Here is a 144,179-nt window from a genome sequence, read left to right as displayed (position 1 = left end):
ACTTTTTTTATAAAAGAGGTTCTAGCTACATAGAAGTGATGGTATCTCTAGATAATATATAATTTTCCTTTTATATTGCCAACAACACTCTTGCTTTAAATATTACCAAATAGTTTATATGTAGGATACTACCAACACAACTAGAAAAAATGCAAGAGACGATAACATTGCAATGTTGTCAAGGTGTCACACTTAGGCTTTAGATACTCTAGTATTGACCTCTAGTCCACATGTGTTGAGGTGGATTGGGGTGTAACTCAAACTAAATTATACCCCAATCCACCTCAACATATGTGGATTGGAGTCAATACTAGAGTATCTAAACAAAGCCTTAGGGTTGCCTGAGGATACAATTAGGACATAATTGCTTCTATTAGTTTGAGTAATTCACAAAATTAAATCTATAATAATTAGATGCTCCAGTATTTTGGTACGGTTTCTGTATACAAATAGATAGACCTTATTTAAATGAAATAGTTGTTCAAATACGTTCTAAACCTTTACAATGAGCATCCTGAGCGGTTTGCGAGGATGGTGGCAAAGGATCTTACTCGCATCCTTGTGATTTTAGGCCTCACAGTTGTGAAGGGTCGGCGGCGTCACGACGGGTGCACTGCCCTTCTCCTTCTCAATCAAACAACTACAGTCTTGAATCGAACCTAACTAATTCTAAATTTGCTAAATCAAAACCATGTATCTGAATCGATGACCTGATAAACCTTCTACTTCGACACCTCGTAGCTCCATGTGCATGGGCCCTCGTCTTGATTGCCCTGCAGTCCGCCTACGCGGGCGTTTCAATGTTGTACGAGTATACATATGAATGCATCGGATCTGCTAGGGCGGCTCGTGGTTCGGCATGATTTAGGCCGGCCCGACCTATCGTCCACCGTGCCTGGGCCTTTGGAGGGCTAGGCTCGATAATGACCGATTTTATCTTTTTTCTTTTTGGTCATAAAAAACATATCTATATTATGATTGAGTATATAAAACTCAAAAAAATTGTGTTCTATTGGCTAGATAGGTGTGAATGTGGATCCAACAATCAAGATGATGGTCTAAACATTATATTCAAACAAATTTTGATAATCGTGCCAATATCTTTTACCTTACGTCGCGTGCGCGCACATATAGAGGCCAACATTATTTGTCACCCTAGGTCAAACTTCACCCAATTTTTGATAATTACTATCATTTAGTAATTACTGGCTAAATGAACCTTCACATCGGTTCATTATATCTTAGAATTATTAGATCTGCTGGAGGGTTGGTTGACGAAGTAGACACTGAACAAATTTTAATCAAAATGATTCCTTATTAGTAGTTTTGTTGCCTTACAAGGGTATTGGTTTTCTATTTCACCGTGTAGGGATCTCTAAGACCGTGTCCATCGGTTCAACTATATGCACTACCAGAATTCATCTCAAAATTCATCTCTAATTTTTTTGTATAGTGCAAAAAACCACTCGACAAAAACTTATTTGCCAAGTGTAAAAAACACTAGATAAATAGGTTCTTTGTTGAGTGTTTTTTGTTTAACACTCAGCAAAAACCTTTTTTTGCCGATTGACGAAAAAGCTCTTGGAAAATCAATTGATATTGGATAAATAGTCGAACTCCGGTAGTGATAGTACCCAAAACACTATTTTGCACTGATCTATGGAGATAGCCTAAGTATGTCTCCTTTACATTGACCATAGTTTCGTCGCATGCAAGTAGTGGCAGAAAACACAAAGGTTCATGCTACCCACCACCCCGACCCCGTTTATATCTCCCGTGAGATTCGTATGCAAGAATTTTTTTTTCAACGTGTTTGAACCGTGGGATTTCACAGGATAACGAAGAAAAGTGCATGCAAGGGCACCGGATGAGCGTGGAAACTTAAGAGGGCGCGGCTCTGGTCCACACAGACACAGAGACGAAATGGATGAATGGGCCACACGGAGACGACGACGACGACGCACGTGTCGTCCCCTAGCCAGAACGGATTGGAGAGAGACCTTGAGCCTGTTTGTTTCGGCTTCTGTCAGCTTCTGGCCACCAAAAGCTGTTGCGGACTGCCAAACGCTTAGCTTTTCAGCCAACTTTTATAAAATTCGTTGGGGCAAAAACCATCCAAAATCAACATAAACACATAATCGGTTGAGTCGTTGTAATAGTAGGAATCCTTCACTTTCTAGATCCTGAGCCCTATGAACAACTTTATCTTCCTCCACACGTAATTGTAATGATACTTAGATTCTTCCCACAGCCAGATTCTCCCCACAACTAGATTTTCAGAAAAGCTGGTCAGAAAAAAGCTGAACCAAACAGTCCCCTTGGCTTGGTAGCTTACCTGCCCCCGCCGCAGCCGGCAGGGCGTCGGGTCAACGCCGGGATGCGTCTCCATGAAGAAGCAGAGAGAGTACGCGAGCTTGGTCCGGTCAACACACTCGGAAATCGGAACAAGCTTGGCGGCAAAGCTGCACCCTCCGTTGACAAATCCGTTTGCATGGGGGCGAATTTTGTGCATGTACCAAGGACCACGCCCACGCACCGTACCGCGTGCAGGGGGGGTATTTTTTCGGTTGTTCGATCGATTTAGTTGTAGCAGTCTTCTGGAGTTCTGGTTAGGCTGTAATCGGCAGCTTATCTGTCTATATATCTATATTCAAAATTTATTCTGCGTCTAGTGTTTTTAGGTAAACTTTAGATAGACTATACTGTAGACGTTCTTATCGATAAGACAATTTTGAAATAAAGAATACAGTGAAAAAAATCGCCCCACCCACCACTTAAATTTTGACGTGCATGCATTTGTCTCCCCGTTTTGCTCCGAAAACTCACAGCAGATAGACAGACCAAGAAACATAGAACAGCCGTAATGCGGAAACCTCCAACGCTTCGCCGCGAATCTACCAACGGTGCACCGCTGAAGAAGTGTGGAAAATTCACTCCTGCGCACACGATGGGGCCGGACCGGTTCTCACCGATACAGGCTTTTCGCTTTTGGTTGGTCGCCGGGGAAGGAACACACCGCGTCTGCCGGTCTCTCTCCAATTCCCATGGCCGGAGTCTCTCTACCCTAAAATTGTTCCATTCAACCCAAATCCAACCTTTTGGCTGCGCACGCACGTCGCGCCCGCTGAACATATACGTATGCAATAGCAGCACTCCCCGTTTGTGACTACTGTTGCTTTTTATAAAAACAGCTTATCTAAGAAACCGGTGAAAATCAGCTTCTATTTATTGGCTGCTTTTAATTCATTCTAATAATTAGCTGAACTAATAAGTTGCTACAAAAGCTGTCTGTTTGTCAAACTTCTGTTTAAATTTATAAAGAAGTTGAAAATAAGTTGTGCTAAATATGACCTTAATTTTGAGCGACAAAGCAAGAATCGAGCAACGTACACGCGCCCTTCATTCTGAGCAACCGTACGACGGTGCTACGCGATTCATCACTCGTGTCGTGGCCGGAACGGGTCGACAACTTCATTATATTCACCACCGCGGCCAGTTTAATTAGTAAAAATTAGAGATGTCAATGGGTAATTCCCCATCGGGTTATAGCATCCCAGACTCATCCCCATTATGTTTGATACATCCCCATACCCATACCTATATATACCCATCATGGGTACAAAACTCATCTCATACCCATCCCTATTCGGTTTCGGGTCCTCAATGGGTTCCCATCCCCAATTAAGGAATAACTAGATACTAACATCTAGCATAAACTATCCAGATTTCATATATCACCACATTGGCAAGCACTCATCCATGAACCATTATCCATTCATCCATCCATCAAAAAAGAAATCAGTACTTGGGACCAATATAAGAAATGGAGTCTGCTAGGTTTAATGGCCGACTCGGCCTCAACTCATTCATACAAACAGGACAGATGTACGCGTATGAAATACCCATGGGTAATCGGGTTCGGATTATTGCTTTCCAAACCCATACTCGTTTACCCAATGGGTGGAGATTTTGTCCCATATCCATATCCATGGGGACAATTTTTGTCCCATACCCGTACCCTAATAGGAGAATTCCCCATGAGTTATCGGGTATCGGGTCCCCATTGACATCTCTAGTAAAAATGCAGTAGGAGTCGCTGGGCGGTCAACGCAGATGACCCAAGCGTTTGCGTCACCTCGGCTGAAACGGACTGACAGGGTAGCGGAACTCGCTTTTAAGGTTTGATTGATGACGCCACATCGAGCTTGCGAGGACCGCCACCTCTGCGACACATTCCGGACACAAGACAGCTGTCCAAAGTGTGTGACACTAGCTATTACGTACGCCGACTGAGGTTTGGATTATAGTCTAATATAGATTATATAATTCAGCGTAAATAATTTAGTAGGTAAATAAATATCTAGGTTATAGCTTTATATCATAATAATCTCATAATCTCCTCAAGAGTACAAGATTATTTGAGATTGTTTTTGGTAAAAGATCCACTACACATGATTATTTTCATAAAATTACAACATCTGTCATTTTCCTTCTTTCCCCAAATCACACGCACGCACGGTATTGTTGTCTTTGCGTTTGTGTCTCAAAAATCAATAATCTTCATTCATATAATCTTGCCATCCAAACAGCTACATACAAATTATAATCTAGATTATATAAACTATAATATGAAACAAACATGTCCTAAGACTATCTCCAACAGATATTCTATTCCATCCTCTATCTCACTCCCTATTTCAAACTTCTCTATCTAAACAGTGTTAAACAGTGTCATCTACAGTTCCGCATCCCATATTTTACACAGTCTAAGGGTCTGTTTCTAAGACCAAAGTTTTTCAATATCACGGTTTTACGGTACTACAGTGTTTTTAATGCTATAGCAGAACTAGAGTACATGGCGAGACAAAAACTCCAGTCTAGACCAAAGTTTCTGCTAGAGTATTAGTAATACTATGGTTTTTGGTACAGAGATTTTAAAACCTTTGTCAAACATCTTCTGTATAAAATACCAAAGCATTGTCACACGCTTCTGATGCAATCTGGACAAACGCTCTCTTTATCTGAGAGCCCACCAGCCCAATACAATGTTGTTTAGATCTTTGGACTAAAGTTTAATCCGGATTATATTAGATGTTCATACGTCAATTCAGAAAACTAAATATGAGCTAGCCGAATAATTCATGGCCAATTCGTGAAACAAATCTTTAAATACAATCAATTCATAATTATCACATCTTCATGGATTAATTAGGATTAATAGGTGGTTTATCTCGCAAATTAGCTATGGCTTATATAGTTAGCTCTATAATTAGGTTGCATTTAGTTCTACTAATCCATATCCAAACATCGATGTGACTCAGACTGAAGTTTAGACCTAGGAATCCAATTAAACACCCTTTAATAGAGGGACAAGTGTTTGTTATTAGCCAAATTGCAAGAGCCCAGCAATAGAATATTTATCTTTTATTTCTCCATAAGAAACTTTTAATTAATATTTTTTATCAGGTTCTAAAAATAGCCAACTAAATCCTTTAATAGAGCTTCTCTGTACTAGTGTTAGAGCAACTCCAATAGTTATGCAAATTTTAGCTCTCTAAATCACATATTTAAGAAGTTGCTAAATGACTTTTGGAGTAAAAAAATGTGAGTTCTCCAATAGTTCTCTAAATATAGGTTGTAATTTTATTTTGTATTTATCCACATAAAAAAAAGTCACAAAAACTATATAATGCAGTCAACTTTTTTGTTTAGAGAGTTGTTAAATGGTTGCCAAATGTAAAGAGAAAATGAGGTTAGATGACAAGTTGTTAAATTTAGAAAGTTCATTTAGAGAACTGTTGGAGAATAGTTTTCATATTAACTACCTAAATTATTGATTTAGGAAGTCTTTTAAAGAACTACTGGAGTTGCTCTTACCTTTATATGAAAACTTCAATTTTTAAGTAAAACTTCCATTTTTAGAATATTTTCACTAATGATCGGAACGTTTTCTGGAAAGGCGCAATGACAGTTCAAACTATATTCTATTGGCAAGAAAAGTTTTCATAATCGAGGGGAAAGGAAGGATCTACATCGTTACTACATTACTTTTGTGTTGATGAACCCTATAATGGCATCAACATTTCTACGGTTCTACCTGCAAAGCCAGCATCAAGGGAAGCCCTCGGTCTCGGTCCCCACTAATGGCCCAACTGAGTAGACCTCAAACCTCTGATGGGCCTTGATTAATTCCAAACACCCCACCCTATAGATCGGCCTGCTTATGAAACGGGCTCATTCTTTTGGATCGGATTATTGGTTGTCACAACCTCCCTGCCGTTTACGTACTGAAACGCAGGGCCGTTTGGTTCTAGACTACTAAAGTTTAATTAGAAGACTAAAGTTTACTCTTTATCATAAGAGAACTAAAATACTCTTTATCATTCTCCCGCCGTTAGTGCAACTGAAATAAATGAGAGACAAAAACTAGAATTAATACGGTTTAGTTCTTTTTAGTCACCATTTGAAGAACTAGAGACTAAAATAGTTTAGTGCCTGTTTTAGTCTCACTGTTTGGCAATTTAGAAACTAAATGGAATTAAAATGAAGGGACTAAACCAAACGGGGCCTTAAATATGTAACATGTTTAGTCGTTCATTATACTGTTGGTCAATTGTTTTCAATTGCTGTATATAATAAAAACAAGGAAACACAATGTTAAAGGGTGGAAGCCTTCGTCCCTGAAGTATTATCCCTTCGGGATAACTCTTCAAGGACGAAGGTTGAATGCAGTTGAGCAAAATGCATGAAGTAAGACGAAGTGAGATATGAGAACTCATATCATATGCCTTAGGATATTATTTCTCTCTTCATACAATACAAGTTTACAATCATACATTCGCCTTCTTGATGCAAGATAGCACAAAGGTGTTTCGAAGTTCAGCTATATGAAGCTGTAGCACCTGGATAAAAGTACTTTATGTAGGATACTGTTCATATATTTATAGAGGAGATAAACCGACCTAGTATGGATTTACAACAATGCCCATCCATTTTTACATAAGTCATTTACAAACAGTATCGGAGCAATAATGTACTTTTCTTCTTTCTTAACTTCATGAGTTCCAGCCTTCGTCGCCTAGTTGCTTCATCTTTTCGGCTTATGGCCGAAACTGCTATCTTCGGCTACTATCCTTACCGCTTGCATTTAGATGGTGTTTTTGTATGCCGCTTTCCGTCGAAGCTTGGCTTGGTACTCCTGTAATAACATCTCTGAAATGCACTTGTCAATCGCCGAAGCTAGGTTTTAGACCAGTATTTTTTGAGATTCAAGTGATCGTCACGTATCAAGCTACTTTGCACACCTTCCCAACCGAAGGTTGGCTTCGTCCATTAGTAGTCATACTCCTCAAACACACTAACTTGTGCCGAAATAAGAGGTTAACTGGTTAAGCAAATGATCTTCGGTATAGGAGGTCCCAACATATACTATAATTAAATTAATTTGACTGGTAATAAACAAAAGTGTTTATCATATTAAACTAACGTGTATAAAAATGTACGTACACATGTACAACCCTATTTAATATGAGGTTTTATGAGAGATCTGTAAGGGGCTAAGTGAAAAAAAAATACAAAAGACAGGCTCTTCGCGACTCTCCATACATGTTGTCTTTTGGCTGCATTTATAATATGTCTCATGATTGTATCATACAATTTCTTAGTTGTTTCATGTATTTTAGAAATCGAACCGGCAGAGTCTCAGAATTGTACATGCCCTAAACTACATATGTACATTTCTATACTAATATTAAAGAGAAAAAGTTTTTGTCCTCTCAATTTTTCATCCACTCCCATAACTACCTAGATCATAGAGTTTGTTTTTGTATGTCATCCTGACTCATGATTCATATTAACAGGAGTTAGAATAAATCGTGCCTACCAATAATAAATACGAAGTCCGATTTCAATACGTATTGGTTTGCGCTCTATACAAGTTAAACAACGATGCTACGGAGTCTCATTCCTATATGTATTGGAGTTCCGATGCAATACACAAACACGTTTACTAGTTAATTAAAAAGTGGGATCAGAACCAATTAGGACTTGTCATTATAATTAGCTAGCTTGTTCCGTCGTCTGGCATTTCTTATGCGTCAAAATTTTGGATGCTAGCAATGCCAACCGAAGCGGCTGATTCTTGCTTCCCACTGCTGATCCCTCGACCATAATAAGGTCATCCAACATTACTGTCAGAATCGAATCCAACAGAAAATAAGACCGTGACTTGTTTGAGGATCATTTCTCAATTTTTATTGATATACACTATATTGAGGTTATTTTCTAATATTCTAAAATTTGACGTTAATTACTAATGCATTATACATTCTCACTTCTACCAAGATCATACTACAATTACAAGTTCTAATCAATATAACATGTTTCGGTAACGTACGTAATACTGTATTTATGATCTTTAGATTTGAGCTAAAAATTCTCAGTTTTGACATAAAAACCGAGCCAATATGAGAGATGTTAATAAATCAGATGCGTTGTATTTATGATCGTAAAAGTCATCAAGTTTGAGCGTAAAATAATAGCAGATATAGCATAACTGTTATTACCATAAAAATATCATGCCACGTGAGAGATGCCATATTTATCGTCAAAATATTCTCAAATGGAATGCATAAATATTGCAGCAACTGACATAAAAAATAATCATGGAATGCATAACGCATGGATCGACGAATGAGGTCATCGTCAATCGTCAGATGATGCCCTAAAGCCACCGGATCGAAAGAGGTCTTCACGGGAAGATGCCTGAGGCGCGCTAGATTGGAAGAAAACGCCATTGAAAATGTGTTACAAACCGTCACTACTGAGCTTGACAGGTACGGTGCAGAAGATTTCAGTCACTTAACTCGAATTAAAGTTGTCGAAAAAAAGATATATTTTTAGAAAACTTTGGGTAACATGCCGACCGGTCGGTCTGACATATGCATCGGTAGATCTCCCAGTAATCCAAGAAAAAGGAAGCTAGCTAGTTGTTCCATTGTTTTGTGTTACTGTCCTAATGAAGTAGACCCCTATGTAGCGTACCTGTTTTCTGCTTAATTAATTATATGATGTATATCTTTATTAGTTTATCTCTACAAGTAAACTGGAAGAAAACAAATTGAACGGATGGATAATGCCTTATCGAAAAATAGTGTTCAGCAATCACTACCGAAATCGTTGGCTTTGCCGAGTGACTGAAGCACTTAGCAAACCTTTAAAAACACTTGGTAAAATCTTTGTCGAGTGTCGCACTCGGAGCAGCCGTTACGGCGTCGGATGACGGAGACGGCGTCTTTGCCGAGTGTTTGCCTGACAGCATTCGGCAAAGAATCCGCCAGAGGAGTCCCCATGTCAGGTACTTTGCCGAGTGCTTGGTATGGCACTCGGCAAAGCGTGCTTCTTTGCCGAGTGCCAGAGCCATTACACTCGGCAAAGAACCTATACCGGTGCCCATGTCTTGGTTCTTTGTAGAGATGGCAATGGGTACCCGCTACCCGAAACCCGATGGATTTTTGCTCTATTAGGGTATGGGTTTGAGTCAATTTCTCTACCCATGGGTTTGTTAATGGGTTTAAATGGAAACCCAACGGGTATGTGGGCATGAGTTTGTTCTTCCACTACCCATACTCGCAAACCCATGAGTTTTTAAAACTCGCCTTAAAATCAACATTCCTTATAAATATGTCTCATAATATTATTAATTGAATATGTTCTAATTGAAATAACTTCATTTAACAAATTTTAGGCTAAAATTAGTTATCACTTGTTCCTTTTATGCTAGCTTATTAATGTATTGATTGTCATTTACATGATGAATTTTTTTTATGTTGATGTTAGTGGGTATGGGAAACCCGTTGGGTACCCGAAACCCGCATGGGTATGGGTTTGGGCAAAATTTTATACCCGTCATGGGTATGAGTTTTTTAGCGGGCGTATTTTTTCTTCGCGGGTATGGGTTTGGGCAAGTAATACCCAGCGGGTTCTTACCCATTGCCATCTCTAGTTCTTTGCCGAGTGCTATGGTTCTGACACTCGACAAAGAGGTGCTTTGCCGAGTGTAACACTCGGCAAAGTGACCAGTACACACCTTTTTTATTTGTTTTCCCTATTCCATCCAAACATACAAAAGATATTTCACAGATATCACATATATACATCACAGATCATCACAGACATATATAGCCAACAAAAACAGTATTAACACAAATTCTGACATAAGTTGAGAGGTTCTCAACACAAACAATATTAACAGAAGTTCAAAAGTATCAACACGAGTTCACAAGCTCTGAGAAGTATTCAACATAAGTTTTGTGTTCGAAACACTAAATACATAACTCTCATGGAGGTGTGCGGTTGGACTGGTGCTGCGTTGGGCTGAACCCTTCATGAGGGTTGTTGGATGCCGCCCCAGATTGGCCCTGCACAGAGAAGAGATTGCATGTGTTATACCAGATGCATTACCAACATGTAACTACAATTTTAATACTCACAGGAGTATGGAACAGAGCAGGGTCAACTGCAGGGAACAATGGAGGTGGCGGAGCAAACCCCTATGCGGCGCCAAGGCTCTGCATGTACTGGAACATCTCTGTTATCCTCCCAGGCACGTACCAATTCATCGATCAAAGGCTCCATGTACACACCCATTTTATTCCCCGGGTGTCCAGGAATTATCAACGACACGAATATATTCTGCCTTTGAAAGCACACACCAGGGGGGAGATTGATTGGGATAACAAACACGGGCCAACATGTGTATCTTTTAGGTTTCTACACATAGTGCGTCACAGTTTTCTTGAACCTTATCAAATTTTTATCATAGCCTCTACATATGATATCATGATACGTGGACAAGTTTCATGATTTTCTGTCTTTGTTTGTGTTTTATACAATTTTTAAACATGTGGATGGCAAGTTCACGGCCATGTTTAGTGAGCATGTTGCTCGAAGTTTCCGGTCCGCTCCTAAAATCGATCGTAAATTGTGCTAAATAACATGTGTATCATTTTTGCATGCACGATTATCCAAGTTTCGAGTGACTTGCAGTTCAAATCTAAATTTTCCGAAGAAATTCAAATAAACGAAATAAATCTACTAGGTATTGAAAACACTGTTATAATTGTTCCAAAATGATACATGTAGGTCTACACAGTGTAGGAACATACCACAAAAAGTTTGGTGGCAAAAAAAAATGCTTTGCCGAGTGTTAACAGAAGACACTTGATAAAGACCCTCTTTGCCGAGTGCCAAATATTTGACACTCGACAAAGAATATGCTTTGCCGAGTGCCGGCTTTCGGCCCTCGGCAAAGGCTGACGGCCGTCAGCTGTAGACGGCCGCTAACGGCCCTTTGCCGAGCGCCATCTTTGCCGAGTGTTTGTCGCTCGGCAAAGCAGTCTTTGCCGAGTGTTTCTCGGTGCCGAGTGTCCCGCACTCGGTAAACAAGATCTTCACCGAGCGCAGGACTTTGCAGAGTGCGGCTCTCGGCAAAGCCTTCTTTGCCGAGTGCCCGATAAAAAGCACTCGGCAAAGGCCCGGATTCTGGTAGTGAATCATCAATGGCATGTGAGGCATGCGTGCAGCGCGAACCCTAATCTAGCTAACCGCCTCGCGCGGATGGATATATAGGCGGAAAACAGGAAGAAATAATGAATGCAAACTGCCGACATCGACACAGCAGAAAAGAAAAATACTACAATTCACTTCTCTGAAATGAAATAAAACGTTGTACGTAATAAATGCCGGTGTCGTCGTCACTCATCACTAGCACCTAATTAACCCCGCAATAACCCTGCTGCAGCCATAGCCCATATATAAGATGAAAAGATAGCCTTTTGTAGATCGAAAACTAAAGATGAGACAATGACCATAATTATTCTGCTTTAATAATTTAGAAGATGTAAAAATGCATGTCAAGGCCTGAAAGCAAGCAAGTACTAGTGGTGCACAGCAAGCACCCACATTTCCACCACCACTGGTAATCAACCGGCGAACGAAAAGTTAGCACACAATTAATACCGTATCTATCCCTGCAAAAAAACCAGACATGTTATATTCTTCCTCCTCTCAGACAATCTTTAACAGAAAGATGGAGCGACGGGCGACGGGCGGATGAAAGGTGAAGCTGTAGTCTAAAGTTACTTGCTTTGCAAATGTACGAGCAAATGATCCACTACTGAGATAGATGCCAAAAAGGTTATTAGCAGCATGGAGATGATGTCACCCGAATGCAGACAGAACCTGGTGGGCCGGCAACTCTTGCATTGCATTGAAGTAGCTAGCTAGTAATAATTGGAGGCAGCAGTACAGTACAGGACAGTACAGTGCCCAACGCCTAGTAGTAGCTAATAGCTCTAGGCATTGATGAATCATTGCAGCTGCTAGCAGCGTTGTGGGACACTTAACAATACTAAGAGCCTGTTTGAGTTGATCATAAGTATATATTTAATATGTAGCACGCACTAGTACACTGTTGAGAATCGAACCGGGGGGGTCTCTTAGCTCCCTGCTGTCCTCCTCCACTAGGGACAAAATAATTGATTCCAAGTCATTAGGCATCGATCGAGAATCTACGCATCTCATTAGGGTTCCACTCGACGATATTATTTATGCATGTTGCGAACTAGGAGGAACGGAGAGGGTTGTCAAATTTGCAGGCCGCGCGGCGGCATCTATCAGATGCAAGCTAGCGCGCCACCGACGCACACGGCGCCGGCGGTGGGCGGGGCAAAACGACGACCGAGAGCTGCTGGTGTGGGCAGGTGCACCGTCGCGCGCTGGCTAGCTAGCTAGGCCTCCTGTCGTTTCTGTCATTGTTTATAATAATAACTTAACCACTCCCTCTCTCTCATGCATGATCAACGACGACGGTGTACACGAACTACGGATTGTCTGCACGCGCACGCATGAGTTCATGCACGTGCGTGCGTGTGAGGAGCGATCGACGACGAGGGCCGTACGTGCATCGCGGCGGCCGGCCGCTTTTACTCGTGTGACGACGGAATCCTGAGTGCAACCACTGTGTAGCATTTACGTACGCATGTGTGGAGATTCATCGCTCGCGCAGGAGAAGACGATCCGAGCGAGAAAAAATCACGGCTTGTTAGTTAGTATTGGGATGGACGCGCGTTGTTAGTTTCGGCTGCAAGAGCAGCTTGTGTTACTCTGTTCGGCTACCTGATTCAGCTGCAGCACAGCTGCTGAAACTAGCAGGGGACTAGAGCCGACTAATGGCAATTGCCGACGGAGCAACCCAGCATGACATTCCTATCGCACCGGCCCTTGCCATAATGTCTCATCCTCGTTAATACGAATCGTCGGATCCATTTTGTTTTGTTATAAAAAATCTGTATAAATTATCCTCCTCTCATATTATAAAAAAACAATTAAAATGCATGTTTTCTAAAACTTGCATCTAAATTATCCACCTCTATCTTTATGAAATTTGAAATAACTTCTAAATTTTTATATCTACGTACTTACATCTCTGTGTTATGAAACATTGTTGGTTACTTATCTCCTACTCCTGCAGGATATCCAAAACAAGACAACACAAGTGATTAAATTTTAAGCTTCACCTTTTAATTAACTTCTACTTTAGAGATTAATTAAAAGGAGAATATAGAAAAACACAGGAAAAGGTAACAATAAGTTATAAAGCATAAGAGATAGGGCAAGTTACTTATATAGTGATACATTGTCGCCTTTCCTTATTATTTACAGCATACTGAGTAGTTACAGATATAATTTCGAGGACAGAGAGATTCAATACTCTTACGTCGAAAAAGAGTGTTTATGCATGGTACTGTGCTCTTATTTATAGTAGTGAGACATGGCCTTGTATAATATTACAAACATGCCCTCAAATCTCATACACATGAATCATAAGTCTCATAAGGGTAGTGACGTATTCTTCCCCCTCTTTCCATGTTGAACAAGCGTCACGGCTCTTCTCCTTTTCCTTTGCTGCGTACGTCAGTGTGCCTATGGGGCTGAAACCGACTCAAGCCGCCTCCTTCGGTTTATACCTTCACAATGGTCCTGCGAAGCTGAAGCTAGGGCTGGAAACGAGCCGAGCCGAGCTCGGCTCGGCTCGGCTCGGTGCGGCTCGGTGACTGAACGAGCTCGGCTCGGCTCGTCCATTTCACGAGCTGGCGAAAGAGGCTCGGCTCGGCTCGACCTTGGCTCGCGAGCCGGCTCGGCTCGGCCCGCGAGCCATATTCTGGTACTTATCATTGCATTATTTGGTGAATTAACATTATATATTCATCATCAAAGACTAAAAAATGATCTATTATCCATAAAATTATCTAATATTCATTATTATTCCATAAATTGATCATTTTTGCAAGGCTCGCGAGCCGGCTCGCGAGCTGGCTCGGCTCGGCTCGCTGCAAAAACGAGCTCGAAGAAGAGGCTCGGCTCGGCTCGTTCGAGGCTCGCGAGCCGCTCCGAGCCGAGCCGAGCCGCACCGAGCTCGAGCCGGCTCGCGAGCCTCGAGCTAATTTTCCAGCCCTAGCTGAAGCTTCTCAGCTTCTACTTTGTTTACCATACTGCCCTCGATGAAGGTTAGCTTCGCTTTTCTTTTACAGGGTTCGTGAAATATGTTTTAGTTCAACAACGTAGAGTTTTGAGGACCTTCAGTAATAGAGCCTCCCAATAGTAGCCCCTCACGGAATTAGTTTGTTTTTTTTCATAACGAGCTCAGGGCGCAAAATGTGACTTTAAAATGTTCAGTGTGAGATGCAATGAACGGTTTTTTTCAAAACGTTCACCATGAGACTTGGTGAATGGTTCATTGTGGGATGCAATGAACTGTTTCGAAGGATTACTTTACTATAAAAGTTCACCATGAAGCTTGGTGAATGATTCATTGTGGATGCAATGACGTTGAAATTACTGGATTGTAATGGAGTTTTACATGACAAATGTTTTACAAAAAATGATTTAGTATGCTTTATAAGTAAACATAAAACTCGATCAACTAAAAGTAATCACTTGAACCAAATCCACTATACAACCAACCCACTTACCAAATAATGGAATACTTGTTGAGTGCGAAAGTACTCACCCTAGCCTTTTCCTAGCCCAACCCATATATTATTTTCCTCAGATGGAGGAGAACATGTGTCCTCCTAGACCCAAGAGTTACAGGACTGTCGAGTTCTTGACCTAGGGTCAACAAGTCGACTGCGGATGGTCTACTAGTGGATTAATATAATGTCATGTTTATGTAATAAATGCTATATTTTGTATTAATAAAGCACAGTGTTTCGTTATAGTCCACTATATGACATCACTACACATGTGATTCTCGATCTGATTATATATATAATGGACATTTGGTTTTGTCCTTAAAACCAGATGTGACAGTCGTGGACCTTCTTAAAATTCCTACCATTTGAACTTAACTCCCTATACCTCTAAATGATTTGATCATGCACCAATGACTGATCATTTATGTTATGTAGGGCATGAACACGAATATGCAAAAAGCTGCTCGACCTAAAAGAATTTCTTAAGCTTATGGCAAACTTTCTTATATGTATGCAGATGATTGCACATCTCGCAAGTTATTTGTGAATAATAATTCATAACTTTTTCTTGGTTTTAGTGTTTGACACATGTGCAGGGGAACAAAATTTGTTGATACTATATTTGTGGATATATTCACATCTTCATAGGTAATAAGTTAGTGGCAAAAGATATCGAGGTACATCAAAAATGTCTATAGTAATAATATTGATTTTGCAATAATAAATTGTCTAATATTTGAATTTAACATGATAATGTATTTTATTAATGTTTTTGGCAAATCATAGTTGATAAAGGTGAAGAGCTACTTTTTTAGAAAAGATTCGAGCGATTCATAAACAACTAATAGGGTTTATATATAACAGGATCATAACCAAAGACGAAGAATTCTATTACGATGAACGAAACCCTTGACCCGTTCAGAAGACAAAGAGAATGAATAATGAGAATATATAAATAAATAAATATTTAGTAGTTAGTATTTGCTTGTACAATTACATATGTTACTATTCATTCCAATGTACACATATTAATTACCGGTACCTCGCCTCATCATTATATCAACTAATAAATATATATATATATATATATATATTGTATATTAGAGGCCCTGGGCTTCCAATAACTAGAGAAAGCCCAGGCCAGACAGTGCAATCCGGTCGAGTCGGACCAGGTCCAGACATCTATAAAAGAAAATCCGGAGTGCTAGGGTTCAGTTTTTCACTCCCCATCACGATTCATTAGCGACGGCGGTTGCTCGATAGCGCGCGTCGCGGTGGACCCCCGGCCAGTGGCTGCGGTGGCCGCGACTCCCCGACCTCGACGTGCGGTGGCGGCGGTTCCTCGATCCAGAGTCGAGGCGGCGGTTCCTAGCCCGGCGGCGGCGGCTCCCCGATCTAGAGGGCGAGCGACGATAGTGCCCTTGTGCGGGCAAGCGATGGCGTCCCCGGGGCCCCGAGGCGGCGGCACTTCAAAGGCCGACGAGCAAGCGGTGTCCCTCGATGTGCGAGTAGCGACGGCGACACACGAGACGCGAGGTTCGAGCGGCGTCACGGAAGGTGCGAGGTGCGCGCAGCAACGATCGCGCATGACATCTTTTGATTCGGCGCAGTTCGGGCGGCCCGAATGACGACATACATCCGAGGCCCCGAGGCGGCGGCACTTCCAAGGTCTGCGAGCAAGCGATGCTCGTCGACGTGCGAGTAGCGACGACGACGCATGAGGCGCGATGTTCGAGCGAGCGGCGTCACGGAAGGCGCGAGATGCGCGCAGCGATGATTGCGCGTGACATCATCCGACCCGGCACAATTTTCTTTTCGAATATTGTGTTTTATGCCTACCACATGTATTATTTACGTTAAAAACTGTACGATTTTATGCTTGAACACGGAGTTCGTATATCAGTTTACTGCATACACATTGGAAAGACAATTCCTTGATTTATGTTGTTCGTAATTTCTGCGCATGCAATGGAAACTCCCACAATTTTTGCCATAATTTTTGGATCTGTATAAAAATAGAAACCGCATGCATGCGGCTGCTATGTTTTTCGGATCTGTCATAAAAATAGGATTGTAATAACAACATACTAGAGTATCAACCTCTCACATTGACTCGGTATTTACGCTTATAATTGAGAGATTTTATGCTCAAAACTTAAGGTTTTTACGCTCCACCCGGAGATGCGTCCATTAGTGAACAACATGCCAAATTTTTTACGCAGTATAAGGAATTGCATAAATATCTACACCATTTAGTATAATTTGTTTCAGTATATATCATAAACTAGTTTTAATGCGTTTAGCTGCATGGCTGTTGGAGGGATCCTATATTTATGAAGGAAATAAAACATTAAATGTGATTTTTTGTTTCTATGAATGCAATTCATTTCCTTTCATTGCATATTCATTCCATCATAAATTCGTGCGCATGCAGCTGGTAACAGATTTTTACGCAATATACCGAATTGCATAATTATCTACACAGTTTAGCATATTTAGTATCAATATATATCATAAAATGGTCATTACGAGTCTAGCTGCATGGCTGTTGCAGCGATCCTAAATTTATGGAGGAAATAAAACATTTAAAATAGAAACCGCCACACATATCTTTCCTAAATTTACGCGCATGCAAGAGAACGTGTTTAACTCATGCATGTATTTTGCCATAATCTTTGGATCTATATAAAAATAGAAACCGCATGCATGCGGCTGCCATGTTTTTCGGATCTGCCATAAAAATTGGATCATAATAACAACATATTAGAGCTATCAACCTCTCACATTGGCTCGATATTTACGCTTATAATTCAGAGATTTTATGCTCAAAACTTACACTTTTTACGCTCCAACCCGAAGATGCGTCCAACATTGAACAACATGCCAGATTTTTTACGTAGTGTACCGAATTGCATAAATACCTACACCATGTAGTATAATTTGTTTCAGTATATATCATAAACTAGTTTTAATTTGTTTAGCTGCATGGCTGTTGGAGGGATCCTATATTTATGAAGGAAATAAAACATTAAATACGATTTTTTGTTTCTATGCGTGCAATTCGTTTCCTTTCATTGCACATTCTTTCTATCATAAATTCGTGCGCATGCAGCTGGTAACAGATTTTTATGCAGTATACCGAATTGCATAATTATCTACATAGTGTAGCATATTTAGTATCAGTATATGTCATAAAATGGTCCTTACGAGTCTAGTTGTATGGCTGTTGCGCGATCCTAAATTTATGGAGGAAATAAAGCATTTAAAAATAGAAACCGTCACACATATCTTTCTTAAATTTACGTGCACGTAAGGGAACGTGTTTGACTCATGCATGCATTCTTTTTTTGCGCGTATGGGGCGGGTGGCGCACCCAACAGCCTGGTTGAGTCAGCGCGTTGGGTTGAACCACGTTGCAGGGTGGTTGGCCGGGCTTCCTTTAACTATTGAAAGCTCAGGGCTCCCGTTATACTTGCCCTATATATAAATATCAATATGAATTTACAAATTTAAAGAACAAAATGTTTTTGTATACTTTTGTATTGATTGATTACTAAAGTCGTACTAAATGATCCTCCCCATAGCTGACGCTGGACCTTTTTATGGTGTGTTTGGTTTGAGGTCAAAGTAGGATGAGTCGGGGGTGCCACCGTCCCCTCGATTTTTTGGGATCACGCCGCCCTCAAAAATCACTCCGGTGTTCATCTCGCCCCCGCTTGACTCTCAACCAAACACTATAGAAAACGTGGCCGGCTCATTCCATCCCTCTTTGTACATTCAACCAAACGCAAGTGATACGAAGTCATGTTTGTTTATCTTTTTTTAATTATATAATTCAGCTTAAATAGGTTAAGAGAAACAAATAAATAACATAGATTATTAGGTGAATTATATAATCTAGATACCTAGATTATGATAATTCATAAGCAGGTTAAATGGTGCTTATATAATCTATAATCTAGATTATGTAATCCTGAAAGCAAACAAACAGGTCCTAAATGTCCGTGTTTTTTTATTGGGTCATGTAATCTAGATTAAAAATTGGTGTATTTTTTTATTAGTCCTGATTAGTGATGATATATACTATAGTCGGTTCCCACCAATAGTAGTGAAAAATGCAGTATACATTGAATGACATGCAGTCTTTACCAGTCCAGTCCAAGACCTTTATATATTCGGATGCTAGTTTGCTCCACAGGATCGTGTACTCCAATTTGGCGGACCAGGCTGGCCGGCCGGTCATTCATTCTTCGTAAAACACTTAGCTTAGATTCACACTTCCTAGTTCCATTATTATCGTCACTTTATTCCTAGATCCCGTACAACTGCCGGCGGAATTGTATATATGTACTTTCTAGTTCTTGTTAGTGGCCTATTAATCATGCTTACATCAACAGGCAAGAAGGTAGGTCCACAGCATTCCGCATTTCATGCCCCCCGTCACAAAGAGAGGAACGATAGATGGAAAAAGAAAGCAAACAAGATGGAAAAGAGAGGATGACGAATGGTGGTGTGTGATAGCGTGACGGTGATGGGGGCGGTGGTGGTGGACTGGTGATGGTGCATGCATGGTGCTTCCTGACCCAACCCATCGAGAAACAAAGTCGCAAGATGCATGGATTTGGAATTATGACGCCATATATGTATGATCGATGGATAGAGATAATACATGAGTTTTGTTGATGACAGATATGCACGGTATGCATGCTGACAAATCTCCACTATATAAATCACTGGTTCAACTGTCGTCCCCCCACAACAGGAATCGGGATGATGACTCCCGTCGGCTTTTTAAAAAGCCGACGCGATAAATTAAATAACGTCGCCCATAAAAGACTCGATGGAAGTTAAGTTAATTCTCGTTGGCTCAGATGATAACCGGCGAAGATAAAATAATTGTCGTCGGCCTCAAAAAACACCGACGGGATAAAAATAACTCCCATAGGCCGTGGAGCCTAGCCGACGGGGATTAGCGTGGGCCCGCCAAAATATCTCCGACACACGCATCCGCTCACGCGGGGACTTAATAACTCCTGTCGACCCTCGATCCTGGCCGATGGGGTTTAATGGTTTATGATTACAGCGCCCAACTTTTCACCGCACATGCTCACGCTTGTCTATATTTTGATCTGCGCTCATGCTCACGCTGCCTACACAACGACTACATAATTGTCATACCATTACACAATGCTTGAACTCAGTCTTGGAAACATAAACTAAGATAACTTGAGCCTCCACAAGCAACTAACTGGTCGTGATCACTTGCCTAGTCCTCGAACTCAGTCTTGGAACTCCTGGAGATTGGCTTTAGCAACATCTTCATCTAAGCATGGGTTGCACCGAGGGAAACCTATTGTTTGTATGAAAGCAAAGGTGAGTACACAACATACTCAACAAGTGTCCAATTTAGCTAAGGTGGACTAGTTTTATGATGTGTTGCTTTAAGTTGAACATGTAATTATTATTAGCATAAGGCAAGTTTTAGCAATATCCAATGATTATTATGCCATGGAAACAAAACTTCTCCGAGATACATATCATGATCGTAACCAAACCATCTCCATAACCATGTTATCTCTAATCAAAGAGGAGCTCCAGGCCGGTCTTAACTGTGAGCACAACTAATATATTAGTTTCAATTAATCCTTTGCAGAGTTTGCACACTTGTTGCCTCGGGTTGCACAGAACCTTAAAAACTTACTAGGTGAGAGGACATGGTTTCACTATGTACAAAGATCCCCCAATGGTAATAGCGCCCATTAGGTTTCTCAAGTTCCTAAGAACATGACTTGTTCCCAAGGTGGTGATGAACAAAACCAAATGAATAAACATTAGCGCCCAACCTTGGTAGAGCAAGGACCATGACCTAGACCCCTTTTACGGCACGATGACAAATAAAACTACACCTTTAGTTCCTCTAATTAACCAGCTAAGTGCATCCCATACCACCCTCATGGTTGCAATATTGTCCTAGGTGGTTCTCAACGAACCGATCCTTAGGGTGAAGCACTTGAGAAACAGGTCAAACCTCTAGATGTTATAAAACCAATTTTATTTCCATTAGAACTTCGTATCATTGACTTTAGTATCATCATAACATCATGTTCATTCATTATGGTTAAGCACTAGCATCAAAACTAAACATCACATCCCATTCCAATGGAATAACAAGGATAGGAAAAACAGAAATCTAGTCATCCTTAGGTTGATCATGTTATGCATGAAAAGTAGGTTCTCATGTGAGAACAGGACACTAATAGGTCAGAGGACACTTGCCTTCGTCAAACTTTTGCTTAGGGTCTTCACTAGAAACTCCTTCGGTTTCCACAAACCGATCATTGTCTACGCGATACAAAACATGCACTCAATATACTAGAAAGGAAGAGAATAATACACCAAACACATGCAACAGGGGAAACATATTTTGGAAGTAGTTTTGCATATGGTACCTATAGGTTCAGGGATTATTTAAAATAGTCACTTGATATGTTAGTTACGATTAAAAAAACATCAGGCTTATCCATCTTTTTACAAAATAAGTTTTTACATTATAGGGTTTAGTTATTAATAAGACCCTAATAGGGTAACAAGGGGGTGACAATATTTTTAAATTATCAGAAATGATATTGTAAATGTACAGTTAGAAATCATTGAAAATGATTTATTATGTTATGCATGAAATTGGGTCATGGACATAACTCTAAAATATTCATAGGTATAGGGGCCCTGGTGCTAAAAACCTGAATCCCAGCCTCTAAAACATTATATCAGAGGGACCAAAGGGCTAAAAACCAAGACAAGTACAGAATTAAAGAACACACTAGGGTTCTAGGGGCTTATCTACAAGAAAATAGAGGCTCTAGTAAGAATTTGAGGATGGCGGGTTGATTCCTCAAAAGCTTTGGGACTCTAGAAATAATGTCTTGGTCGAATGGGTATTCACAATCCTCATCTATTGGATTTGATTCCCATGTCCTAGATTAGATCGACCAAAGATAGGGTCTAGCGAGCAAGAATAGGGGTCGGTAGCGCTCCGATCCAGATCAGATGGTTGGGATTCGAGCAGGCGTGGGGTCAGGCGAGAGAGGGGCCAGGTCCAAGTGGTCTTATGTACATCAGATGACTAGGCTCTAAACAGAAAGGCGGACAACAAACCAGGAGTGGGGTCTCTCGGACTTTAGTGGGCTCCAGCGAGGTCTAAAGGCCTTTAGTGGGCTCTAGCGTGGACTGCATGGTCTAACAGGCATCAGTGGGCTCCGACATGGTCTAATGGGCTCTGGCAGGCTTCAAGAAACAGAGAGGGTGGTAGTGATCATAACATAGGGATATGGTTGGAGTTCACTACTTCGTCAAGCAATTACGTGTACACAAATGAGTAATTCAACGCGAGGGGGGGGGGGTTGGTGTGTTCCTTACCTTGGTGCAAAGCTTGGAAGGTGGCTGCGATGGTTGGTGCGGGCCTCAAGAATGGGGTTCGACGGTGGCAGTCCTCGATCCATGCAGAACTGTGGCAATGATACTTGGGAAGATGCTAATGGATACCTTGCAGATGCTAATGGAACCATGTTGTGGATGCGGGGAAACCAAGGCGGTATTTGCCCAGCAAACTCGACGACAAGAATGGTTGTGACCTTGGACAACTAGCTGCAGCGGCAACTGCTACGACGACGGTGTGTGGGCATGGCATAGAGAGGCAGCCTGGCAGTGTCGATGAGTGAGGGTGGCCTAGCGGGGGATCGGTTAAGGTGCAAGGTCGTGCGTATAGAAAGGGAAGTGGGTGCATGCGTGCAAGGTGGCCAAACCGCTCGCAAACTGAGGGGATTGATACAGTGATGTGGTCCCTTTTGTGAGGGAACGATGGTTGGAGGGCAAGCCCAAGCTGACATGTGGGACCTTGTTGTTGGTAAAGGCACATGATTAGGTGCAGCTTTGGGTGTGATGTTGGTTAAAGATTGACTAACAAAGGAAATGTGTTGTTGTAGACGAAGGTAGCATAATCTTGCCCTTGTGGGTGTAGGTCTCTTACATCATGATGACCTTGGTTGTGGGTGTGTTTTTCTTCTCTCGTCATATGGTAAAATTCTTCTGATGCTTCGTCAATCTATTCTTGTAGATGAGCGACCCAAAGCATCTTCTGCCTCGATATTTCAACTTTTTGGATAGCTTCAAGGTTCTCAGTCTCTTGGTCGACATTGTCCTATGGTGGTACTATGGCCTTTGTCTTCTCCCTTCTTTGGTCAATGTCTTCCTTTAGATTAATAGCTTTGAGCTGCTCCTGGTCATCTAGATATAGAGTAGAGCTAGTATTACCAACCCCATTATTCTTCAGAGGCATGGTGATTGTAGTGGTCTGTGAGTTCACTGGAGGTGGGCACCAAATGTTGGTTACCTGTTAAAGCTCCTACAAGGAACCATAATAGTGCAACACAATTAAAATGATGCTACCTTATCCTGTTGCTATTGTACATAAAAGACAAGATGGGAAGGGTCAAAACAATGAAAAGAAATGATGTGTAGTAATAATACATGGGAGAATAAACCAAGAGATAACATATTTGTAATCCTTTTATTCCTCTTATTGAATTCCTTTTTACAATATCATTACAAGTATTAGAATATTTATACAACTTTGATTACAAGGTATGTTTGGAACATGTACAGAGTGGCCAGAGGGAATACATTGTGAGGACTTTAAAGACAGAGACCTTCCAAGACGATATAAGCATGTGAACTCCCATTTCAAAGGTGTCATATGCACGGGCACTGTTCACATATTTAAAGGTGCATGACATGGTACATCTTCATATGAAAATTACATTATTGCCACAACCCCTATATACATAATCTATAAAACCATTGAAGGGTGTTATTGTCTTTTTGTTCACAAGATGTGGTGTGCACATCTCCTTTGGACCCCTTCGTTTCTGCAACACTCGGGACAGATGAAGCCTCACTCGCTCTTTCTTTTTCCGAAGCAGTATTCTAATGAGATTGGCAAAGCTTCGTTTCTTCCTTCGCCGGTCCAAAGCAGGCACTAAAAGCCTAGATGACTTACTTGAAACAAACCTAAAACAAGTTTTGCTATTTGAGGACCTTTCTCAAAGCCTTCTCCCAAACACATGACAACTCCTTCAAGCAAAGATACTATAGGCTATGAAATGGTGAATCGACCATGTTGGGGGCCTACCTTTGCTGAAGGTCCTCAAAATTACATTTACTTCAACATGAACAAGTGTGTTTCAAGTATATGGTGATGGGGTGGATGAAGTTAATCTTCAGACGGAGTAGGTACAAAACAAAGGATAGGAGAAGTTGGTCTTCGGGTATAAAAGCTTTGTCTGTAAAAGTGCACAACAAAGGTGCAAACTGAAGATTACTGAACCCAGCATAAGACAGGCTTTGAGTACAAAGTCTCGAAGGAGGAGAAGACGAAGTCTTGAGTGGCAAGAAAGAAATTGAAAAGACAGTGCTGACCTTGTGTCATTTGTAAATCATGTATGTAAAACCTTGAGGGCATGAATGTAATTTTGTACAAGAATGTTTATCTTCTCAATAAATAAGCGAACAATGCCACGTATAAGGGGGACCTTGAGAAGGCCTTAGCTTTGTCTCGCTTAGCCTTCGAATAATCATTGATCTGTCTTGTGTGGAGAAGTCAAAGGTATGTTTGTAAATCTATTTAATATGAAGGAAAATGGAATGAGAATGCTAAGGCACAAAAGATGAGTCTCGCACTTTGTTATCTACTTCAGTGTCATTTAACATTTTTTCGTTCATATTCCTTCTCAAAGAACCTTCATCTTCAAGTTGCTACTTTGAATAAGTATCAACATGTGGACGAAGGTTCATACTCTTAACTTATGTTGCCTTGTTTTTATGCCATGTAGCAATCGAAAACAAGTGACCAACAGAACACAAATAAGCAACTCTCAGGTTGAATTTCTACTTCTTATAACAAGCATATGCTTCGATTTCTTCCCACAACGTTTCAAGTCTTCAACCAGGGGTCTCATCATCACATTGAGCTTTGTTCTAGGATGTTCTAGACCAAGTATGACAAGACACAAGAATATAAAATTGTATTTCATTCAAAGAGCCAGTGGAATGTTATGAAAAATAGCAAACACGAGCCAACACAAATACGATGACACAAATAGATTGAAAGGAGAGAAACTCGATGCGAACATTTCTCGCGCCTCTAACAAAAACTCGAGTGAAAGGCGTCTAGTGCCTTCCATGCATCTATATTAGTTAGGTGTGTCATCACATCGTGAGCATCAGGTACACTTTTTTTTTGCCATCTCATGTGTCTAGTCGTATTTTTTGAGACACACAAATGTCTTAACCAAGGTACAAGAGGCATGTAATGAAGATGCTTACATGCTACCTTTGTTGTCATGATCACATCATCCTCGTTTACAACCTCTACAAACCTTGCCTTGCCACATATTACTCTTTCTCATTCATGGTCTCTTCCTAAAAAACCATATTGTTATTATCATATACATCAACATTTTCATAGTCCATACTGAGATATGTGAGAAATTTCTTGGATTGATACGTGTCTTTGGGCATCTTGTAATTTCCTGGAAGTACATCACTGATCAAGTTCATGAGCTCTTTGTAACAGTTGTTTGAAAATGCAAACTTTCACTTAATTATATCCATATGCCGAGGCAAGAATGAAGGATTATGGGGAGGCTACAGAAGCACAAAACAAAAATTTTGACCCCATAAAACCAAGAAGTCATGTTGTTATAGGTCATGAAATTACCACTAGACGTGTATGGCAGCGGAAGCTGTCTTGATGTAGATGTACACATCGAGCAGTGTTGTGCAGTCGCCGTCATCCTTCATGTCCTCGTGTGGTTCATCCTAGTGCTCCAGATGCAGCACCTTCGAGGTATCCACGCGTATAAAGAGAGGAAGCGTCGTGTACCGAACTGCTAGGTTCGCGACGGTGACTTGGCGAGGGCGAGAGGGGCACCTTGGTATCCACACGTACAACTGCTGGTTTGCTGGTCGTGAATTAGATAATCCTGTGATGGGCACCTTGGTCACATTGCCAAGTAAGCATGCTTCACATGTCTCATATGATTCAAAATCAAACGAAGTTAAATACCCATCAGAATGAAGCTTCTTGATGCGATTCTCACATACATGACCCAAACGAGAGTGCCACATGTAGGTAGGACTTAAATCATTAGGTAGGGGCCTTTTAGCACTTATATTATATACATGTGCATCATCAAGATTTAAGATGAATAATCCATTCATAATGGATGCAAAAGCCACAAACATGTCATTCTTTGAGATCACACAACCAGTGTTTTCACTCGCAAATGAATAATCATCCTTCATCAAACATGAAGGAGACATAATGTTTTGACTCATACTAGGAACTAGATAACAATTATTTAATTCCAAAATAAATCCTGATGGGAGGTAGAGTTGCATCGTCCCAATGGTCAACACATCAACTCTTGCATTATTACCCCCCGAAAATCAACTTCTCCCCTTTTCACGTTTCTACATCTTATCATTCCCCGCATTGAATTGCGAATATGGGCAACCGATCCGGTGCCAAATACCCAAGAATTGATATAAGAATCAGAAAGAAAAAGTTTTGTAATGGGAATAGCAAGTGTACTTGTTGTGGTTGTACCCTTACCGTTGTGATCCTTAATAGAGGCCAGTACTACTTGCAATTCCTCTTAAAAGTGACCAAGTTATTTGCAATAAACACACTCGGCATTAGCATTTGGTCTAGCCTTGGGCTTTTGGTTTGTATTGGATATTGACATATTGTATCTTTTTCCTTTCCCTTCTTCTTTCGAGATTTACCCTTCTTAAAGTTGGGTTTGTTTTGGACCGCCATCACATGGCCGCTACTTCCAACACTTTTCTTTATGTCACCCTCTGATGTTTTTAGTATGCCACACAGGTCATTAAGGCCCTTCTCCGCCCTATGTATATGGTAGTTCGTAATGAATTTTCCATAGCTAGGCAGAAGAGATGCCAAAATGAAGTCAATGGCCAACTCTTGGCCTATTGGGAAGCCTAGCTTCTCCAAACTCTGACAGTAACCAACCATCTTCATTACATGTGGCCCAACCACTGCTCCTTCTGCTAGCTTGCATTCCTAAAAGGCTTTAGACACACTGAACCTTTCAGTCCTAGCCTAAGTTTGGAACATATCCTTGAGCACCACGATCATATCATGCACATCATGGTTTGTCTCAAACTGCATTTGCAGCTCGGGCTCCATGCAAGAAAGCATCAGGCAACTCACTTCAAGATTAGGATCCATTGCTTTATTGTAAGTGATTATAGCTGCAGTAGTTGCATCTTCACCAGGATCCTCTAGCAGTGGGGTGTCTAGAACGTCTCAGGTTACGGATCCAATCTGTATAGTCTATTCCATTTAACTTATCCCTTTCAAGAATTGATCGCAGAGTAAATGTTGGTGTTCTAGGTGCCATTTATCTACAAAAAAATAAAGCAAAATACTGAGACAAAAATATCTATGATATAATAAGTCATATTAAACATTTAATAGAATATACTCCCACTAAAATCTATATCCCTCGATTGATACTTACTGATTCAGAACCCACAACTAACAAGTCTACTAGTGAACTTTTGCATCACCGCTAGAAGACAAGGTAGATCGGTAAGCAACTCCTTGAAAATCATATCATATATGACTTCTGTTGTTGGGTAACATCTCTATGTCTCGGCTCCCAACCTTATGTCCCAAAGTTTATAACCATTAAGCTGACTTTGTTCAAGTTAACCAACCCTTTTTGAAGTTCCTATCCGATACAAACCTATCTAGTCAAGAAAACTGGTTGCACCCTAATTTCATAGACCCACCACCAATTGTACAAGACTTCTAAGAGTGCAAGGTTTGGAGAGGCATTTAAAACTTAAACATGAGGTAGAGTCCAATTATCATTGTACGCAAAGACATATATGCAACATGAAGAAGAAGAACATTAAGGATAGCATTCACACAACAATTGTGAGTCGGTATGGCTTGATGTCACATGGTGACCTCCATATCCATTTGTCTGTTCATCATGATGATCTCCATCTCCAAGATGTAGGTATGCCATCCTTCAGGTGATGAGTCCTTCAAGACCTATCTAACGTATGCTGATAAATAAATTACATACACGCTTTGGATCATCACATGTTTACACACAGATCATTACATTAAATTTGGACAATACATATGGCTCCAGCCATATTTCCCTGGTCCTGAAACGCCGGTCATGAATAATTCATTAATATCTATCATATACACACAACCATACCAATCACAAGATGTCCTGCAAAAACACATTAGACAAACACATCTCTATATGTTTGCCACTATAGCAGATAGCCACGGTGGTACTATAACACATTAGACACTATACCTCATAGGATTCCATGCATCATATGTATGGAATTTCCACTAGAAATTTCTTGCAAATGATCAAATCAACCCAAATGCAAGACTTCCGACCAGAAGAAGATTACACTCATGACGTCGATCTATTACGTCAATTTGCTAGTTGTGTACGTGGTTAGCCCCGATGGTGATTCCAGCCGGTAGGGGCAAGTCACGTACATAACAGAGAAGGACGAACTGATCCCTTCGGTCATATTCGATGTGATCTACCTCAACCCCTTATAACTAACTGATCTAATCAAACCGTGCATCAAATAGACCTATCTCATTAACCTAGATCCAGACCAAAAACTACGCAGAACCTGGCTCTGATACCACTTAAGTATTATCGGGAGGCTACAGAAGCGCAAAACAAAATTTTTGACCATATAAAACCAAGAACTCCTGCTGTTATAGGTCATGGAATTACCACTAGACACGTAGGGCAACGGAAGCCGTCTCGATGTAGACATATGTGAAGGAAGTGTCGCATACCGAACTGCTAGGTTCGCGACAGTGGCTTGGCGAGGGCAAGAGGGGCGCGACTGCTGGTTTACTACTCGCGAATTAGGGTTATCCCTAAACACGCCTTCGCCCCTCATTATATAGGTGTTTTGGTGGGCTTATGACTCCAAGGCCCATCAGCAACACTAACAACTAGTCTAATTAAGGATCTAATCCGAGTTAGGCTTCCTTCCTCTTAAGTGTGTGACCCTATAGGTTCATGTACACATAGACATGGTCCGAGTACTCTTACTTGGCCCAATAATTGTCAGTGGCCTCTTGTAAGATGTGTCAACTCTCATGCGCACGTAAAGATCATATCAGACAAACCATTACAACATTACGTACATATTGTTTCCTTTATCTCATGATATGTGGTCTGGCTCTAAGCTGACCTCTCTTTCTCGATACTATCAATTGGAATCCTTTCATGGTTAACACTTAACCCTAGCATGGCCATGTATTTCTTGATCCAATTACTCGAGGGCCCAGAGATATCTCTCTTTAGAAGAGAGCACAAATTCCACCTTGACTGACCATGCCTCACAGCATGCTTCCGGACAAACCCAAGACTACCTTTATAACTATCCAGTTACAAAATAGCGTTTGATAGTCCTTAAGTAGGTCAATTCACATCTTGAGAACATGCAACAATCTCATGTCTAAGGACACAGTGTACATGTTGCAAAGAGAGAACTGTATTACAATATCCCATGTCGGTCGGTCCAACCTCATGTCATACATGCGCCCACATTATTAGTTTGACACCTCCATGTCCATGACTTGTGAAATGTAGTCATCAACTAATACATGTGCTAGTCATCGACTTTGACCAAGGACACCATTTAGAATAACCATACAAGTAAAGAATCTCACAAACAGTTCACATAATTGCTAATCAATACAAGGTGCCTTTCATGGATATTCAATTAAGCAATATATATATTATGGATACAAAGAAATATGTTCATCTCTATGATTATCTCTAGGGCATATTTCTAACAACAAAAACGAGGACGGACACTTTCGTGTGCTCGTGCAATGTCTCTTTAGAAGCCTTTAGAAGCTCGAAGAACTTTAGAACCTCTAGTGTAGGTGGATCCTTTGAATTGTTGGATGGAGGTAGATTCTCAGAATCACCGAGTAGAAGCTCATGTCGTAGATCTTCAAGCATCTCTTCCATCCTTTTGAGTTTCATCTATCTGAACTTCTGATATATTCTCACGACGTAGCTCCTCACTGTAGTGTACCCACACCTTACAGATAGGCATAAAGCTATTCTTACAAAGATCTATTGACATAGTCTTCTTGTTGTTGAAATAAATATTTCAACACTTGCTACAAAGGCACCTAACATCGGTACCGGTCTCTGACCTATCAAAAGCAAGGTCGAGAAATTCGTCGATCTTGGCAGCCCACTCACTAGATAGAGCCCCTCTCTTCTTTCAACCTTCATACATCCATCAATGGTCCCCAACTATGTTAGAGGCAAAACATTATCTTAGATGATTCATTCACGAATTGTCGTTATTACGAAGAAATCACGACACTACATATAGAGGAAAGGATAGGTACCAAACCCTCAAGGAGTGACCGATAAAGCATAGATTTATGATAAGCCATGAGCATGAATGAAATTTCAGCAGCATAACTCCGCTCCATTTTGACGCCTGATAATGGTGTATAGAATAACAGTGAAGTTATACTACCGAAATTTCGTTCAAGCTGATGGCTTGCCATATACATGTTCTATCAATCACTCTAACGTTGTCTAGGAACAATTCTGGACCAGTACACCTCACATATGTCACATGTGAAGTATGTTGGTCCAAAATGGGTGATATATAGTTTTCATTTCGTAACTCTGCGGCATATTTACAATAAAATCGTCAACTCATGTCTTAAAATAAAGAATTCATTATATTTATTTTTAATGGTTTATCTAACCGTCGTCGGATATTATATTTATTTTTGATGGCTACTATAGACCTTCGGAAGTAGCGTTAGAGTTCAATGTTTGTCATATAAACCATCGGAAGTTACATGACCATCAGAAATTCGCTTATTTCGTGTAGTGCTAGAGAACTAATGTACATAAAGCTCAACATGAGAAGCTCAACATGAGAACCTTGTTATGGATAGGGCCGGACAAAATACTTGTATCTTGTGAGCTCGCTCGACTCATGGTGAGCTTCTTTCGGCTTGGGTTGACTCGTTTTAATTTTGTCACAAGCTGAACAAGCATCTCAGCTCGGTTCGTTAATGACCTCGCTCGACACGTGCTCGAGCCCGCTCGTTTGCTCCATCGAGTTAACAATTATCAGTAAAAACAAAGACTACACTTGTATTGGATGAACTAATCTCTACTACTATATAAGACTCTAATGTAGACCATCCGTGCACCGTGGTTCTGCCACTCCATGTTCTGTCCACCATTGGTCGTATGACAGGTGGGTCCCATGTCTCAGTCCATCGCCATTCTATCCGACCGTTATCCAGCCCGCGATGGTTTTGCTGCCCCTGCCCCTCTCCCACGCGTACATCATGGTTCTACTGCCCCTCTCCCACTCTTATCGCCATGTTCCTCGCCCCCTGCCCGCTCTCCCGATTCAAGGAAACATGATGGAATCCACGCCTGCCACGGGGGACAGGGAAGCAATCTCCACGATCATCGCCCCCGCCTTGAATCGCGCTTGGATCCCCTTCCATCCTTGGCGCCATTGGCCCTTCCATCCTTGGCGTCCAACGGTAGCGATCCCATTCCATTGGCTGGCCATCTCCACCTCCCTTCCACAAGAACATCTGCGTGCCTCCCTTCCATCCACCATCTTCACGCTTGGATCCCCTTCCAGGCGTTAGAGCTCGCCATCTACCTTAGGTCTACAGCAAGCATAGATTACAACAAGCCCACCATATATTTAAGAAATCCTCCTTGTGTAACACCCGTGGAACTTCCATAGGCAAGGCCGCCATCCGCCCACCCCAACCTCATGCATAGGCAACCGTGAAGCTTCCACAGGCAACAGCAAAACGTAATCTGTGCTTGTTGTTCATCTGTCCAAAAGTCCTACACTAAGTTCTCGTCTAATTTGTGTTAGTCTTGTTTAGTTCTGTTGTCTCTGTTCTCTCAATGGTTCAGTACAATCTTGTTTATTTCATTGTGAATCTGTTCGAATCTCGTTTGTCTAGGTTCAGTTCAATGCTGTACATGTCAATTTAATTGTTCTAATTTCAGTGTACTGAGTTCGAGGTAATATATACCAAACACTAGTATTTTGAATACATGTTTGGTTCTTGTTAGGGTATATCAGTTAGGGTCTTGTTCAGCTAGGTTGTAGTTCTTACATTTTGCATCAAAGCATCGTAATTTTAGCTCTAATTTTAACGGATAGAGCATAGAGCTGGGCTTGAATAGAAAAGCACATCTGACCCAGTTAATGTTTTAGGCCAATGAGCTCCATACAGATTAGATTAGTCTTCTTTATTATTAGATAATAATAGGTTTGCATCACTAGACAATAATATGTGATTGGACGGAGGGTATTTTTGTTTGACTACTATTAAGACAATTTTTGTGGTAGTTGTGATGCCAAACAAAATAAACACAGCTTGCCATTGAAGCCAGGCATGATGACAATTAGCAAGGAAGCACCTGGTTTAGTATTATTAATTATAGATGACCGGTCCATATTTTGAAACTGTTCTTGGACAACTTCATAAGCCTTAGTCTGTTCGAATCCTGTTTGTCTAGGTTCAGTTCAATGGTGTACATGCCAATTTAATTGTTCTGTTAGAATCTCGTTTGACTTTGTAAACATGATTTTAGTGTACTGAGTTCAAGGTAATATATACCAAACACCGGTATTTTGAATACATGTTTGGTTCTATGTAGATCTTTTTTTCTTTTCATCTCGTGCTAGGGTATATTAGTTAGGCTCTTGTTCAGTTAGGGTGTAGTTCTTACATTTTTCACCAAAGCATCGTAATTTTGGCTACAATTGTAACTGATAGAGCACAGAGCAGTGCTTGAATAGAAAAGCACATCTGACCCAGTTAGTGTTCCAGGCCAATGAACTCCATATAGATTAGATCAGTCTTATTCCTTGCCAATGGTTCAACTCACTCCAATAATGTCATTATGTTCTTGTTAGCAACAAACATATGTAAACTTTTCGATTTATCTTTTTCCTAGACCCTACTCATGTGGGAGCCTCTAGCACTGTCTGCCCTGGATTATATGTGATAATATTTTATTTGGCATTTTCTCATGCACTAGCAAGTGCATCATCATATCTACACATTTCATGCAAAACGTCTTGTAATAGTACATGCTCTATCTTTTACCCACTTCTATTTTACACTGAATTATCAGGCACATACAATTTAGTTTTGCCAAAGATCAATTCCTTTCTCTATGATATACACATGTTTGATGGGTTGCATCACCCCGAACAAGTTCTGTTTTGGGAGTTGTTGTTAACAGTTTGGAGTATGGGAAGCAGATTCAAGGTTTATCTGTCAAGTATTGGTTGGCCCGCAATTCATACATAGGTTCTCGCTCAATGACATTTATGTGCAGGGTATTGGTGGGCGGTGGTACATCTGCGGCGGGCACACCCTACACTGCAGCAAGCTCTACCGCATCCTGGACGGACTCTTCCTACAGTACCCCATTGCGACAAGGTATGGAAATTGGCAGCTTCCGTCGTAGCTTATTTTCAAGTCTGAAACACGACTGGTGCTGACTTGCTTCAATCAAGATCCACAACGCAATAATATTCTAAAGAAATTGAAGGATTCACTAGCATAATTTAGGAATATTTAAAGACTTTGGTTGGTCTACTTGACCATTTACTTTGGCAGCAGTATATTGGATTACTTGCAGTCTTCATGTCCTACCTTTTTGCAGGTGCAAGGATCAGGTGATTACTTTAGCAGCAGTTTATTCTCTAGCCTTGCTTTGCTATTTTCACAAAAACAGCTTGTGTTTTATGTTATTATTAGGCACATATAGTAATGTTTTAGGTATGGTCAATGAAACTCAAGTCATGCTTAGTCTACTTCCTCCCACTCGCATTCCAATCTCATTGTTCTGTTACACCAAAGACAGATGGATTTTAAAAGGTGTTACAAGCGCTAGCACATTGACATGTGACTTTACTCTGTTTTTCAGGTAGCATGTCCGCTACTCTACCACCACTGATCCATATCTTTCAGGTCATTGTATTGTTATTTTGCAGGCCATCAACCAGAACAAAGATCTTTCTAGAGAACCATATTGTTGATTCAGAAATTTCTCTTACAACCACTATTATTTTGGTGCGTGTTTCATCTTTATATATGTGCTTTTGGAGAAAGCTGATAGGCTAAATTGTTTGGGTTCTAGGCAGTAGCTAGAAAGAGACTTGGAAGCTGAGAAAAGTTGCTGCAATATATTGCAAGAACTTATCTCACACCATTTTAAACTTGTTCGCTTCTTTCTTTTCTACATACATTCATAGTACATTGATATGTGATCCAATTTATAAAATTTTAAGCGAAATTTCTTGTGGATGGTGACCACTACCAAGTCTGGATGGTGAGTAGTACTTGGGAGATACTAATCATTGTTTGGTATGCTAAAATAATCTGCTATGGTTCTATGCATTCAGAATATGCGTTCATGATTTTGTTTTTGAGGAATTGGATGATGTGTTGTTTACTATCCTTGGGGCTACATGGTGTGGACTGTGAAGGCCGACCGATGTACATAGAGAGGCCAGGGATGGTGTCCCGGAGTTTGAGAGAGCTTTCAGGGAGAGGTTCTCTGCCTGCACATTAGCTGCTAAGAGGCATATTGACTCCACTACCATCTTCAACGTCCAAGGTGTGGTATGTTAATGATTCAGTTTGAGCTGTGCTTACAAAATGCAGATCTGTGTGGTTTTTGCTCTTAGAATATATTGCTTGTCATACATATGTTTGTTGTTCTTTATCACAACTTCTTTAGCTAATCGATATGATATGAGGCCTAGGAGTTGCCACTTTGCTTATGCTTGCTTCAACTCTTCTCAGGGGCTCACATGGATCATCCCCGAGCGCAAGCAAACTTTGAGATTGTGCCGAAAGCATGTCATCCCTAGAATCCTTCAGTTGGGAGTAACATTTAGTTCCACTGTGTAGTTTTTGCTCTCTAAATATATTGCTTGTCATACATATGTTTGTGATCTCATAGATTTGGATTTTGATTTTTGAGCAGTACCAATTTCTTATTTTTGTTAATGCAAGCCTTGAAGCGTATCAAACTCTATGAACTGGTATGATTTGGAAGATAGGAATTGTAACTTCTGTGTCGCAAATAATCTATGAGGTGTGAGCTGCTAGAGGTAGAACTTGCTGAAATAGTTATGATCTGAAATAGTCATGTATCTTGTGATATTAACAATTCCTCACGGTATTTGACAATTTGTATTGTAGCAACTACAGATAAGCAATTGCTCATTTTGCTTCGTGTAGTACTAAATTTATTGTTGCTTGTTTAAAGAAAAATTTAGGTTCCATTTGCAATAGTGGATATGTTTTCATTGTCTCTTGAATGCTGTTGGGATATTTGTTTTTTCTTTTGTCAAACTCTAGTTAAAATATTTTCCTTGTATTGTATGAATTGCGGTGTTTAGAAGCACAAAGAGATTAGTAAAGTCGAGAAGGACATAGTTCTCAGGTGTGTTCTTATGTTTACTTTACATTCGAGAAGGACATTCTATTTGAAGCTCAACTTATCGTGTAAATTGGTTTCAAAGCACAGCGAGTATTGTGATGTTTGGTATTTTCGTTCTTCACACCCCTTCGCCAAGGCCATCAATGGCGCCGCGCTGCAGCTCTTCAGCTTCGCCGAGACCATCAGCATCGGTCGCCCCCCTAGAAACTCTTCAAGATCATAGACCTCCAAGACAGGCTCTCGAAGTCTCGAACCTCCTATCCAGCGTCTTTGGCTATACCTAGCCTCAACATCGAGATGACGATGTGAGGACTTTGGGTCAGTGTCTCTAGCGTTGTCCCGTCATGAAAAACAAACTATCACGAAACGTTTTTATGGATTTTATCTTCATTGATGAAGATAAAATTATAGTTATGTAAACATTCTTAACATTTAAAAAGATGCTAACAAGAGCATTAAACGATAATTAATGCTTCTGCATCTCAATGTATCTTATTATAACATGTTTACTCTGTAGCAACGCACGGGCACACACCTAGTAAGTGATGAATTATGTTAATTTAGAGTTCAGTTGATGTGATATAGGAATTATGAGTATTATTACTTTTTTAATGTTAAATTAGTATGAAATTAACTAGCAATTAATTATATTGTTGTATATATGCATGCATGGATATTTTTTTTGTTGTAGCTTACGAGCTAAATGGGCCAGCTCGAGCTAGCAGATGAGCCGAGCCGAGCTAATTCTCTGGCTCGGTTGCTTAACGAGTTGAGTCGAGCCAGCTCGATACCTTAACGAGCTAGCTCGATATCTTAATGAGCTAGTTTGACCTCGATCGAGCCGAGCTGACTCGATATTAAGCAGTCACGGAGAACATGTCTAGGGAACTAATATATACGTTATGAATTCCACAATATATAATATACGTTAACACTATATGCACAAAAGAAACCAGGAATGTCACACGTCTTGTCATCAACACGACAGCAACAAAAAGCACCAGATGTGGTGAAGGTGATTAAAGAACACGAGAGGTATATGCGGAACAAAAGCATGGCACCATGGAGGCAATTAAGCGCAAAAGTCACTCCTTTCCGCCTGACGTCGCCCCCCGGATAAGAAAACTACGGCCATTAGTTTTGAAGGCCAACCAATTGGATGTCAGGATTCTACCAGTCTTGGTCCCTCTCCGTCCCACTATGGTTGGAGAGTAGCCACACTCACTCAAAGCTCCCCTTTGCAATTTCTCGAAAAGACATCCTAACTTTAGAACTACCCTATGCCATGGAAGGAAAGGAAACCTGCTCATTGCAACTATAATGCTTAAACAAAGCCATTAAAGATGCTGGACGACCAAGAGCGCTCTAAGTATATATGCAACCAGGAACCGAAAGCATAAAAGGTGACGATCCTGAGGTACAAGACTAGGATGTTAGTGTCTCAATTTGTTTACAAACAATACTCTTTATTCAAACACAAATCCAGATGCCTATAAGGGCATGTTCGGTTTAATCTTAATCTATATGGATTAAGTGTGTTTAAATCCCTAACAACTTAAAATTCTTCCTAATTTATCCAATATCATCCAATCCATGTGAAATAGAAATAACCGAAAAGTGTCCCACACCAACGAACACCACGTCACTTGTCCCTGTGATAAATTCAAGAGTGGCCACATGGCAAGTGTGTGACTTAAATTTGAATGGGCAGGTTTTATTATGAAAAACTTAACTAGGTAAGCTATAGTTGATTTGGAAAGAAGAAGAAACTTACAAAGTAAAAAAAGAAAGAAAAAACGGTTTAACATAGATTTTTGGTTTGTTTGGCAGAGATCTAGATTCACCAAATCATAATTTCTTTCTAGACAGCTTTGCCCTAAATGTTTTTCTGGTTTTTAGTGCTTTGCTCAAGTTTATCCCCTATAAAGACGAAGAGGAAATAAGAACATTAAATGTAGCAAAAAGTATCGCGAATCAAAACATTAAATGTATATATTTGAGGCAATCTGAAAACTCATCGAAGGGCATCATAGACAACACAACTTAGAGCTTCGGGAAGCCTATGTTGTCTGCCATATAGCGGCACACCTCGTTTCACGGTTGTATGGGCAACAGTACAAATAATCATTCGACCCTCCTTTAAAGATTATGGATCGCAAATGGTATCCCAATTGTTCAGCAAAGCCAAGGCCTCGGCGATTTGCTTCACGCCCATTTCCTTTCCAGCTAAATAGTGAACTCTATAATTTTGGCCACCAAATTCTTGATCAAATGGACCTTCGCCCATAGACATATCCCTGCCTTCTTATCTTCATCAATTTCAGCGGCACCTTTGCTCTTTGTATCTGCTAGCTCAGGATGTGTAGATTTTTCCTTCATCTCAGCTACCTTGGCTAGCGAAGATACCACTTTTGGGAGTGTGTAAGGAAAATGTACCCCAACCCATTTATCGATGTTCCTGGTGCTGAAATCCCAATGGTGTATCTGGAGTTGAGATCCCAATGGGTGTTACACTTAGCCTGAATGATCTGGTTCCTTTTCAATGCTTGGCCCTACTCATGATGTGGCTTCCGTTAATGTCCTTTCTTCTGGGAGCATGTCGACACTTCCGGTTTTGGGGTTTCCCTTGTTCTTGTCCAACTTACAGGTATTTGTGTCCCCTGCCACCTTATTTTTACCAATGGGTGTTCCCTTTGCTGACTTCTGCATCCATACAGTGTCCTAGACTTGGTGGATAATCAGCTGGAAGCACGTGTTGCTCCAGTGCCTGAGCAGATTTCTTCCTTATCGCGGTGGAACCCCCTTTCTCTTCAGAAGTAAAAAGATGATCTAAAATATGCTAACGCTGGTGAGTTTGTTGATGATACTTCCTATCGATTCTTCTTTTTGTTCATATCACTGATGATTGCTAGTCATTTCTGCAGTTTTGACTCGGCGGTGCTCTGATGCTGAGGAGAGGTGTGCCCGAAGTCCAGCAGAGCTTGATCAAGTGACTATGTTTCTTGATGGTGCCCGTGCCATGAACGCTTCCCTACAGTCAAAGTTTGATTTGGAGAAGAAAACCCACGAGGTAACCCGCTGGGAGCTTCAGATTGCTTATTCCATGCTTTCTATCTATTACCAAAGGTTCTCCCATTCGCAAGAGGAGATGCAGAAACTTCTTGCTTCCCGAAACAATCTTGATAAGTTGTACCTGGATGCCTCTAGTTCCCTTACCACTCTGGAGAGGAGCTGTTGGGGGCCTTCGGCTTCCGAAGGTCCTCAAAAACATGATTTAACAATGCCTCTGGAGTATAATGTGTGGACAGGGATCTTCAAACAAGAGCCCACGGTATGAAGAAGCACGAAAACAATACGAAGGATGGAGCAGAGCCGAAGCTGTGCGCAAGGGAGCTTCGGTATGATGGCAGAAAAGAGGAAACCGACTTAAAGAGGAAAAGACTATCTAGACCCAGATAGATTACTATAGAGTTATTGTCAAAAGCAAAGGGCCTGGATGTAATTTTGCATGGGCTGTGTCCCGTGCCTATAAATAGATGAACAGTGTTCTCGTACTGTTCACGCTGACTGGGCATTTTACTTTCGCGTCACGCTTGTACCCCTGCTTTCCTTCAAGCCGAAGGTACATTTATAATTTGTTATTGTTGATACAGTAATGCAGATAAAAATAAATTAATAATAATGCTTAAAGTGTTTATATTATTTTTTCATATCTTGTGTATGAATCCTTCTTCATCATTTATTGTGCTCGTAAAGATTTGTCCTTTCATAACCTTCGTCCGAAATTCATTATATCCGAAGGGAAATAATGCTTCGAAGGACGAAGGACTTTAACATTTAACACTTTTTATGTTGCCTTGTTCTTAACTCGAAGCATTTGAGAACAAGTCCCCAACATTGGCGCCCACCGCCGGTGAACTCACTTCCACTTTTTGAGTTTCGAACACCTTCGGCAAGCATAGACCTTCGTCATGCCGCCAAAGAAAGCTTCAACAATAGGGGCTGCCGCGCTGCAGCCGCTGGACCCCAACCAGGAGACCCTCTCTCTTCGGGAGGCCTGAAGCCAGAAGAGGAAGGCCACCAGTCCAATGCCTCAGGAGGACGACTTGGACCAAGAGATCAGAAATATGGAGATGCTCCATCAGCAGGTCCAAAGGAAGAAGGAAAAGATGGCCAGGCTAGCTGACTTGCAGAGGCAGATAGACGAAGCCTCTGAAGAAGTTCGCCATCTTACTCAAGATGAGCAGAACCGAAGGCCTCAGCATAGAGAGCTTCATCAGGAGGGCTTCTTCAACGAGGATGACTGGTATGAGAATTTCCATCATAGAAATTTTGCTTTTGATGATGCTTCTCCTCTGTCAGCAGAACTGCAGGCTACACCTTGGCCTCCGTCTTACAAGCCACCTCAACTCCCCATGTACGACAGACATTTAGATCCGAAGCAGTTTCTGATGAGCTACGAAGCAACAATATCTTCCTATGGTGGCAATACTGCAGTCATGGCGAAGTCTTTCGTTATGGCTGTCAAGAATGTTGCACAAACCTGGTACTCTTCTCATCGGCCAGGAACAATCACATCATGGCAGAAGCTGAAGGATATGATGATCACCAGTTTCCAAGGGTTTCAAACGAAGCCGGTCACCGCTCAAGCTTTATTCCAGTGCACCCAAGATCACGAGGAATATCTTCAGGCGTATGTCCGAAGGTTCTTACGTCTGAGGGCACAAGCGCCAACAGTGCCCAATGAAATTGTCATTGAGGCCATGATTAAGGGGCTTCGGCCGGGACCTTCAGCCCAATACTTTGCCAGGAAACCCCCTCAGACTCTGGAGAAATTGCTTCAGAAGATGGATGAATACATCCGCGCTGACAATGACTTTCGACAGAGAAGGGAGGAAGCTTACAGGTTCTCCGAAATAGCCAGGGGCTTCGGAGGAAGGTTTCATCCTAGACATGTCAGATCGATTCATAACACTCAGAATGATGACATGGGAAGCCAGCAGCAGAGGCCGCAATATTCCTCCCAGGCTTCGGGGTAGTAGCAGAGCTATCCTCGGCCTCCAGCTCCAAGGGGCAGAGGTGCCAGGGGCTTCGAAGGAAGATTTGGGGATCAGCCCAGGAAGATTTATTGCCTATTCTGTGGTGAGGACAAGGGCCATACCACCAGGATGTGACATGTTACCATCCAGAAACAAAAGGAGATAGCAGAAGCTATAGCCCAACAGAGCCAGCCGAAGCAAGTTATGCACACTGCTTCGTACCATTCACCTTACATTCTAGAGTATGTAGGCAACCACCCTGCAGCTTCTGTTGCTTCGGCAAGCCAACCTCAGGCATCTTGGTAACAGCCTCCACCTCTACCACCAATGCAACGAGGCCAGCAGCCAGAAGGGAGTCAGCATACCCACCTCCAACAGGACTTTAGAGAAGAGTCCGAAGCTCGCACAGTCAATAGTACTGTGCCAGAATCGAAGCATATTTACTAACAAATATCCTACCTCGGCAGCAGTTTTTACATTCAGTATCATTTTCTTTTTAATAAGGAACAATTATTGAAAGCCTAAGTGTTTTTTGCCGTTTTCAATTTCTTGTAATAGCTTCGTTTTCGCCACAGTAAAAATATACCTTCTCCACAGAATAACGGAGTTGCCGAAGCATAAGAATTTATGGTTACAAGGAGAATCTCCGAAATAACAAAAAGTCGTTCCTAAGGGAGCGCAGCGTAAGTTTTCTGCTCAAAAGTCGTTCCGAAGGGAATGCAGAGCTTACAGCGAAAAATAAACGCTGATTCCACTGAAAGTAAAAGGCGAAGAAGCTCCTAAGGGAGGCTTACCGCGAAAAATAAACGTTGATTCCGCTGAAAGTAAAAGGCGAAGAAGCTCCCAAGGGAGGCTTGCAGCGAAAAATAAACGCTGATTCCGCTGAAGTAAAAGGCGAAGAAGCTCCTAAGGGAGTCTTGCAGTGAAAAATAAACGTCGATCTTCGGCAAATATCATTTTGCATAACATCACATCATCACATCATTTGCATAGCATAAAATCATACATCATATTGCATCAATGACGCAAGAAGGGGGTTTCAATGTTGATATTCGGAGATTGTTTCGAAGAAACAGTGCCAAGGCACAAAAATAATTATTGAAGAAGCATGCCTTCGTCAAACTCTGAAATGAAAAGGTCTATTGGTTACTGACTTTACAAAGATTGGATGTTTTTATGAAATACAGATATTATTTACGAAGCATGAAAAGAAGGGAAGGTGTTTTTTCGCCGAAGGCTCAAAAACGGTATGTATGTAAAGTTAGTTTCATGCATCGTAAAGAATTGAACCATAAATAGATTATATATTACATTCAAAGTTACAAAATATTACACATATTGTTAAACAAATATTACATTCCAAATGTTTTTACAATAACATCTAATCTTCCCTTAGAACTACTTCTACATCTTCGTTTAGTAGTTGATCAACAACTTTGTCCATGATAGCTTCGGCCATTTTTCTAATCTCGTCATCCCCCTTTACGTGGGGGTCCACCGATGGCTCGGCAGGCTCTGAGGGAGGAGAAGGTGCGACTATGTTACAAAGTGTAAACAAGTTCAAAATCAAAAGGTTACAACAAAAAGCCAAAAACTACTAGTTAATACCTATTCGCCCTTCGAGATCCGCACTTTTCTCAGCGGCCTCTGCTACTTTTCTAGCGTCATGTATACCTTTCTCGCTTCTCCGTATAATTTCTTGAGCCATCTCCCGGCCACCGTTTTCCCAGATGTCGGTGAAAAATTTTCCACCAACCAAACTTGCCTCGGCCGAAGGGTCTTTTATGTCTTCAGAGGATAAATCGGCTTCGGTTTGTGCCAGGGATTTCACGTGATCGCAGCCTTTCTTCTCCAAAACAGTGGCAATCCCCTAGCACCCGAGAAGGCACATATGTCTCCGCGACTATTTAAAACTTCTTCAAAAGCTTCAGCTTCGTGGCTGATCCATCCAATTGGGCCTTCGGGGTCGCCCTTTATGAAATTCTCCTCACTTGAGAACGCGCCAACGCTAGCGAAGCTGGTTCTTATTTTCTTAACACATTCTATAGATTTCTTATAACACCTTTTCTTGAATGCACGAAGCTCTTCAACGTTTTTCTCTAAATGATTTGCCCATTGTTTACTAATTTCTCGTTTTGCTTCTTCAACTGTGCATTCTTCTTTCGCTCTGGCTAGCTGTTTCCGAAGATCCTCAATTTCGCGCTTCTGAGCCTCAGCTTGAGCCTTGAAAGTAGCTTCGTCTTCTTTTATTTTATTCACCAACGAATGTAATATTTTATCTTTTTCGAGACCTTCGTTCCTTAGTTCAATCACTTCGGAACGAAGGTTGCTCAAGGCTATTGTACATCCTTCGTCTTCGGCATCTTTTTGTGCCCTGAGGGCATTGCTAAGTATAAGGACCTGCAAAAAATGTGTTAATAAGTTTAAGCAAATGGAAAATTTTGGTTTCAAGGAATAATACAAATATCTCATTTTTTCACCTTTAAGCTATTGTACGCTAAGCTGTCGGCCAACTCGTTTTTTGACAACACAGAGAGCCCATCTTCTAATGTTGGGAATCCGAAGCTCTTGCTTATCTCCCGATAGACAGAAATCTCCTTGCTGTCACGGAGACAATACAAGAAGTCTTCTTCTCCGCTGCTGTTGAATATCAGCGCCCCTTTTGGATATTTCAATTTTTGCGCGTAGAACTGAGCTTCTCTTTTCTCTTTTTCGCTTAGAATTTTACCCAAAGCATGACGAAATATATAGTCAGAAGCTTCAGAAGATGCTTCAGGAGTAGGTGTGGCGATTTTCTCATATAAAGTTTCTTCTGCAGATTCTTTGGTAGGCTCTGAAAGCCCAGTTTCAGTCTCCGCTCGATTTTTGGCAGCTTCGGCCTCAGTTTGTGTCTTTGGAACTTCAGCAGCTATCTTCAAAGTAGAGCTTGAATATTTTATCGTTTCTATTACATCTAGCATGTTAACCATTCTTTTCCTCTTGGGGGTTGTCGTAAGGTCTTTTTGTGCCATCGGCATTGGCATTGGCACCTCAATTCTTGCTGAAGGACTTAGAATTTCCGATGTCTTTGTCTCTTCAGCCCTCGGTTCTTCTATTTTTTCCATTGCCGGCATTTTGGCCGGCTCTTCAATATTCGGCAGGAGAGTCGGCTCCTTGGCTTCGGTGGCCAAAGAGGTCTCACCGACAAAATCAGGCACTGTGGTCGGTTCAATATAGTGTGGCCGGTGCGTAAGAACCTTCATCTTTTTCCTCTTCGGTGCCGGCTCACTAGGAGCGGCTGAAGCAACTTCCTTCACAGAAGCTGTATCTTTTCTTTTTTGACCCCGTATTGGATAACGGTAGTCAGGGTAGACGAACCCAATGGCATCAAATACTCGGTTGAGTCTTTTCTTCTTCCGGCCTCCGAAGGCCGCAGATAGTGCAGTATCTTCTGCCTTCGAGTATGATCCAAGCAGTTCATCACTTATGGCCTCAATACTTTTCAGCCAGTCATCATCTGGCTCGACGAACTTATCCCCATGTTTGAAGGTGTATTTCAACCTAGCCAGTCCACCTTCGACAGGTTTGCTGATGATTTCCTTTGGTATTTCCCACTTTTCTACAAGTGGCCATACCCTGTAGGCCACGTGCTCTTGAACTAAGTCCCTAGTCCCGATGAACGAGCAAACCACGCCGAAGGCCCTCTGGCATTCTTCGGCTGCTTCATCCATTTCCACCTTCGGCTTCCGGAGGCCGAAGCGTTGCCAAATAGGACGTATGATGATATCTTTAATATCTTCTCGTACCTTTAAATCATTTTTTACATAGAACCATTCCTTCATCCAGTCCTCGGGCCATCTCTTCCAAAAGGTCGGCACGGGACAGCTTGACCGAGAGCGGGCGTCGAAGCTATAGCAGCCAAAATTGTTATGATATTGCTCTTTTCCCTAGGGCTTCGTCTCATATACTAGCTCATGTAAATTACAAAAGCTTTTTGCATTTGGCTCCAAGCCCTGGCTCCTTACGGCCCAGAAAAAGATCCCCATTCTTATGATTGCTTCGGGCGTAATTTGATGTAGATAGACTTGATAAATCTTCAAAACCTCAACCACAAATTTGCTTAATGGAAACCGAAGCCCAGCCTTAAAAAAGCTTCGGAACATCACAACTTCATTCTCTTCGGGAGTAGGCACGGTCCTTTTTCTGTCATCAGCCCTTACAATAGACATGTCTCGAAAATATCTTCCCCTCATATTATCAAGATGACCCTGTTTAATAGTTGATTTTCCAAAAATTGTATGGCTTGGTCGCCAGGGTCGATCTTCGAAGTCTTCTCCACCACTTTCCACATCATAACTGTCGCTATCACCAGTATCTTCAGACAAGCCTCCCAAAATCTCCCTGGTAATCTTCTCTGTATTTGTCTTTGCCATTAATTCAAGGAAACCAAGATTCTTCTCTTTAGAAAGGCTCAGCTTCGACTCAGCAACAGCTTTCTTATCTTCAGACATCTTCGAAAATGCTGAGAAAGTGCTCTCAAAACCGAAGCTTAAAAATTTAAAAAGCCAAGCAGGTGTTGGTGCGCAAGGGCTAAAAGCTGGGTGAACAAGAGCAGATGGCAAGAAAGCGTGCCAAATGAGCTCGTGGTAAGCCCTTATTTATACGCCTAGTGTGTTGGAAACTGGAGGGTCCCGCCTGTCAATGACTGTTGCTATTCTAGCAAAGGGAAGGTGTTTTTTCGGACCTTCGGCTTAAGGCCTTCGTCCATGTCGCAATCTAAATTTATCATTCTAAGAAATTAATATTGCGAGGGGCTACTGTTGGGGGCCTTCGGCTTCCGAAGGTCCTCAAAAACATGATTTAACAATGCCTCTGGAGTATAATGTGTGGACAGGGATCTTCGAACAAGAGCCCATGGTATGAAGAAGCACGGAAACAATACGAAGGATGGAGCAGAGCCAAAGCTGTGCGCAAGGGAGCTTCGGCATGATGGCAGAAAAGAGGAAACCGACTTAAAGAGGAAAAGACTATCTAGACCCAGATAGATTACTATAGAGTTATTGTCAAAAGCAAAGGGCCTGGATGTAATTTTGCATGGGCTGTGTCCCGTGCCTATAAATAGGTGAACAGTGTTCCCGTACTGTTCACGCTGACTGGGCATTTTACTTTCGCGTCACGCTTGTACCCCTGCTTTCCTTCAAGCCGAAGGTACATTTATAATTTGTTATTGTTGATACAGTAATGCAGATAAAAATAAATTAATAATAATGTTTAAAGTGTTTATATTATTTTTTCATATCTTGTGTATGAATCCTTCTTCATCATTTATTGTGCCCGTAAAGATTTGTCCTTTCATAACCTTCGTCCGAAATTCATTATATCCAAAGGGAAATAATGCTTCGAAGGACGAAGGACTTTAACATTTAACACTTTTTATGTTGCCTTGTTCTTAACTCGAAGCATTTGAGAACAAGTCCCCAACAGGAGCCATCACTTCACCATGGAGGAGTTGGAACGCAAGAGGAACGAGCTGAAGGAGTGTCAGGATGAGGTGTCAATGCTTAGCGTGTCTCTATCTTCAAAAGATTCTACCATTAAAGAGCTCTGTTCCTCGAAGAAGCTAGTGTCGCAAGAGTTAGAAGCTGCTCGCCAAGACATCAAGGTCTTCGAGGACGACCGTGAAATCATGAAGGCGTGGTGCAACAAAGCAATGGACAAGGTGGTCCGAGCTGGCCACATCTTGATGAAAAGACCCGACATCGTGGTACCTGATGATATCGTGGCTGACGTTCTTACTGCGTCGGGTACCTCAAGCAAACCTCTAGCTTCTAGCAATCCTGTGGACAATATTCGTCCTGAAAATGCTCCTGCATAATGCTTTGTAATAATAGAAAGCTAAATATTGGTTGGTTAGGTAGGAGACCAGTTTATTTTTCGAACGTTCTTTGACAATTTGGGTCTGAGTATTAAGACTTTGTTGATGAGGCATGTTGTGCCCTCTTTGATTGGTAGTCCACGACGTGCAACATCGTCTTGAGTTGTTACCATCTTTAGTCGATTGTTTTGTTGACAGGGTATAGTAGGCACCCTTTGTTTTGTAAGCGTGAGCATGTTGCACCGACTAAAGGCGTTTCCGACTTAAGTCAGTTACTCCATTAGTAGGGTATAGTAGGCACCCTTAGTTTTATAAGCGTGAGAATGTAGCACCGAATTAAGGCGGCTTCGACTTAAGTCAATTGCTCCATTAGTAGGGTATAGTAGGCACGCTTAGTTTTGTAAGCGTGAGCATGTAGCGCCGATTTAAGGTGTTTCCGACTTAAACCGATCGCTCCTTGAGAGTTTGTTTGTATGTGGACGAACGCAGAAGGTTTATTGATAATGAGGTCACCAGTTTCAAATTATAGTCTACCATCTAGAGTTTATGGTGCTACTGTGAGTAGAACTTCCCAAGATGCTCGACATTCCATGAGTTTCCTACTAGAGTACCATCCATCTCAGTTAACCGATATGACCCTGCCCGAGTTACTTCTGTGATCACGAAGGACCCTTCTCATGGTGGTGACAGTCTGTGCCGTCCTTCTCCTAACTGTATGCAACGAAGCACCAGGTCTCCTACTGCAAATGTCTGGTGTCGTACGACCTTATTATGGTAGCGCCTTAGGGTTTGTTGGTATCTGGCCAACTGAATGACAACATTCAAACGTTCCTCCTCTAGCACATCGATTTCCTCAAGTCGAGTTGCTTCTGCCTCTGCAATGTTTTCAAAGGTTAATCTGGGTGCTCTGAAGGCCAGGTCAACTGGTAACACTGCCTCTGATCCGTATACCATAAAGAAAGGAGTATTCACATGCAAGGCTCGGTTGGGCTGAGTTCGCAAACTCTAGACTACATAAGGAAGTTCTCTAATCCACTTTCCTGTGAGCTTTTTGTTTTTGTCAAATACTTTCTTTCTAGGTGCCCCTAATATCATCCCGTTCGCTCTTTCCACTTGCCCATTAGCTCTTGGGTGTGCTACTGACACATATTTGACTTGGATACATTTCTTCTCACAGAAGTCGAAGAATTCTACGCTAGTGAAGTTCGATCCTAGGTTTGTGATGATACTTTTGGGTATCCTGAATCTGAAGATGATTTCCTGGATGAACTCCAATGCCTTGGTTGAGGTAAGGGTTGCAAACGTCTTGTACTCTATCCACTTTATAAATTTATTGATAGCCACCATCACATGGGTGTACCCTCCCTGAGCTTTTTTGAATGGCCCGATCATATCTAGCCCCCAGCATGCGAAGGGCTAGATGACCGGAATAGTCTGCAGCTCTTATGCTCGTAAGTGTTGCTGCTTATCTAGGAATTGGCATGCTTCACATCTTTGGACTAGGTCGTCTGCAGCTTTCTTCGTTGTTGGCCAAAAGAAGCCTGCTCCGAAGGCCTTCCCTATAAGAGTCCTTGATGCTGCATGTACTCCACACTGCCCTACTTGAATTTCTTCCAGCAAACGCTTGCCGACACCTAAGTCGATGCATTTTATGAGGACTCTAGAGGCCCCTCTCTTGTACAGTACTTCTATGACAGCATAATGGGTTGACTGCCTCGCAATGCGCTCAGCAGCAGCATTGTCGTCCGGCTCCTCGTTTTTGATGTATCTGATAATTGGTACTCTCCAGTCATTTGGGTCAAGTTTTGTCTGCTACACTACCTTGCATTCCTTCACTGATCCTGATGCGATACTCGACTATTGTATTTCCTGGACAAAGATGCATGGTGGAGCTTGGGTCCGGCTTGATCCTAGCTTTGATGAAGTATCTGCTACTGCATTGCGATCTCTTTCTATGTGATGAAACTTCAAGCCTTCAAATTTATTTTCGATCTTCTTGACCACAACGCAGTAATTGCCCATTGAATCAGTGGAGAAATCACAATCCTTGTTTACCTAGCTCATGACAACTAGGGAGTCCCCGTATACCATCAATTTCTTAATGCCGAGTGACATAGCAATGTTGAGCCCATACATCAAGCCTTCGTAGCTTCGAAATTTATATAGCAAGTTAGCCTCTTATACCCCAAAGATGGTAAGGACGGGAGTCTGAATTATTTCTTTAACCTCAGCTCTCTCTTTCAAATTGTTCTTCATGTATAACCATTCTTTCGCCCATTAATTTGGCCATTTGCTTTGGTACACAAGGGTCGGGAACATAGCTCATTTCCGGTAACTAAAGTTATACCAACCGAAGTTATTATGACTGTCCCTAGTTGCCTTCGACTGGAAATGTAACCCATGAATTTGGCAAAAAGCTTCGGCATTGGGTTCAACACCCTGGCTTCGAATAGCCCAAATAAAAAATTCCTAGCCTCACTATGGCATTCGGAGTAAGTTGATGAAGATATATGTTAAACCTTTTCAAAACAGCCACTATCATCTTGTGCAAGAGAAATCTAAGCCCAACCTTTTAAAAGCTTCGAAATACAACGACTTCGTCTTCCTTAGGCTTCGACACTAAATCTTCGCCCCCTGGCGCACCCACTCAATATTGTCAATATAATAAAACTTAGTAAGTACCTTAATATGCTCTCCCTTGATTTTAGATTTTTTGAAGTCCACGTGACTTGGCTTTGTGGGGCGAATCATGGTGTTGTCCTCTTCAATATCAATGTCATTGTTGTCGTCCTCTGACCCCTCAGTTGGATCCACAACAACATCTTCAACTTGCGGTGCAATGGCCTCGGCTGCAACAATTGAGCTTTCATCCTTCGTCTCTAGGTTTCCGAAGCAAGCACTACAGGAAACGCCTAAATTTTCGTGGGCCAAAAACCCACGAAAATAAGCGTAAATCGACGAAAATAGCCTATTTTCGTCGGCAGCCGCCGAAAATAAGTTCAACGAAAATAGGCAACTATTTCCGTCGGTACCGACGAAAACGACTTATTTTTGTCGGCTTCCCCAAGGCCGACGAAAATAGGTGGTCGGCTGACTATTTTCGTCGACCTCGGTGGCCGACAAAAATAAGAACTTGATTTTCGTCGGCCCACGAAAAGAGCTGCGTTTATTTTCGTCGGCCTCGGTGGCCGACGAAAATAGCTGGCGGGCATGTATTTTCGTCGGCCTCCAACCAGGCCGACGAAAATTCATGATACCTCCTTCAAAACAGATTTTTCTGCACCTTTTAATTGACAGCAAAATACACAATTCACAATATCACATATACAGATTCACAAGCAAAATACACAATTCACAAAACACATTCACAACCAATACCATATACATAGTCCATAGTACATAAATAGTCCATAAGTCCATAGTCCATACATAGTTTCAATACCATAATCAAATCCATAGTTTCAAACAAACTACTCACTACTCACTCCTGCGGGCTGTGGGAGTTTTGGCCACTCCCTCCTCCGCCACCAGGAAGGTGGCCACTCCCTCCAGAACCATGGACGAGGAAGTCTTAGACGTTGACAGCACCATCCGATCTCTGAGCATGTGACGCTGAACCCTGCAATTCATCAATCATTCAAATAAGGCTGTGTTTTGCTATCCCTATACCTATACATTGCTATGTTTGGTCACTATTTGCATAAAACTAAACATGGAACATCACCTGTGATCCATGGTGATGAGGAGGCTGTGCATGCATCCACGGGTACTGTTGTGCTGGCCACCCCTGAGGTGGTGGCACCCACCCCGTCGGTGGCGGTGCCATCCACGCTTGAAATGGATGAGAGCCCGCCGGTGGCTGGGAGGCCGGCGGCACCCATCCCAGGACTGGCTGCGATCCTTGGGGTGGTGGAGGCGTCTAATTGCCTGGAGGTGCCTGCGTCCACCCAACATCGGTCCACTGTGATGCGACGCTGGAGCTTGTCCTGGCCACTGTCCCCATCCTTGTGCCTGTGAGCCATTTTTTATAATAAAAAAGAGTTGCTATGGAATTGAAGTGTTCAGATAGTGTTACCTGGGAGGGCGAAAAGCGAGCAAGTTCATATCAGGGCCGAGTCGAGTAGTCATTTCCTGCAAATGGATGAAACATTAGAATCGCAACATTATACTTTGAATTCAATGACACGTGATGAGATAGACGAATTACCTGAAAATAAGAAGCCATATACTGTGTCAGCTGTCCGACCTGCTCCTGCGCTGCTCGAGCCTACTCCTGTGCTGCCGGAGTCTCCTCCTCCAGCTGAGCCTCTCGAGCAGACCTGGAGGAGCGAGAACTCCCTGTCGAAGACGATGCCTTCCCTTGACCTATTGTCCTGTTATACTCCACAACGCCGGTGCGAAAGGCAAACCTGCATGATACACATAGTTGTGCCATTAAGTGGACACATTCCTGTTAATGAAATTGTTGAATCAAACAAAAACACCTCACCTGCCATGCTTTCTACCCCCACCACTGTGGTACAACGCCGAGGCATCTAAGTCTAAATGCATCCAGTCGAAATCAGGCCCATGGCGTTGAGTCATTTCCTCCCCATATGCATTCTGCAAAGAAAGTTAGAGTTGGAGTTAGACACAAAATATGCAATTTAATTCGTAAATACAAACTTGTTTACCATTTTCTCCCTTGCCGCCTCGCTGCATAGCTCATCAGGGTTCACCAGATCAGGGCCACGGTGACCACGGACGTAAACCTCCATAAAACTTGGAGCAACTCCACTTTCAGCTTCCTGCATGAAAAAGAAGAGTTAAACCATAGAATTTTCATAGATGTAACATACAAGTTTGATTTATATACTTACCATGCGGCGTGCGGTACCAAGGTGTCCATCGGCGCCGTACCTGTGCCCCGGTCCTTCAGTGCCACGGTTGGCACGGTGCTTCTGGGACTCTGCAATCCACTCAGGCGACGCCCATCTCTTAGCCAACCACCTCTAGGCTTCCATGTCCTTCGCAAGACAATCCACAACGCTCTCCAGGTACTGCTCCTCTGTGAGGTAGATCTCATTGGCCCCTAATGATTTTCTCATTTTCTGCCCCTTTATCTTCTTGTAGTAGTAGTTGACGGCCGCGATGCGAGCATTGTACATGGCATCCTTGATGACCTTATCAGCGCACTTCCGAAAGTGCCTCTTCACATGTGCCCACTGAGCCTGATCCTCCTCGATCTCATTCGGCAATTGGAACCTCCCCTACATATCAACGGAGAAGTTAAGTTAAAGTAAGATTAGGAGAACCAATAATTCAGTGAATTGCTTATATACGAAAGTAAACTCACCCAGAACTCGTCCCACACAGCCACCTGACAAGTCCTTCGTTTTTGTTCCGAACTACGCCCTCTGCTACTGCTTTCCCCTAGCTCCCCTGGCTGGACATAGTCCTTCAGACCCCCAGTCGGCCCACTGCATAGCCACGAACCTCTCGCCATTGAGCTCCACCATGCTAGGGTAGTAGAAGCGACAGAGGCTACCCAACACCGCGTTCACCTTGGGACGTCTGCCTGTACCGTCCCAAGTCAAGTCTTCCCAAGACCTACAAACATTAATAAAACAAGTAAACCAGTGCAATCACGTTCACATTAAAAAATTAACACAACAGAAATAAGCCCCACCATTCTCCATGCGGCCGGATGAGCCTCCTCTCGGCAGGTCTTGGACCAAGCGCATTGCTCTTCTTATACCTAAGTATACAAGTAAATTCAATATGATGAAATGATTAAAAACTAATATGATTAAAAACTAATATCAATTAAACTAATATGCATAATAATACCTGAAGGACGTAGAACCATCTGACGCGTCGCCCGCGCTGCTTGCCCCCATAGGGTCAACCTCCTCATCCTGCACATCAGCCTCATGCTCACCCTCCTCACCCTGCACATGAGCATCCTGCTGAGGAGCCTCCTACTCACCCTCCTCACCCTGCACTTCATCTAGAAAGTCGAGAAGTTGTTGCTGCCTCTGTCGGCTCTGTGAGGTGCCCTAAAAAAGCCCACTACCCGAGCTGTCCTCGCTGGCCGCGCTGCCCCCACTCCTCCTCGATCTCCTATGCTTGAACATGTTCAACTGTAGATAAATTAATGTCAAACCACAGTATATGAAAATTAATAATGTGAAAATTGCAATACATAACTTAATTGATTAACTAAAAGAAACATACTAATCAAAACTCATCTGCATCTGATGATGCTTCTTCGGCTCGTTGTTTATTCATATGCTCTTGATTTCGTTGGATCCTTACTGATCTTCTAACGACGACAGGTCGTTTGCGCTTTCACCTAGGTTCTTCAATTAAGTCGCTTGAATTGCAACAGAGATTTTCAAGGCCTTCTCCATTGGTCACATGGAATCGGTGAGCTATGTCTTGATTCGACGCTGCTTCTGGTTGAAAAACAGCATCATTGTTGTCCCTGCTCGTACTCACGTAGTCAGCACTCTCTAGAGCGACGACTTGTGGGTTGACTTTGATTGCAACCCACCAAGCCCTAAGGCTTGGGTGAGGATATGGCAGGTAGTACACTTGTTTTGCCTGATTTGCAAGGACAACATCGCTCATACTGCTCAAAATCCTAGAGCTATGCTTCACCTCGACATTACCATACTTGTCGACACGAGTCCCACTATGAGCATCAAACCAGTCGCACTCGAAAAACACGACTTTAAGTTCCTTGGGGCCATCGAAAATCAACTCTACAATGTTTTGAAGAACACCGTAATAGTCCACTACTTTGTCATCGTCAACATATGAACTTGCCAACACACCACTATTGGTGGTGGCTGCCAATGGTCGACTCTTCTCCAATTTCGCGGTTTGGAAGCGATATCCATTTACATCATAGCGAGTATAGTTCCGGACGGACACAGAGGTATGTGCCATTTGCTGCAAGTCCGGGTGCACAGAGTTTTTGGAAACCTATACAAGGAATTAGTATATGCATTATATCTTCCAAGTCCAAAATTCAAAGATTAAGTATGGACAATGAGAGAACGACAATTACTAACATAATTACGAAACCACTACACGAAGTTTGGGCCACCTTTCAACCCATCACGTCGAAGATTTTCTAATTGGATGGCCGTAGGTTTACTAGTAGATTTCCAACATTCTTCATCAAACATGCTAGACATATTAGAAACATGGAGATTACACACTATATAAATTATGAGATGAGAAAATGGACGTAACTATGAGGAAAACTTACTCGAATGCCTCCTGTGTGCTGTCAATATTGCTATACATATATAGAATTAGCGTGTTCAAATCTGATACTTCAATGTGACGTACACTCCCTTTTCCAACTGCTTTACCCGGATTCGCAAAAATTTGAAGGGTGCTTTGGGGTGATTCATTTTTGACATGAAGTCGCACTGAAGGCGCAAACACATTGTTGGCTCGAGCGAAATACCTGGTTGAGAATTGAGATATCTCCTTAAGGGAAAAAGCCTCCGCAATACACCCTTCGACTCTAGCCTTGTTGCGAACAGATGCCCTGAGCTTTTTCAACGCCTTTCTATAGGATACATCCACCTGAATTGCACTGGTCCACCTACCAAAGCTTCCCAAGCCAAATGCACAATTAGATGTTGCATCACATTGAAGAATCCTAGCGGGAAAACCTTTTCAAATTTACAAATAAGAATTGGAATTTCTTTCTCAAATTTCTGCATCAACCTCTTCGATACCGTCTTTACGCATACTTCCCTATAGAAGTAACTCAGCTCTGCAAATATGCTCCAAAGCTCATCCTTAAAATAGCCTCGAAACATCACGGACATCAGCCTCTCCATAATAATATGGTAGTCATGGCTTTTCAAACCGATCAATTTACCGGTCTTCAGATTGACTGCCCATTTCAGATTTGCCGCATATCGATCTGGAAATTTCAGATTCTTCAACCACTTAAATATTTCTTTCCTTTCATCCGGCTTAAGGCAGTAATCAGCTCGCGGCCTACTCTCATGCCCTTTATCGCTTACTTTCAACTCGAGCATCGGCCCCTTACAAATTTTAGCCATGACTTTTCTTGCCTTCATATTATCTTTCATTTTATCAGTCACATCGAAACATGTGCTTATGATGCTTTCAGCAACGTTACGCTCTTGGTGCATCAAGTCTATGTTGTGCGGCATGATCAAGGCTTTTGCATACGGAAGCTCCCATATTGATGAAATATGGGTCCAGTTGTGGTCCTCCCCGTAGCCTTGGAACCTATCATTCTCCTTGCTTCAGACAAGCATGTCATGCCATTATCTGCGGTGCAATTTGCCTCTTTGGTGGCCCATTTCTGATTTTGGCTCCACTTCTGAATGCAGTAAGCGAACTCCTGAAATCATGCTTGAATGGAGTCCAACGTCGATGAGCATCAAAGAATGACACTTTCCCACCATGCTTCAATCTGAATGCATTCGTATCATTCATACATATGGGACAGCACAACCGACCATGAACACACCATCCAGACCAATCTCCATACGCCAGCAGATCATGCACTGACCACAAATAAGCAGCGCGCATGGTAAACTCCTTTTCAGTATGGCTGTCATAAGCCTTCACACCTCTCCACAATTGTTTTAGCTCTTCAATTAAAGGGCGAACAAACATATTCAGCTTTGGCCCTGGATGCTCGGGGCCTGGGATGACTAGTGCAAGGAACATGAACTCTTCTTTATTGACCAACTCAGGAGGAAGATTATATGGCACAATGAAGACAGGCCAACACGAGTAAGGGCTTGCACTGCTATTGAAAGGTGTGAATCCGTCCGTCGATAGACCAAGACGTACACTCCTAGGGTCGTTTGCAAATTCGGGATCAAACTCGTCAAATGCCTTCCACGCATCACCGTCCGACGGATGGACCATTATGTCTGGATCAGTGATGAGACGTACACCATTCTTTGGCCACATCATATGCAGAGCTATTTCCTTGTTGAGGAATAACCTTGAAAGCCGAGGAATAATGGGCAACCGATGAAGTTGCTTAGCTATGACCTTCGTAACTACCAATTCACCCTCATCATTTGTCACCTCGACATATCTAGAAGCTTCGCAATGCTTACAACGGTCCAGCTTGTCATCCTCCTCAAAGAATAGCATGCAACTGCTGGGACACACGTCGATCTTCTCATATGTCATCCCAAGACTAGCCAACATCTTCTTTGCGAAGTACATATTCTTTGGCAACTTATGATTCTCCGGGAGAACCTCGCCCATCAGTTGGACGATGTCGTTGTAAGCACTGTTTGAAATGTTGTGCTTCGACTTTATCGCCATTAGTCTTGTGAGAGTCCCAAGAACTGACATCTGAGTGTGCTCGTGCAGTCTCTCTTCTCCCGCGGCGAGTAGCCGAAAGAATTCCTGAGCATCGCGTGGAAGCTGCCCTGGCTCCTCAGCGTTCATTTCAACCTCCCTACCAAGATCACGCAACATGTCGTCCATCCTATCATGATCATCATCAAGTTCCACCTCCGCGTCAACGTGTCCAATAGACTCTCCATGCCGGTACCATACAAGGTAGTTCAACATAAACCCACTTTTGCAAAGGTGTTTCTCCATTTCTTCCTTCTTCTGAGGCCACTTGTTCTCGCAGCGATTGCAAGGACACTTCACTAGACGACCAGTTGCATCTTTGAAAGCGTGCTCAAGAAAAGCCTTTGTTACAACCATCCATTCATTCGAATGTGCCCCATCCTTTCTCCACCCATCATACATCACCCTCCGATCACCGTCCATTTCAAAGGCTAAACGAAAGACAAAGAACATCAACGATCGTCCGTGGCTTAGGTGAACTCCCTATTAGGTAAAGGCCCTAAACCCACCCAAGAGTGTAGGCCGATGCTTGTGATTTGTGACGTGTAGCCTACGACTGCCGCGAAATTTCGGTAGCATAACCCCGCTGCTCTCCAAGCACACGCCTGAACATGGTGTGTTGGAGAACAACTGGGTTACACAACCGAAATTCCGCGTCAATCGTAAGGCACATGTCACAAATCACAAGCATCGGCCTACACTCTCAGGCTGTCCAAAATACGTGGATAATTCCGGAACGGCGAACCTCACAAGCCATTGTGACGTTCGCCGTTCCCGAACGGGTGACGCATACGGTTCGCTACGGTTAACGATTAAAACTAAACTCTAAACATTAAAAAATAACTCGGAGACAAATATGAATTTGAATTAAAGCAATCAATAGTTAAACTAATCACAACACGATAAGATGACTAATATAAATTAATGACCTTGGGGCCTCGGCGATTATACTTGCCTGATGGCGAAAATGCGGGCGGGGCGAGGCGGGTGACGGCGCAGCTGGGAGACCTTCGCGACGGAGTGGGCGGGCGGTGCGGCTGGCGACTGGGCGGCGCGCCTCGGCGGCACGGCGCAGGGAGGCCGTCGCGACGCGGTGCAGCGCACCTCGGGCGGGGCGACGGCGCGGCGAGGGGCGGGCGGGGTGCCTCAGACGGCGGGCGTGCGGGCGGCAGCGTGGGGCTCGGCGGGGCGGGCGTGGGGCTCGGCAGGCGTGCAGGGGCGAGGGGCGCGACGTGCAGGGGCGGGCGGTGGGCGTGGGGCTCGGCGGCGTGGCGGCGTGGGGCTCGGTGGCGGCGTGCAGGGGCGGGGGCGCGGGCGCTGCTGTGTGGCGTGGGGCTCAGCGGCGGCGCGGGCGTGCGGCGGTGTGGGGCGGCGGGCGGCGTGCGGCGGCGTGGCGAGGTCGGGCGGGCGACGATGGCAGCTCGATTGAAACGGTTTGAAACGAGCGAGAGAAGGTCGAGGCCGACGATGTAGGGCCTCTATTTTCGTCGGCCTCAGTGAGGCCGACGAAAATAGTGGTCGGTCAATGACGTATGTTCGTCGGTGTGGCCTCGGCCCACAAAAATACCCCTTATTTTCGTCGGCCTAGTGACCGACGAAAATAATTTCCTTATTTTCGTGGGCCTGCCGATGAAAATGTTGGTGGGCCCATGAAAATACCCCTTATTTTCGTCGGCCTAGTGACCGACGAAAATAACGTCCGTATTTTCATGGGCCGGCCGACGAAAATATCCCGACCCACGAAAATTTAGGCGTTTCCTATAGTGAAGCACTAAAGGTAGCTCTAGGACTGGCTACTCTCCTATCATTTCTGTGAAGGCAGAGGTCGCTGCGCGCAGGCTAAGGCTGGTTTCAAGGCAAAAAAGTGTTCGAAGCAAGCTTCGAAGGCAGAGCAAGCTTTGTAAGCAGAGAGCGTGACACAATATATGTTGTGCCAACAATCACAAGCATCACCCCTTTTATACGAGAGATGTTTTTAAAATAAATTATTTTACTCATTGAGCACTTGACCCCACTAGTCAGATATCCAAAGTAACTTTTCATAATGAGCTTCGAGAAGGTGTTTCTCGGACCTTCAACACGAGGACTTCCAATCATATTTTATGTGGTCTAAGCTCGTTATGAAAAACAAACTCGTTCCGAAGGGGCTACTGGTGGGCTCTATATTACCGAAGATTCTCAAAACCCTTTGTTTTCAGGTTGAGAGTGTGTTTCAGGCACAATATGAAGAATAGACAAAGCCAACCTTCGGGCAAAGCGGCTAGTGAGCCAGAAAAGAAGATCTTTGCGTGCATGTCGAAGCCACTAGCTTAGGCACCGAAGGGCTTCTCGCACGAAACAGGAAAGAAAGAGAATTGGAAGACTTGTGCAGCAAGAAAGAAGTAGGAGGAAAGACAATATTACCCATGTGATACTTGTAAACTTTGTGGGCATACTTGTAATTTCATACGAAGTTGTATCTCTCCTATATAAATAGAGTAACAATGTCATGCATAAATTCACCTTTCGAGGGCTCATAGCTTCGTTTAGCTTAGTTTTCGAAGTACCTTCGAGCTATCTCTCGTGCTAAGCTGAAGGTACGTTTGTAATCACATGATATATTGCAAAGGATGAAATGATAAGTTGTAAGGCATAAATATGACTAACATGTTTTACTCTTTGTTATTCCCTTTTACACTTATTAATATACATTCATTCTTATCTTACATCTTCTCTCTTTAATTACCCTTCAGAGAAGGTGTAATTGAAGGGAGAAGATCACAACCATATAATAACTTGTGTTGACTTGTTTTTTATACCATATAATAATCAAAAGCAAGTGACCAACAGCTTCTAATATCTTTCTTAAAAGGTTAACCATCCATATCACTATTTTGCCTAAGTCCAAATCCATTTTGACATCTTGTTGAACTACATAAAATACACTAGCAACCACCATTAGCTTAAATAATCATGTCAATCATTAAATACCAAAGTCCAAACTTAAATAGTCTCAGGTCTATTTTCCTTACACACTACACACTAGTTAGCCCGTGATTTGGACGTGATGTTAAACTAAAGATTGATAGTCTATGTTTAGTAAAGGTGTAGATCGCAAGCGGGAAATGAAAGAGAAAGTTAGACTAATACAGACCGCAAACTGTGTCACTTAAATTGATGTCAAATCATGCTTAACAGACCAATTAAAACATGGCAAGTTGCTTCGCTTCCAATTGGTAGGCTCTATTATGAGGGTTTTCTAATACCGAGAGGAGTGGAGTGGAGTGGTGGACACTTGCGTCATCTCCAACGTTCCAAAGTGTATTGCTTTGGATCGCCTGCTTTTTATGCACCTAGCTTGGTTGCGTTGTTAAGGTAAGTGACCGGCTACGTCTAAGTTGAATGAGTTGTGTGTACTATTTGCTGAGGTGTCACGGCATGTCAAAAGCCTTTTCCTGGTGATTAAAGGGATCACCCACGTTTTGAACCCTATATACAAGGTGGACGTGGCGAAAAGGACCTGCATCTGCATCCAAGCATATTTAGCTAGGCTCGTTCGTAGTACTGCATGTATATTAGAAAGAACCCCCACCCCCACATGACACTTAAGAATTCTTCCAAGTCATCAATCATTTCAAGGTTGGACTACAAAATATACTTTTTTCCAGAGTAAGTTAGAATGATTGGGAAGCAATGATGCAGGTAGATTTATCACGAGAGGCCATATTTATTGATATATTAATCGAAGTTTATAATGGGTGACTCCATTCAGCCTCAAAACATAACCTTTTGAGGAACCAAGGAAGTATGCAGTAGTTTATTTCAAATCAAAATAAATTCAATAATTAGATTTTTAAAAAAATAATACCAAAAAAATAATCTTGAGCGTATGGAAATTTTATTATTGATGACATGTAGATTTTTACAAGTTAGAATCTTAATATTACTAACTAGAGGGAAGCACCATATATTAATTCTCATGAAATGACTTAGAGAAGACAAATTCTAGATTATTTCAGAAAAAAAAACAGAAACATAATGTCATCAATTGGGTAGGTTATTGTTGAGCACCAGAAACGATCGCGCCGACGGTCCGGCCCTGAACCCTAAACCCTAAATTTGGTAGGTTATTATTGAGCACCAGAAACGATCGCGCGTGCGTAGAGTCAGTTAGGGTTCCGAGTTTCTTATGGGATTTGTTACCTAAAACCGCAGAATTAGCTCGGGAAACAGCTTGTAGCAGATCCAGACCTCCCCCTTTATATAGATTAAGGGCTACGGGCGATTAAACCTCCAACAATCGATCAAATCAAGTCTATTTCTTGTTTTACTTATGCATTAGGAGTAGTTCTAGTTTAGCTCTAGGTTAGCCTTTCCTTACCCCCAAATTCTTCGCTTCTCTTCGACTCTACGTCGATTAGAGGTGTCTAAGGTGGCCAGGGTCGTTCCTGAGTTTGGAAGGGCCCGGGGCAATATTATAAATAAGGCTCCAATATTATAAGTACTATTTTTTACTATTATATATTTACTTATAATTCAATGTATCAAAAAATGAGCGCTAAAAAAAGAAGTCAGACCATTACCTCAAATATATTATAGATCATCTTAAAAATGTCTTCTAACATTTCTTGATGCAAAATCATCAATGATAGCTTTAATATTAATATCATCTAATAAATTCTTCTCAATACATAAAGTTGCTAGCATACTTCTTAGGAGGCATAATATCAATGACAATCTACAAGGAATCAATAGAATAAATTAATTCATGTGATTTGTTAAGCATAATTACTTGCTAAAGCAATTAAAAACTATAGCCTTGCCTGTATGGTATATGGGGTGGGGCCCCTGGGATCTGGGGGCCCAGGTCGGTTGCCCCGCTCGCCCTACCCTAGGCACGGGCCTGAGGGTGGCTTGCCGACCCTAGACGAAGCCTAGGATCCCTCCTCGCCGACGGGGTCCCTCCCGGGAGCGAGTGTAACGCCCCGAATCTTGGAGTTGAATTTTTTCTTTCTCCTTCACTCACCAAATTCGGGCGTTACCTCTCTTTTCCCATTTCTTTTCGCTACACCTTACTCATTTCCAAAACTCTATGTCGTGTAATAATAATAAATCTTAGAAGTGGGTTTCTTTGGTTGTTGCATCATGCCGAGCCACACATCTTTTCCTTTGTGTGTATTCGCTTGGTTTCGTTGGGTATTTATTTATTAATTAAGAGAATTTGGAGCTAAAAGAAAAAAAGGAAAATAGAAAAACCCCCCTCTCTCCCCTGGACCGGCTTCCTAGCGCGGCATAGCTTCCCCCCTCTCCCCTTCCCCCCTCCCGCGGCCCAGCTCCCCCCCCCACGTGGCGCGCTCGACCGGCGTCCCGCCCCCCACGCGCGTGGTGCGCGCGGCAGTTAGCCACCGCCGCCACACCCCCCCCCCCCCCGTGGGCCCCACCTGTCATCCCCCCTCCCGTCACCAAACCGCCGCCCTGTCCTTGCCGCGGTAAGCCCCCCTCCCTCCTCTTCTCCTCGCTTCCCCCCTTCTTCCCTTCCTCGGCGCGGCCGGCCTCGGCGGCCCCAGCGCGCTCGCCCGCCCCAGCCATGGCGCGCGGCTCCCCCTGCTCGGTGCGGCGGCGCGCCCGCGCGGCCCCGCCTTGGCCCGCTCGGCCGCCGTCCCTGGCACGCGCGACGCCCCAGCCCCGGCCATGGCACTCGCCCACCCTGGCGCACTCGGCCCCCGCCCCAACCTGCCTCGGCGCGCCCGCCCTCGCCGCCCCGGCGTGCCCGCGGCGCGGCTCCCCCGCCCGCTCGCCCCACTGTCCCCGCGCGGCCCAGCCCCGCCCTCTCGGCTTGCTCCCCCGCCCGGCCTCGGCGTGGTGGCGCGCTCGCCCGCTCGGCCCCCTGTCCCGGCGTGGTCGGCCACGGCGTGGCCTAGCCTCGGTGCCCCGCGGCGCGCTCGCCTGCCCCGGCGTGCTCGCCCTAGCGCGGCGCGGCTTGGAGCTCAACCCGGTGCGCTCATGGCGCGCGGCCTAGAGCTCGGCCGGCGCGCGCGGTGCCTCGGCCCCCGGCACGGCCCCGCTGCCTGCTCGCAGCACGTGCGCAGCTCGGCCCCGGCGTGCGCGTGGCTCGTCCGCGGCACGTCAGCGCGGCCCTGCGCGCGCGTGCTCGCGTGGTGCACGCGGTGCTTTGGCACGGCTCGTCGTGCCCTCGGCGCGCTTGTCTACCCCTAGACATGCCCATCTACCCCTAGCCACCCGTCTACCCCTCACCGTGTATTTTATGTGCATTGATCACACCGTTTTAATGAAATGGAAACTCAATTCAAAAATTGATTACATTAGTTATTTCATGTAGTTAATCATTGACTTTGTTCTATGTCGATCAATTGGAAATAGATGCGATTCTATTAGTGCATGTGATTAATACTTGTTAGTGTAACTAGGAGGAACTAGATCACGTGATGATTAATTATACACCTACATGTAACACGCTTCGATTATAGCTTTAACCACTGCGAGACCTTCCTTCTTCTCTTTTTAGCCATGGCGAATGCAATATCGTATGTCATATCTTATGCATATTCAGTTTAATTTATCTGCTCTCTTGTATGGTGTACTGTTTATTTCCTAATTCAAATGGATGGATGTATGTTTGCGCTCGCATAGAGAACGGTCTGGTTGAGGAGTCCGAAGAACTCGCATGAGAAGCCCCTGAGCAGCAGCTGGTTGGTGGAGGCAAGTGTCCCTTGACCTATCTTTGTCCTATACAATTCTATAATTCACTTCCCGCATTTACACAGTTATACCTAAGGATTGACTAGCTTTTGTTATCCATGTCCTTGTTTACCTATTTGGGTTGGATTATTATGGTTTAGCTTTATGCTAGTGCTTAACACTAATCAATGAACATGATGAAATTTATCAATGATACGTTGTTTCCATTCTTTATTATGATGTTATACTTGTGGCATTTAAGGGGGGCTCGAGCGGTTTCTCCAGTGCCTCTCCGTAAGGACCTGTTCATTGGATGACCGCCCGGGAAAACAGTGCAACCATGAGGGTGGAGTGGGACGCCCTTAGCTGAATAATTAGAGGAACCGAGGTGTAGTTCGCTTAGCCATCGTGCCGTTAATGTGGCTCGGTGTATGCGGCTCGCTCTGCCAAGGTTGGTTCGCCACATTGGGAGGAGTGCGGTGCATTTAGGAAACCTAACGGGCGACTACAACCCCGGGGAATCTTTGTAAAGGATACGTAGTGATCCCTGCTGGGTCACCTTGGTAGTGATCAATGGAGAGTCATGATCTCTAGGCAGAAAGGGAATCACGGCTTGTAGGTAAAGTGCGCAACCTCTGCAGAGTATTTGAAAACTGATATATCAGCCGTGCTCGCGGTTATGAGCGGCCAAGGGAGCTCCATTGATTAGTGACACTTGATCAGAGATGTTCGGATTACAAGTGGCAATGAGAATGATGGTTTTGGCATTGGCTATGGTAATGGTAAGTGGTATTCTTTCCGTTTGGAAAGGGTACGTTTGGGTTAATAACGTGGGTTAACTCTAAAACTTGGCTTTCTCTACTAGTAATAATAATCTGACCAACTAAAAGCAACTTCTTGACTTACCCCCCCCCACATAAAGCTAGTCCACTACAGCCAAACAGGACACTTGCTGAGTATATTGATGTGTACTCACCCTTGCTCTACGCACCAAACCCCCCCTTCCCCAGGTTGTCCACATTGCAACCACTACTCAGGAGAAGATGAAGCCGTGGAAGGAGACTTCCAGGAGTTCCAAGATTACGACGAGTTCTAGGCGTGGGTTAGCGGCAACCCCCAGTCGGCTGCCTGTGAAGGCCGCATGTATCTACGTTTCTTTTTCGCACTTTGATTATTGTAAAGACTATGTGGAGGTCTCAGACATATGACGCAATCAACTATTATTACCCTTTTATGTTATTAATTGAGCACTGTGTGATGATGTCCAGATATGTAACTGTTGTGTACGTGAATTGCTGATCCTGGCACGTACATGGTTCGCATTCGGTTTGCCTTCTAAAACCGGGTGTGACATAGGTGGTATCAGAGCCGTGCTGACTGTAGCACCGCTAACCTAGAATAGAATGGTCGTTCTAAGGATTATAGACCCCTATTCCTACCTTGACTTTGGTATCCCTTCAAAAGTTGGTCATATCGACCAAACCTATGTTCTACTATATATTATACCTTGCTAAAAATCTTTTGTTTATTCTAATTCCTCATTTATTTATGGTTCACTTGCTGGTCATATTAGTTCTGTTCTCACTCTTATGCTTACGGTGTCTTTTGTAGATGGCTTGTCTTAGACACACTGCACGAAAGTCTGTCATCCCCTTCTTACCCTCTCGTCTCGCGGAGCGTCCGCTTCGCCGTCCAGTGACTGGTCAGTCTAGCCACTTGGAGAGGCTGCACCACTGCCTGCACGAGGAGCAGGAGCATCGACGACAGGAGCTAGAGCAGCAGGACTCTTCTTTCTCGCTCCAGCAGGAGATATAGTCTGTGAGGAGCTGTTCCCCGTGCTCCCGCTAGAGGCGCCCCCTGCACCACCACTGAGCACCCCATCCCCTAGAGTAGCTGCTAGAGGAGACCCAGACGACGGAGGCAGTGACGACAGCTCGAGCTTCAGCACCGACCTTTCAGCCGACCAGGAGCTGGAAGGATGGGTTGCTCGACCCATCACTCGCGACGCTGCTCGCGGGTGTCACTTCCACGATGTGCTCGACACCTGTGGCAGAACCACCCGAATTATTCCAGCTTAAGTGCCTAAGTCACTCCCCAGGGGTCGTAACACACTTAAATTGGAATAACCCGTCAGTCCCTCAGATCTAGTCTGATAGAGCCACTTAACCAGGATCAAATTCCACAATCCCACTCGAAGGTGAGTCACAGAAGAAATACAATAAAACAGGAAACCTCAAATTAAGTACTGAGTTATTACATAAATCGGAGTTCTTGAGTAGCAAATAAGGTTCACAAAATAAAGTGCAGCGGATAATCGATGTCGTCGGTAATGAGGAAATGGGCAAGGCTTAGCCCACTACTCCTCATGCTCCTCCCCTGCCGGAGCAACATCCCACTCGACCGTCCAACCCGGTGGCAGGGTGGTAGGCCAAGTCACACCATCAACCAATTCCTGCATGGTACCTGCAAAAATTGTGCCACAAGCAAGGCTGAGTATACTAATACTCAGCTAGACTTAACCGGTGTGAGGAGTCTACTCCTCTACCTCTAGACTATGCAGCTGTTTGGCTGAGGGGTTTGGTTTGCCAAAAGCACTAGCTGTCTCTAAAATCAATTTTTAGCCTTTCAAGTTCTATCATCATTAACTTAGCTAGGTTTGCTCCTTCTAACCATACATGGTAACAATCAATTAGTTCAATCAACAAATTATCTCATATAGTCCACATTTCACTTCTTACTCGATGCAGTACAAGGAATCAAGCAGTCTCATTAGCTGCGAGAAGCAGACGATTCGAATCGAGTTTTAAACCTTGCAAGGTAAACCTAAACACACGACATGTCAGGGTACTTCGACCCCGCACATGACAACCGTCCCCATCGATTCCCCGTTCGCGTCCAGGCCTCACCGCCTTGGCATACAATGCTCCACTGACCCCGGCTGCCGCCGTGCAGTGACCGCACTTGTACCCACCATAGCTAGCATGGGAGACCCAGTCTCAGGTCGCATGAGGGATAAAGTCCGCGCCCGGCTTCACTCAGGTACTAGGTTTACCGGTTACCATTTTTCCCGGCATGTGCTTAGTACGTTCAAAAGCTTGACTCAGGTATCCACACATTAATCCTTAATTCATTTTTCCCGTCTCATGGACAAGGCATCCTCCCTGGATCCAAATCCATAGACCAACATAGATCTCGTTATTAAGATGAATACAATCAATTCCTGACCAAGCGCGAGTGCTAGAAAAATCACTCGACTTCTACCGAGATCCTGATTAGCAAGCAGCTACTCGACCTAGCATACTAGTATTCATCTCAAAGAGGAATCCTAAGTTCATGCAACTAGAGGTTTCAAGCAACTCCTACACTTAAGTGCACATTTGCAATCCTACAAGCATTAAGTGTAGTAAAGTAGCATATAATAACATGGTTATGCATAAAACCGGGGCTTGCCTTCAATTGCTGGGACTGCGGGGAGATCCTCAATAGCAGCCTCTGAAGCCTGCTCCTGGTCCTCTTCTTGGACAGGTCCTTGCTCGGGGATGAGCACGTACTCTCCGTCGGCAAGATTACAATCTAATGAATGCAATGCGTAAGATATATGCATGATATGATATGTGCTTTTAGACATTACAACTTTAAAGGTGTATGATCTTTTGAGTTAAAACAAGTTAACTTTACCTATGTAAAACCCTTAGTGGTATGCTTGGTAAATTGGGTTAAACTTAGCTAAGGTAAGTGGTAGGTTTATTTTTGGGGTTCCACTGAATTCCTGTTAAGTCTTAGGGATAAATGATAAGTTCTCAAGTTAGACTTATTGGGGTGAGGTTTATTTCTTCTTCTCTTTTCTTTTATTCTCTTTAATGTTTTGGAGTAGGTTTGAACTACAAGTTGCTTTTATAAAATTCTAAAAATTCCACAAAAATTACAGTGGCTTGTTACTGGTGTATGTTTCCCTGTCTCAGAATTTGGGGGTCAGCAAGTGAATAGTTTTCTCTGGACAAAATTATTAAACTCTGGGGCAGAAGGGGTGCTTTGAACTACAACTACTATTTAACAGTGGGTAATTATCTAAAACTTATTTTGCTGGCTTTTAGGTGTTATAACATGACTTGATACAAATTTCTAATCACTAATACCTCTTAATAAATTTTCTATGGTTTTCTCAAGTTTCTAGCCAAATGGGTGCTTTCTACTACCACTATATTTGAAAAATATCAAACAACAGAGTTCTTATTTTTCATAGTTAGTATTTTGTGCAAGAGCAATCATTCTGAAGTTTGGCTTCTTTTTGCTTAAGGGAAGGGGTGGTTTGCATTATTTGAATTAGGTGGTCTTTCTCTTTAATCATCAGCAAAAGGTATGGGTTTACTTCTTCTTCATGGGTTTGCATTTTTCTCTGGTAGTTTACCTCATCATGAGCTTAGCAAATTTTTGGTTGCCTATTACCACATTATTAGGGGTTGTTCATGATTTATTTGGAAAATGCCTTATTATCACCTTGTATTTATTTTCTTTACTTAAAAAGTTGGGCTGAGGTGCTCTGTATTTTTGTAGTGGGGCTCTGGTGGTTATAAGTCCACTAGATTTTTATTAACCATTTTGGTTATAGTTTTGTAACTCTAATAATTGATTTTCAGTCTATATGAGGCTAAACAAATCATCTTAATTTAGAACTGGTCCACATTAATGGTCTCTGTATTTTTCCTAGGTTCTCTGTTGCATAAGTAAACTAGGAAAATATTATTAATCACTGTTCATTAATTTCTAAGGCCTTTCTGATTTTCTCTAAGTTTTGGACAAATTAGCTTTAAATGAAAAACTACATCATATTTTTCAATGCTGGGGTTCCTACTATTTTTAAACAGTGTCTAAATAAGGTTTAAACATCTACAAATTTTCTTAAGTTCAGCACAGAAGGAAAACTAATTTTCCTTAATTAAACAAGGTTTAGTGGGTTTCTGTTTTAAATTTTAATCTTTAAAATTTTGAACAGAAAGCATGAAGTTTACTATTTTTAAATGATAGATCATAATATTCAGGAGCTAGCAAAATGGGTTTGACAACTTTTTATTAAGATTTCATCAAGTTATGGGTTTTCTAAGTTCTCTGGTCATTTTAAAAAGAATAACAGAATTGATTAAATGGAAATCCACTTTGCACTGGGGTCCCTGGCGGTTTTCTAAGTTTTCTTCGCGAATCAGTCCTTAGGTTACTATTCACATGAGTCACTGACATTACGGAAAACCCCTCGGGTTCTACCAATCCTAACCCGAGGTCCTTCTTCTACCTTAAACAGTAGCCGCAGCGGAGAAAAGGGCGGAGGGGCTTACCGGCGGCGAGATTGCTCCGGTGAAGTGGTCGAGGACGAAGGGGAGGTCTCGGGGATCACAACGGTGTGCGGAACGCCGTCGGAGATGGCCGGAGTCGGTCGGTCCACGCGCGCAGGCGGGGATGCTCGTCGGCGGCGAGGAGACTGGCCTGGTCACGGCGAGATAGTTCAATTGGATGGGTCAGGGAGGTCCACGGGATGCCAGAGAAGATATGAGCGAAAGGAATTGGGCGGAGACTTACTGGATAGCTCGGTCCACGCGCGGCGGCGGAAGACCGAAGTCCGGTGAGGTCGATCTCGGGCCTCCGGTGAAATCCGGCCGGGTCCGAGGGCTTGGCAAGCTTCACGGGCTACTTGCGGAGCTAGCCGAAGCACTGGCTGGGCTTGAGGGTGGCTGGAGTGGGATGGCCACGGTGACCGAAGCTCTGGCGGCAATGGCGGGTGGAATTAAGCTCGCCGGAGCTAAGGAAAGGTGGCTGGCCGGAGAGGGTGGGTGCGGGGCGAAGAGAGGTGCGCCCAGGGAGGCTTTATAGGCGCGAGCGGGCACGACCGAGGGCGTGGGCGCGCGGCGGACTTGACCGGACGCCGGGGTGAGCGCGCGCGCGGGTTGGGCGAGCTCTGGCGTGCCGACCAGGGTCGAACACGTGTGCCCGTGCGTTCTGCCCAAGTTCTGGCGCGTGTGGTCGCTCATCCGAGCCTGCTCTCGCCTTGGTCAGTGCACAAAACCTCTTCTCCTCCCTACAAGCTACCATTCTTGTGTGGGGGTCATAGGATTTTGCCTAATGGTTGCAGAGATATGGAGCCAGGAAATCTGGTCTGTCTCCCTGCCCAAACCCGAGGCAAATCCAAGGTTTTGTCGTGTCTAGGGCTCGCGTCCTAATGCCATCTTCTGGCACACGATAGAGGGGTTAGTTAGACACAATTTTGTCAATGGGGCCACTAGGATTCGAGTTAGGGATCAAGGTGAACATCCCTGATCTTTGGCTCAAGGTCTGAATTTCAGAATTCAGAAATTCAGAAATCCTAATGAGTCCCCACATGAGAAGCTTGATTTGGGGTTTTATTTGAGTTATTTTGGCTAAGCTTTCTCAACATTTCTTGTTGCCCATTAAATATTCTTTAATTTTCATAATTGGCTCAAGTCATAATTTTAAACTTTTCATTCCCTTTTTCTTATTTTCTTGAATTTTGCTCATGGGGCTCACTTAGGGTTCTTAATTAGGGTTGCACATTCTTATCTTTTCAAAGACTCAATTGTTTTGATCATGTTACTTTTAAGTATATACTTGGTGAATTCTTTATTACTTAAGTTGTTTTGATGCTCATGCTTACTTTGGTTCACATAAAATGATGGTTCTTGGTTTGGTATTTGAGAAAAACCCTAAGTGACACTGGGGTGTCACAGCCTTCCCCCCTTAAAGGAATCTCGTCCCGAGATTCGGGCCAGAGTCCTCCCAGGGTGAAGCGAAGGGTGAGACTGATAGGAAAAAGGGTGATGATTGTTATTATTAGGGCAAAACTGCTCTTCGAATGTCATTCTCTTTGCAACTTCAGAAGGAAGTCCTTTTAAGTTTGACTTTATAGCTTCTTCATTCTGAATTAAGATCATATTTTTGGAAATTAGATTCGAAAGGCAGGAGGAGGGGTTGGGGGTGATTACGTACCAGCTTCCTTAGGTAGGTAATCGGGAAAGTTGGATCTCAGGAATTCCTCGGTTTCCCAAGTAGCTTCCTCCTCTGAGTGATTACTCCACTGGACTTTGAACATCTTGATCGATTTAGCCCGAGTTGATCTTTCTTTGCAATCCAGAATCTTGGAGGGGTACTCTTGGTACGATAGATCTGGCTCTATCTCCAATTCTGGCTCTGCTATGATCTCAGTCGGCAATCGAACACACTTTTTCAGCTGAGATACATGGAATACATTGTGAATGGCAGACATCTTTGAAGGTAACTTCAGCTTGTATGCCACAGGTCCACATGCTTCGATGATCTCATAAGGTCCAATGTAACGAGGGGCTAGCTTGCCTTTGATCCCAAACCTCTGCACTCCCTTGGTGGGTGATACCTTGAGGTATACAAAACTTCCCACCTCGAACTGGAGAGGTTTCCTTCTTCTATCGTGATAGCTCTTTTGCCTGGCCTGAGCAGCTTCTAGATTCTTCCTGATTAGCTTGACCTTCCTTTCGGCTTCAGTCACCAAATCAGGTCCAAAAACTTCTCTTTCACCAGGTTGAGACCAATTGAGTGGTGTCCTGCACCTTCTTCCATAGAGAGCTTCAAAAGGTGCCATCTTTAGGCTGGATTGATAACTATTGTTATAAGCAAACTCTGCCAAGGAGAGGTGCTTATCCCAGTTCTTGCCACAATCGATCGCACAAGCTCTCAGCATATCCTCCAGAATCTGGTTTACCCTTTCCGTCTGACCATCAGTCTGTGGGTGGTAAGCTGAACTCCTGATTAGCTTGGTTCCCAAAGACTCTTGCAATTGTTCCCAAAATCTGGCAACAAATTGGGCTCCTCGGTCAGAAACAATGGTCCGAGGTAATCCGTGCAAACACACGATCCGGTCAATATACAATTCTGCATATTTCTGAGCCTTATCAGTGGTGTGCACAGGAAGAAAATGTGCCACTTTCGTCAATCGGTCCACAATAACCCAAATTGAATCATGATGACGAGAGGTGTTGGGCAGACCCACAATGAAATCCATGCTGATGTCGTCCCACTTCCACGAAGGTACGGACAGTGGTTGCAAGGCTCCAGCGGACTTCAAGTGGCTTGCCTTTATCCTCTGACAGGTGTCACACTCCGATACATACTGGGCTATCTCCCTCTTCATTCTGGTCCACCAGTACAAAAGCTTCAAATCATGGTACATCTTGGTGCTTCCCGGATGCATAGAGAATTTGGAGAGATGAGCCTCATCCAAAATTTTCCTCTTGAGCTCCTGGTCCTTAGGAATCACCAATCTGCTTTTGAACCATAACACACCTTTCTCATCCTGGCGGAAACAGTTATACTTCTCAACCTTCTGATGGAGATTCTTCTTGATAATCTGCACTCCCTTGTCACTGAGCTGGGCCATGATAATCTGGTCTTGCAAAGCTGGCTCAACAGAAATTTGAGACAAAGAACCAGAAGGAATCACTTCAATTTGCATCTTGCTCAACTCATCACACAAGGTGTTAATGCGAGAATCCATCAGAATACAGTTGCACTGCAACTTCCGACTCAAGGCATCTGCTACCACATTAGCTTTTCTTGGGTGATAATGTACCTCCAGGTCATAATCCTTGATTAGCTCTAGCCATCTTCTCTGCCTCATGTTGAGATCAGCCTGAGTAAAAATGTACTTAAGGCTCTTATGATCAGTGAAGATGTTGCAGTGGGTTCCCATTAGATAGTGCCTCCACATCTTCAATGCATGAACCACTGCTGCTAACTCGAGGTCATGAGTGGGATAATTTTGCTCATGAGGCCTGAGTGCTCTCGAGGCATAAGCAATGACTCGGTTGTCTTGCATCAAGACACAACCTAGTCCGGTGCCAGAGGCATCGCAATACACATCAAAAGGCTTGCTGCTGTCGGGTTGCGCCAACACTGGTGTTGTGGTCAGATGCTGCCTTAATGCATGGAAGGCATCTTCGCACTTCTGACTCCACACAAATTTGACCTCTTTCTTCAGCAACTCAGTAATAGGCTTCGCAATTCGAGAGAAGTCCGGAATAAATCTTCGGTAATAACCAGCTAATCCCAGAAAACTCCGAATCTGGCGAACAGTTGTTGGTGGCCTCCAGTTCATCACCTCTTGCACTTTATCAGGATCAACGGCTATTCCATCCTGAGAGATAGTGTGACCCAAGAATTTGATTTCCTTCAGCCAAAAATCACACTTGGATAACTTGGCATAAAGGTGGTGCTCTCGCAGACGTTGAAGCACTACATGCAAATGCCCGGCATGTTCTTCTTCGTTCTTTGAGTACACCAGAATATCATCGATGAAAACCACCACGAACTTGTCCAATTCCGTCATGAAAACAGAATTCATCAGATACATGAAATATGCTGGTGCATTTGTCAGCCCGAATGACATCACCAAGAATTCATATAGCCCATATCTGGTTGAGAATGCCGTCTTCGGAATATCACTCGCTCGTATTTTGATCTGATGGTAGCCAGAGCGAAGGTCTATCTTGGAAAACACCTTGGCCCCGACCAACTGGTCAAAAAGAACATCAATACGAGGCAAAGGATACTTGTTCTTGATAGTTACCGCATTAAGAGGGCGGTAATCTATACACAGCCTCAAGCTTTCATCATTCTTCTTCACAAACAGTGCTGGACATCCCCAAGGCGAAGTGCTTGGGCGAATAAAACCCTTATCCAGCAACTCTTGCAATTGCTTCTTCAATTCTGCCAACTCAGCGGGTGGCATTCGGTAGGGCCTCTTGGAAATTGGGGCCGTTCCCGGTTGCAACTCGATGGCGAATTCAATATCCCGGTCCAGTGGCATTCCTCGCAATTCATCAGGAAAGACATCTGCATACTCACAGACCACTGGGATCTTCTTCAGGGGTCCGTCATAGAGAAAGCACATGACTGAGAAGAACCCTGACTAGGCAGAATCAAAGTGAAATTCCCGCAGAAAGGAGAATTAACTTCCACGGTACGACTGGCTACATCAAGCACAACTTGGTGCAAGGTCATCCAATTTGCCCCTAGAATAATGTCCACATTTTCCAATCCCAACACAAGAAGAGTGGTTTTGATAATGTGGCTTCCCAGTTGAATAGGCACACTTTGGTTTAATTGATTAGTTGCAATTTTACCCCCAGGTGTGACTATCATGAATGACCCTTTTGAATGGGAGAATGGCAGTTTGCATTTAGCACTGAACTTTTGGCTAATGAAACTATGAGATGCACCAGAATCAAACAGAATTAAAGCAGGTTGATTATAAACTGAAAAGATACCGGTCATGACAGGAGCTCCTTCTGGCATTTCCTCTAGAGCAGTGAAGTTGAGCTTCCCTTGCCTGACTTGCACCTTCTGCTTTCTCCCCTTGTCTTGATTTGGTGCTGGCATCTGCCTCTGCTGGTTCCTGGGACAATTCTTGGCATAGTGGCCCACGTTGCCACAAGTGAAACACTTGTTCCCATTGCCCTGGCGGAACTGCTGCTGTTGCGGAGGCTGAATGTTCCTTGGGGCGGGAGCTGGATAGCGGTTGGTTGTCGGCTGCTGCTGCTGCTGAGGTGGCCTGATCACCCATCTGCCTGCCTGGTGCTGAAAACCCCTGCTCTGATTGTGAGAAACAATCCGGAACCTCTGAGCCTGAGCGGATGGTGCTGCCATTGGTGCCTTTCTCTTCTTTTCTGTCCGGTGAGCAACAATGCAATCCTCCTAGGAGATGGCCATGTTGACCAACTCATTGAAGCTATCAGCCCGGACAGTGTTGAGTCGTTCCCGCAGCTTGGTATTGAGACCCCTGCGGAAGCGATCCCTCTTCTTCTCATCAGAATCAGCATGATACCCTGCATACTGGCATAAGTCGTTGAAGGCTTGTGCATACTGCAGTACTGTGCGGGTTCCTTGATTAAGGGCCAGAAATTCATTCAACTTCCGATCAAGAATGCCAGCTGGGATGTGGTGTCCCCTGAAGGCAGTCTTGAATTCCTCCCAAGATACCTCACGATCAGCGGGGAGCATAGCACGGAAGTGGTCCCACTAAGTCCGAGCAGGGCCGCGAAGCTGCTGTGCGGAGAAGCGAGCCTTGGCCTCATCAGGGCAGTCTCCTGTGAGGAGGGGAAACTTGGACTCGACGACGCGAAGCCACACGTCGGCGTCCAACGGATCCTTTGCCTTGGTGAACAAGGGCGGCTGCGTGCTCAGAAACTCCTGGTATGTTGCCATAGCCGGAGGTCGCTGATGCTGGCCTCCACCATGATGCTGCTGGTGGGGCTGGCGCTGCAAGAGCTGTCGCAGAATTTCATTCTGCTGGGCCATCAGCTCCTGCACTGTGGGAGCTGGGGGAGGTGGCGGGGGAGCTTGCTCGTTCTGCCCGCGACGCTGCCTAGCTGCCATCTGAAAACAGAGATTGTCGCCATTGTTATCCCAACTCACAGTTTCGAACGACAAGATATCATCTCATATGGAAGGAAAAATGCCATAATCATAATATTAGGTTCAAAATAAGGATAACATGGTGACAAAGATCCCACAGATTTCAAAAGTTTACAGGGTTACATCAATCAGGGGAAAGTACCTATAAGCCTAGTCCAAAATGTGATACTACTAAGCTCGCATAGGTTTCTATCCACCTAAAAGTGTCAAAGCGACTGCTTAACCCTGAGCGGTGGAAGCGACACTGGATACGGGTGAAGGAGGCATCGCGGATGTAGTCCCATTGGCACCAGGGGCTGGTCCTAGCTCCTCGGGAGCCTCTTCTCCCTCGCTTCCTGCTTCATTGGCCTCCATCTCCAGGTGGTGCATGTCCAAGTGGTCATTTGCTTCCTCGAGTTCTCTCTGCACATCGTGAAGCTGGTTCTCCAAGACATCAATAGTGTTGTCTTGGATCTCCACTTGCTGCTCCAGGGTGGTAATACGCTGGCTCAGCCTTTCCACCTGCAGATCCTTCTCCACCAACTCTGTGGATAGGTCGACCACAAAATCTTCCCGACTGTCGAGAGTGAGCTTGACAGCCTGAGCGGTGTTAGCAAGAAGTATCATATCATCGCTCTGAAGGGCCTGAAGGCGGTACAGCGCACTCATGCACTGAACAGTGACCCTCCCAACCAAGTCAGGATACATTGCCCACACATCCTTCACATGGCTCACGCGGTTACACCACATGGGATCATCCTTCTTCTCAGCAGGGAAGAGTCCCAAGGGGTGCATCACCATCTCCAGGGGATGGTAGCCACAGAAAGTCGTCAGAGTCTTCATGGCCGCTGCCTCAACGGTGTCGTCCGTCCTGAGTCCAATCGTCTCAGAGTCAAGAGAACGCCAACCCGGCTGAAGGGGATGAGCCTCCAAAGTCAGCCAGACCCGACAACGAGATACCCGATGCTCCTCATACAACTGCACCGTGTACAAAGGGGGCGTAGGGTAACCGGCGGAGTTAAGCACTTCCCACAAGATGGAAGGAAAACCATCGCGAGAAAGGAAGTCAGAACTGAAACGAGAGTCTCCTCCACTGGCGGGGGTGGGTGAATTCATCTGCGGAAGGGAATCAAAGATAAGGATTATGGTGGAAGGAAAAAGAAAAAGAGAGCCCGGATGGTTTTAAAGAAAGGGGGGTTAGCTCAAATTTTAATTCCTCTTTGGGGTTTTATAATGCATGCTGGAAGAAACGTTGCCTCTCAAAAGAAAGATAGGGTGCCTTTTTAGGGCATCCTTAAAATATAAGTATTGGCCCACAGGGCCTAATTAATTAGCCACCTATTTCTCCCTTTATGCCTAAGGCCTTTCGTCCTAGGTCTAGCGGTCTAGTCCTGTCGATCCGTAACAGTTTCTAGGCAAGTTTTAGATTTTGAAAATTGGTATTCATGGTTTATTGTCCTTCTCTGTGGTGGAACTTGCTCCGATGCCAGCTGTGGCAGAACCACCCGAATTATTCCAGCTTAAGTGCCTAAGTCACGCCCCAGGGGTCGTAACACACTTAAATTGGAATAACCCGTCAGTCCCTCAGATCTAGTCTGATAGAGCCACTTAACCAGGATCAAATTCCACAATCCCACTCGAAGGTGAGTCACAGAAGAAATACAATAAAACAGGAAACCTCAAATTAAGTACTGAGTTATTACATAAATCGGAGTTCTTGAGTAGCAAATAAGGTTCACAAAATAAAGTGCAGCGGATAATCGATGTCGTCGGTAATGAGGAAATGGGCAAGGCTTAGCCCACTACTCCTCATGCTCCTCCCCTGCCGGAGCAACATCCCACTCGACCGTCCAACCCGGTGGCAGGGTGGTAGGCCAAGTCACACCATCAACCAATTCCTGCATGGTACCTGCAAAAATTGTGCCACAAGCAAGGCTGAGTATACTAATACTCAGCTAGACTTAACCGGTGTGAGGAGTCTACTCCTCTACCTCTAGACTATGCAGCTGTTTGGCTGAGGGGTTTGGTTTGCCAAAAGCACTAGCTGTCTCTAAAATCAATTTTTAGCCTTTCAAGTTCTATCATCATTAACTTAGCTAGGTTTGCTCCTTCTAAGCATACATGGTAACAATCAATTAGTTCAATCAACAAATTATCTCATATAGTCCACATTTCACTTCTTACTCGATGCAGTACAAGGAATCAAGCAGTCTCATTAGCTGCGAGAAGCAGACGATTCGAATCGAGTTTTAAACCTTGTAAGGTAAACCTAAACACACGGCATGTCAGGGTACTCCGGCCCCGCACATGACAACTGTCCCCATCGATTCCCTGTTCGCGTCCAGGCCTCACCGCCTTGGCATACAATGCTCCACTGACCCCGGCTGCCGCCGTGCAGTGACCGCACTTGTACCCACCATAGCTAGCATGGGAGACCCAGTCTCAGGTCGCATGAGGGATAAAGTCCGTGCCCGGCTTCACTCAGGTACTAGGTTTATCGGTTACCATTTTTCCCAGCATGTGCTTAGTACGTTCAAAAGCTTGACTCAGGTATCCACACATTAATCCTTAATTCATTTTTCCCGTCTCATGGACAAGGCATCCTCCCTGGATCCAAATCCATAGACCAACATAGATCCCGTTATTAAGATGAATACAATCAATTCCTGACTTTGCGCGAGTGCTAGAAAAATCACTCGACTTCTACCGAGATCCTGATTAGCAAGCAGCTACTCGACCTAGCATACTAGTATTCATCTCAAAGAGGAATCCTAAGTTCATGCAACTAGAGGTTTCAAGCAACTCCTACACTTAAGTGCACATTGCAATCCTACAAGCATTAAGTGTAGTAAAGTAGCATATAATAACATGGTTATGCATAAAACTGGGGCTTGCCTTCAATTGCTGGGACTGCGGGGAGATCCTCAATAGCAGCCTCTGAAGCCTGCTCCTGGTCCTCTTCTTGGACAGGTCCTTGCTCGGGGATGAGCACGTACTCTCCGTCGGCAAGATTACAATCTAATGAATGCAATGCGTAAGATATATGCATGATATGATATGTGCTTTTAGACATTACAACTTTAAAGGTGTATGATCTTTTGAGTTAAAACAAGTTAACTTTACCTATGTAAAACCCTTAGTGGTATGCTTGGTAAATTGGGTTAAACTTAGCTAAGGTAAGTGGTAGGTTTATTTTTGGGGTTCCACTGAATTCCTGTTAAGTCTTAGGGATAAATGATAAGTTCTCAAGTTAGACTTATTGGGGTGAGGTTTATTTCTTCTTCTCTTTTCTTTTATTCTCTTTAATGTTTTGGAGTAGGTTTGAACTACAAGTTGCTTTTATAAAATTCTAAAAATTCCACAAAAATTACAGTGGCTTGTTACTGGTGTATGTTTCCCTGTCTCAAAATTTGGGGGTCAGCAAGTGAATAGTTTTCTCTGGACAAAATTATTAAACTCTGGGGCAGAAGGGGTGCTTTGAACTACAACTACTATTTAACAGTGGGTAATTATCTAAAACTTATTTTGCTGGCTTTTAGGTGTTATAACATGACTTGATACAAATTTCTAATCACTAATACCTCTTAATAAATTTTCTATGGTTTTCTCAAGTTTCTAGCCAAATGGGTGCTTTCTACTACCACTATATTTGAAAAATATCAAACAACAGAGTTCTTATTTTTCATAGTTAGTATTTTGTGCAAGAGCAATCATTCTGAAGTTTGGCTTCTTTTTGCTTAAGGGAAGGGGTGGTTTGCATTATTTGAATTAGGTGGTCTTTCTCTTTAATCATCAGCAAAAGGTATGGGTTTACTTCTTCTTCATGGGTTTGCATTTTTCTCTGGTAGTTTACCTCATCATGAGCTTAGCAAATTTTTGGTTGCCTATTACCACATTATTAGGGGTTGTTCATGATTTATTTGGAAAATGCCTTATTATCACCTTGTATTTATTTTCTTTACTTAAAAAGTTGGGCTGAGGTGCTCTGTATTTTTGTAGTGGGGCTCTGGTGGTTATAAGTCCACTAGATTTTTATTAACCATTTTGGTTATAGTTTTGTAACTATAATAATTGATTTTTAGTCTATATGAGGCTAAACAAATCATCTTAATTTAGAACTGGTCCACATTAATGGTCTCTGTATTTTTCCTAGGTTCTCTGTTGCATAAGTAAACTAGGAAAAATATTATTAATCACTGTTCATTAATTTCTAAGGCCTTTCTGATTTTCTCTAAGTTTTGGACAAATTAGCTTTAAATGAAAAACTACATCATATTTTTCAATGCTGGGGTTCCTACTATTTTTAAACAGTGTCTAAATAAGGTTTAAACATCTACAAATTTTCTTAAGTTCAGCACAGAAGGAAAACTAATTTTCCTTAATTAAACAAGGTTTAGTGGGTGTCTGGTTTTAATTTTAATCTTTAAAATTTTGAACAGAAAGCATGGAGTTTACTATTTTTAAATGATAGATCATAATATTCAGAAGCTAGCAAAATGGGTTTGACAACTTTTTATTAAGATTTCATCAAGTTATGGGTTTTCTAAGTTCTCTGGTCATTTTAAAAAGAATAACAGAATTGATTAAATGGAAATCCACTTTGCACTGGGGTCCCTGGCGGTTTTCTAAGTTTTCTTCGCGAATCAGTCCTTAGGTTACTATTCACATGAGTCACTGACATTACGGAAAACCCCTCGGGTTCTACCAATCCTAACCCGAGGTCCTTCTTCTACCTTAAACAGTAGCCGCGGCGGAGAAAAGGGCGGAGGGGCTTACCGGCGGCGAGATTGCTCCGGTGAAGTGGTCGAGGACGAAGGGGAGGTCTCGAGGATCACAACGGTGTGCGGAACGCCGTCGGAGATGGCCGGAGTCGGTCGGTCCACGCGCGCAGGCGGGGATGCTCGTCGGCGGCGTGGAGACCGGCCTGGTCACGGCGAGATAGTTCAATTGGATGGGTCAGGGAGGTCCACGGGATGCCAGAGAAGATATGAGCGAAAGGAATTGGGCGGAGACTTACTAGATAGCTCGGTCCACGAACGGCGGCGGAAGACCGAAGTCCGGTGAGGTCGATCTCGGGCCTCCGGTGAAATCCGGCCGGGTCCGAGGGCTTGGCAAGCTTCACGGGCTACTGGCGGAGCTAGCCGAAGCACTGGCTGGGCTTGAGGGTGGCTGGAGTGGGATGGCCACGGTGACCGAAGCTCTGGCGGCAATGGCGGGCGGAATTAAGCTCGCCGGAGCTAAGGAAAGGTGGCTGGCAGGAGAGGGTGGGTGCGGGGCGAAGAGAGGTGCGCCCGGGGAGGCTTTATAGGCGCGGGCGGGCACGGCCGAGGGCGTGGGCGCGCGGCGGACTTGACCGGACGCCGGGGTGAGCGCGCGCGGGGGTTGGGCGAGCTCCGGCGTGCCGACCAGGGTCGAACACGTGTGCCCGTGCGTTCTGCCCAAGTTCTGGCGCGTGTGGTCGCTCATCCGAGCCTGCTCTCGCCTTGGTCAGTGCACAAAACCTCTTCTCCTCCCTACAAGCTACCATTCTTGTGTGGGGGTCATAGGATTTTGCCTACTGGTTGCAGAGATATGGAGCCAGGAAATCTGGTCTGTCTCCCTGCCCAAACCCGAGGCAAATCCAAGGTTTTGTCGTGTCTAGGGCTCGCGTCCCAATGCCATCTTCTGGCACACGATAGAGGGGTTAGTTAGACACAATTTTGTCAATGGGGCCACTAGGATTCGAGTTAGGGATCAAGGTGAACATCCCTGATCTTTGGCTCAAGGTCTGAATTTCAGAATTCTGAAATTCAGAAATCCCAATGAGTCCCCACATGAGAAGCTTGATTTGGGGTTTTATTTGAGTTATTTTGGCAAAGCTTTCTCAACATTTCTTGTTGCCCATTAAATATTCTTTAATTTTCATAATTGGCTCAAGTCATAATTTTAAACTTTTCATTCCCTTTTTCTTATTTTCTTGAATTTTGCTCATGGGGCTCACTTAGGGTTCTTAATTAGGGTTGCACATTCTTATCTTTTCAAAGACTCAATTGTTTTGATCATGTTACTTTTAAGTATATACTTGGTGAATTCTTTATTACTTAAGTTGTTTTGATGCTCATGCTTACTTTGGTTCACATAAAATGATGGTTCTTGGTTTGGTATTTGAGAAAAACCCTGAGTGACACTGGGGTGTCACAACACCCTACTACCTCGGGCACTTGACCGGCGTACTTGGTCTATCGAGTATCGTTGTGTGGTTTTCCAGTACAGTCGCGGGGTCTACCCGGACCGCTGGGAGGCGACCTACTTGGTGCGCCGCCCGGAGAACAGTCTCCAGGGTGCGGAGATCTGCTCAGAGCACTATTCCATCTCTGAGAGGGACTCAGCCGAGGCGACCATGCAAGATGCCGCACGACGTGCGCTTTCGCACTACTGCTCAGTGCTCGGCGGGGTAGCCGACGGTCTCAACCTGAAGTATTACCGCCGCTATCCATCTGGCAGCACAGGAGCATGATTGTCTCATCTGTGGGTGAGGACAATCCTAGGTTGAGCAGCACAGTCAACCTAGCCACCGTGCTAAACACAGAGCTAGACCATGCATTAGACGAGCTGAGTAGGGCTCGTGCTGAGATCGCCCAGCTTCGGGCTGAGCGCGTGTGTCACAGCCGGTTTTAGAAGGCAAATCGAATGTGAACCATGTACGTGCCAGGATCAGCAATTCACGTACACAGCAGTTACATAACATGGACATCATCACACAGTGCTCAAATAGTATTAAAAAGGGAAATAATAGTCGATTACATCATATGTCTGAGACATCCACATAGTCTTTACAATAAATCAAAGTGCGGAAAAGAAACGTAGATAAACGCGGCCTTCACAGGCAACCAACTGGGGGTTGCCGCTAACCCACGCCTAAAACTCGTCGTAGTCTTGGAACTCCTGGAAGTCTCCTTCCATGGCTTCATCTTCTCCTGAGCAATGGTTGCAATGCTGACAACCTAGGGATAGGGGGTTTGGTGTGTAGAGCAAGGGTGAGTACACATCAACATACTCAGCAAATATCCTGTTTGGCTGTAGTGGACTAGCTTTATGTGGGGGTAAGTCAAGCAGTTGCTTTTAGTTGGTCAGATTATTAATACTAGTAGAGAAAGCCAAGTTTTAGAATTAGCCCACGTTATTAACCCAAACGTACTCCTTTCCAAACGGAAAGAGTACCACTTACCATTACCAGAGTCAAAACCAAGAACCATCAATCTCATTGCCACCTGCAAACCGAACATCTCTGATCAAGTACCACTAATCACTGGAGCTCCCTTGGTCGCTCATAACCGCGAGCACGACTGATATATCAGTTTTCAAACACTCTGCGGAGGTTGTGCACTTTACCCACAAGCCGTGATTCCCTTTCTGCCCGGAGAGAGCTACTCCCCATTGACCACTACCTAGGTGGCCCAGCAGGGCATCACTATGTAGCCTTTACAAAGATTCCCCGGGGCTGTAGCCGCCCGTTAGGTTTCCTAAATGCACTGCACTCCTCCCCAAGGGGGTGAACCCAAGCTTGGCAGAGCGAGCCGCATACACCGAGCCCCATTGACGGCACGACGGCTAAGCGAACTACACCCCGGATCCTCTAATTATTCAGCTAAGGGCACCCCATTCCACCCTCATGGTTGCACTGTTTTCCCGGGCGGTCATCCAACGAACAGGTCCTTACGGAGAGGCACTCGAGAAACCGCTCGAGCCCCCTTGAAGACCACAAGTATAACATCATAATAAAAGAGGAGAAAACAACATATCATTGATAATTCTCATCATGTTCATTGATTAGAGTTGAGCAATAGCATAAGATTAAGCAATAATAATCCAACCCAGATAGGTAACAACGACATGGATAACAAAAGCTAGTCAATCCTTAGGTATAACTGTGAAATGCGGGAGGTGAATAAAAGAATGTATAGGACAGAGATAGGTCAAGGGACACTTGCCTCCACCAACCGACTGCTGCTCAGGGGCTTCTCCTGCGAGCTCTTCGGGCTCTTCAACCAGATCGTTCTATATGCGAGCGCAAACATACATACATCCACATATTTAATACAAAGAACATTACACCATACAGTAGAATGCAATAAATAAACAAACGTGCCACGCGGACTCGCAACTATGGTTAAGAGAGAAAGAGGAAAAGACAGTCGAGAAACGATCACATTACATTATTATAAATCAAACCACCTGCTTAATAGAAGGAAATTAATTTAGACACTATGTTTAGCATAAAGTAAAGTCATATTTCATGTCTAATCATTATAAGCAGATGAAGATAAATTAAAAGGATTGTCGCGCAGCGGGACGCGCGACATAACACTCTAAATCAAATTAAGAAATCAACGACTCGTCGTGCAACAGAGCGCACGACGAGACACTTGCATTAATTATAAAGAGACGTTAAGCATCGCGCGACGAAACGCACGACGGCATACGTCCACAGAACTGAGTTTAAAGTGGAACGTCGCGTGACTGGACGCGCGACGTCACACATTAGACAACCTGAAAATAAAATGGATCGTCGCGCGATGAAGCGCGCGACGCAGCACATTAATAGAATCTGAAATTAAACAAATTCATCGCGTGGCGAAGCGCGCGACGCAGCACGCTAACTAACGGAGCTTGAAATTAACTAAAAACCAAGAATAATCACCGCGCGCGTGGAGTTGCGCACGCGGGAACGGCGTTAGGGGTAAACGGGGGAGCGCGAGGCCACGTCGAGGCCACGCGAGCCACGCCGGGGGGGCGGGACGCCGCGCGCAGGGGCCGGGGCCGCGCGCAGGGGGCCGGGAACGCCGCGCCGGGGGTCGGGTACACCGCGCCGGGGGCCGGGTCCGCGCGCCGGTGGCGGGGAACGCCGCGCCAGGGGCGGGACCGCTGCGTCGGGGGACGGACCACCGTGCCGGGGGCCAGACCGCCGCGGGGGAGGGAGCAAGGGGGCGGGCGGGCCGCGCCGGGGCCAGGAACCGCCGCCGGGGGGGGCAGGGCCGCGCGGGGGAGGGAGCAGGGGGGCGGGCGTGCTGCGCTGCCGCGGGAGGGGCAGGGGCGAGCCGCCGCGCCGCCGCGGGGGAAGCAGGGTCGAGGGCGAGCGCCGCACCGGGGGGAAGGGGAGGGGCAGGGGCGAGCGCCGCCGCGCAGGGGGCCGGGGCGGGGTCGCGCCGCCACGGGGAGGGAGGGGTGGGCCGCGCTGGGGCAGCAGGCCGCCGCGCCAGTGCGAGCAGGGGCGAGCGCCGCCACGGGCAGGGGCGCGCGTGCAGGGGAGAAAGGGAGGGCGCGCGCAGGGAAGAAAAGGGGAGGGGGAGGGAGAGAGAGGGCTGGGCCGGGCAGGGTCACATCGCGGATCGAAACCCATGACACGCACGACCATCAAACGGGCTCTAATCGCGAACCAAAATCTGAGACGGAACAGGACAGACACGCGACATCAGACAAAGAAATGCGCTTCAGCATGATGCAACACCCATGGCACTTAGGTTTTGGTTTATACATGACACGGACACCTATCACTATACTGGTTTGAAATTGGGAAGAAGGAAGCGAAACGGGAAGAGAAAAGAGAGTAACGCGCGAATTTGGTGAGAGAAAAGAAGAACAAAATTCTACCCCAAATTCAGGGCATTACAAACCTATCCCCCTTAAAAGAATCTCGCCCTCGAGATTCAAGGCTGGCAAGCAAAGAGCTTAGGGTATTTAGCCATCAGATCATCTTCACGCTCCCAGGTTGCTTCTTCCTCAGAGTGATGATTCCATCTGACTTTGCACATTCTGATGGTCTTCCTTTGGGTGACTCTGTCTGCAGTCTCAAGGATTTGTGTTGGCTTCTCAATGTAGGTCACTTCCACTGGCAACTGCTCCTCTGGCACTCGCAGACACTTCTTCAACTGAGACACATGAAAAACATCATGCACAGCAGACAAAATTTCTGGCAGACTGAGCTGATAGGCCACTTCTCCACGCCTTGCGAGAATCTGATACGGACCAATATAGCGGGGTGCTAGCTTGCCTTTGACTCTGAATCTCCTGACTCCTCTGATCGGTGACACTTTCAGATAGACGAAATCTCCAACCTCGAAACTTAGCTCTCTTCTTCTTGTGTCTGCATAGCTTCGCTGCCTGGATTGCGCTATCTTCAGATTCTCTCGAACCATCTTGATGTTCTCTTCAGCTTCAAGCAGAATGTCTGGCCCAAACACTTGCTTTTCTCCAGGCTGATCCCATTGCAATGGAGTTCTACAACTCCTTCCATTAAGTGCCTGAAATGGTGACATCTTCAAGCTGGCCTGGTAACTGTTGTTATAGGAAAACTCTGCATAAGGCAATCTCTTGTCCCATCCGGACTGATCTTGCAACGCACAAGCTCTCAACATGTCTTCAAGGATTTGATTGGTTCTTTCGGTCTGACCATCTGTCTGTGGATGATAGGCGGAACTGAAATTTAGATGTGTGCCCAAGGCTTCATGCAACTGCTGCCAGAAATGAGAGGTGAACTACGTTCCTCTGTCTGACACAATCTTCTTCGGCACACCATGAAGACAAACGATCTGAGACATGTACAACTCTGCCAATACTGCACTGCTATAGTTGGTCTTGACAGGTATGAAGTGGACTGACTTGGTCAAGCGGTCCACCACTACCCAAATGGAATCGTATCCGGCTCGAGTGCGAGGCAATCCGACTATGAAATCCATACCGATTCCATCCCACTTTCACTGAGGAATTTGCAACGGTTGCAAAAATCCAGCCGGTCTCTGGTGCTCTGCCTTGATTCGTCGACAACTATCACACATAGCCACATGCTCTGCGATTTCTCTCTTCATTCCGTACCACCAGAATTTCTTCTTCAGATCCTGATACATCTTCTCACTACCAAGATGAATCGAATAAGCTGTCTCATGAGCTTCCTTGAGGATCAATTCCCGAATAGACTGGACATTGGGGACACACAAGCGGTCTTTGAACCATATCACACCTTCTGCATCTTCCCGAAAGTCTTTGCCTCTGCCTTCCAGAATCAGTCGCCAGATCTCACTGATCTTCTCATCATTCTTCTGTGCTTCTTTGATTTCTTGCTCCAGGCTAGGTTCCAACTCAATTGTGACTCCTCGCGTGTTGTTCAGAAATCCGAGACTCAACCTGTCAAACTCTTTGGCCAACTCATAAGGCATCAGACGAGCGACCATCAGATTGACTTGACTCTTCCTACTAAAAGCATCTGCCACTACGTTCGCTTTGCCTGGATGGTAATGAATCTCCAATTCATAGTCTTTGATCAACTCTAACCATCTTCGTTGCCTCATATTCAACTCTGACTGAGTGAATATGTACTTCAGACTCTTGTGGTCTGTGTAAACATCACTTTTCTGTCCATACAGATAGTGCCTCCATGTCTTCAGCGTGTGAACCACTGCTGTCAACTCTAGGTCATGGATTGGGTAATTCTTCTCATGAACCTTCAGCTATCGGGATGAGTAAGCCACAACTCTTCCCTCTTGCATCAACACACATCCCAAACCAGTGTAACAAGCATCGCAATACTCCAAGAAAGGCTTGTGCACATCAGGCAAGACTAAGACAGGCGCTGTAGTCAACTTCTCTTTTAGCGCTTCGAAGGCCTCTTGGCATTTCTGGGTCCACTTGAACTCAACTTTGGTGCCTAGCAAAGCTGTCATTGGTTTCGCAATCTTCGAGAACCCTTCGATGAATCGCCGATAATATCCGGCTATTCCAATAAAGCTCTTGATTCCTCGAGCATCTGTTGGCACTTCCCAGTTCAGAATGTCTGTCACTTTCTTCGGATCCACAGCCAATCCTTCTTTGTTGATTATATGACCCAGGAACAGGACTTCACTGATCCAGAACTCGCACTTGCTCAACTTTGCATACAACTGGTGCTCTCGCAATCTCTGCAATACCATCCTCAAATGATCTGCATGCTCCTCTTCGCTTTGAGAATAAATCAGAATGTCATCAATGAATACCACCACAAACTTGTCAAGATAATCCATGAATTCACTGTTCATCAAGTTCATGAAGAATGCTGGTGCATTGGTTAGACCGAAAGACATCACAGTGAACTCATAAAACCCATACTTGGTAATGAATGTCGTCTTCGGAATGTCTGAAGGTCGGATAATGAGCTGATGATAACCTGACCTCAAATCTATCTTGGAGAACACGCTGGCTCCTCTCAACTGGTCGAACAGATCTTCTATTCTGGGCAAAGGGTACTTGTTCTTGATGGTGACCTCATTCAGAGCTCGATAATCGATACACATCCTTTTGGTGCCATCTTTCTTCTCCACAAATAGGACAGGGGCGGCCCAAGGCGAGGTGCTTGGCCGGATGTAACCTTTCTCTGACAACTCATCAATCTGCTTCTTAAGCTCAACCAACTCTGGTCCAGATACTCTGTAAGCTCTCTTAAAGATGGGGGCGGTGCCAGGAAGAAGCTCTATGGTAAATTCAACTTTCCGCTCTGGTGGCATACCTGGCAAGTCCTTTGGAAACACATCTGGGAACTCGGACACAACCTTGATACTCACAATTGGGTCTGCTTCACTGCTATCGACAGCCATCTGATAACAACTTCCTTTCTTCGGCTCAGGTGGGACTAACTCTGTCACCACTTCCTCTCCTAGTGGGGGCACCAACTTGATTGTCCTCTTATCACAACTGATAACTGCCTGATATTTATCTAGCCAACTCATCCCTAGGATGACATATATTCCCTGAGTACCCATTACTATGAGGTTAGCGGGAAACACTATCCCCCTTATTTCCACACTTACATTCAAACAAATGCTATCGGCTCGAATTCTACCACCGGCTGAGTCAATTTGAATGGGGGTTGACATGGTAGTTATCGGAAGATTATGTGCTTCTACCCATGATGCAGTAATGAAAGAATGTGTTGCTCTAGTATCAAATAACACTTCTGCAATATGGGAGTCGACTGGGAACATACCTACTATCATGTCGGGGGTCTCCTGAACTGCTTCAGCCTCCAAGTGGTTCAGTCTCCCGTGGTTATAACGTGGCTGAGAGTGGTTGCCTGCTCCAGGCTGAGACACATTCTGCTTTGCTGGGGCATTGGGCCTGACTGCTGCTGGGCTGCCTTCTTCGGACATTGCATCACCCAATGGCCTTGCTCTCCATAGTGGAAACATGCTCTGTTCCCGACCTGAGCTGGTGCTGCTTGATTGTTCTGCTGGTTTGCTGGGGCAGGAAGACGAGGTGCCTGCTGATTCTGTCTCTGAAACTGACCTCCTCCTGATTGATTGTTCTGGCGATTCTGATGCTGATGTTGAGGATACTGCCTTTGGAACTGCTGATGTTGGGGTGGACGCTGGTTCTGCCTAAACTGCTGAGGTTGATTGCTTGAGAAACGTGGACGATTTCTGCTTCCAGGCTGGGGTCCACTGATCTTGCAAATCTTGCAGCATAAGAAAAGAGTATAGAATTCTCCACAACACTGAACAGATGAGCATCTTCACTGATCTCCAACACAGACCAACACAGCTTCTCAGATAAAGAGGAAAGTGGAGTAAAAGGCTTACCAACTAGATAACTAACTCCATTAACATAACAGGTAAACCAAAATGCAGGGGATACCCACACTCTGGTGACAGTCATTACAAAGATCCAAAGCAAACATAGTTCATCATGACAAACATAAATGCACAGGATAAGCAAACTACCATGTCTAACTAAGACTGACTAAGAGCGAGACTAACGCTAAGACTATAGCTTCTATGTATATATTTTCGTATTAATTACAAGATCCGACTCTAACGATCTATGGTTCTAAGTCTATCTTGGTCTTACAGTCGGGATTGCCATAAGACTGTTGTCCACGCCGAGGTGAGCGGTACGGATGCTGAGTCCCGACGGGAGCGGGGGAACCATCGTCCAGGTGACGACGTTCCGCGCGCTCAGCCCGCAGCAGGGCAATCTCAGCACGAGCACTACTCAGCTCGTCTAATGCATGGTCCAGCTCCGTGTTTAGCACGGCAGCTAGGTTGACTGTGCTGCTCAACCTAGGATTGTCCTCACCGACAGGTGAAACAATCACGCCTCCTGTGCTGCCAGATGGACGGCGGGGGTAATAATTCAGGTTGAGACCATCGGCTACCCCACCGAACACTGAGAAGTAGTGCAAAAGCGCACGTCGTGCGGCACCTTGCATGGCCGCCTCAGCCGAGTCCCGCTCAGAGATGGAATAGTGCTCTGAGCAGATCTCCGCACCCCGGAGACTGTTCTCCAGACGGTGCACCAAGCAGGTCGCCTCCCAGCGGTCCGGGTAGAGCCCGCGACTGTGCTGGAAGACCACACAACGATACTCGATAGACCAAGTACGTCAGTCAAGTGCCCGACGTAGCAGGGTGTCGAGCGCATCGTGGAAGTGACACTCGCGAGCAGCGTCGCGAGTGATGGGTCGAGCAACCCATCCTTCTGGCTCCTGGTCAGTAGAAAAGTCGGTGTCATGACTCGAGCTGTCGTCGCCACCTCCGTCGTCTGGGTCTCCTCCAGCAGCTACTCCAGGGGCTGGGCGCCTAGTGCTGATGCAGGGGGTGCCTCCAGGGGAAGCACAGGGGAGCAGCTCCTCACAGACTCTATCTCCCGCTGGAGCGAGAAAGAAGAGCCCTGCTGCTCCTGTCGTCGACGCTCCTGTTCCTCATGCAATCGGTGGTGTAGCCTCTCCAAGTGGCTGGACTGACCGGTCACGGGACGGCTAAGCGGACGCTCCGCGAGACGAGAGGGTAAGAAGGGGATGACAGACTTTCGTGCAGTGTGTCTAAGACGAGCCATCTACAAAAGACACTGCAAGCATAAGAGTGAGAACAAAACTAGTATGACCAGCAAGTAATGAACCATAAATAAATGAAGGATTAGAATAAAACACAATTTTCAGCAAGGTATAATATATAGTAGAACATGGGTTTGGTCGATATGACCAACTTTTGAAGGGATACCAAAGTCAAGGCAGGGACAGAGGTCTATAATCCTTAGAACGACCATTCTACTCTAGGTTAGCGGTCCTACAGTCAGCACGGCTTTGATACCACCTATGTCACACCCGGTTTTAGAAGGCAAACCGAATGCGAACCATGTACGTGCCAGGATCAGCAATTCACGTACACAGCAGTTACATAACATGGACATCATCACACATTGCTCAAATAGTATTAAAAAGGGAAATAATAGTCGATTACATCATATGTCTGAGACATCCACATAGTCTTTACAATAAATCAAAGTGCGGAAAAGAAACGTAGATAAACGCGGCCTTCACAGGCAGCCGACTCGGGGTTGCCGCTAACCCACGCCTAAAACTCGTCGTAGTCTTGGAACTCCTGGAAGTCTCCTTCTATGGCTTCATCTTCTCCTGAGCAGTGGTTGCAATGCTGACAACCTGGGGATGAGGGGTTTGGTGTGTAGAGGCAAGGGTGAGTACACATCAACATACTCAGCAAGTATCCTGTTTGGCTGTAGTGGACTAGCTTTATGTGGGGGTAAGTCAAGCAGTTGCTTTTAGTTGGTCAGATTATTATTACTAATAGAGAAAGCCAAGTTTTAGAATTAACCCACGTTATTAACCCAAACTTACTCCTTTCCAAACGAAAAGAGTACCACTTACCATTACCAGAGTCAAAACCAAGAACCATCAATCTCATTGCCACCTGCAAACCGAACATCTCTGATCAAGTACCACTAATCACTGGAGCTCCCTTGGCTGCTCATAACCGTGAGCACGGCTGATATATCAGTTTTCAAACACTCTGCAGAGGTTGTGCACTTTACCCACAAGCCGTGATTCCCTTTCTACCCGGAGAGAGCTACTCCCCATTGACCACTACCTAGGTGGCCCAGCAGGGCATCACTATGTAGCCTTTACAAAGATTCCCCGGGGTTGTAGCCGCCCGTTAGGTTTCCTAAATGCACCGCACTCCTCCCCAAGGGGGCGAACCCAAGCTTGGCAGAGCAAGCCGCATACACCGAGCCCCATTGACGGCACGACGGCTAAGCGAACTACACCCCGAATCCTCTAATTATTCAGCTAAGGGCACCCCATTCCACCCTCATGGTTGCACTGTTTTCCTGGGCGGTCATCCAACGAACAGGTCCCAACGGAGAGGCACTCGAGAAACCACTCGAGCCCCCTTGAAGACCACAAGTATAACATCATAATAAAAGAGGGGAAAACAGCGTATCATTGATAATTCTCATCATGTTCATTGATTAGAGTTGAGCAATAGCATAAGATTAAGCAATAATAATCAAACCCAGATAGGTAACAAGGACATGGATAACAAAAGCTAGTCAATCCTTAGGTATAACTGTGAAATGCGGGAGGTGAATTAAAGAATGTATAGGACAGAGATAGGCCAAGGGACACTTGCCTCTACCAACCGACTGCTGCTTAGGGGCTTCTCCTGTGAGCTCTTCGGGCTCTTCAACCAGATCGTTCTCTATGCGAGCGCAAACATACATACATCCACATATTTAATACAAAGAACATTACACCATATAGTAGAATGCAATAAATAAACAGACGTGCCACGCGGGCTCGCAACTATGATTAAGAGAGAAAGAGAAAAAGACAGTCGAGAAACGATCACGTTACATTATTATAAATCAAACCACCCGCTTAATAGAAGGGAATTAATTTGGGCACTATGTTTAGCATAAAGTAAAGTCATGTTTCATGTCTAATCATTATAAGCAGATGAAGATAAATTAAAAGGATTGTCGCGCAGCGGGACGCGTGACATAACACTCTAAATCAAATTAAGAAATCAACGACTCGTCGTGCGATAGAGTGCACGACGAGACACTTGCATTAATTATAAAGAGACGTTAAGCATCGCGCGACGAAACGCACGACGGCATACGTCCACAGAACTGAGTTTAAAGTGGAACGTCGCGTGACTGGACGCGCGACGTCACACAATAGACAACCTGAAATTAAAATAGATCGCCGCGCGACGAAGCGCGCGACGCAGCACATTAATAGAATCTGAAATTAAACAAATTCATCGCGTGGCGAAGCGCGCGACGCATCACGCTAATTAACGGAGCTTGAAATTAATTAAAAACCAAGAATAATCACCGCGCGCGTGGGGTTGCGCACGCGGGAACGGTGTTCGGGGTAAACGGGGGAGCGCGAGGCCACGTCGAGGCCATGCGAGACGCGCCGGGGGGCCAGGACGCCGCGCGCAGGGGCCAAGGTCGCGCGCAGGGGGCCGGGAACGCCGCGCCGGGGGCCGGGTCCGTGCGCCGGGGGCGGGACCACCGCGCCGGGGGCCGGACCGCCGCGGGGGAGGAAGCAGGGGGGGCGGACGGGCCGCGCCGGGGCCGAGGACCGCCACCTGGGGGCAGGGCCGCGCGGAGGAGGGAGCAGGGGGGCGGGCGGGCTGCGCCGCCGTGGGAGGGGCAGGGGCGAGCCGTCGCGCCGCCGCGGGGGAAGCAGGGGCGGGGGCGAGCGCCACGCCGGGGGGAAGGGGAGGGGCAGGGGCGAGCGCCACGCTGGGGGCCGAGGCGGGGGCGAGCGCCGCCGCGCAGGGGGCCAGGTCGGGGTCGTGCCGCCGCAGAGAGGGAGGGGCGGGCCGCGCTGGGGCCGCAAGCTGCCGCGCCAGGGCGAGCAGGGGCGAGCGCCGCCACGGGCAGGGGGGCGCGCGCAGGGGAGAAAGGGAGGGCGCGCGCAGGGAAGAGAAGGGGAGAGAGACGGAGAGAGAGGAGAAGGGAGGGGAGGGGGCTCACCTCGGGGATCCAACTCTGTCTATCACCGCCTCCAAAACCTAGGGCAGCATGGGAGAGAGAGAGGTTGTTGCGCAGGAAAAATCAAATGAGCCAAACGGATCTGGGGAAGGGGGGCGCGCAAGGGAAGGGCAGGGGCGCCAGGGGCGCGCGGGCCGGACCGGGCTGGGCTGGGCCAGGCAGGGTCACATCGCAGATCGAAACCCACGACACGCACGACCATCAAACGGGCTCTAATCGCGAACCAAAATCCGAGACGGAACGGGACGGACACGCGACATCAGACAAAGAAATGCGCTTCGGCATGATGCAACACCATGACACTTAGGTTTTGGTTTATACATGACACGGACACCTGCCAGAATTTGGTGAGAGAAAAGAAGAAAAAATTCTACCCCAAATTCAGGGCGTTACAACGCGGAGCATCGTCACCTGGAGGATGGCTCTCCCGCTTCCGTCGGGACTCAGCACCCGTACCGCTCACCTCAGCGTGGACACCAGTCTTATGGCAACCTCGACTGCAGGACCAAGATAAATTTAGAACCATAGATTGTCAGTGTTGGGTCCTGTAATAAATGCTTAATATAGAAGTTTTAGTCTCAATCTTAGTCTTAGTCTGAGCCTCAGTTTTTCTCTTAGTTAGTCTTAGTTAGACAAAGTAGTTTGCTTATCCTGTGCTTTCATGCTTGTTATGATGAACAATGTTGGAGTTGGATCTTTTTAATGTCTGTCACCAGAGTGTGGGTATCCCCTGCATTTTGGTTTACCTGTTAAGTGTTAATAAAATTAGTTATCTGGTTGGGAAGCCTTTTTGTTCTACTTTCCTCTTTACCTGAGAAGCTGTGTTGGTCTGTGTTAGAGATCAGTGAAGATGTTCATCTATTCAGTATGGTGGAAGAATTCTATACTCTTTTCTTATGTTGCAAGATTTGCAAGATCAGTTCTGATGTGTGATTGCATTCAGCAGATGTCAGAAAACAGGCACAGAGGAGGAAGGCGTGCTCATCAGGAGCAGGCAGCACCGCAGGATGAGGCACCCTAGCAACAGCAGCTGCCACCCCCGCCCCCGATGTCCATCGAGCAGATGTTTTTGATGCAGACTCAGGCAGTTCAAGCCATCGGTCAGACTCTGGCCGCCATTCAGCAACAGCCACCACCTCAGCCTTAGATGCCTCAGATGCCTAGGGACAAGCGTGCTGAATTCATGAGAGGTCATCCCCTAGTGTTTGCTCACTCTTCTGACCCCATGGATGCTGAAGACTGGCTGCGCACAGTGGAGCGGGAGTTGCATACTGCTCAGTGTGATGACAGGGAGAAAGTTCTGTATGGTCCCCGTCTATTGAGAGGAGTTATTAATTGGGAGGAATTCAGAAACAATTTCCGTCAGTACCATGTTCCTGCAGGTCTGATGACAGTGAAGAAAGAGGAGTTCCTAGCACTCAAGCAAGGGTCAATGTCTATTAGTGAGTACCGAGACAGGTTTCTGCAGCTATCTCGCTACGCTCCGGAAGATGTCAACACCGACGCCAAGCGACAGTATCGCTTCCTGAGAGGCTTAGTCGACCCTCTGCAGTATCAGCTGATGAATCATACCTTCCCGACATTCCAGCACCTGATTGATAGAGCAATCATGACAGAGAGGAAGCATAAAGAGATGGAGGACCGCAAGCGTAAGGTCAGTGGACCCCAGTCTGGAAGCAGCAATCGGCCTCGTTTCTCAGGCAACCTACCTCAGCAGTTTAGGCAGAACCAGCGCCCACCTCAGCATCAGCAGTTTCAAAGGTAGTACCCTCAGCACCAGCAGCAGAATCGCCAGAATAATCAGTCAGGAGGAGGTCAGTTTCAGAGGCAGAATCAGCAGGCACCTCATCTTCCTGCCCCAGCAAACCAGCAGAACAGTCAAGCAGCACCAGTTCAAGGCGGAAGCAGGGCATGTTTCCACTATGGGGAGCAAGGCCATTGGGTGATGCAATGTCCAAAGAAGGCAGTCCAGCAGCAGTCAGGCCCCAGTGTCCCAGCAAAGCAGAATGTGTCTCAGCCTGGAGTAGGCAACCGCTCTCATCCACGCTATAACCATGGGAGACTGAACCACTTGGAGGCTGAAGCAGTTCAGGAGACCTCCGGCATGATAGTAGGTATGTTTCCAGTCGACTCACATATTGCAGAAGTGTTATTTGATACTGGAGCAACGCATTCATTCATTACTGCATCATGGGTAGAAGCAGATAACCTTCCAATAACTACCATGTCAACCCCCATTCAAATTGACTCAGCCGGTGGTAGAATTCGAGCCGATAGCATTTGCTTGAATGTAAGTGTGGAAATAAGGGGGATAGCGTTTCCCACTAATCTTATAGTAATGGGTACTTAGGGAATAGATGTCATCCTAGGGATGAACTAGCTAGATAAGTATTAGGCAGTTATCAGTTGTGATAAGAGGACCATCAAGTTGATGTCCCCACTAGGAGAGGAAGTGGTGACCGAGTTAGTCCTGCCTGAGTCGAAGAAGGGAAGTTGTTATCAGATGGCTGTTGATAGCAGTGAAGCAGACCCACTTGAGATTATCAAGGTTGTGTACGAGTTCCCAGATGTGTTTCCAAAGGACTTACCAGGTATGTGACCAGAGCGGAAAGTGGAGTTTGCCATAGAGCTTCTTCCTGGAACTGCCCCCCATCTTTAAGAGAGTTTACAGAGTATCTGGACCAGAGTTAGTTGAACTCAAGAAGCAGATCGATGAGCTGTCAGAGAAAGGCTACATCCGGCCAAGCACCTCGCCTTGGGCCGCCCCTGTCCTATTCGTGGAGAAGAAAGATGGCACCAGAAGGATGTGTATCGATTATCGAGCTCTGAATGAGGTCACAATCAAGAACAAGTACCCCTTGCCCAGAATAGAAGATTTGTTCGACCAGTTAAGAGGAGCCAGCGTGTTTTCAAAGATAGATCTGAGGTCAGGTTATCATCAGCTCAGGATCCGACCCTTAGACATTCCGAAGACGGCATTCATTACCAAGTATGGGTTGTATGAGTTCACTGTGATGTCTTTTAGTCTAACAAATGCACCAGCCTTCTTCATGAATCTGATGAACAGTGTATTCATGGATTATCTTGACAAGTTTGTGGTGGTATTTATTGATGACATTCTTATATATTCTCAAAGCGAAGAAGAGCATGCGGGTCATTTGAGGATGGTTTTGCAGAGATTGCGAGAGCACCAACTGTATGCAAAGTTGAGCAAGTGTGAGTTCTAGATTGATGAAGTCCTGTTCTTGGGTCACATAATAAATAAAGAAGGATTGGCTATGGATCCGAAGAAAGTGGCAGACATTCTGAACTGGAAAGCGCCAACAGATGCCCGAGGAATCAAGAGCTTCATTGGAATGGCCGGATACTATCGGCGATTCATTGAAGGGTTTTCGAAGATTGCGAAACCAATGATAGCTCTGCTAGGCAACAAAGTTGAGTTCAAGTGGACCCAGAAATGCCAAGAAGCCTTTGAAGCGCTGAAAGAGAAGTTGACTACAACACATGTCTTAGTCTTGCCTGATGTACACAAACCCTTCTCGGTGTATTGCGATGCTGTTACACTGGTTTGGGATGCGTGTTGATGCAAGAGGGAAGAGTTGTGGCTTACTCGTCCCGACAGGTGAAGGTTCATGAGAAGAATTACCCAATCCATGACCTAGAGTTGGCAGCAGTGGTTCACGCACTAAAGACATAGAGGCACTATCTGTATGGGCAGAAATGTGATGTTTACACATACCACAAGAGTCTAAAGTACATATTCACTCAGTCAGAGTTGAATATGAGGCAAAGAAGATGGTTAGAGTTGATCAAAGACTATGAATTGGAGATTCATTACCATCCATGCAAAGCGAACGTAGTGGCAGATGCTTTGAGTAGGAAGAGTCAGGTCAACCTGATGGTCGCTCATCCGATGCCTTATGAGTTGGCCAAAGAGTTTGATAGGCTGAGTCTCGGGTTTTTGAACAATATGCGAGGAGTAACAGTTGAGTTAGAACCCACCTTGGAGCGGAAAATCAAAGAAGCACAGAAGAATGATGACAAGATCATTGAAATCCGTCAACTGATTCTAGAAGGTAGAGGCAAAGACTTTCAGGAAGATGCAGAAGGTGTGATATGGTTCAAAGACCGCTTGTGTGTTCCCAGTGTTCAGTCTATTCGGGAATTGATCCTCAAGGAAGCTCATGAGACAACTTATTCTATACACCCTGGAAGTGAGAAGATGTATCAGGATCTGAAGAAGAAATTCTGGTGGTACGGAATGAAGAGGGAAATCGCAGAGCATGTGGCTATGTGTGATAGCTATCGACGGATCAAGGCAGAGCATCAGAGGCCAGCTGGATTGTTGCAACCATTGCGAATTCCTTAGTGGAAATGGGATGAAATCGGTATGGATTTCATAGTCAGATTGCCTCGTACTCGAGCCAGCTACGATTCCATTTGGGTAGTGGTGGACCGCTTAACCAAGTCAGCCCACTTCATACCCGTCAAGACCAACTACAGCAGTGCAGTGTTGGCAGAGTTGTACATGTTTAGGATTGTTTGTCTTCATGGTGTGCCAAAGAAGATAGTGTCACATAGAGGAACGCAGTTCACCTCTCATTTCTGGCAGCAGTTGCATGAAGCCTTAGGTACTCATCTAAACTTCAGTTCAACTTATCTTCCGCAGACAGATGGTCAGACCGAAAGAACCAATCAAATTCTTGAAGACATGTTGAGAGCTTGTGAGTTGCAAGATCAGTCCAGATGGGACAAGAGGCTAGCTTATGCAGAGTTCTCCTATAACAACAGTTACCAGGCCATCTTGAAGATGTCACCATTTCAGGCGCTTTATGGGAGGAGTTGTAGAACTCCGTTGCAATGGGATCAACCTAGAGAAAAGCAAGTGTTTGGGCCAGACATTTTGCTCGAAGCTGAAGAGAACATCAAGATGGTTCGGGAGAACCTGAAGATAGCGTAATCAAGGCAGCGAAGCTATGCAGACACAAGAAGAAGAGAGCTGAGTTTCGAAGTTGAGGATTTCGTTTATTTGAAAGTATCGCCTATCAGAGGAGTCAGAAGATTCGGAGTTAAAGGCAAGCAAGCACCCCACTACATTGGTCTGTATCAGATTCTCGCAAGGCGTGGAGAAGTGGCCTATCAGCTCAGTCTGCCAGAAAATTTGTCTGCTGTGCATGATGTCTTTCATGTGTCTCAGTTAAAGAAGTGTCTATGCGTGCCAGAAGAGCAGTTGCGAGTGGAGGGTCTCAAAGTCCAAGAAGTCTTGACCTATATTGAGAAGCCAACGCAAATCATTGAGACTGCACACAGAGTCACTTGAAGGAAGACTATTAGAATGTGCAAAGTCAGATGGGGTCATCACTCTGAAGAAGAGGCAACGTGGGAGCGTGAAGATGATCTGATGGCCAAATATCCTGAGCTCTTTGCTAGCCAACCTTGAATCTCGAGGGCGAGATTCTTTTAAGGGGGATAGGTTTGTAACGGACCGAATCTTGGAGTTGAATTTTTTCTTTCTCCTTCACTCGCCAAATTCGGGTGTTACCTCTCTTTTCCCATTTCTTTTCGCTACACCTTACCCATTTCCAAAAATCTATGTCGTGTAATAATAATAAATCCTAGAAGTGGGTTTCTTTGGTTGTTGCATCATGCCGAGCCACGCATCTTTTCCTTTGTGTGTATTCGCTTGGTCTTCGTTGGGTATTTATTTATTAATTAAGAGAATTTGGAGCTAAAAGAAAAAAGGAAAATAGAAACCCCTCTCTCTCCCCTGGGCCGGCTTTTTAGCGCGGCCCAGCTTCCCCCCTCCCGCGGCCCAGCTCCCCCCCCCCCCCCGCGGTGCGCTCGCCCAGCGTCCCCCCCACCCCACCCCCCCACGCACGTGGTGCGCGCGGCAGTTAGCTACCGCCGCCACCCCCCCCCCCCCCCCGTGGGCCCCACCTATCATCCCCCCTCCCCCTCCCAAAATCTCCCCCTCCCCGCGCCCCCTCGAGCACGTCTCCCCGCCCGTCGCCGAACCGCCGCCCTGCCCTTGGCCGCGGTAAGCCCCCCTCCTCTTCTCCTCGCTTCCCCCCCTTCTTCCCTTCCTCGACGCGCGTTGTTCGCCCACGGCGTGGCCCGGCCATGGCGCTCGTCCGCCCTGGCGCGCTCGGCCTCCGCCCCAGCCTGCCTCGACGCGCCTGCCCTCGCCGCCCGCTCGACCCCGCGCCCCCGCGTGGCCCAGCCTCGCCCGCTCGGCTCATTCAACCGCCCGGCCTCGGCGCGGTGGCGCGCCCGCCAGCTCCCCTGCCCGCTTGGCCCCCCTCTCGGCGTGGCCTGGCCTCGGCGCCCCGCGGCGCGGCTTGGAGCTCGGCCCGGCGCGCTCATGGCGTGCGACCTGGAGCTCGGTCGGCGCGCACGCGGTGCCTCGGCCCCCGGCGTGGCCCCGCTGCCTGCTCGCGGCGCGCAGCGCGGCGCGTGCGCAGCTCAGCCCCGGCGTGCGCGCGGCTCGTTCGTGGCGCGTCAGCGTGGCCCTACGCGAGCGCGTGCTCGCGTGGTGCACGTGGTGCTTTGGCACGGCTCGTCGTGCCCTCTGCGCTCATCTACCCCTAGACGTGCCCGTCTACCCCTAGCCACCCGTCTACCCCTCACCGTGTATTTTATGCGCATTAATCACGTCGTTTTAATGAAATGGGAACGCAATTCAAAAATGGATTACGTTAGTTATTTCATGTAGTTAATCATTGACTTTGTTCAATGTCGATCAATTGGAAATAGTTGTGATTCTATTAGTGCATGTGATTAATACTTGTTAGTGTAACTAGGAGGAACTTGATCACGTGATGATTAATTATACACCTACCCGTAACACGCTTCGATTATAGCTTTAACCACTGCGAGACCTTCCTTGTTCTCTTTTTAGCCATGGCGAATGCAATATCGTATGTCATATCTTATGCATATTCAATTTATCTGCTCTCTTGTATGGTGTACTGTTTATTTCCTAATTCAAATGGATGGATGTATGTTTGCGCTCACATAGAGAACGGTCTGGTTGAGGAGTCCGAAGAACTCGCAGGAGAAGCCCCTGAGCAGCAGCTGGTTGGTGGAGGCAAGTGTCCCTTGACCTATATTTGTCCTATACAATTCTATAATTCACTTCCCGCATTTACACAGTTATACCTAAGGATTGACTAGCTTTTGTTATCCATGTCCTTGTTTACCTATTTGGGTTGGATTATTATGGTTTAGCTTTATGCTAGTGCTTAACACTAATCAATGAACATGATGAGATTTATCAATGATACGTTGTTTCCCTTCTTTATTATGATGTTATACTTGTGGCATTTAAGGGGGCTCGAGCGGTTTCTCGAGTGCCTCTCCGTAAGGACCTGTTCGTTGGATGACCGCCCGGGAAAATAGTGCAACCATGAGGGTGGAGTGGGACGCCCTTAGCTGAATAATTAGAGGAACCAGGGTGTAGTTCGCTTAGCCGTCGTGCCATTAATGGGGCTTGGTGTATGCGGCTTGCTCTGCCAAGGTTGGTTCGCCACTTGGGGAGGAGTGCGGTGCATTTAGGAAACCTAACGGGCGGCTACAGCCCCGGGGAATCTTTGTAAAGGCTATGTAGTGATGCCCTGCTGGGTCACCTGGTAGTGATCAATGGAGAGTCATGATCTTCGGGCAGAAAGGGAACCACGGCTTGTGGGTAAAGTGCGCAACCTCTATAGAGTGTTTGAAAACTGATATATCAGTCGTGCTCGCGGTTATGAGTGGCCAAGGGAGCTCCATTGATTAGTGACACTTGATCAGAGATGTTCGGATTACAGGTGGCAATGAGAATGATGGTTTTGGCATTGGCTACGGTAAAGGTAAGTGATATTCTTTCCGTTTGGAAAGGGTACGTTTGGGTTAATAACGTGGGTTAACTCTAAAACTTGGTTTTCTCTACTAGTAATAATAATATGACCAACTAAAAGCAACTGCTTGACTTACCCCCCCCCCCACATAAAGCTAGTCCACTACAGCCAAACAGGACACTTGATGAGTATGTTGATGTGTACTCACCCTTGCTCTACACACCAAACCCTCCCCCTTCCCCAGGTTGTCCACATTGCAACCACTGCTCAGGAGAAGATGAAGTCGTGGAAGGAGACTTCCAGGAGTTCCAAGATTACGATGAGTTCTAGGCGTGGGTTAGCGGCAACCCCTAGTCGGCTGCCTGTGAAGGCCGCGTGTATCTACGTTTCTTTTTCGCACTTTGATTATTGTAAAGACTATGTGGAGGTCTCAGACATATGATGTAATGGACTATTATTACCCTTTTATGTTATTAATTGATCCATGTGTGATGATGTACAGATATGTAACTGTTGTGTACATGAATTGCTGATCCTGGCACGTACATGGTTCGCATTCGGTTTGCCTTCTAAAACCGGGTGTGACAGTGAGACTCAGGCGCCGCCGGCAAACTCCGCCGCACCTGCGCACGTGCGGACCGTCTGGCCCGTCAGGCAGGGAACCCGAGCCCTGCGCCAGGTCGCGGACCGTCCGTGCCTGTGCAGAGAGCACCGCCGCAGGTTCTCAACGCAGTGATTGGAGCCTGGATCTGCACCAACACACTTTTTGGCAACTCCACTGGGGAAAGGTGTCTAGATCTACTAAAAATCAGGCCCTCAAATGGCCGGTTCTAAAGATCACACCGATATCTCCCAAGACAATATCCTGGAGCCGGCTGTTGAAAGTTTGACGGTCGATGAGCAACAACAATACGAGGACTACATGCGTCAAGCAAAGGAGAAATTATTATCACAATACACGGTGGATCGCCACCAGAAAAATGTCAAACATGGAGAGACCGACATCGCATCTCTTCCATCTTCGCTTCAAGTCCCCAACGTAAGTAAACCAGACGACATCCAATCTATTAAACAATATGTAGATCAACAGCAGAATCAAATGAAACAACAGATTGGAGGGTTAGAAGAATCAATTAGAAAATTAACGCGTACGTTGGAGAAGTCTGTTGCCCCTAGTTTTCCATCAAATGAAACTAGTAACAGGATATCTATGTCTAATACATCGGCGACAAATGGGGATTCGTAGCCCTAGCCATTATATGGTATGCTGATGAACTCATATCTAGGGCAAATACCACCACCGTCGTCCTTGCTTGGTAGATCAGCGCCCTTGGACATGGTCGGACGATCGAGCTTTAGCCCGGACAGTCCGGCCCTTACGCAGACCATCCGGGTTTCCCTGCCGGACAGTCCGGGACCGCACCAAGGCTACCGTGTGGTGCCCCAATAATAGCAAACACAACCGGCCAGTTCGGATGTACCACCATACAGACCGGATACGCATACACAGAACCTACTGTCGCACACTACGCACCAAATTATTACGCACCATAGCAACAGTATGTTCCGCCCCCTACATATTTAAACCACAGCACACCATACGATCACAGGCCGATCAACATTATCGATCGGTCATGGCAAGATGGTCGGCATAACAATGCCCGACCGAATGAACCCCACAGCCTAGGGTCCAGTGCTTTGCCACCGGGCGCGATGGAGAAAATTAGGGAAGAGGTGGTTGAACTATTTCAAGATAGGCTCGGAGTTAGTGTAGCTAGAGTGGGGCAATCATATCAGAAGCCATATGATCACCGGTTTGACATTGTCCCATATCCACAAGGGGCAAGGATACCGGAGTTTTCTAAATTTTCTGGTGAAAATGGGAGAAGCACACACGAACATATAGGGCAATTCCTAACACACCTAGGCGAATTGGTCGATGGAGAAGCATTTCGTGTTCGTTTATTTTCTTTATCCCTTACTGGTATCGCTTTTGCATGGTACGCCGCCATGCCTCCTAATTCCATTAATTCCTAGAATGATCTAAAGAGTAAATTTCATGAGCATTTCTTTTTCTGGAGAATATGAATTAGGGCTAGCTGATTTAGCTTCAGTCCGACAGGGACGCGAAGAATCGGTTAACGATCATATCCAGAGGTTCTGGGACACTAGAAACCGATGCTTTCGGATCCATGTCGTGGACAAAGAGCTAGCAGGGCTGGCTTTTAATGGTTTGCTATCCTACTTAAGAGACAAATTAGATGGGACCCAATTCTTTTTAATAGCTTAGCTACATCAGCGGGCTTTAGCCTGTGAAAGCCGATTTAAAGAGACATCAATATCGGCTGCATGTACTATACATCTAGTAGAGCGTTATAATTCAGATGATGAATTTGTAGATGTATATACCGCTGAGTTTGTTTGGCCAACAAAGGCCAAATCTTCTGCATGTTCTTCTTTATAGCCGGTTCAAAAGAATTGGCAAGAAGAGATTAAATTTACCTTTAATGTTGCCAAATGCAATAGGATATTTGACGAACTACTAAAAAATGGCAACATTAAATTAACTCATACTATTCCTCCTATGGAAGAATTAAAGAGACGTGCATATTATAAGTGGCATAATTCTTTTTCCCATGCCACCAATGATTGTAATGTTTTTCGTCGACAGATACAATCGGCCATAAACGAGGGTCAGTTGGCTTTTCAGGAGATGCAAGTGGACACTCAGCCTTTTAGTGTCAATATCATAGAACACACATGCAAAGAGGTCTTGGTTCGGCCCAAAGTGGCTGATAAAGGCAAAGGCGAAAACATCGTCATTAGCGATCCTCGTACGTCAAATATATCACAAGAAAAGATTGCTCGGAAGGCTCCAGACAAGAAGACTAGCAAGTCTGGAGGCACCGGGGGGTAGACTCAATTGAGGAGCCGAGCACGGCAACCTGACCCGAGCATCGCGGACGGTCCGACACCTACGTGTGGACGGTCTAGTGCTCAGACAAACGGTTCGGCTGACTCGGCCAGACAGTCCACCCATGGCCAGAGGCGTCAGTGTCCACACAAAGCAAGGAAAGAGACGCAAGGGCAAAGCCAACATGACGCACATGGTCGGCTGGTAAAAGCTGGCCCTACATTCGATCAGTTGCTAGCCAAATATGCTAGCAAGAAGGTCGTTCTATGCGATCGGCCAACAAAGAAACCCCGGTCACCCACTAAAACAAAACGACCGAGTAAAACGGCCCGAAAGACGACGCAACAAGCATCGCATGTTCATCCTGTCATGCCAGGATGCTTCCCACCCACCTAGTCATCATCGATGTATTGTCCTGTTCAAATATGGAATGGTACGATGATGAACCCATGGTACATGCGTACTCCCTTTGTCTATTCAGGCTGGGGGCACCTCCATTCTAATCCTTTTGATCTATTGATCAAATGGTCACGGTCGAGCAAGATGCAGTCTTAAACGACCTTTATGCATTGGGGCTCTATTGAATGAGCACCATATTTGATCGAAAAAGTCGGTGGCTTGCATCAGGCTTAGTTCATATGCTTTTGGTTCGTCAACCTCCACCAAAAGGCAGGGGGCATATGTTGAGCACCAGAAACGACCACGTGGACGGTCCGGCCCTGAGGCCGGACGGTCCGCGCGTGCGCAGAGTCAGTTAGGGTTTCGAGTTTCTCACGGGATTTGTTACCTAAAATCGTGGGATTAGCTCAGGAAACAACTTGTAGCGGATCCAGACCTCCCCCTTTATATAGATCAAGGGCTACGGTCGATTAAACCCCCAATAATCGATCAAATCAAGTCTATTTCTCGTTTTACTTATGCATTAGGAGTAGTTCTAGTTAAGCTCTAGGTTAGCCTTTCCCTACCCAAAATTCTTCGCTTCTCTTCGGCTCTAAGTCGATTAGAGGTGTCTAGGGTGGCTTGCCGACCCTAGACGAAGCCTAGGATCCCTCCTCCCGGGCGGGGTCCCTCCCGGGAGCGAGATTTAGGCGCCGTCAGCAAACTCTGCCGCCCCTGCGCACGCGCGGACCGTCTGTCCTTTAGGCGCGGACCGTCCGGCCTGTCAGGTAGGGAACCCGAGCCCTACGCCAGGTCGCGGACCATCCGTGCCTGTGCAGAGAGCACCGCCGCAGGTTCTCAACGCAGTGATTGGTGCCCGGATCAGCGCCAACAGTTATTATTAACAAAAAGCCATCAGGTTCACCCTATTTCCTATAAATTACTCATCTTTATCATTATAAATCAGATATAACTTGCTTCCTTCATTCCAAACTATAAGACATTTTAGCTTTTCTAGATTCATTGCTTTCAATAGTACAAAGAAGCTCTATAGTGGCGATTGTAAACCAATTTTCACCGGCGTTTATTAGAACCGTCGGTGCTAGGGCCAGTAGAAATCGCCATTTTTATAGGCGGGTAACTAAGGACCCCCAGTGAAAATCGATTTGCACGGGTTGAGTTAAAAAATCGTAAGTGGAAATCGAATTCCACTTGCAGTCAACGTAATAAAACTGCCAGTAAAAATTATTTTCAGAAACATTGAACGAGTTTTAAAAACATCAAAAAAATATTTCAGGAGAGGCCTCTGTAACATCCCAAAAATCCTAACCTAGGTTTGAAACCCTAATCTACCCCTTTCCCTCCTTTTCATCCTTTAATTCCAAGAACTCCCTTAGATTTTCTTTCATCATATGCATACACCATTGTTTGATCACAAGCACATCACTTAGATTCTATTTTCCAGCACCTAGATTACCCACAAAATAATTTTGTTCTAAAGAAAAAGATGCAAAAAGGGAAATAGGATTTAGAAAATAAAAAGAAAAAGAGAAAAACCCTCCTCCCCCTGCTGGGCCGTTTCCCGGCCCAAACCCGCAGCCGCATCTCCCCGCGCGCCCGCGCTCATTCTTCCCTCGGCCCATTTTTGGCCTGCTTCCGCGCGCGCGCCAGCCCGCCCTGCGCTCCCCCTCCCTCTCACTGGCGAAACGTCCCCACCCGTCAGCCGCCCTCTCTCTCGCACGCTCACTCCCACTGGCAGTGTGGCCCCGCTTGTCAGCTGTTTCGTCGTCCTCCTGCCGTCCCTTCATCGCGGTCACCTCTGGCCATCGCCTCCGTCCCCTCCTCCGTCTTCTCGCCGCACAGGGAAGTTTGGCACCGCTCCGTCCTCCTCCCCCCCGCTTGACCAGCGTCCTCGCCGGTACCGCCCCGCCGTGGTGTCCCCTCGGCGGTGCTGTGCGGCATTTATGGCCGACCCTGTGTAGCTCACCGGAGCCGCGAAGCTCCACCGCCCCCCCCCCCCTTCCCTCGCACGCCTATAAAAGGGCCGCCCCGAGCTCCTCCTTCCCCGCACCAGCCACGGCCATCCCTCCCCTCCCTCGTCTGAGCTCAATTCGTGGAAGAGCCGCCGCCTTCGTCTTCCTCCCCGGTGAGCCGTCCCTCTCTTCTCCCTGCGCCTCTGTTGATCCATCAAGCGATTGCCTAAGCCTCCTAGCTTCGCCACACCGCCGCGAACGCAGTACACCATTTCCCCACCCCGATTTCTCGCCCCAAGCTCGCCGACGGCAACACCGCCGCGAAACTTCGCCGCCTCCCCACGAGCAACCCCCTCCCTAATCTCCTCTGACCAAATTAAGCCCACCTCTAGGTCCGCCAACACCTCCCCGTGCTAAGGCACCTGCTCACTGTCCAAAAACCGGGCCACCAGCGGCGAACCGCCGCTGAGCCCACCGGCGGCCGGGTCCTCCCCGCGGACGGCCGATTCATCCCCCCCCCCCCCCCCCCCCCCGTCAACCTGACGCCGTTCTCTTCCCCCTCCCGTTCTCTCTGGCACGTGGGGCCCGCGGCGACGCTGTCACCTTCGCGCGCCCGCGCCGTCCCTTGCCTTGGGCCGCAACTGGGCCAGCGCATTCGCGCCCGCGCGCACTCGCGCCTGGCTGGGCCAGATTCCTTTCCCCCAGCCCACCAGAGCTGAAACCCTTTTTCTTTTTTCTTTTTCAGCATTTTCCTCCTTTAATTAGTCTCCTCAATATTTTATGCACTAAAAATTATCAAAAATAATTTCTAAGGTCACATGCAATAATGATGTTAGAAAATGACACACTATAATTTGTGAATCCTTGTTGATGTATTGTTTTATTGCCTGTTTTGCTAGAGGAAGCGGGGACCGTTGATCCGGAACCCGTAGCCCCGGAAGAGGGACCAGAGCCCGAACTTCCAGAAGTAGATCTCCTGTGCCAGGAAAGCTTCGACGAAGGCAAGTCCATCCTTCCCTTGATGCATAAAATTTCCTATTCTCTCTACCACTGCCTAGGCCGGGAACTATGGGGGAATATTGCATTGTGAGTGAGAGATGGCCCGCATTAACATATACATTCTGGATACGAAATATGGATTGGGAAGAAGGGCAATGGGTTTCTTCAAATAAAACCTCTTTTTGAAAAGTTATGCGATGAAGGGTATTCACCCTCATCGCCTTGGGAGTGGGATGATCAGGGACTCCGTGGTTTAGGGGAGGGCCTAAGGTGTTGGCTCAGCTGGTTTAGGCGTGAGCAGAAGGATTGTCCCCTCATATAAGGACCGGCTTGTCATTTTCACTACCTGTACTCCTTTATCGTACAACCACTCGAGACTGTGTGGGCAGTCACTCAATCCGAACTCGTGTGGTCCAACCCCAGGGTTAAGAAGGCTGGGGAGCACCGGGAGGATAAGGAGGGGGAAAGTTTTGTCCGGTTTGGACATGGTGGTGGCCTGACTCCTTCCGGATAACCGTTAAGGTTAGGACGTACGAGTAAGGAAAGAGATCCGGCATTCGGGTCTCGCGATGGTGAGACCGCAGAAACCGGGCTAGTGGGTAAAGTGTACCCCTCTGCGCAGAGTTGAAACCTATTCGAATAGTCCGTGTCCACTGGTATGGACGAGTCTGGTATGGTATGGCAATTAGAGCTTTTTCTATGAGTTTCATGAAAGGGGAAATGTGTGATTAAATGGGTGTTGAGAAAGAAACTAAGGCCACGGGAGCGGGAAGCTCAGTGGTGGTTGAGTCTTGGTTATTGTTTTTGAGTATGGGAAAAACCTTTCAGTAACTACCTTTCTCTGAGAAAATGATGAGTGACTTCAACCCCACCAAATAAAGCATGTATATTATAGGTCTCTTTCTCTCTACAGGAACGGGGTGGGCTTGCGGAATACCTAGTGTATTCACCCAGATTTATTTATGTTTTTCAGCAGCCGAGGACTTCTTTTCTGCTATGCTTGATTGAGAGGGCTGTGTCTGCACCCGGTTCTGCCTGTGGCTTGGGCTAGTATATTTTCCTACTGCGCTTCTTAATTTGGCTCTCTCGAGCTTGTACCCCGGTATTGTAATAACCTTATATAAACTCTGTACTATTTGAAGTAAGAAATGTGTTTACTAGCCTCCTGGGACTAGTACTTGTATCACATTTGAGTCCCAAAGGATCGGGACGCTTCAGGTGGTATCGGAGCCCATAGGACTGGCCGTAGGTCGCAGCCCTGACCCTAAAACTTGCCCTAAAAAGAAAATACCTCTTACCCCAAGAAAAGTTTTCTCTCCTCTCCCCGATTTTAACAAGACCCTTCTTTTCCTATTCCAGATGGAAGACTCTCTGGCCATTAGGACATCCTACTGCTTAGAGGTGGAAGGGTTCCCGCATCTCTTGCGAAGTTGTGTGCTTCGCATGGGGATCCGCAAAAAGCCGGAATACGTCTGGACGGAGCATATCGAAGGCGGAATGGAGAAATGCTCTATGGCAGTCTACCTGGGAGAAAGTCGAAACTATCCAAACCATCCTTCCTTCCAAGTCACTTTTACCGGATACCGTTTCCCAGATACTTGCCAAAATGTTGCCTGAAAAGCCCTCCGACAACTGTGTCAGAACTACAACAAAGTGATCTTTGAAACCCCCCTTCGCTACTTTCCACCCAGCAACAAGAATACCCCCACCTGGAGGAAAAGACTTTAGGCCCTATCAGGAGGAGATCCTATTGAGAATGATCCCACCATTGTCTACATGGCCGGATACCTTCACACCCTTGATAACCAATATGATGACCTCGCCCTCCACTGCACCTCCCTAACCTCCCGGGTGGAAAGCCTGGAGTAGAAAGTCAGGGAACTTTCAGAAGAAAAGGCGTCCCTTCAAGAGAGCCTCTCAATAGCTGAGGGCGAAGAGACCAATACCCGTGAAGCTTACCGCACCCTAAAAATGGACTATGACAAGAAACTGAAGAAGCTCGCCCCCGCAAGAAAAATCCGCAAGAAGACCAAAAGCCAAGGATGTCAGACTGAGCAGAAGGAAGAAAACCCTCCAAGGAACTCGTCCGACACCGAGGAGATGTCCCTGGCCAGCCTTGATGACCTTCTTAAGGAATTTGGGGACACTTTAGAGAAGGAGTTCGGGAGTACCCTAGATAGCACTGTATGTGATGAGCTTGTGGTAGCAGTATGCTGTGTTATGTAATGGCTTGATGTAATGAATAAAATAACTAGGTAAAAAATGGCATGTGCATAATAGTGACTCTTTTCCCATGGCAGATGGCTTCGGATAAAACCATGCCTACCGCCTCCGGGATTGGAGCAAGACTTCCTCTAGGAGCTGAAGGAGAGGCTGGCGGAGAAGGGGGTGAGACCCACCTCCCCGCACCTCCGGAACTACCACTAGACCTAGCCCAAGTTCTAGCCAATCAAACCCGACTCATTGAAGTCCTCACTCGAAGTCTGGAAAACCAGCGCCCAGGCGGTGGAAGGCCACAGGACAGGATGGGAGAATTTTTGAGACTCAAGCCTCCCACGTTCGTGGGGTCCAGCAATCCCCTCGATGCAGATGACTGGCTTCGCACGATCAAGAGGAAGTTGGAAGCCATCGCATGTCCCGAAAATCAGCATGTTCAACTGGCAGCTCATCAGCTTTCAGGAATGGCTTTAGCATGGTGGGACACTTTCAGTGAAGCCGTCAGAGATGCTACCTGGGCAGAATTCGAAGCAGCTTTCCGTGAGCACCACGTACCCCAGGGGATAGTCCAACTCAAGGAGGATGAATTCCAGGAGCTAACTCAAGGCGGGAGAATAGTCAGTGAATATGTGCACAAGTTCACAGAGCTGGCCCGCTACGCGCCTGAGGATGTCAGCACCGAGTCCAGAAAAATGGCCCGTTTTCTGAGAGGATTAAGACCCGAGCTTAAGACCATCCTCGCCAGCCAAGACTTCCACAGCTTCTCTCACCTCTCCAACAAAGCTATCCAAGTGGAAAGGGCAAAAGAGGAAGAAAAAGGGCACATCAAGAGGAAATTCCAAGTTCTCCGAGCTCAACAGCAAGAACGTCACCAGAGAGCTCGATCCTTTGGGCTTCCACCCAGGGGACCAAGCTTCAATAAACCATCTGGACCCACTCCATCACGCTACAGTCAGCAGAGTCAGAGCTCCCTTCAGGCACCCTCTATTGCAAGCAACCAGCCGCCAGCAAATGCCTGTTGGCACTGCGGAGACCCCAGTCACTTCAAGAACAACTACCCTCAGTTGAAGGCACCCGGGCCAACCTACTCCAACTCGGTGAATGGCCCCAAGATTCCATCGGCACCTACCTCCAAGGCACTTCCTTCAAATAGCCAGCAGAGCAGGACTCAGTATTAGGGCAGAGCCCGAGTCAACCACGTCGACGCTCAAGAAGCCCAGCAAGCCCCGGGAGTAGTGCTCGGTGAGTTCCTTGTTGAATTTACTCCCGCTACTGTGCTTTTTGATTCGGGAGCATCCCATTCTTTTATAGCTGCTAAGTTTATGGAAAAGCATGGCATCCCCTCTACACCCCTGGCCATCCCTTTGGTCACCCGAACCCCGGGATCAGACCTCCTGTGCAAGCTCGGGTGCTCCCAGGTTAGAATCCTTTTAAGTGGGGTAGTGTTCCTGGCAGACTTAACCATCTTGCCATCCCAAGGGATTGATGTAATCCTAGGAATGGATTGGCTAGCTAAGCACAAGGGTATCATCAGCTGCGCAAGCAAGACTGTTCTTCTCACAGATCACCAAGGAAAGGCAGTTTCCTGTCAAGCCCAACCGCCCGCAAACGACCCGATGATGTTTAATTTGGCAGCAGAAAACATGTCTGTAATCAAAGAGTTTGAGGATGTATTTCCAGAAGAGTTGCCCGGGATGCCACCAGAAAGAGGAGTAGAGTTCTATATAGATCTCATTCCCGGCACTGCGCCCATCGCAAAGAGACCATACCGCATGGCTCCCACAGAGTTGGCAGAATTGAAACTTCAGATTTCAGAACTGCAGCAAAAAGGGTACATACGTCCCAGTTCGTCTCCCTGGGGAGCACCCGTTCTTTTCATCACTAAAAAGGATGGAAGTATGAGAATGTGTATTGATTATCGATCCTTGAATGAAGTTACAATCAAGAATAAGTACCCTCTCCCTTGGATCGATGACCTCTTCGACCAACTGCAGGGAGCCAAATACTTCTCTAAGATAGACCTCAGGTCACGGTACCACCAACTGAGAATCAAGGAAGCAGACATTCAGAAGACTGCATTCGTCACCAGATATGGTCAATATGAATTCACAGTGGTGCCGTTTGGGCTAACAAACGCACCCGCCTTTTTCATGAACCTCATGAATAAGGTATTTATGGAAGAATTGGACAAGTTTGTCGTAGTCTTCATATATGACATCCTTATTTATTCCAAGAATCGTAAGGACCATGAGCGTCACCTCCGAATCATCCTCGGAAGACTCAGAGCACATCAACTCTATGCTAAACTCAGCAAGTGTGAGTTCTGGTTAGAAAAGATAGCTTTCCTGGGGCATATATTGACTGCAGAAGGGATAGAAGTGGACCCGTCCAAGGTAGAAGCTGTTTCAAATTGGAAGCAACCATCCAACGTCAGTGAAGTACGAAGCTTTCTGGGAATGGAAGGGTACTACCGCCGCTTTATCAAGGGATTCTCCAGCATGGCAAAACCTATGACCGAACTTCTCAAAAAGGACAATAAGTTTGTATGGACTCCCAGATGTGAGGAAGGTTTCCAAATCATCAAGGAGAAGCTTACAACCGCACCAGTGTTGACACTGCCAGATATACACCAGGATTTTGTCATCTTCTGTGATGCTTCCAAGCAAGGCTTAGGGTGTGTCTTGATGCAAAATGAGAAAGTTATTGCTTATGCATCCCGCTTACTCAAGCCACACGAGCAGAACTACCCTACCCACGATCTGGAATTAGCAGCCATAGTGCACGCCCTAAAAATATGGAGGCATTATCTGATCGGGAACAAATGCCACATCTTCACTGATCACAAGAGTCTGAAGTACATCTTCATGCAACCGGACCTCAACCTCCGTCAAAGAAGATGGCTTGAATTGATCAAGGATTATGATCTCGAAATCCACTACCACCCCGGGAAGGCCAACGTGGTAGCAGACGCCCTCAGCCGAAAACCTTTCGGGATTAAAGGAACCAACTTTCTGGAAGATTGGAAGAAAGAATCAGCTCAGCTAAATGCATGTCTGGGAGACAACGGTAGCCTGGAAGTCAAGCCAAATCTAGAAGATCTCATATGCAAGGCTCAACGCCTGGATGCAGAGACAGCCAGACTTATGGAAAGAGCTCACAAGGAGCAACTTCCGGACCTTAGGACAAATGAGCAAGGAGTCCTCTGGTTCAAGAACCGCCTGTGTGTGCCAGTGGGAGGGGCACGAGAAACCCTGCTCAATGAAGCCCACAACTCAGCTTACTCCATCCACCCAGGAACCACCAAGATGTACCTAGACCTCAAAGCCAGATACTGGTGGAAAGGGATGAAGAAGGAAATAGCACAGTATGTGGCCCGGTGTGACACCTGTCAGCGAACAAAGGTCGAGCATCAGAAGCCCGCAGGCCTACTTCAACCCCTCCCAGTACCCGAATGGAAGTGGGAAGAAATAGGCATGGATTTCGTGACAGGACTGCCCCGAACACAGAAAGGAAATGATTCCATATGGGTAATAATCGATCGTCTCACCAAGGTGGCCCACTTTGTTCCAGTAAAGACCACTTTTGGAGGAGCCGCCCTTGCCCGAATATACCTTAAAGAGATAGTCATGCTCCATGGCATTCCACGGAAGATAGTATCAGATAGAGGAACGCAGTTCACTTCAAAATTTTGGAAGGGCCTCCAGCAAGCAATGGGCACCAAGCTAGATTTCAGCACCGCTTATCATCCCCAGTCAGATGGTCAAACAGAAAGAGTCAACAAGGTCCTCGAAGATTTACTCAGAGCCTGCGTGTTAACTTTCGACAGGGATTGGGAGTCTAGTTTGCCGTACGCCGAATTCTCGTACAACAACAGCCATCAGGCCAGCATCAAAATGTCACCATTCGAAGCATTGTACGGAAGAAAATGCCAAACTCCCCTAATGTGGTCCAATGTGGGGGAAAGGACACTGGAGGGACCCGACTTTGTTAAGGAAGTCGAAGAGAAAGTCGCCTTGATCCGTAGGAGATTGCTCGAAGCTCAGAGTCGACAGAAGAGTTACGCATACAACAGACGAAGGGAACTTAGATTTGAGGAAGGAGATTTCGTTTATCTCAAGGTCTCCCCGATGCGTGGTGTCAAAAGGTTCCAAATAAAAGGAAAACTGGCACCACGTTTCGTCGGTCCCTACCCCGTCATTTCCCGAATAGGGCCCGCAGCATACCGTCTTGAGCTACCAGAATCCATGTCAGATATTCACAATGTGTTCCATGTGTCTCAACTCCGCAAATGCCTAAAGGTACCAGAAACCCACATCGAGGCATATGCAATTCAGATTCAAAAGGATCTCCAGTACCGGGAAAAGCCAGTGAAGATTCTCGACTCAACAGTCAGAAGGACCTGCAACTCGGAAGTAAGACTCTGTAAGGTTCAGTGGAGCAGAGATAGAGAAGAGGAAGCCACCTGGGAAAGTGAGGACTCTCTGAGGAAGGAATACCCTTACCTTTTCTCGAGCCCCGTCTGAATCTCGAGGGCGAGATTCCTTTAAGTGGGGTAGGTTTGTAACATCCCAAAAATCCTAACCTAGGTTTGAAACCCTAATCTACCCCTTTCCCTCCTTTTCATCCTTTAATTCCAAGAACTCCCTTAGATTTTCTTTCATCATATGCATACACCATTGTTTGATCACAAGCACATCACTTAGATTCTATTTTCCAGCACCTAGATTACCCACAAAATAATTTTGTTCTAAAGAAAAAGATGCAAAAAGGGAAATAGGATTTAGAAAATAAAAAGAAAAAGAGAAAAACCCTCCTCCCCCCCTGCTGGGCCGTTTCCCGGCCCAAACCCGCAGCCGCATCTCCCCGCGCGCCCGCGCTCATTCTTCCCTCGGCCCATTTTCGGCCTGCTTCCGCGCGCGCGCCAGCCCGCCCTGCGCTCCCCCTCCCTCTCACTGGCGAAACGTCCCCACCCGTCAGCCGCCCTCTCTCTCGCGCGCTCACTCCCACTGGCAGTGTGGCCCCGCTTGTCAGCTGTTTCGTCGTCCTCCCGTCGTCCCTTCATCGCGGTCACCTCCGGCCATCGCCTCCGTCCCCTCCTCCGTCTTCTCGCCGCACAGGGAAGTTTGGCACCGCTCCGCCCTCCCCCCCCCCCCCCCTTGACCAGCGTCCTCGCCGGTACCGCCCCGCCGTGGTGTCCCCTCGGTGGCGCTGTGCGGCATTTATGGCCGACCCTGTGTAGCTCACCGGAGCCGAGAAGCTCCACCGCCCCCCCCCCCTTCCCTCGCACGCCTATAAAAGGGCCGCCCCGAGCTCCTCCTTCCCCGCACCAGCCACGGCCATCCCTCCCCTCCCTCGTCTGAGCTCAATACGTGGAAGAGCCGCCGCCTTCGTCTTCCTCCCCGGTGAGCCGTCCCTCTCTTCTCCCTGCCCCTCTGTTGATCCATCAAGCGATTGCCTAAGCCTCCTAGCTTCGCCACACCGCCGCGGACGCAGTACACCATTTCCCCACCCCGATTTCTCGCCCCAAGCTCGCCGACGGCAACACCGCCGCGAAACTCCGCCGCCTCCCCGCGAGCAACCCCCTCCCCGATCTCCTCTGACCAAATTAAGCCCACCTCTAGGACCGCCAGCACCTCCCCGTGCTAAGGCACCTGCTCACTGTCCAAAAACCGGGCCACCGGCGGCGAACCGCCGCCGAGCCCACCGGCGGCCGGGTCCTCCCCGCGGACGGCCGGTTCATCCCCCCCCCTCAACCTGACGCCGTTCTCTTCCCCCTCCCGTTCTCTCTGGCACGTGGGGCCCGCGGTGACGCTGTCACCTTCACGCGCCCGCGTCGTCCCTTGCCCTGGGCCGCAACTGGGCCGGCGCATTCGCGCCCGCGCGCACTCGCGCCTGGCTGGGCCAGATTCCTTTCCCCCGGCCCACCAGAGCTGAAACCCTTTTTCTTTTTCCTTTTTCAGCATTTTCCTCCTTTAATTAGTCTCCTCAATATTTTATGCACTAAAAATTATCAAAAATAATTTCTAAGGTCACATGCAATAATGATGTTAGAAAATGACACACTATAATTTGTGAATCCTTGTTGATGTATTGTTTTATTGCTTGTTTTCCTAGAGGAAGCGGGGACCGTTGATCCGGAACCCGTAGCCCCGGAAGAGGGACCAGAGCCCGAACTTCCGGAAGTAGATCTCCTGTGCCAGGAAAGCTTCGACGAAGGCAAGTCCATCCTTCCCTTGATGCATAAAATTTCCTATTCTCTCTACCACTGCCTAGGCCGGGAACTATGGGGGAATATTGCATTGTGAGTGAGAGATGGCCCGCATTAACATATACATTCTGGATACGAAATATGGATTGGGAAGAAGGGCAATGGGTTTCTTCAAATAAAACCTCTTTTTGAAAAGTTATGCGATGAAGGGTACTCACCCTCATCACCTTGGGAGTGGGATGATCAGGGACTCCCTGGTTTAGGGGAGGGCCTAAGGTGTTGGCTCAGCTGGTTTAGGCGTGAGCAGAAGGATTGTCCCCTCATATAAGGACCGGCTTGTCATTTTCACTACCTGTACTCCTTTATCGTACAACCACTCGAGACTATGTGGGCAGTCACTCAATCCGAACTCGTGCGGTCCAACCCCAGGGTTAAGAAGGCTGGGGAGCACCGGGAGGATAAGGAGGGGGAAAGTTTTGTCCGGTTTGGACATGGTGGTGGCCTGACTCCTTCCGGATAACCGTTAAGGTTAGGACGTACGAGTAAGGAAAGAGATCCGGCATTCGGGTCTCGCGACGGTGAGACCGCAGAAACCGAGCTAGTGGGTAAAGTGTACCCCTGTGCGCAGAGTTGAAACCTATTCGAATAGTCCGTGTCCACTGGTATGGACGAGTCTGGTATGGTATGGCAATTAGAGCTTTTTCTATGAGTTTCATGAAAGGGGAAATGTGTGATTAAATGGGTGTTGAGAAAGAAACTAAGGCCACGGGAGCGGGAAGCTCAGTGGTGGTTGAGTCTTGGTTATTGTTTTTGAGTATGGGAAAAACCTTTCAGTAACTACCTTTCTCTGAGAAAATGATGAGTGACTTCAACCCCACCAAATAAAGCATGTATATTATAGGTCTCTTTCTCTCTACGGGAACGGGGTGGGCTTGCGGAATACCTAGTGTATTCACCCAGATTTATTTATGTTTTTCAGCAGCCGAGGACTTCTTTTCTACTATGCTTAATTGAGAGGGTTGTGTCTGCACCCAGTTCTGCCTGTGGCTTGGGCTAGTATATTTTCCTACTGCGCTTCTTAATTTGGCTCTCTCGAGCTTGTACCCCGGTATTGTAATAACCTTTATATAAACTCTGTACTATTTGAAGTAAGAAATGTGTTTACTAGCCTCCTGGGACTAGTACTTGTATCACATTTGAATCCCAAAGGATCGGGACGCTTCAGCCTCGGCCCCACCTGTCCGTCTCCGTCGAAGTCACGGCATTTTTCACGTGCTACGTAGTTGTTATGAATCAAACACCCCGACCTCACCCTCATGCATACCCTCCACTAATACTCTGCATATGACATGCTTTGTATCTAGTTTGTAGTTTTGTTGTCCACATATTACAACCAACTGAGTGTAAATTGCTTGTTTGAGACCATAAACAAATTTAAATAAAAATATTCAACTACAAAGTTGAATAATTTTGAAGTTCTACAACTCTCATTTTGACATTTTTTTCATTCGAGGTCATTTGCAAAAATTGAATTTTAAATTTGACAAATTTAGATGCAATTTTTGAAAACCGAAATGAGTTCAAATAAAAAAGATGTCTACTACAAAGTTTCATAAATTTTAGAGATCTACAACTTTTATTTTGGTGGTTTCATCATATGAGGTCATTTCAAAACTCGAAAAATTAATGATAAAAATGATTTCTAGTGGCGTTTCCTTAATAAAACCACCACTAGAAATCGTATTTCTACAGGCGGATTCTTAAAAAACTGCCACTAGAAATCATGGGTTTCTACCTGCGGATTTCTTAAGGAACCGCCTGTAGAAATACAATTTCTAGTGTCGGTTTTCTTAAGAAACCGCCACTAAAAATAGCACAGGCGGTTGATAACTGAATCCGCCTGTAAAAATATATCGTCCCGCAGGCTTTGAGCCTTTTTCTACTAGTGTTTTACTGTATTGTATCTAGACATGACGTATATAAATATATGCAAAAGCTATATATGTATCTAGAACCAGAAAAGCCAAAACGTTTTATAATTTAGAATGAAGGGGGATAATTCACTAAATCTGCATCCAATAAGTTACACACTTCTACCATTGTAACAATAATCTAAAATAACCCTGCATCTTTATTGAGATTACGCAATCTGTGCCATTATAAGAAATAATCTTTAGTTATCCACTTAATGTATATCTAATCTATGTTATTATTAAAAATAATTGAAAAATAATTCTACACTAATTTAGCTTCGTTTGTCAATAAGAATCAAAATTGCTTCTAACACGCTCATAAGTCATTTAACTAAACTTACAAATCCATGTAGGAGCAAAAGTTGTTGCGATAGTGTTGACGCTTTTTTGGAGCGCCAAATACTCAAGAAGAACCGGCGGCGGTGCCTTCTGCACAGGGGCGGACGGTCCGCGCGCAGGGGCCGGACGGTCCGCGGCCTGGTGCGAGGCGCGGTGGTGCTCTCTGCGCAAGGGCGGACTGTCCGCGGCCTGGGGCCGGACGGTCCGCGGCCTGGTGCGCGGCTAAGGCTCCTGCCTGACGGCCGGACGGTCCGTGCCCTGGGGCCGGACGGTCCGCGCGTACGCAGGGACGGCGGAAGATCGCCGACGGCGCCTGGATCTCGCTCCCGGGAGGGACCCCGTCGGGGAGTAGAGATCCCAGGTGGTGTCTAGGCTCGGGTAGACCGACCTAGACTCCTCTAATCGACGTAGAGTCGAGGAGAGGCGGAGAATTTGGGGATTGAGAGGCTAAACTAGAACTAGACTAGAACTACTCCTAATTGTACTGGAAATAAATGCGAATAGAAGTTGTATTGATTCGATTGTTGATTACAAATCGGCCGTATACCTCTCTATTTATAGAGGAGGGGGGCTGGACCCTTTACAAACTAATTTTCGAGCTTTTCCCGTGATTTTAGCTAACAACCGTAGCACAAAACTCGGAACCCTAATCTGCTCTGCGCACGCGCGGACCGTCCGGCCCACAGGCGCGGACCGTCCGGACCGCGGACCGTCCGGCCTCAGGGCTGGACAGTCCGCCGGCTCATTTTGGTGTTCAACATATGCCCCCCTGCCTTTTGGTGGAGCTGAGCGAACCAAAAGCAACTAACTCGATGTGATCACATCAGTTTTCTTAGGCATCTTGACACTTGCTAGGAAGATACGTAGTGGCCTTAGTCCCGATGGTTGACTCAACGGACGTGATTCTTTTAGCTTTGATCGAACTGTCAGTCCCGACACCGTCGAGAGTCATAGCGATCCTGACCAATCCGTCACCTTACTTTTTCTAATTTTCCAAGTGTTCTGGCGTAGCTTCGTAGTCGACCAGGTCTTCCCCTTGTAGGTCATCTTCCTCCATGGGTGTCGGTACATCGTTGGTGGTGTCTTGGTGTAGTGCGGATGGTTCGGCCTCAGGGGTCGGATGGTCCGCGTCCTGCACAGATGATCCGGCCTTTATAGCCGGACAGTCTACCATACCTACAGAGAGATGCACAGTTGTCGTTTTATTTTCTATCTTTGTGGCCGTTGGATTTTTCTCAACGGCCTTTGGTCTCCATCTCTTTTGTGGTGGCGGATACTGCAGATGCGTGTCATTGAATATTCTTTCTGCCTCCTTTTCCTGATTCTCCTTTGCTCTGAGGCGCTGTAATTTTCTTTTTTGCGATCGTGTCAATCCCGATGGGCACCATCGGGGCATGGAATATTTTGGATCGGCTGTTTTGTTGACAGCCGTACCTTTCTTTTTGTTTGTGTTGGCCGATTCACCAAAAATCATCGGCCCTTCGTTACTTTGTTGTACGACGACATCTGTCGTTCCTATTTTAATGACGTCTCCTTTATTGTTGGAGGTTGTAGCTTTATGCCCCCCTGCCGGATTAGTCAGCCTTTGGGGCCGAGTTGTTCGGTAATCTTGTTGGGCCTGTGCTCGTGGACCAGATTGAGGGGCTCTCAATCGGTCTTGTACTGGAGGTGTCAACCTATTGAATACAGATGTTTGGGGTGCCCCCCAAGCGGGGTACTGTGGTATCCCAAATGGGTATGGTGGCATGCCCCACATTTGATTCGGGACATATGGTGAAGGTATGTATGTGTATGGATATGGCATAGGTGGATATGATGGTGGAGGTGTCCATGCAGGTACGTTAGGTCTTAATTGAACATTATGACCTTCCGTCCTTTCTGATTGGTGTGGTGGTCCAATCGGCCTAACCTGCCGTCGCACCTGGGTGGGTAAGCGAGGTCCCTTTGGTGGCCGGTCGCTTGGGCCAGCCTTCCTTTTCACATATTTAGACAATAATTGATCAAAGGTCGGGCTAGATTTTACCAACCGACCAGTTGCCTTGAACGTGTTAGTTTTCCACGTACCTATTTCTGGTCGTCGTGGTTTGAAGGTACGTGGTCGTCGTGGCTCTTCGGCGTTGCCGGACCGTCCGCTGGAATGCTCCGGACCGTCCGGTAATGTTACGGACCGTCCGCGCCTGGGCACCGAACTGTCCGCGATGCGTAGTATGGGTTCTCGCTCATGTCCCTTTATCTGCGCTTGCCCTCTAGCGCTGGAGTTTGTGATGGTTACCTTTAGTGTCTCCCCTCCATCAGGAGTCTTCTCGGCCATCACTTTCCGGCAAGAAATTTTGTTGTTTCCATCGACCTCCCGTGCGTTGCCGATGACGACTTCTTTGTCTTTCCCCTTATCGGCTGTGTTGGGCCGAATTAGGACCTTTTTGCCATTAAAGTCGATCACATTCATTGGGAAGGGCTCCGTGTCCTCCTGAAATTTCAATCGTCCCTCATTAATGGCCGATTGAATTTGTCGTCGGAACACATTACAATCATTAGTGGCATGGGAAAATGAGTTGTGCCACTTGCAGTATGCGCGACGCTTTAGTTCGTCGGCAGGTGGAACGATATAATCAATTTTAATGTTACCATTTTTTAGTAATTCATCGAATATCTTATCACATTTGCCGACATTAAATGTAAACTTAACCTCCTCCTATCGTTCCTTTTGAACTGACTGCAAGGAGTAGCAAGTCGAAGATTTGGCCTGCTCGGGCCAAACTATTTCGGCAGTGTAAACTTTCTTTGGTTCATCGTCCGAACTACTTTGATTGTGTTCTACTATAGGGACATTATGCTGAACCGTTCTGACTAGTTCTTTGCTTCGGCTTTCACAAGCCGAAGCTCTCTGATGTAATTGTGCTAGAGTAAAGAACTGGATGCCTTCTAATCTCTCTTTTAAATAATAGCGTAATCCATCAAAGGCTATTCCCGCCAGTTGTTTATCTGTTAAATGAATTTGAAAGCATCGGTTTCTCGTATCCTGGAATCTCCGGATATAATCACTAACTGATTCATCCTTTTCTTGTCGTAGGGTCACTAAGTCTACTAAATCTAGCTCATAATCACCAGAGAAGAAATGTTCATGAAATTTTTGCTCTAAGTCTCTCCATGACAAAATGGAATTAGGAGGGAGCGTGGCATACCATGTGAATGCAGTCCCTGTTAAGGATAATGAAAATAAACGCACACGGAATGCTTCGGTGTCGGCCAATTCTCCTAATTGTGCTAGGAACTGGCCTATGTGCTCACGCGTGCTCTGTCCTTGGTCACCAGAAAACTTTGCAAACTCGGGTATCCTGGTTCCCTGTGGGTATGAGTGGTGATCAAATCGGATGTCATAAGGCTTCCGATATGATTGCCCCCCAGGGATCATGCTTACTCCGAGCTTATCTCGGAACGCCCCGGCTATTTCTTCCCTCACTATACCAATGGCAGCCGATGCAAGACCACCGGCTCTCTGGTCAAACATAGGTGGGGTTGGTTGCATGTTAGTATGTTGTCGTTCCCCCCATTGGTTTGAGCTACGTGGTGCATTTCCATTTGCCCTATATGGCTCATCTGTTTGATCGTTTCTTTCCGGCCTTCTAGGTGGGGCCGGAAAGCTTTCCTGGGCTCTGGATCCTGAATTAATGGGCTGGTGCATTGCATAATGTGATGGGAAGTGTTGCTGGGACGGGCGAGGATTCAGGTAATAATCCCCCTCAAAAGACTCATGCGCGGACTGTCCGGATACATACCCGGACCGTCCGTGATTATATGCGGACCGTCCGTCGTTGTATGCGGATCGTCCGACTGGATAGTTTAAATTTGGTGCCCTATGTGGTGGCTCGGGTGCGTGTCTAGGTAACTCATTAAAAATGGGCCCGGCTGTGGCTGACCCGGACGGTCCGCGCTCGCGAGCGGACGGTCCGGACATGTGTAGATCGGCTGGTTTACTGCCGATTTGCGTTTGCTCAGGGTACGTGTCCATCGGCATCCCATAAGGGGGTTATGACTGGTCGTGACAACCTTTAACCGATGTATTATGTGTATTATCTCCTAATTCAACCTCGTGTGAAGGAAAATTTGCTATACTAGATTTATCAAATGCACGTACTAGTCTCCTACAATCGTTTTGCATAACCCCTATGATATTTTGCATCTGTTCTCGCTGTTTGTCTATGTAAGCTTTAAGAGATTGGAGTTCGTTGGTGCTACTTACATTTGGGGTAATCGTAGTAGGTCGGAGCGAAGCCAGATCTGTCGCCCGTTGCCGAACGACTTTGTTGTTCCTGTCCACTTTGAAGTCAGCCAGGAACTTCGCCTTTGCTTCTTGGATCAGCTGCTCCTGGCGCTCCTCGAACAGGAGCTGTTCTTCAGCCGGCAAGGCTTCCCATGTCGGTGTGATGATATTGCTGGTGGAAACCTCAGAGCTATCTCTTGAATCGGCCATTGAGGGCCGATTTGATAGGTCTATATGTGTTGTCCCCAGCGGAGTCGCCAAAAAGTATGTTGACGCTTTTTTGGAGCGCCAAATACTCAAGAAGAACCGGCGGCAGTGCCTTCTGCACAGGGCCGGACGGTCCGCGCGCAGGGGCCGGACGGTCCGCGGCCTGGTGCGAGGCGCGGTGGTGCTCTCTGCGCAAGGGCGGATTGTCCGCGGCCTGGGGCCAGACGGTCCGCGGCCTGGTGCGCAGCTAAGGCTCCTGCCTGACGGCCGGACGGTCCGTGCCCTGGGGCCGGACGGTCCGCGCGTACGCAGGGACGGCGGAAGATCGCCGACGGCGCCTGGATCTCGCTCCCGGGAGGGACCCCGTCGGGGAGTAGAGATCCCAGGTGGTGTCTAGGCTCGGGTAGACCGACCTAGACTCCTCTAATCGACGTAGAGTCGAGGAGAGGTGGAGAATTTGGGGATTGAGAGGCTAAACTAGAACTAGACTAGAACTACTCCTAATTGTACTGGAAATAAATGCGAATAGAAGTTGTATTGATTCGATTGTTGATTACAAATCGGCCGTATACCTCTCTATTTATAGAGGAGGGGGGCTGGACCCTTTACAAACTAATTTCCGAGCTTTTCCCGTGATTTTAGCTAACAACCGTAGCACAAAACTCGGAACCCTAATCTGCTCTGCGCACGCGCGAACCGTCCGGCCCACAGGCGCGGACCGTCCGGACCGCGGACCGTCCGGCCTCAGGGCCGGACAGTCCGCCGGCTCATTTTGGTGTTCAACAGATAGTAAATCTAATTGTTTGCTTAGTTTTGTTATTTCATCAAATTTTTATCTATTTGAGTTTATGATCATAAGGCGGCCTTGTTTGATAGACCTTTAGCTTCAAGAAATTAGTTTTATTGTTTCACGGAATTTTGTAACAGTTTGAGTTTCTGATTATAAGGTGACCTTGTTTCACGGAGCTTAGCTTCAAAAACTCTATATTTGTAGCAGTTCAAAGAAATCTAGGATATACAGCTACAGTACATCAAAATCATCAAGCTACCTGCATGGCTGCCCTTTTTTATTATGAAAACAAAAAATGTTCTAGCCTTTTGCAATTTCTTGCATAGAGCCTTACAAAACAAAAAATAACAAACATCCACCATAAACATTCTTCGAAAGAAAACATCAATGAATATGGTGTTAGATCTCTATCTGTGGCTTGCAAAGATCTCCATAGCCACCTCCTCTAAGGATCGACATACCGCTAGGACCTCGTGCTGAGTTTGGTCCTTATGCAACAATCTCCAGAATATGAGCCATTATGTTCCCCTGAAAAGAACATGCATAATTGATGGTTTTGGTTTAAAAACAAAGAAAATATCATTGCGACAGACCAAAACATTGATGCCACTCCAATTAGGAGCTTTTTCCTATATGTCACTCCCTTGTTAGCAATCTAAGACCTATTTATATGATTAATACTATTGAGTCTCTCTATAGTTAAGGCAAAGTAAATAATTCTCCAGATATTTCTAGCAAGATAATAATCAAATAACAAATAGTCTCATTGTGATTACAAAAGCTGCATTTCGAACTACCTTTCCAACCACGCTTAGCTAAGTTGTCTTTAGCGAGAATAACTCCCCTGCCTAAATACCACAAGAAAAATTTAATTTTTAGAGGAAGTTTCAATCTCCAAAGAGTATTGTGATTTACTAGAGGAACATTCATTAAAAGAAAGTACATTGAGAGAACTAAGAAAAGTCCATCTCTATGTCCTCAAATAAATTTGTCTCTCGATTCTCCCAATATAAATATGTAGGCTATTTTAATTTAATTAAACTATAGGTCAATCCTGGATCTAAGAGCTAAAATTATGCCAAATTGGTAAATCATATATTCTGTTATAGAAATTTGGGTTGTATAGCATTGTTACTGATATTGGCATTGACACTCTCTCCCCTTACTGATCTTTACAAAGTATTAAGAAACCTCTAGCTTACTATATATGTATAAATCATATATTTGCAAATAGGTAGAGTGGCCGATGAATGGCATGAACGCATACTAACATATCAATAATCTCTACTATATAAAGCACCCATTGTGCTCCCCCACAATTAGATGGTAAGAAAGCTAAAATTATACACAAATGAGGATTCTAACCATTGTTGTTTCCTCTAAATCTACATTCACCCCCACCTAGCCAATAGAACACACATATATTTATGTTTTATACTATATACTCAAGCATAAATAAAAATCATAGCAACATACGAGCACTTTGCTAGTTTGTCTCTACATGAATGTACTATATAAAGCACCAGTTTCCATAGTTTCCACCGTCATCGTGCTCCCCAACATTTAAATGGTAAAAAGCTAAAATATGCACAAATGAGGATTGAAACCATAGTTGTTGGCTCCAAACCCACATTCACCCCACCTAGCAACATAACACACATATCTTTATGTTTTATACTCTATACTCAAGCATAAATAGAAACTGTAGCAACGTACGAAAACTTTGCTAGTAATTAAGGAAGCGACACTTCTACCGAGAGGATTCTCGATTTAGAGGCAACGAGACTGAACCCTACAGAGCCGCTCTAGGTGAATCCCACTTTTACCTTTGAGAAAACTCTTAGTATGCCATTGTAATTTTATTAATTGCCTTATTTGTTATCACAAATGGCATGGAAGGATAGGAAAAACTAATGTCCTAATCCCTTCTATGCCACTCGCGATGACATTGAAAGGTAAGAACTTGCATCAGAGTGTCATAAAGGGATTAGAACATTTGTGATGGCAAATAAGGTACAGGACAAAATTGCAGTGGCATACAAAGAATTGTACCATTACTTTATTATCTCATTGTGTCCTCGTTCTAACACCCAAATGGCAAAATGTTCTCTGCACATGCCGCCACCAGCATGGCTAGATTTGATCTTCATTTTGCCATCTTACCACTTTCCCCTCATATATCCACTCACTAACATTACCAAAGTTGTGTCCTACCACAATTGTTGGCCCTAATCCTCAACGGGGGCAACGATAACCTCCACCATCTTTGCTCTCATCGCTCACAACATACCAGTAGTCTCCTACCATATCAGAGCCTGATTGTTTAATCTCAATCCATGTGGACAAGATTGAGTGGGTTTAAATCCCTAGTAAGTCAAAATTCTTTATTTTTTCAATCTCATCCAATACATATATTATAGGAATAACCAAACAAGGCCACAGTGGAAAACGCCACAATAACCCATGGTCCCCTCACCACTATCGGTCTAGCTATCTCATGTAGGCATCCCTATAGAAATCATAGATCTCTTATCTAACCAAAGGTTCCTAGAGTTAATGGATGTCATTGGAGCATCGTTGTCATTTTCATTTCAATCCTTAATTCTTTGATCCAACTTCTTCCATTGTGGCCTCTCATTTGTTCTATTGTAAAGAATTTTTTCAATTTAATGTGAATCCTTTTGTAAGTTATATTTGACATGGCTCCTGTTCAATTACTCTTGCTCTTTTGTATGATCTATTTGGTGTGGCTCCTCTTCAAGTGTCTTGGATCTTTCGGAGAAGCTAGGGCACTTGTGGATGATGAAATCATGATGCCTAAGGGGGAAGGTGAAATAGGCAATCTATTGCATTAACCAAGACCTCTAAGTTTTCCTTAGCCAAAACCTCTACAATAAATAAACTATCTATATGCATCTATGATTTTCACTAAGTTTGTTGCTATCTTTACCGCAAAGAGTTATATAACCTAGGTTCCAAAATTAACAAACTAACCTATCAACTAAGCTAGTAAGGTATACAACTAAGGTATAAAATATAAATATTGAAGCTTAAAGGCAATAGAGATACAAACTCCCATCAATAACTCTAGTATTTTTATTTAGGTATCAAGAAGTGTGTAAGCTTCCTCCTAATTTTTGTTAGAGCACCTCGCAAATATGCTCACTTGATGGTCATGCTCTTGGTTTGGTAACTCCATTAATAGCATGGGCTTTCTCTAGGCGCAAGTGGGTCTCTGAATAGCCTTTTCTGAATGCTCTCTGTTATCTTCACTATTGAGTTTGTGGTGGAAATGACACATGGCTCGTTCCTTCTAGTATACGATGACATCCACACCACAAACATAGTTTGTATGATCTTTCAAGACTACAAGCCCCTTCGTTACAACTAAAATGGTACATGCAAATACCAAGGGATAAGATTTATACTAACTGCACTTAAACACTAGATATAAACTTAGAGGTAGCACTTTTGCAAAGCACCTATGCTAGTCACCGAGAGATTCTCTAAGAATTTGAGTGCCTAGAGCTAGTAAAGATGAACCTCAACTCTATTGATATGTTCCTCAGCTCCCACACTTCTCAAATGTTCATTTGGGGTCCAATTTATAGCCCTTTGAAAAGGTATAGTCATTGCACCCTCAATGGTTGTCTATGTGTTGTCGAACCATTCGACGTCCAGACCATTATGTTAGAGTCTGATGACTCTTAACAACTACTATGTCAGTTCAAACTATTACCAACCGATGGGGCACGTCTCCATGACATATAGTTTGATATCCATCATTGGACTAGTTTGATGCCTTTTTCTATATAAAACCTTTCTGGTGGCCATTGTACTCTATCTTCGATGGTCTAGTGTCTCTGTACAGGCTCATTATGACGCTCCTCTGAACATGAATAGTGGGACCATATGGTTCACACCTTCCTTTACTGTGAGTTAGATGCTCGGTCCGACGCTCTTCTGAGCATGCACAGTAAGACTGTATAGTTCGATGCCTTCTCCACTACTAGTCCAATGCTCGGTCCTATGATTGTGTTTATTACTCGCTAGAGTTAACTCATATGTATGGTCTGACACAACTCTCAGGACAGTCCGATGTCTCTATATGACGTGTGTTGAAACCCTCGATCTCTTTGTTACTTTGTCATCTGCTTGTCTTTTTGAACTTTTGTATGTTCTAGTAGGTCTTCAATATGTCTTCTATTGTTTTACTTGATGTGTTGATTGTTCCGATCACCCATATGCCTTAGTCTAAATCTACTTTATATCCTATATATGCCTTAGTCTAAGTCTACTTCAAATATTTTGAACTATATCAAAAACACTAGCAAATGATGTTAATTTAATATTGTCATATTGATCATCAACACCAAAATCTAATTATAAATGGGCTTTGGTCCATTTTTCCCGTGAAACCACAAATTGCAACTCCTCCTAAATTAAAGGGGTGTTTGGTTTCTAGGGACTAATTTTTAGTCCCTTCATTTTATTCTATTTTAGTCCCTAAATTACCAAATACGGAAACTAAAAGAGGTTTTTAGTTTCTAAATTTGGTAATTTAGAGACTAAAATGGAATAAAATGGAGGGACTAAAAATTAGTCACTAGAAACCAAACACCCCCTAAAATAGTTTCAGTTTTACCGTTTATCAGAATAGTTCTTTCTGCTAAAGTGTTTGGTACCATATAGACCCTAAAGTGTTGTTTGGTTCACGAAATGTAACGTAAATGACAACGGTAATGATTTACACTCGAGCAGTGGCGGAGCCAGGATTTCTCTAAGTGTAGGGCCCAATATAACACTAACAAACATTGATATCAACTAGAAAATTTTAAATCATACAAATGCATAGATAAAGACACATATGACTATACGAATTCTCTCATTCCTTCAGAACATATTTGAGACCCTAGCAATTTTTTGGTCCAAGAGTAGGGCCCGAGCCCTAGTGGCCCTATGTGTGTCTCCGCCACTGCACTCGAGTACTAGCAATAATAAGTTTGAATATGTCAGTATCAATTTCTAGTGTGGTATCTAATTACAGTTAAACTTAAACAAACATAGTTTAACGTTATCAGATACACGTTACGTTACAAATATGTGAACAAATGGCACCTAAATCGGATTAATCTCGAGGCTTCTACGATTTAGCTTTTATCTCTATAAAAAAGCGTGGGTGGCGCGCATGTACGAGTACTATCTACTGTCGTTGTTGACAGGAGACACGAGGCCTCGGTGATGCACAGAAGATCCTGGCCACTGGCTTCGCAGCTGGCGCGACCACGCCATACGGCTCCCGGTCATGGGCCGTGAGGTGCGCGCCCGAACAGCGACGTCAACGGATGCCCCGCGCGCCACGTGGCCCACACCATGCTCGCCGGACGGGGACCGCCCACGAGCGGACGGGCCCTTGCCTTGGAGGCTTGGACGCATGGTGAGCGGAGGGCCGGAAGCTTGGAACGGGATCGAGTCGGTGGGTGGGTCTGCTGGGACTGGGGACTGGGCGTGACACCGTGTTCCTTTCCGTGGGCATTGCCTCGTCAATCCTCAGGATTGCTTCGCACTGGAACCGTCCTGGCCCGCATGCTGAGAATGATAGGAGATGCATAAAAGAAAACACTTGATGTATCTATAGTTACATATGTACTAGTATAATATGGCATTGCAACCGGACACAAATTATTTAATAAAAATTTAGTATACAACGATTACATAAAAACGAACAACACATATATTATTATCGATTTTAATATCTAAAAATTATTTGTCAACAACTAATACATTGCTGAGGTGAAGACGCGTGCCCCGGCACAAGCCATCCCGGTGCCGTCCATCTCATACGCCGCGTCGCGGAGGTGGCTCACGCTATCCGCCATGTTATCTAGACAATCGCACACGAGACCAACAGCCGCCAACCCGACCCCTTCGTGTCGGCGCCACGATAGGGGTGCTGCCACCAAACTTGGCCTAGGAGCCCCACGAGCGGCCCATGTACGCACGCAGACGTGGCACACGCGCATGGTTCGTAGGTTCTGCGGCGGTCGAAAACCTCTATACCACGTCAGATTCTACCGCACACCGACAAATAGGCAAGAGAAAAGCTACCAAAATCAGAATTTTGGACTACATACATGCATGATGTAAAAGTGCATGCAGTTAGGTGACATGTCCTAATTCTGTTGTCTTTATCCGATCACATGCATGAAAGCTTATATGTGGTCGCGCATGCAAGAGATAATGCTTATCGAGGTGTCCGCATTATTGTTACTCCCTACTTGTTAGGCCAAACGCGCGAGACGGTGGGAGAGGAACGACAGAGCAACACGTTTTGTATGTGACGCACGACGATGTTGAAAACCAGTGCTTTATAATAGTAGAGAAGTTGCTCTTCTTTTCTCATGGACGGCCCGAAAGAACCAACATAGCTCGATAGAGGAGACGATCAGACTTAACACGATTCATATTCAATTGAGTTAGAATCTTGGCATTTTGTATGAACCAATATACGGTTCCTATATAGTGAAAGTGTTTTGTTCGCCTACGGATTTTTTTTGTTATGTCCATTCAAGAATCATCTAAGAATATAATGACTGAAATTAATCAATATTTCTCTTTTGAAACTATAAAATGTTTTGACTATTCACATATATACACTTATAGCCCTAAAAATATGAATTGTGTCATTTAGATCCATAAAAGGACCCTTATATGTTATTCATCAGCGTACCTTCCTTACATGGCGCATCAACGTGTTATATATTTATGCAGTAAAATATAGGGTCAGGAGAGACATTTTTGAAAACTGGTATGGAATCCAAACTTATTTAAGAACAAAAAATGTATATAAAGTTGGTGATACAGACATGTTTTAATGCACACAAAGATAGCCCTAATAGATATCCTTTTCTTGCCTTCAGGAACTTGTCGATTCCCTCTCAACCAGTTTCAGTTCTGTCTGTAGATCAAATATGTTTATAACTTGTATAATAGAGACATATAGAGGAGCAGGGTGAATGAGTATACATAGCTTATACCTGAGTCTGTGGTGAATAACAACAGTCAGGGCTTGTTTGGGAGTAAGACTAATGGAGAGAATTGAGGAGACTCAAATCCCTCACTATTCAATTTTAAATAGTGAGGGATTCTAGCCCCTTCAATTCCCTTCATTCCACTTGCTTTCAAACAAGGGCTCAAAGTCGTTGTAGGATGTATGTGGGTGTTGAGCTCCTCCATCCTAGTTTGGTTCTTCTCATCTTAGCAAAGTAGGGCCTTGGTTGAGAGCCGGTGGCACCGACGACGTAGGACCATTGGTCGCTACGGATGCCATGGCGATTTTTCAGTTAGACGATTTCGATCATTAGGCTCTACAGAGAGATTAGGTCTCGGCTAGATGTTTGTGATGGCTAGGGTTTGGTGGAAACAGAGGATGTGTTGGCTTCATGACCAGCCCCTTCATCGATTTATGTAGCACATGTGAGCCGGGGGCTACAACCATATGATACGATTGTGCCTCCGACGAGTCCGCAATTTCGTTCTCAAGACGATCCTTTGACCGAGCCCAAGGACATATTTAACATTTTTCATTTGTTCCTGACTTTCTTGTTCTTTACTTTATTTGTTCCATCCTTTGACAAAGTGACACATCAAGGCCAAATCATTATGGAGATCAATTATGTGTCAGTGATCTCATTCATTATAACATGCCCCTCTGCCTCAAGATAGGTAACCTTCTCAGTCTTGTGAGATGGATGTTTATAGCACCTTGATCTAGAAGGATAGGCTTTCCTTTAGTCCTATGTCGGCTATATGATGTCTAAACAAGTTGGGTGGAAGGTCTTTTGTGAGCAGATCCACTAACATATGATGAGTTCTGGTATGCTCAACTTGATGTCAATGTACGTGGTAGACCCACTTGACTAGTTCTAGGAGTAGAATACTAATGACTCATTATTATAGTATATTTTTAGTGGCCTTTCTAAGCTATCAACCGCTCTCAGTCTAGGTACAAATTTATTTACCCATATTGTCTAGCCATTTGCCTTATATGTTGCCACAAACTCAATGTGCATTATCGATGATGCAATGTCGGTCTGTTTGCATTTCTTCCAGAAACAACCCCCTAGAAAGTGTCAAGATATATCCAGGAGCGGATTTTAATGTACCAACACAACCTATTATAAGGATTTGCTAATCCTAGAGGGGGTGAAAAGGAATGTCAACAACAACACTTCCTGACTAATATAAAGCACGAGTTTAGTCGTGCATCGTCCCCCTCCCCACGCGCATGTGTAGCGAGCATTCCCCGCGCACCAACTAAATATCAAAAAATGGGATTCAAATTGTGGTCTCTAGGAAGAGAGCACTCGCCTCTAACCACTGTAGCTCATGTTGGTTTGTGTTGTACAAAGAAATTATATATCATATATAAAAACCGGAACGATACACGAGCAACTAACTAGTACTAATATACAACACGAGTATGGTCATGCATCATCGACCCCTTCGCATGTGTGCCAGCGAAATATCAAAAAAGTACATCTACCAAGATTTGAACTGTGGTCTCTAGGAAAAGAGCAATCTCCTCTAACCACTACAATTCATGTTGGTTTGTGTTGTATAATGAGATCATATATCATATATCATATATAGAAAATGTAGTGATGCATAGACAACTAACTAGTAAAAACTTATTAGCACCATGAGCGACAGTGCTGACACTGTCATGCACACAAATATGTACAAGCTCAATTTTGATCCCACCCGATGAAAACTAGATCGAGTAAATTTCTAATTATCTTTAGGTAGATTAAATTCTAATGCAATAGTAGAAAGAATTATAGATAGCTCAAAATCATATATTGACACTAGACCCTAATTAACTCACATGAACAGATATATGATGAAATAAGTAAAGAAACAAAAAGGAACACATGTATTTATCACGTGGTTTAGCTCACCATAAAGGCCGGTCTACCTCCATGTTGATAAGGAAGCCACTAAGGCTTGGATTTTTGAATCATATCCTTGTTCTCAGGTCAAGAGGCAAAGCCCTTTAGATGAGTGGTTCTTACGTGATTGCAAATGTTGATTACAAACATCTGAGGCTACCATAAATCATAGTATAGCTCATCGAATGCAGTAGCCAACTAGGAGCAAGGCTTCAAGAGTAAAAGATACAACCACCAGCTTGAATGTGAACCAAATGCTCTTAAGCTCGAGAATAGTTTGGTGAGATCTATTTCACAAATTTGGAGGCACAATCCCTCAAGAATCACAAGGGAGATGAATGGAGAGGATTGAGGAGATCCAATGAAGTGAGAGAGAAAGAGAGAGAAATGTATTTTGTGCACTGGCGGGTTCTTGTCGAGATATTACCATTGGGGAGATGTAAGGGGGTATAAATACAACTCACCTACCCCAACTAGTATTTTAAGGTGGGGCACTTCTAGGTTAGAATCTGTAGTACGGGGAGGGGTAGTGCCACTCACTGAGCGGTAGTTTGAGCATTCAAGCTTATGAATTGAATTCCCTTTATAATATGGTTTTTTTATACTCAAATCCAAAAATATGAAATCAAATTTAAACTCCATAATCAATTGGAGTTACCACCATAGTAAACATAAACTTTCTTTTCATTTAACATGCGATGACACTCAACAAATCATATTAGTTATCTACTCGCATGGTCATTATCAACAAAACCCATAATTACAGCTTGATTGCACATAAAATCTTTCCCTTTTTGGTGATTCATAACAACACAAATAGATCTTACAAAAGATAAGAATGTAATATTATTTTCGAGCCACAAATTTAGGGTCTTTCCCTAAGACTATGAAGAGAGAAATGAATTCTCACTTTGGCATAAAACGTTCCAAGAATTCAGAGAAGAAACAACAGAAAATTTTGCACAGCATCTAAAAGACAGTGAAAATAAGATGAGAGTAGCATACAATGAGACCATTTAGAGTATAGTATATGAAATATTACAAACCAAGTTTTTAGGATGTGCATGGCACCGAACCTAACTCAACTACTCTCATCTCCCAACTAAAACTAGTCCATGGCCACAAAAAATGAAATTAACCCCCTTTCATCTTACTTCTCCCCCTTTGGCATCAAACATCAAAAAGAGAAAGAAGAATAAGAGAGGAATCAAAAGTAAAATCAGTAACCAACTTCCTAAATCGTGTCCTACTGAACCTCACCACCACCCTATCTACCAACATCATGGTCGTAGGAGTGTTGGGGCGAAGGCGAAGATGCCACCCTTCGCTCGAGGCCTTCGCCGTGGTCGTTGGTCCAACGGAGACAAGACAACAGGCCGGTGATACCCTTCGCTCCATACGACATCGGACGAAGACCTGTGACGAGGTCATCCCACCGTGCGGCCTCGTCCAGCATGGAGGCCCACGTGTGATCCGGCCCATTGTAACAGGCCCTGTGTGGCCGCTGCGTGTTACGGGCCTAATTTGTAAAGGCGCCTCTGTAATTACAGTCTGTAACCCCGCTTTATGGGAATATTCTGGGGATAACCTAGGTGTCTGAGGGCACATGCGTCCTTAACACAAGACGCTGAACACTCAGATACCTATAAATACCCCCGCACAGTGCCCTTGAGAGGCTAGATTAACAGAGCTATTGCCATCTCGCGCGAGAACCTTGTTTACGTCACTACACACCCCCGTTGGATCCCCTTGCGACAGAGAGAAAGTTCCAACATTGGCGCCCACCGTTCGTGCGACGAAAAAACCACCCGCGATGGCACCTAAGAAAGTTAACTCGAAGGCTGACGAGGCTGCGAAGGCAGCACTGCTGGCCGCAAAAAAAGGCAAGGCCCTCGCCCTCACCCACTCCACTCACCACGAGGCTACTGAAGACGACGTTCTCCGCACCTGCGAAGACGATGCTCTCCGCACCTGCAGCCCTGAAGGACAATCACAACCCCCCCAAGGCTTCGCCCCACCGGAGGGTGCGAACCTCACCGAGGACGGCGAGGTCCTCGGCGTCTCGGCGGAAGAACAGCTACAGCTGCGCGCCCTACGCCTCAAGAACCGCAATCTCCAGAGGCAAAAGGAGATACTGGAGGCCAAGCGCCAGCACGTGTCCGCACTAGCCAAGGTGCGGCAAATGATACGCGACGAAGAGCAGAAGGCCCAGGACCTCGAGCGGGAGATCGTGCTGATGCAGCGCGAAGGCCACCTCGGCCTGCAGCATGGGCCACCCCTGCAACAGCACGCACAACTGGAAGACACGCGCGAAGGCCACCTTGGCCTGCAGCATGGGCCACTCCTGCAACAGCGCGCACAGCCGGAAGACCCGCGTTTCCCCAAGCGCGACCACGCCTTCCCGCACACCGCGCCATTCCAAGGGGTCAACTACCTCGACGAGCGAAGTCCCCTGGCGCCACATCTGCAAGTGATGCCTTGGCCCGCCAACTTCTGGGCAGGGACCTATCCCAAGTACAACGGCAGCACTGACCCAGCATAATACATAATGAGTTATCAGGTCGTTGTTGCATCTTCCGGAGGGGACGACGCCACGATGGCCAAGTCTTTCATCATCGCCCTCGAAGGTCCAGCTCTCACCTGGTTCACCAGGTTGCCTCCGCTGTCCATTGATTACTGGAGAAGCCTCCGGGACAAGTTCCTGCTCAACTTCCAAGGGTACCGCCCGGACACCGACGCCTTGGCCGAACTCTCGCTCTGCAAGCAGCTGGAAAAGGAGACTCTGCGGGAGTATTACCGCAAATTTCTAACACTCAAATCACAGCTGCCCTCAGTCGATGACCAGATCACCATCCACTACGCCATCAGTGGCCTTCGCGCCGGCGTCCTCTATAGCCACTGCATCAGAGATCCGCCCAAGAACCTCCAGGAATTATATCAGCTATTTGAAAAATACGCCAAATCCGAAGAGCTCCACCAGCGCAAGGTTGAGTCTCAAAGGAAGCCCAAAGAGGCTCCACAGTCCAGCCGCACGTGGACGAGGACTCCGCAGCAAGACTCCGGTCGAGACGGCCGCAATCAACAGCAAGTGCACAACATCGCCAACCAGCACCCCGCTGCTGACGCCCCTTGCCGCCAGGAATACCCCCCCCAGGGCCGCGGAGGTGGAACTCGCGGTAGGGGCCGGGGCGTGCGCAGCCGCCGCGCCGATTCTACTGTCTCTTCCATGGCGAAGACTGCGCCCATCAAACCAAAGACTGCCCAGAAACGAAGGCCACCAAAGACAGAATGGCACCGGCGCAGCCAGCCGACAACCCCAGAGTTGTCGCGCACACTTATCAGCAACCCCCTCCACCCTACATCCACGCCCCCGCCCCGCATCCACCGCACCACGCATACCAACACCTCCAGGAAGTACAAATCGTACCTCCTCCACCGCCACCTCCACACTAGCAACATTAGAACATCCCCCACCCCCACGCCCCAAAACAAGAAGACTTCACCGATCAGTCGTATCGCGGAGTCATTCATATGATCACTGGGGGGTCCAGCACCGACTTCGACACAAAGCGGCAGAAGCGGGACCACTACCGCAGCATCAACCACGTCGCCATCACCGGCCCAGTCGTGCAGACGAAGTGGTCCCACGTACCGCTAACCTTCGACGCACGAGACGTCGACCTGCGCAGCGCCCCCCACATCGACGCCATGGTTATCAACTGCAGCGTGGCAGGCTGGGATCTGCACAAAGTCCTAGTCGACAATGGCAGTCAAGCAGACATCATTTTCCTCCATGCCTTCGACCGCATGGGCATAAGCCACAGCCTGCTCAAGCCTTCGGACAACCCGTTGTATGGCTTCGGCGGCAAGGGCACTTTTCCTGTCGGCAAAATAGAGCTGCATCTCTCCTTCGGTGTAGCACCCAATGCCCGAAGTGAGCAAGTGACCTTTGACATTGTGGATATGGTATATCCGTACAACGCCATCATGGGCCGGGGCTCCATCAACAAGTTTGAGGCAGCTATTCACGGACTGTACCTGTGCATGAAGATACCAGGTCCGTTAGGCGCCATTGCGGTCTACGGCAATCAGCAGACCGCACACAACATAGAGCGGGACTTCGTCCCTGGACAAAGAAACGTGCACTGCCTCACGGCCCAGCGCGAGGTCCCTGCGTCCGTCAGCCCAACCGACAAAGAGCACGACAAGGCACAGCTGCAGAGCAACGACGGGACCAAGACTGTCCCCCTCGACCAGGCCACGCCCAAGCAGACAGTTACTATCAGCGAAGACCTCACTTCGCATGAAGAGGAGAAACTCCTCTGCTGCCTGTCCAAGAACAAAGATGTCTTCGCCTGGTCAGCCCTCGACCTGGTCGGGGTCAGCCGATCCATAATTGAGCACAGCTTGGGAATCGATCCTTCGGTGAGACCGAAAAAACAGCGGCTTCGCAAAATGTCCGACGAGAAGACAGAGGCCGCCAAGGCAGAGGTGCACCGCCTCCTGGAAGCCAAATTCATCGAGCCGATGGCTTACCCCACGTGGCTCTCCAACGTTGTGATGGTGCAGAAAAAGAGCGGCAAGTGGTGAATGTGCATCGACTTCACCAGTCTCAACAAGGCCTGCCCAAAGGACAACTTCCCGTTGTCGTGGATCGACAAAATAGTCGATAGCGCGGCCGGATGCGAAGTCATGTCACTCCTCGACTGCTTCTCCGGTTACCACCAGATATACATGAAGGAGGAAGACAAGGCTAGCACCAGCTTTATAACACCCTTCGGCATATGTTGCTTCATCAGAATGTCGGAGGGACTCAAGAACGCCGGGTCCACCTTCTCCAGGCTTACCAAAACAGTGCTCGAAGGGCAAGTTGGCAGAAATATATTCACATGTGGACGACATCGTCGTCGCCAACAAGAGCAAGGAGGACCATCTCGCTGATCTCGCCGAGACATTCGCGAACATGCGAGACGCACGACTCCGCCTAAACCCGGAAAAGTGTGTCTTCGGCGTTCGCCAAGGCAAAATATTGGGCTACCTGGTATCACATCGCGGCATCGAGGCCAACCCAACCAAAATTCAGGCCATCATAAACATGACGCCTCCACAGTCCGCCAGAGACGTCCAGCGCCTGACGGGCAGATTGGCCGCCCTCAACAGATTCATCTCCAGGTCCGCTGAGCGAAGTCTTCCTTTCCTCAAAACTCTCCGCGGCGCAAAAGACTTCGCTTGGGGACCAGAGCAGGCAGTGGCCTTCGCCTCATTAAAACAGTACCTGTCGGAGTTGGCAGTCCTTACAAGCCCCGACTCTTCGCTCCCCCTGTTGCTCTATGTTGCGGCTTCGCCGCATGCGGTCAGCGCGGCACTGGTGCAGGAGCAGACAGTTGAGGGCGTGACCAGACAGTGCCCAATTTATTACGTCTCCAAAGTGCTGACACCGTCCAAATGTAACATGACAGAGCTGGAGAAGATTGCCTACGCAGTCGTTATGTCTTCGCGCAAATTGCGCCATTATTTTGAAGCATTCAAGGTCCGAGTCACCTCAGACAGGGGACTCGGCGAATTGTTCAGAAACCCGGAAGCATCGGTGAGGATTGCCAAGTGGGCGGCCGAACTCTCTGGCTACCACATCAATTTCGAGCCCAGGACAGCCATCAAGTCACAAGTCCTGGCATACTTCGTCGTCGACTGGACTGGGCCAATAACACAGCCAGACCCGTCCGCAGAGAAGGTTTGGACGATCCACTGCGACGGCGCATGGTGCCATGCGGGGGCAGGCGCCGCTGCAGTCATCACCTCACCAACCGGGGTCAAGCACAGATATGCAGCACGCCTCAGCTTTGCTCTGGAATCTGACAGATGCACAAATAACATAGCAGAATACGAAGCAGTCATCCTCGGCCTCCGCAAGCTGAGGGCCCTTGGGGTCACCACCTGCATCATCAAAACAGACTCCAAGGTAGTTGTCGGCCAAGTCGAGAAAGACTACGCAGCAAAGGACCCCGCACTTATGCAATACCTCGCGGCCATCCGAAGTCTCGAGAGACAATTCAAGGGATTCACCTTGCAGCATGTGGACCGGGCCAAGAATGAATAGGCCGACGCATTGGCCAAGGCTGCCGCCAGAGGCGAGTCCCTGCCCTCCGACGTGTTCTTCCATGTCATCGGCACGCCAGCCGTCCGGAGCCCCGAAGGGCTCCAAATAACCAATGACAGTGAGGGCCACCGCATAGTCAACCTTATCATGACCGAAGACTGGCGGGCACCAATAACCCTGTTCCTACAGGGGTACTATCACCCAACCGACATCAGCGACGCCAAGCGCCTCAGACATCGAAGCCGGGACTTTGCACTGATTGAGGGCCAACTCTACAAGAAGGGGGTCAGTCAGCCAATGCTTAAATGCGTCACCGAAACCGAAGGTGTCCAGATCCTACGCGAAGTCCACAGTGGTACCTGCGGCTCTCACGCAGGGCCAAGGGCCCTAGCTGCTAAGGTGATCCGCCAAGGTTTTTACTGGCCGGCAATGATCTGCGCCGCAAATTGGGTCACAAGGTCCTGCGAAGCCTGCCGGAAGTTTTCTCCTCGATCAGGCAGCCCCTCGCAATTTACAAAGCTGATCGCCCACACATGGCCTCTCCAGCGCTGGGGCCTGGACATCGTCGGGCCCCTGCCCACGGCTCAGGGGAACCTTAAGTTCGCCTTCGTCGCTGTCGAATACTTCACCAAATGGATCGAGGCAAGGGTTGTTTCCACAATAACATCAAAGACTGCCCAAAAATTCTTTTGGCAAAACATTGTTTGCCGCTTCGGAGTACCGTCCGAACTAACAGTTGACAACGGCAAGCAGTTTGACAGCCAAGACTTCAAGGATTTTTGGTTCTCCATTGGCACCAAGCTTGCCTTCGCCTCAGTCTATCACCCGCAGTCCAACGGAGTTGTGGAACGCGCCAATGGAAAAATCTTCACAGCTGTAAAAAAGATGCTCCTCGACGAAAAAAGGGCAGGTGGACCGATTTTTTACCCGAGGCGGTCTGGGCGCTAAACACGACTGAGTGCAGGGCGACCGGGTTCACTCCTTTCCGCCTTCTATATGGATCGGAGGCCATGACCCCACAAGAAATAAAACATGGGTCCCCGCGAACAGTTCCGTCAGCCGTCCCCAACGTGGACGAGCCCACTTCGAAGGATCTCATCGATGGAGACTGAGTCTTCGCCTTACAGGCTCTAAATAAATACCAAACCCAGACAAAAGCATGGCGCGACCACGCAGTCATCCCGAGGGAATTCAGCGAAGGGGACCTCGTACTCGTCCGAACAGCTCGGACAGAGTCCAGGGGCAAGCTGGAGCCCAAGTGGGAGGGCCCCTTCATTGTCAAGACGAAAGCTTCCCCCAGCGCTTACAGGCTCGCAACGCCAGACGGCGAAGACCTAGAGCACTCCTGGAACATCGACAATCTCCGCAAATTTTTTGTTTGACTCATCAGGGCTGATTCGCCCTTGTAATTCGCAAAAACAATTTTATTCTGGCCCGCACTCTTTTCCTTCCGGGGGGTGAGGTTTTTAACGAGGCGGAGCCATGTAATATACAAGTGAAAAATCCCCCGCAAAAACATGCGTCGAAAAAAGACCGCGACGACGGTCTTCGACATTCGACCAATACAAAGTCACCGCGAGGCTCAGCGCTAGCCACCCTCGCGTGCGACAACTCCGTGCAGAAGTCGCCTAAGGGTGCAGCCGGACTAGCACAACAAGTGCGAAAAATCAAAGTCTACTGCGAAGACTATCCATGCAGAAGTCGCCTAAGGGTGCAGCCGGACTAGCACAACAAGTGCGAAAAATCGAAGTCTACCGCGAAGACTATCCGTGCAGAATCGCCTAAGGGTGCAGTCAGACTAGCACAACAAGTGCGAAAATTCGAAGTCTACCGCGTAGACTATCTGTGCAGAAGTTGCCTAAGGGTGCAGCCGGACTAGCACAACAAGTGCAAAAAAAACCGAAGTCTACCGCGGAGACTATCCGTGCAGAAGTCGCCTACGGGTGCAGCCGGACTAGCACAACAAGTGCGAAAAATCGAAGTCCTCTGCGAAGACTATCCGTGCAACAGTTGCCCAAAGGCGCACCAGTCCAGCATAACAAATACACCTGACCAAGTACGTAACACCTTCGCGAGCATAGCCGAATGTGCGAGGGCACACAACTTCGTCATACAAGACATTACACATGTACAAGCGAGGGCATTACACTCTACATCGGCTCAACCTTCGGAATAATTCCCATCTCCCTATAGTTAAATAACATTATCCTAAGCTCCTCACACGCAAAAAGACTTCGCAATTCCCCCTCACCTGCACTCACGGCGGCCGGCAAGGACAATAGTTCCTGCCGGCCAGCCCTACTCACACGAAGCCGATCGCTGTCCGCCCCACTCACTCTACGCTTCGCAACCGCCCTTCGCCGCCTACGCCCAGTACTCGGACCAGGCACAACTTCAGCATCCGCAGCGTGCGGCGAAGCCTCCGCCGCTGCCACATCCAAGGCTGCAAAGTAGTCCAAGTCCTCATCCGACGACTCCTCAGTCCACTCAACCAAGCTCCCAGAGTCACCAAAATCAGACAACTTAGATGCAGACCCATCCGATTTATTACCATCATCCACGGTCGAAGCCGCCAAAAAATTAGTAGTAGCGGTTGCGTGCGCAGGCCCAAAATCTTGAACCTGCGCAGCAACCAAGATTCAGCAACATATCCAAAATTCCTTAACTACCCACACCCACTACGCCACCTGCGAAGACCCAGCCGTCGCGGGCTCCTCCGCTGTCGACTCCGCCGCCACCTTCACAGGATCCTCAACCCTCAGCGCGGCAGTTGGCGACGGGCCTCCGCCGGCTGCAGTGGCTGCGGGGGCATCAGGAGCGCCTTCGGCGGTTTCCGGAGGCGGCTGCAGGGCAGCCTCGGGCACAGCCTCCATCGGGTTCGGCTCCGGGTCAGGCAGCACGCTGTTCAAAGCCCCGAAGTCATCCACCCTCTCGCCACGCGCCGCCTGAGACACAGCACACAAATTCAGCAAACCCATACATAGCCCACATTCAACAAACACCAAACAAAAGCCAAACATTACCTGACCCCTCGCTGTCTCGGCCCGCTCCCTGACCACCTCTCGACCGTAAGGGCCCCACATCCGGTCGTAGAGGGCTCCGGTGGATTCCTTCACTATAGGGTCCTCAACCTTGTAGATATCACGCTCGAAATCCTCATCAGCTTGGTCGAAGACCTCATAGTGTCGGCACCCTTCGCGAGAGAGCGCGTTCATCGCCCCCTCGCAGGTGACCAGGGAAGCATAAGACATAAACCCCTCCACGATAGTGGGGAGCGCCTGCAACTCCTCCTGTACCCACTCCAGGCAGCGAAGTCCGGGCTCTCGGTCCGGCACTTCGAAGTCAGCGGTCCGCGCGCCCAGCTCATGGTATGAATCCATAAGCTGTTTGCGAGTCCGCTCAGCCTCCGTGCGCGTCGCGGCCTCGGCCCTCTCCACACGGCTCTGCAGAGTGCGGAGCCGCTCCTCCAACTGCTCGGCGCGCTCCCTGGCAAGACTGCCCTCCACCCGCGCCAAATTGGCCTCCGCCTGCGCAGCCTGCGCCTTGGCGAGGGCCTCATTGGCCTCCTTCCTCTCCTCCGTCAGTTGGCGCCAGAGGTCAGTCTTCTCCCCCTCTAGTGCGGCCACCTTGTCCGCCAGCTTGCGGCACTTACTGTCGGCGGCCGACTTCTCCCGGACGGCGTCAGCATGTTGCGTCTGAAGTCTCTCGACTTTGGCAGACACAACTGCCGTCAGGGCCCCCGACGCCGCGCGGTCTGCGAAGTCAGCCGCCTACAAGACACACATAAGACCACAGCCACGGCGAAGCCGGTTAAAAAAACCCGAAGTCTAGCTCAACGTACCTGACTCAGTGCCTCCTTCATCTCCTTCAGCCGGCGGGACACAACACCCGCCTCGTCCCTGACGGCAGTGAGTGCCGGCATCTCGCCGCCGGCACTAAGGGCACCGCCCTTCGCCCCTGGCACCACGGCAGCCGCCGTGGTCGCCGTGGCAGGCGGAACAACAACAAGTTGGCCTTCGTCCGACCCTGCGACGTATCAACAAATCAAAAAAAAATCGAGCCAACGACTTACCAACAAGATAATCATCCACGCTAATGTCGATGGCGAAGTCGGCGACGCGCTTGCCCGGCGGCGGCAACTCTCGGGCCGCCTTCGCGGCCTCCGGCACCCTGCTGGACGCCGGTGCAGCCTTCGCAGACTTGGAACCACCGGCAGCAGCCGCATCCTCCGGCGCCTTGCGGGATGTAGGGATGACCGACTTCGCCGCCAGCGGCGGCTTGCCTCCGCCGGGGGCAGCAGCCTTCGCAGCCCCCCGCTGCCTCTTCGGCCTGGCTTCATGAAGCCTGACGATCGCCTGGCGCTTCTGTGCAGCTCCCTGGCGATCCTTGTCCATCACTGCCGACACAACAGCAGCAATATTCCGCCCGTAAGGAAACACTTTCCATTCACGAACCATGCGAGATGTAAAAGAGTCTTCGCCGGCCGCACGGGGGATAGGAACATTCTTAGGCCACCAACCCCCGGTAACCCTCAGCATCCGCGCCGAAGACTCCCGGAGCTCGGGCGAAGACATCCTTCCCCCCAGGGCCGCGCATGTCCTCATCAATTCTCTAGCAAAACCATCGGAAACCCCAAGTCCTCCCATAGCAGTACCTAGTTTCCTCTTCTTAGAGGACGGGGCGGCCGCCGGCGCGGGGTCGTCTCCAGACTCTACCACCGGTTTCTTCCCGCGACGATCCACATCGTCTTGTCCGGGATAACCGCCATATGGCAGACGATTCAACTCAAAAACCCTGTTCAAGCGGTCATTCGACCCGCGAATATCCCAGCTACGCTGGCCCTCTGTCCTCGGCACGTACCGACCAACGATCCGCACCGCCCCATCCTCCGCCTCACGCACAAAGGCGGCTAGATCGCGGCTATGCAGATCAAGCGCGAAGGCAGGACTTCGCACCAGCTTCCCACCATGGGAAGGCATCTAGCGAGGGCACACTTCGCCCAACGCCCAGCCATGCGCCAAAGGCCATACCCCGTACGCCACAAATTCCTCAACCAAATCGCGCCCGCTGCTCAGGCCGGCGGCGCACCGAAGGGCCCCTTCGTCCGCATCATCCTCCACCACTTCAAAAGGCGGGTATGCTGAGTAAAGATGCAAGCACATCTCGGACACGGGGAGCCCCGGATGGTCTTCGACTGTACCCTCCACGACGTAAAACCAAAACTCATGCCAATTGCCCCACTTGTTGCGGGCGCAAGGAACCAACTCAACTACCTCCATCGTGGTCTTGCCGGTCTTCGGCGTAAATGTACAGGACCCAAACTGGGCAACTTCATCTCCAATCATCCTCTTCTGCCAGTGCACGCAATAGTACTTCGCGAAGACTTCGACTGATGGCTGTCCGTCGTACGAAGTCGTCGCCCAGACATACTTCGACAGAGCCACCACGGCATTCGGAGTCAACTGATGGATCTGAACGTTAAATCTGCGTAGGACTTCTCCAACAAATCGGTGCGCAGGCAGGCGGAGACCAGCGGCGAAGAACGCCTCGAACACAACCAACTCGCCCTCCGGCTCGGGGACTTCCTCCGTCCCCGGAACACGAGCGACTCCGCTGCCAAAGTAACCCAGCCGCTGCATATCTTGCACGCGGACCAACGACATCCGCGACACACCAAAATCCACCGTATCGCCGGCGCGCAACTCCTCCGCCGCCACAGTACTCAGCGTTTCCTCAGACGACGCGTCGGCCGGCGGCGTGGCGGCAGCAGAAGAAGAAGAGGTCGGCATCGCTACGTACCGTCGGCGGCGGCGGGCGGTCTGCTTCACTCGAGCCAGATCTCCGGCGAACAAGAGCAAGGAGGGCAGACAGGTAGCAAGACGGTGGAAAAGGCGGCTAGGGTTTTCACGGAGCGCGGAAAGATAAAGTTCAAAACGCGCTGCCCCCCGCCCCCTTTTATACACAGGGCGCGGCGCTTCGGGAAACCCGCAGTCCAACAGTATGGTGTCAATCAACGGTCATGTCAAAAAACCCCGCGGAACCACTTCGAGCGAGGGCAGCGTCTCCACCATCTAGCGACGTCTTCGGCACCAGATGACTTAGTCGAACTGGTCCCTCGGAGGGCAAATGTTGGGGCGAAGGCGAAGATGCCACCCTTCGCTCGAGGCCTTCGCCGTGGTCGTTGGTCCAACGGAGACAAGACAACAGGCCGGTGATACCCTTCGCTCCATACGACATCGGATGAAGACCTGTGACGAGGTCATCCCACCGTGCGGCCTCGTCCAGCATGGAGGCCCACGTGTGATCCGGCCCATTGTAACAGGCCCTGCGTGGCCGCTGCGTGTTACGGGCCTAATTTGTAAAGGCGCCTCTGTAATTACAGTATGTAACCCCGCTTTATGGGAATATTCTGGGGATAACCTAGGTGTCTGAGGGCACATGCGTCCTTAACACAAGACGCTGGACACTCAGATACCTATAAATACCCCCGCACAGTGCCCTTGAGAGGCTAGATTAACAGAGCTATTGCCATCTCGCGCGAGAACCCTGTTTACGTCACTACACACCCCCGTTGGATCCCCTTGCGACAGAGAGGCAAGTTCCAACAAGGAGACCACATCCTGACCACACCGGTCAAAGGTACAAGTGTAGCAGGGAGCATGGGTTGATCATCGAGCTGAGGAACCATAAAGCTCCTAAATCTCCTCATCATCATCATCCTCATCACTATATATATATCACTACAATCTTAGGGAGGACAAGGAGCTTTAAGTGGGGGAATACCGAAATGCTCGTGCAGTTTGCAAATTTCAAGACGGACCTCATAGGTCATATTAGTTGCATAGGTACAAGTCCCAAAATGGTGCTAAGCCAACATGAAAGCTTACCCTTCTTCTTCATATAAGAAGAAGAGGAAGGGCGAGAAGTACCAGGTTGGTCACTCGCTAAAGATGACTTTGGAGGTTGTTGCCACCAAATCCTGATTGGATTGGTGCAACTATATTGGCAGACGGGTTCAACAACATGAAGGTATTTGGCCTATGCAATGAGATAGGCCCTACGAGCCATGGATCTGTAGATAGGTCTCTGTTAGATTAGAATCGGTCAAGAAGTGCTTATGACTTCAAGTTCAAAGACTATAAAATGTACATTTCATGATAATAATAAATAAAAGCTAGACGTTTCATGATAATA

This window comes from Zea mays, chromosome 6 (genome assembly GCF_902167145.1).
Source record: "Zea mays cultivar B73 chromosome 6, Zm-B73-REFERENCE-NAM-5.0, whole genome shotgun sequence".
Classification (NCBI taxonomy): domain Eukaryota; kingdom Viridiplantae; phylum Streptophyta; class Magnoliopsida; order Poales; family Poaceae; genus Zea; species Zea mays.
Note: the sequence above shows the minus strand (reverse complement) of the source record.